General features: G+C 38.8%; 1 protein-coding gene across 1 annotated transcript; it reads left to right on the forward strand.

Moving 5' to 3' along the window:
- Positions 1-6873: 6873 nt before the first annotated feature.
- On the forward strand, positions 6874-101362 carry COL9A1 (collagen type IX alpha 1 chain). The gene is made up of 36 exons (XM_070932245.1): positions 6874-6970; positions 7309-7441; positions 16681-17077; positions 21759-21842; positions 22605-22625; positions 25325-25399; positions 26105-26140; positions 26239-26301; positions 37224-37277; positions 38318-38353; positions 42539-42562; positions 43479-43532; positions 44778-44831; positions 46532-46564; positions 46940-46996; positions 48110-48163; positions 48704-48757; positions 51085-51138; positions 55786-55839; positions 56908-56961; positions 57611-57664; positions 57912-57965; positions 61533-61586; positions 64603-64647; positions 69428-69481; positions 69603-69656; positions 81012-81065; positions 81822-81893; positions 85365-85400; positions 85511-85555; positions 86983-87015; positions 89675-89821; positions 91418-91472; positions 95009-95197; positions 99277-99354; positions 101178-101362. The coding sequence occupies exons 1-36, from the start codon at positions 6874-6876 to the stop codon at positions 101360-101362; spliced, it is 2697 nt and encodes an 898-aa protein (XP_070788346.1).
- The last annotated feature ends 2073 nt before the right edge of the window (positions 101363-103435 follow it).

Consider the following 103435-nt stretch of genomic DNA (forward strand, 5'->3'; position numbering starts at 1 on the left):
ATGAAGGGGAGGAGCCTCTTCTCAATGCACGGGCACACAGAGCTGCCAAAAGGCAGGAGTGGTTCCTCAAAAGGAGGTCTCCTCCAGAGTAAGGCTTGGGGCTAATTGGCCACGCCCTTAGCCTATTTAAGAAAGAACACAGCTTGTAACAAGCTGCAGGAAACAACTTTAGTTCGCTAATCATCACGTTGGGAATTCTCTGCAACCTTGCTTCTGGGCTTTCTGCCAACTCCAGTAAGACTCTGATTATCTTATCTGTGGAATTCTGGCAGGCTGTTAACGCTTATTAACAGTCGGCATTTGCTAAAACTGTGTTATTTGAGTAAACTAAGTTTTTTTCAGAGTTTGTGGGTGCTGTTCTTTGGGATCCGTAGCTGGGGCAGAACAATGGTCCTGGAGCAATATTAGAGAAAGAAATACATGTCAGACACAAACAATAAGGTCTACATGTAAAAAGTTTCAGTTTATTGTTTTATTGCTCAGGCTGATACACAGCTAAAACTAACTAAAACTAACAGTTTGCACTTGAATAAAACTAGATAAGGTTCAGTAGCATAGGGTGATGTGGTTGGACTTCAGCCTCTTGTGACTATGAAGAGACTCTCAACTAATTCCCCACTTGACTCCTCCTCCCTGGGCTCTGCCAGTCTCTCTCTGACAATAAAATGGGTTCGTTCTTAAAGTGATTTGATTGATTAGAAAGATCCCACTAGGTACTTCCTAATGAGTCTCAGTAATTTTATTTATTTCTCATGAAGTTGGGACTACCTGGTGTACATTTAGTAACACAATCTTGCACAGCTCTTATGGTATTAACTTTTCCCCATTTTTTTAAAAAAACAGATAAACTCCTTAACAGACTACAAGAATGTAATAAGTGTAATATATCTTGATTATAGTTGCACTTTGACACAATACTGATGAAATACTGGTCAGCAAGCTAAGTTAAGATTAGCAAACTGAGTGTCATGACAATCAAGTAGGTTGAATATCATAATCAATAATTCCTCTTCAGTATGGAAAGAGAATAGAATACAACATAGATCAGTCCTGGCACTTCTACTATTCAAAATTTATTAATATAAATACCATGTTTTCCCGAAAATAAGACCCTGTCTTATATTTTTTGAACCCTGAAATAAGTGCTTGGCCTTCTTTTCGGGAAGGTCTTATTATTTTGGGGCACGTGGAGCAAGACGGGGCTCCTTTTGCCGTCTTACCTGATTTCCAGCTCTGTGTGCCTAACCCTAACCAGAGGAAATGGCGGGGATCGGCTGCGCATGTGTTTAAATATTTTCGGGGAAGGCTTATTTTCGGGGAGGGCTTATTTTCAGGGGGCAGCTTATTTTAGCGCATGCGCTCAAAAGCATGATTGGGCTTTTTATCAGGTGATGTCTTATTTTCAGGGAAACAGGGTACTTATTCAAGTCATGTAGTATGGGGAAGTGAGGAGAATGTCTATAAATTTTTCAGATAACTCAGAATTAGGTAAAATAATTAATACTCCAGAAGATAATAATAAAATTCAATTTTTTTTTATATATTAGAGAAATGGATTTCCAAATGCAAAGGTTCCTCAAAAGTCATAAGCACCAGTACAGGATAGGGGATTCCTAGCTTGATCATAGTATTTGGGAAAACTTTTGTGGAAAGGTAATTGAATGAAACTAAATATAAGTCAGTGATGTGCCTGAACTACAAAAAGGTCAGAGCGGTTTTAATCTGCAGCTCCCATTGCCAAATCAGGGCAATTTGTTTGTTTGATTCTTCTTTAACCAATCCCCAACCTTCAATGTAACCAGATATGAATACCAAACTTCAAAGTAGGTTCAACAAAACTGGAAAGCTTCAAAGAAGGGTAGTGAAAATGATTATAGAGCTATGCAAGAGCTGTGATGGTGCAGTGGTTGGAATGCGGTATTGCAGGCTAATTCTGCCGACTGCCAGGAGTTCGATCCAGACTGGTTCAAGGTTGACTCAGCCTTCCATCCTTCTGAGGTGGGTAAAATGAGGACCCAGATTCTTGGGAGCAATATGCTGACTCTGTAAACCACTTAGAGAGGGCTGTAAAGCACCATGAAGCTGTATCTAAGTCTAACCTTATTTAATTATTTTAAACCTATTTTAACTTTTGTGTACAAATGTTTTATTTTGGCTGTTCACTGCCCTGAGTCCAAAAGGAGAAGGGCGGTATAGAAATTTGAATAAATGAATAAATAAATAAATAAATAGGTGCTATTGGGATTGCTATTGCTATGCAAAGAGGTTGAAGCAGCTAGGTATATATATTTAGCCTTGGGAAGGGGAGATCAGGGAAGCATAATATAGCACTCTTGAAATTACTAAAAGGATGCCCCGTGGAAGAAAGACAAGATGTGTTCCCATTGTTCTAGAGCACAGTAAACAGAATAATGGGCTTAAGGTAGAGTTGCCAACATAACGGTATAAAATATTTAAGAGTCATTCAGCAGTGGAACCCATTACTGAAAGAGGCGGTAGACTCCCATTTGCAGGCTGAGCTCAAGCAGAGACTAGCCAGCTATCTGTCAGAGGTGCTTTAATTTAGACTTCTACATGGACCAAAGGGTTGGACCTAAAGACCATGAGGTGCCTTCCAGGATACTGGAAGGATTCTTAGAAATCCATCTGTAAAAAGCCGATTGAGATCTCTTTGTTACTGTAGAGAAAGTACAGCCAAGAGTAATACTGTGGCTCAAGCCAAACCATTAAGATGGAAACTGGACTTTTCAAAACAGCAGCGTGTAATTCTAGCCTCTTCAGGAAACTCTAGTTTCTTTTTCTTAGGCACTCACATACCATTACTGAAGAAAAAGGAGACACAATGCCAGGTAAATTTATACTGCCTTTTCTCCAAAGATCCCTTTTCTAAATGTGATGCCCAATGTTTTATCTTTCTAGCAGAGCACAACAACCAGGGTATGATTGCTCCAATCACAAGTCTGCATTGGGGATAAATATTAACATAGGAATCTACCTCTTCATAGGCTTGCAAGGTGAGGCTTTCCACTGGTTTATAATAGCTTGATGCTTCTATTGAAAGTTTCGTGCTATATTTAAGAGCAATTTTTCAGCAAGACATGATTTTAGTTTTCACCTCTGCCTCCACTCTCCCACCCTTCTTGGGACTATCTCCAAAATATTGGGACATTCCTGAATCACTTCAAGAAACAGTGTTCTCCCTCACTTTTCCAAATGTGCACACCAGGGGTGAAATTCACTTACCTTCCCTACCAGTTTGTAAATGCGTGCGCGCCGTGCGCTCGCTTTGCTTGCACGTGCCATTGTCCGTGCATGCACAAAGCCTTCTGTGCATGCACAAAGCGTTCTGTGCACATGTGCAGAAGGCTTGCATGCGCAGAGGCTGAAAATCGTCGCAAAAAAGGGATGTCATGCCGTCCGTGTGGGTAGGCGGAGCTTCGTGCAGTCAGCCCTACCGGATCGCGCGATCTGGATAGAACCGGCTGAATTTCACCCCTAGTGCACACACCCCTTTTAAAATCTGAAACTGACAATCCAGTCATCACATCTCCTTTGGAATAAAAATACAGGGGTATAATCAATTAAATAACAACCTTTGTCACTTCGTGCTTTCATTTCAAGGCTGGCTCTAACCATAAATCCAGGGGAAAGGATTGCAGTGTTGTCGTCACAAAGACAATTATCTTAGGTACATCATGAAAAGATTTCAAAACGACTTTTGAGTCAAGCTAGACTCTTGATGACTTCATAGGCACACCCATGCAGCTAAGTCAGCCACAGGGTTGACATCTTCCTACTTCAGAAAAAAAAATTCAACGCTCAAGTCTAGCTTATAGACCTGGGAAACCCCTAGTGGAATCCCACCCAAGGTCTAAAGCAGGGTTCTTTAAAGTGGTTCACATTGACTCCCCCAGGGTCAATGGGACTGTCCAAAGGATCAATGTTGTTTGACAGCCCTGATATAGAGAATATTGTCCTAACTGCTTTTTAAAGATTATTTCTATCCACCCAAGCAGTATCTAATTCTCCCGGATCAAGAATTCTTGCTTTTTCCAGCTACAGAAAAATATCTGCAGGCACAATTACAGTATGTATATTTAAAATACAGCTAACCTGAAGAGGGGTAGCAGATTTATTAACCAGCCGCTACAGAAAACTGAACTAGGTTATCTGCATTATTATCTGGGGAGATTCAGACCTGAGCTATGAATCCTGCATAAATTGCCTGATTCTGTTCAGCAAAATTCCTGTACTGCAGGAGTGGCTGCCACATTTAAGTTTTTTTCCTCAAGGGTTTAAATTTACCCTGAAGAGTAGATGTGCCAAAATATACATAAACTTTATTGGGTCAGTTCCAGGCACCAGCCCTTCATGTTCTCCTTTTAGTTCCTTCCCTTTAGTTTTCTTCCACCACTTGCTAGGTAGTATGGCTAGCTTCTACTGAAATTTCTACTGAAATCCCCCACCCACCCCTGCCCCCACCCTTTCCTCCTTGTATGTCCCAACCAAAATCTTCTCACCCTCCCTTCTAGCCTAGGACACGTAAGCTTGCCTAGTGCCCACCTCCATCAGGATCATTAAAACTGTCTCTGAGGTGTGACATCCATTCCTCCACAGATGCCCTGCAGAGGAAAGAGAGACCCTGGGGCACATTGAACCTTTGTTTAATAGGGACAAAACCCAAAATAATTTTCTAGTCTTCTACCACTCAAGATAAGGTGGAAACATGAAGAACAGCTGGTAAGCAATTGAATCTATTTCTAAAAGAATCACTCTCTAAAAATGGAGAAACTTCAATGGACTGTATTTAAAATAATCTATGTGATCTGAACCTCTATATTATTGTTTTTATTTCCCTATGGCAATCATGTATATGTTAAGAAAGGATGTTTGAGAGAATGACTCCAACTCCAACCGTTTTGTTGAATGGAGAAATAAAATGTGGTAGACCTGAAACGTTTTAAGAAGAATTGCTTGCCTATTGTGTTAAGAAAGGTTTATGGAGATTGGTTGGGAGTGGGGCTGGAGGGGTTGGTTATTGCTTTTTTATTGTTTTTATATTAGGTTTTTATCTTTGTAAGGGTATCCAGGGTCACTGAGAGTGAGCTGGGCAGCAAATTAAATGTTCATAAATAAATAAATGTCATGGAATTATGTATTTAAGTTAGTAGAATATATCCATGACTCTGAAATGAAAATGTATGAAATTATTAGGCAGTCTACCTTTATGTTTCAGAGGTTTTTTTTTTTTTTTCCCTCCTTGCAGGCAGTATCAATTTCTCTTTTCTGTGAGTTGCTTTCTGGAGATTCTGACATCAGTTACTGTTCAAGGGCAAACAAGTGAGAAACGTCTTCATTACACTAACTAAATGTTTGGTAATCAAAAGCGTCTTATTGTGTTAAGGTATAGATAAGAGATACAGTAGATTGATTTGCTACAGGGCTAAGTTAGGCTTCTTGTACAATGAATGAGAAAAGAAACCAAAAGTAGAAATTGCATAACTTAGAATCTGATGGATGACTTTTCTGCCAATCTCTCCGTTGTGACACATTTTTCTGTTTTATTACTGCATTAAAAAAAGAACAGAAATATATGACATTTTTGAAACGAAAGATCTGGGAATAGACACGATTAAAGAGTATATTGGAACAATATGGAGAGGATATGAATGGAATGGAGTTAGGAACATTAATATACTGTCTAAAAATATGAACATCAATATTTTATAGAAGTTGTTATATATACACGCAGATGTGCACCCACCCACCCATACACATCTCCAAGCACTATCTAAACAAAAAGTGGTCAAATTTGCAAAGAATTGCAAAGAACTATCATTGCATTTCTAGGACAGCCTTCCTAAATTTATTACTGCCTGCCAGATGTGCGGGTACTACATTTGTCCAAATTTCCATCTAACTAATAATGCTGGCTGAGATACCGGGTGGTTGTATTGGAGGGCATTAAATCTGAGAAGGTCATCCTAGAAATATAATGTAATCAACCAACTGTAAGAAAATTTCTTGGAATAGTAGACAAAATGCTTTTTGCAGTCAGGAAAAAAAAAGTTCTCCGTTCAAACTGTAAGTCTTTCTTCCAGCCTCCAGAGGGATCTTCCAATTTGACTTGAAACAGTGCATAGGTTGAATTCTACAGCTAACTGGAACCAATGTTTAGTTTTCCTTTTCATTTTTTTTTAGGACGGGTGAGGTTGGTTGACTAAATAGACTGAGATTTTTTTCCCTCCCTTTCCACATACACACAGTGGTGCTTTAGAGAGAGTGAAATGGCTGTTTGTTCTTGCAAGGAACCTTCAGTTATGATTCCCACACTTGCCCTCATGTAACTGAGCATGTTGTATAATCAAACACGCGGAAAGAAAGAGTAAGGAGAAAATATCTGAAGTATGAAAGGAAAAGGGAAGAATGCCAAAACTTTGACAGGTTTTTCAAAAGCAGAGTTGGCGCTTGCTTATTTTGATTTTAGTGTAGGTATGAACTTCACTAACTATCTAGGTAGAAACTTTTTAAAGTTGTCCAAACCACAAACAACTCTGCACTATAGAACTATTTCTAGTACAAACCTACCTTAGGGAAGACAGAGGACCTTCAGAAATAGCAGGGAAAGAACTGAGATTCTCCATGGCTTTCCCCAATATATATTTATCTCACCTGTAGCATCACTTGACTTCATGAATGTAGCTTCTTTTGATTTTAGCTGTACAAAGTGTGAACTTGTTTGTACTTTAAGTTTTTATACATGATCCTAAATAAATAAATTGATTTGTTTTCTGCGAACTCCCTCTAAGGAGATTGTTCCAGGTCACATAGACCACTCAACAGTAAAGTGGACAGAGATACAGTAACTGCAGCATGTCTAATCTTGTTGCAGGGTTTCCAATAACATTCAATTCCAACATGAGGATGGACCTCTGCCCACGAACCAAGATTGGCCAGGATGATCTACCAGGCAAGTAAATGCAAGTTATTACACATATCTTCCTTCATATAAACTGACATGGAACATCTTTTTTAAGGGCCATTTATTTTTGTCCTGTGAAGTGAATGTGGCTTTATATATTATTTAATTATACCATCATTAATTATTTTCAAGGTGATACACCTTTATATTTCTAATGTGAACTATTAAGAAACTTAACTATCTTAAATTGAATTTTGAACAGCAGCAAAGTTGAATTAATCAGAAAATACATATCGAAAGAAAAAATAGCAGGGTAAAAAGATCTACTGTAACTACATCATTTTGTGGTTTATTTTTTTCTCAAATATTTGTGTTCCTTACTTTAGGTTATGACTTAATTTCGCAGTTCCAGCTTGATAAAGCTGCTTCCACAGGCCTTATCCAACGTGTGGTGGGCTCCACATCTTTACAAGTTGCTTACAAATTAGGTACCAAAGCAGACTTCAGGATTCCTACTAGGTAAAATTTTAAAAAATTTATTTTTCGTATTATTTCTATTAAGATTGTCTATTTATTTGACTGAGCAGCCATTTTGAAAAGAAAGACATTGTGCAATCTAGAAAGCCGGAGACCATGAGTTTTAGCCCCTCCTTAACTATGAAAGCCAGCTGGGTGACTTTGGATCAGTCACTCTGAGACCAACTCACCTCACAAGGTTGTTGCTGTGGAGAAAATAGGAGACAAAAGTGTGTTAGATATGTTTGCCACCTTGAGTTATTTGTAAAAATAATAAAGAAAATATAAATTAAAAAAATATAAATCAATTACCCTTCTCATGTTGAGGAATAATAGCTGTGTTTGATACCCTTTTGGACAATTATAGTGCTGGCAAATTTAGAGCTACTAATTGAGCGGGGAGCTTACGAGCACAAAAAAAATTTCCCAGTAGTTTTATATTCCTGATATATACTGATATATTATGAGAATGGTGAAAGTGTGAGAGCAGAGTTAATGTGATCATTTTTATACATCCTTCACATATTCACTAAATAGGGAGAAAATCACCAGGCAAACACTACCCTCAGGGACAGATTTCAAAACCCGTCGCTACCAGTTTGCTTGTGGGCGCTCGTGTGTGTGTGCAACGCTTCTGTGCATGCGCAGAAGCGTCTGTGCATGCGCAGAAGTGTCCGGGCAGGTGGGCTGAGCCTCCTGCCACTGCTACCGGTTTGCCCGATCTGGAGCGAACTGGTAGCAACCCACCATTCCGTGCAATAGAACCCTATAGTTCTAGCACCACTTTTTAAATGTATATATCAGTGATGGCTAACCTTTTTTTCCTTGGGTGCCAAAAGCGTGCACATGTGTGCGATAGCATGCGCACGCGTGCCCACACTGATAATACAATGCCCCCACGCACGCCCTGCCTCCTGCGCATGCATGCGCAATCCACCCCCTGTGCTGCCCCAGCCCCCTGCACATGTGCGTGTGACCCCCCACGCTCCTCCACCCCCTGCACATGGATGTGTGTCACCCCCACGCCCCGTTTTGGGCCTAGCAGGCCTCCCTGAAGCCTCCGGATGCTGGAAATGGCCCGTTTCCAGACTTCCAGTAGGCCCATTTTTCACCCTCCCAGAGCCTCCATGTAAGCCCTGTACTTACCTGGCATCCAAAACAGGCCACTTGGAAACACCTGGGTGGGGTGGAGCAGCATGGACATGCGTGTGTGTTTCCCGCATGCACGGCAGAGACCTGAAAATCAGCTGGCCATTGGGAGGTGCGCGCGCATGCGCGGTGGAGCTGATCTAGGATGACTGCTCGCGTGCCTGCAGAAATGGCTCTGCGTGCCATCTGTGATACGTGTACCATAGGTTCGCCATCATGGGTATATGTCATGGTTTTTATTTATTGATATTTATATTCAGATCTAAATATACATACATTGGTACTTCATATTTCAGTAACTTCTTTTCAAATATCTATTGGAAATATATAATGGGAATGAGATAACTTTCCTCAAATTTATAAGAGGCCCAATGCTATTTTCCTTGATGCCTGACTGCGTCAAACTTTCCATTGCCAAACTTTTAATTTATTTTGGAATTAAAAATGAAGAACATTAAGCAAGGATATTGGACAGCATTAAATGAGAAAGGCTATATTCTGATAAAACATGTTTCTGCTCTGCAGAGTAAACCATTTAAACCTTTAAAGTATTTACCCAGCAATCAGAAACCTGTGTTGGCTGTCAAGAGCTCATGAAATCTGGCTTAGTTGGGCATCAAGACTATCATTCTAAGAGTTAAATAAAAAGGGGGTGTTCAACCTATGAATGAATTGCAGAAGAGATCTCAAATAAGTTTAGAACGTATTTTGTTCAGATCACCTAACCTGAATGTGGGTAATACATTGGTCCCTAAATCCGGCTAATAAAGCTGTTATCCCTCACCACACTGCACTATCATTTATTTTTACATGAAGCATGTAATTATTTTTAATATTAGTCTGGGACACAACAGTGGCCAGCTATTATGTGGGGAATGTGTGGGCTTTTCTATAATTTGTCTGGATATGGTTGAAAGGCTCTGTTATTTTCTTGAAATTTAGGTCTTGGACCTACCGCCATCTAGCGGCTGTGGAAGCTTAGTGGTGCTGTTCACCAAAACTGGTGCTGAAAGATGCTCAATTATTGTATTGCTATAACAGGCTTCAGTAGATCGGCTTTTTTCTCTCATTGCATTTGTGTGATTTGTAACTGACTCGTTTTAGTGTTGTGGTGGTTGTATTCTTGTTGTTGGAATCCCTAGACAGAGATGATTATAATTTAGTACGAATGTTGCTGTTGTTTTAAAAATCCTGACAGATTTCTCCTCACTTGTCCTCAAGGAATTGCAAAAGTATTTGGAATTATGGGTTAATCCCTAAGATTAAAAAATGCTACTAACAAAAGTAGAAATGTAGCTAGCTTCTGTCAGATGCATCCAAATTTGAATCTAATCTCTTACAGGCTTTATTTCAGAATCTATTGTGGTTTTTCCCCAGTTTCCTATTTTTCCTCCTATGTTTCCAACAATAGGCTTTATTTTATTGTTTTTCATGTGTTTCTTTGCAGCATAATAATATAAGAATTGCACTGTGTTGAATTTTGCATTGTGAGAAAAATGTTAATGTAAAATTAATTTGGAGGTAGGCTTAGGGGAAAACTGTCATGTAGATAAGGGTAAATTCAATTATCGTATTTTGCCAAAATCCCTCATATCAGAATTTATCACCAGAAATTGAAGGGAAAAACAAGAATGCATCTTTATAGCTTCTTGCAGGCAACTTAATTCAGAAGGGGTTATTTACAGTTCAGCTTTATTAATTACTTGTAGAAACCTTTCTTTATATAATAGCATTTTTCAAGCAGCTTTGCACATTTATTCCATTCACAAACAATAATAGGTACAAATAACAGCTACATTTTCAAATCTGAGTAGCTATGTAGAGTCCCACAATTATTTCAAGGTTTACTTGTATTAAAACAGATTTAACAGAATAACAGATTTGGAAGGGACCTTGGAGGTCTTCTAGTCCAACCCTTGCTCAGGCAGGAGACATTATACCATTCCAGACAAGTGGCTGTCCAATCACTTCTTAAAAACCTTCAATGATTGGACAGTGGGGTAATATTCATTTTCATTTCATTTTCATTTTATTTGATTTATATACCGCCCTACTCCAGAAGGACTCAGGGCGGTGAACAAGCACAAGATAAAACACATAGAATACAAAAGTTTAAGAGCAGAAGTAAAATCGAATTAAATCAATTTAGCCCAAGACAAATTTAAAACCCCAGGTTAAGAACAAATTAAAATTTACATTAAAATTTACATTAAAAAGAGAATGGGAGAGGTTAGGCCAGTCCAGCCTGGTGAAATAAAAAGGTCTTGAGAGCGCGGCGGAGGGTGTGCAAATCTGGGATCCTCCATATCTCCGGGGGGAGCTCGTTCCAGATAGTAGGTGCCCCCACAGAGAAGGCTCTCCCCCTGAGGGCCGCCAGCTGACATTGTTTGGCCGACAGCACCCAGAGGAGTCCCTCTCTGTGAGAGCGTACTGGCCGGTGGGAGGCTGTTTGCGGCAGCAGGCGGTCCCATAAATAACCAGGCCCTAAGCCATGGAGTGCTCTAAAGGTGGTAACCAAAACCTTGACGCGCACCCGGAAGACCACCGGGAGCCAATGCAGCTCGCGCAGGAGAGGTGTTACATGGGAGCGCCACGTCGCTCCCATAACCACCCGCGCGGCCACACTCTGCGCCAGTTGGAGCCTCCGGGTGCTCCTCAAGGGGAGCCCCATGTATTCAAGGTATACTTTCCACCCACACCCAAACATACATTTTTAAAATGATTTCTTGAGTTTGAACAGACTGCAATCTTTAAGAGGAAAAAGACTGAGGATATATTCGTAAATTTGAATTGAAGCATATAAAGCATTTTTTCTTTATCGCATAAATTCTCTCATTTGTTTCCTCAGGTCTTTGTTATCAGTGGAATGCTTGCTTGGTCTTTTCATAATCGTTCTCATTAAAAGCTCAATTAGAAACACTGCATTCTATCAAAAGCTAAAAGATTAATAATGGAATTCTGCAGCAGTCTTGTAAGGTTGTAAAGCCCTTGAGTTAACATGAAAAATTGGAGTACACAAGTCATATATCAAACAGTAAACATTCTAATGGATTGTTTGCAATCTTCCAAAAAGAATGGGAATTTTTTTTGGGGGGTGGGGGAGCTTAGTTGAAAAGGTGTAGATGAATTCTATGTGTTGAAATTTATTTATTTAATTAATTAAATTTATGTGCCAGAAGAACAGTTCCGTATTCAGAGACTTGATGGTCAGTAGACTTTTCTGTAAGGTAGAATAGCAATGCTTAATGTTTTAAAATAAATCTCTTCTACTCATCAATGTTTTAAACGTGGTTGCAATGTTCTTCTCTTGTGACAATGTATAGGGCTGCAGCATTTCATATTTGAGTATGCCTCACTGATGCATTGGCAGCATTACTTGCAATCAGCAATTTATTTTTGCTCAAGGATTCATATAGTCTAGTGATGGAAAAGTGCTGAAGAATTATTGAGTCCAGTTTTTAAAATGGCATTAGCTAAAATATTAAAATATTTCTCTACTTCTGAATCAGAGGTGGGTTTCAGCAGGTTCTGACCAGTTCTGGAGAACCGTTAGCGGAACTTTTGAGTAGTTCGGAGAACTGGTAGTAAATATTCTGACTGGCCCTGCCCCCATCTATTCTCTCCCTCCCAAGTCCCAGCTGATCGGGAGGAAATGGGGATTTTTCAGTAACTTTCCCCTGGATTGGGGAGGGAATGGAGATTTTACAGTATCCTTACCCTGGAGTGGGGTGGGAATGGAGATTTTACAGTATCCTTCCCCTGCCATGCCCACCAAGCCACACCCACAGAACTGGTAGTAAAAATTTTTGAAACCCACCACTGTTCTGAATAGTTTGCTTTTCTCTTCTAAGTAACACCACTTATTATTTTTTTTTAATCATTGTTTCCTTTGCAATATTGCTAGACATAGTGAGCATATATAAAGATAATTTTAAGGAGTAACTAGGGAGAATTTAGAGGACACTAAAAATATCAGGATTAGAATGAGGGTGTTGTTTGTACTGTTTATTAAAATAGTCTATTCTGTCTTCGTGGAAGCTTGCAGTTAATTAATGTTACTTCATCTGTCTTAGCTTATTTGTTATGAAATATTCTAATAAATAAAATAAAATATGTTTACAAATGCTGCATCAAGAGTAGGCTAATAAATGCTAACATGTATATTCAGTATTTGTTGGCATTGGCAAGATTCATTTCAGAATAAATAATTTTTTGATTATTACTCACTGCTTCCAATTTGCATATCTCCAAGGAAACCTTGGAAACTAATAAAAAGCAGAAGTTTATCTGTTTTGTTTTATCAGTTTTTCTTTTCCCCCAATAAATAAATAAAGTGAACTTCCTATGGCTGGTATATTTTCCAGCAAGGACTGAGCATAATATAAATTCATATAGCCTGAATTTATAGCCTGAAAGAGGTGACATATAGTTTTCCAGTCAAACTAAGGGCATCTAAAGTCATTATTTCAGTATGTTAATCCAGTGTTTGGATTTCATCCATAATCCTTGAGGCAAAATGATTGAATGTTAATCTGGTATGCATGTGAGACACACTGCCAATGCATAAGAGAGAAAAAAAAATCCCACTATCAATCTGGCTGATTCAATTGTCCAAAATTTGAAATGCATATGATCATCTAGCACGATGCTATGCTGAGTCATATGAAGATATTCTTATTAACTGATGCATGGAGTTGGGATTACTTCTTTGTTTATTCAATTGATTTATTAATATATGAAAGTATAGAAAGAGAAAAGGAAGTAGGTATAGCATAGATGAGCAAGGATGTGTTTAGGTGTGTATAGATATGTGTAGTGAAAGAAAAGTAATCATAATGTATATTTGAGCGCATGTGTATGTATATATGTATATTTGTATAACAGATATAGTGTCAGGCCTGGAAGCCATCTTTTGTTGGGGGTGTTACTTGGAACTCTGACATATAGAAGAGAATATACAAACAGATACAGATATGGAGGCAATATCAAAGGAAGTAGTAGCATGCAGAACATTTAAAATTCCACTTGTTTTAAAGTGAAACACTCTGGTTTGAATTTGGATCCCTTGTTTCAAGTCCAAAACAGCCTGTGAAAGATTTTGAATTTTAAACATTTTGTATGTATATAGAAGAAAGCCTTTTTGCACTTTTGCATATAAGCTTATGTGCCTTTTGCAAATTGATCATCGTCAGCAATGAAATTAAAGGTTTTAAAGCTTGTTTGAAGTGTAATTTTATCTAGTGGTCCTGTTGATCTCTGTGCTTGGGATGAATAGATGATCCAGACATCGCTACAATTACCTCTAGCATTTTCAATCAAACTGTAATGCTGACTCAACTATTTTGTGTTCTGAAGAAGTGGAGTACCTAAACGCTTAGGTCAATGACCGGGGTTGGCTAATTTGAAACTCAGAGAAAACATAGTTAGAATCTGAAATATCTTTGTAATGATTACAGGAAAGAACTCTTATTACTTTGATTCTATAGCATGATATAATGATTAAGGTATTGTGTTATCTTTAAATCCACCAGAAAAGTGCAATTTATGATTTTGGACTCACCTTTTTCCAGCCCAATGTACTTCATAAGCTTGTTGTATCAAGGTGAAATGAAGTGAAGGGAGATCCCTGTGTAAGTCACTTGAGATCCTGAAACATAGGCCAAGTATAAACCTATCAAATTAATTAATTAAAAAACAACTAGCCAGCTATTCTGTTTATTTGCAAGGAGCCCACTGGGATTTGGGGACCAGAATGAAGAATTTATAGACTCTAGCTAGGACTGCTTTGTCCTGCATTTTGCAAATAAAATCAATTGGATCTGTGCTGGATAGACCATTTTAAATAATATTTTAAAACTATATACCTAAGATGTTTTACGTTTGTAGAAGCTGGGAACACAAACAGATTTTATTTGAGAACTAATGCCTATCTACCTATGTGTTAAATTCTTCCACATATTTTCTTACAAAAGTCTGCCAGAACAAGGTGGTGTGTCACAAATAAGAAATGCTGTTTTGGAAACAATAAATCTGATTTCTCAGTTTGTGATGACTTACATACTCATGTCTTACAGTATTCATGAAGACACCATAGGGAAAAAAAGTAACACGTACATCAGAACCAGAGGAGAAATGGATTAAGGTTTCTTTATAATAAAACGTGTGAATCATCACAGATTTTGTGCAAAACTACAAACCCAAGGAGAGAGATCAGAGGGGCAATATTGCATATAGGAATGGAGGATGAGATTTATTCATTGCTTTCAGCCCAATAAGCTATCACTGAAGCTAACCTCAACACTTTACAGCCATTCGAGATGAGTTAATCGTGTCTTCTTTTCTTAATTAATTAAAAATTTCTTGAGATGCTTTTTGAAGAAAGAACAAAGGCACCTAGGTACATAGAAGAATCCAATTCCCCAAGTGAGAAATTTAGCATAGCAAAGGCTACCAATGGAAAACAATCCATGGAGATTCTCAGTCATCCAGGTCATGGTTGTCCCAAAGATGCTTTTTCAGGAGGCAATTGAACTTTCTTGTTTTTTCTTTGAATACTTTTCACTTCACATCCAAGAAGCTTCTTCACCTCTGACTGGATGGTGGGGAATGGAAAGATTTATATTCCTTGCAGAACAGATGGTCATTTGCATCCTTTTAGAGAGTCATTGAGCCACTGGGAGGTTTATCTGTGTCCTCAGGGTCACCTGAGTAGTGCAAACAGGTGTGGAGCAGGGGTGGGTTCTAAATTTTTTTTACTACCGGTTCCGTGGGCGTGGCTTATTTTCTGGGCGTGGCTTGGTGGGGGGGCTAATGTGACTGGATGGGCGTGGCCAACTTTTTTTTTTAACTTTTAAAAGCATTTTTTCTACAACCTTAAGAGGTTGCAGAAAAAAAATGCTTTTAGAAGCCTCTGACGATCCCAGCTGAGCTGCGCAATTATCAGAGGCTTTTTTTTTTTGCTTTTAAAAGCATTTTTTTGGCTGAAGAGGTTGTAGAAAAAATGCTTTTAAAAGTAAAAAAAAAAGCCTCTGATGAGGTGGGTGGGGTAAGCGAGCGGTGACCGGGTCGGGGACCGGTTTGGAGGCGTGGCCAGCCAATGTTATTACCGGTTCTCCAAACTACTACAAATTTTTACTACCGGTTCTTGCGAACCGGTGCAAACTGGGAGCAACCCACCACTGGTGTGGAGCCTTCTTGGCTGCAGAATGTTTACTGCCCTGTGTCCCTTCCCTGTTGAAGACAGACGCAGGCTGTTGGAAATGAGTCTGTGTTGTCTGCATCTCAAACTGAAGCGCGAATGGTTCCTGTAGTCTGCAATTTTTCTGGAAATCCATTCATACATCTGCACCATTCAAAGGGTGTCCATTCCAAAGTGCAGAGCTATGGAGATTCTCAGTCATCCAGGTCACTAAAGGTGCTTTGTCAGGAGGCAACTGGACTTTCTTGTTTTTGCTTTGAAGATATTTTGCTTCTCATCCAAGAAGCTTCTTCAGCTCTGACTGGATGTTGGGGAGTCAGAGCTGAAGAAGTTTCTTAGATGAGAAGCGAAACGTCTTCAAAGAAAAACCAAGGAAGTCCAGTTGCCTCCTGAAAAAGCACCTTTGGGACAATGGAAAACAGGCAGGGCAGATATTCATGTAGTGAATACTATTGGAATGCAGACTTTGACTAAAGCAAATCTGAAGAATCTGGTACAGCCAGGGGGAAAAAAATAATCTGTTTTAATAGTATAATATTTAATCCAAACTACAACTTTAGAACGAAGAATGATGTAGAACATGGGATAGCTTGATTTCAGTAATCTGATTAGCACACTTACACAGTAGTTTTGGATTCATCCATAGCACTGTTTTGTTATTGGTAAAAGGTCATGAGCTTCTAGGCCTTGTCCGGATTTAATTCTTCCACAAAGTAAGCTAATATTACTGAATCTCTGTCTGACAGTAAAGTGGAATTATTGGTTCAGATTGGGATGGATCTGTTTGTTAATGTTGTCTTTAGATAGCAGCTTCTTGATCATTCTTTGAAATGATAATGTACCTCAATGTTAAGTCAACTTAGTAAGCAGCCTATTTTATTTGCATTTTTTATAGATCTTTGTATCCTCAAGGACTACCCGATCTATACTCCATTCTTACTACTTTTCGGATGACTGGGAATACAATTCGGAAAACCTGGAGCCTATGGCAAGTTTTAGATTCTTCTGGAAAGGAGCAAGTTGGACTGAAGCTTAACGGACAAGCCAAATGTCTTGAATTCTCATATAAAGCAACTGATGGAAGTCTCCAGACAGTATCATTTTTGGACTTACCTTATCTTTTTGATTCCCAGTGGCATAAAATTATGGTCGGTGTAGAAAAGAATTCTGTCACACTTTATATTGACTGTGCTACAATACAAACTTTAGCCATAAAACCAAGGGGGAAGATCAATATTGATGGCTTTACCACATTGGGAAAACTGAAAAATAATCCTCAAATTTCAGTTCCGGTAAGTTGTAGACATTTCCCTTTACAGCAAAAACCTTTTTCAATTTTTAAAGAAATTGTATATGGTAATAGAGGCTAAAATATGCTTCAAATGGAACAGTAAGAAATGGTTCAATAGTTTTGACATTGTAAGGAAAGAGTATCACTTAATAAGGTATGAAGACTGAAATTTCATTATAACTGAATATTTGGACATTTGTTTTAAGTGAACATTTCAAGAACTGCATAGCTACTAAGGGAAATAGGATGAAAACAGGAGATAATTAATAGACCAGACTAAAAAGGAAGCTGCATCCAATGAAAAGCTATGTTTTAACTCATTGCGAGGGTATGTAACTAAAACTGATTTTTTTTTTTTGCAAATTTAACCATCACTCTGAACTATATTATAGTTAAGCAGCTTATCAAATTTAATTATGCTGTCAGTTAAAAAAAATGTGTTGGCTTATGGGTATAGGATTTATTTCTGGTATAGAAGAATATCTGAAAAAGTCCGAATGGAAGCCACATCTTCCTGATATAGAAGATATTATCCTCTTCCTAGGAAGATCACAGTTCCAAAATCTAGACTACATATGCTTTTTTATGTAAGAGTAAAATGAAGCATTTTTAAAAATAAAACTAGTACTTTATTTTGGAACATATCTTGCATTTGGCAAGAGATTGAGAATCTCCAGACACTGACCAGATTGTAGCAATGGATTCAATTGCAAAAAGATGTTTGTTGGTGTGAACATTTATTCATTTTCATAGATAGAATTAAAGAATCAGTGAAGAACCTGCCACCTAGGGTAGCAGAAAAGAAGGCATGTAAGCCTTAGATATCTTTGAGCAAAAGCAACACTGCATTATTTCTAATAGCATAATAAAGCTTTATTCCAATGATATAAAATAAAGGCATTAACGAATATATGGACAACCAGTCTTGCAGGCTCTGTAAGGGCCTTTCCATTCATTACTCACTTTTATGTCTACCTCATGGTACTAAATTTACAATGCAATCAATCTGCATTAACTAAATTAGTCTTTAAAAAGGGAACACTCAAGTTTCAGACTGATTTACATTTTCATTTTCTGGAGAAAACATTCTTTCCTATCCTATTAAATTTAACCATCTCCTGATATCTTGAACTAGCACGATCATCTTCAGCATGATACCCACAGAGTTCTCTCTTAGCATTACCCACAGAGTTCTCTCTTAGCATCCAGCATTATGTGATTTTGTTTGTCTGATTATTTTGTAAGGAAAAAAGGGATGCTAGCACACTACAAGTCAAAGCATGAGACTTAAGTTTAATCTATGTTTCCAACAATGCCAATGGCCTCCTGTAATACTTAGAGGCAAACTCAGAAAAAGAAGTGGTAAATTCTAGAGCATGGTGTTTTATTTTGAAATGAACCATAAGATTCCCACAAGATTCCAGCCTGTCGATTCAACAAGCTGGGGATTCCTGGAACTTCTTACACTATTGATGGTGAATTCTGCAGGTTCATATGGGCCTAGATGGATTATGAATATGGCATATAATTTTGAAATACTTACTGATGAATGAAGTATTAAGACATGAATTCCAACTCACTGCTGACCATGTCTTACTATAAAGAATGAAATAAAATGGACTTAAATAGGTTTAAAATTTGAATATGATGGAGATACGATTGTATCCCAGTAAACAGTTGCCATAAATATGTCCATACATGTTTGTGTGGGGGCATATGTCTAACTTAGTGATTGGAGTAACTTATTTTATTTATGTTAAGCCATATACTGGATGGTATGCAGTGGTGGGATTCAGCCGGTTCACACCACTTCGGGAGAACCGGTTGTTAACTTTCTGATCAGTTTGGTGAACTGGTCGTTGGAAGAAATCATTAGGGCAGAGAACCGGTTGTTAAATTATTTGAATCCCACCACTGATGGTATGTATCAGGTTGTATTCATAATCCTACTACTAGTGTAGGGAATGCTATGCTGGCTGGAGAATTCTGGGAGTTGAAGTCCACAAGTCTTAAAGCTGCCAAGTTTGAAGACCTCTGGAATAGAATATCAAAAAAGGTAACATGAAAGTTATAACTTTAAATGGTTGTAAGTTGAAGACTACCTCTTTGTATTAATCAAGCTAAGAAGGCTGACTCTGCCTTGCAGTTTCCTGTCTTTTAGGTGTTACTATAAATACATTCAAAAAAACAGTCTGAAGAAGTGAGACTTGTCTCATATTGCATGAAGCTGTAAGAAGAGGGTACTAACTCATACTAAAGGGGTGTGGATTCCCCTCTTCATTCTTTTCCAATCATGCATTGACAGGAGGAGAAAGTGAAGAATAAATTAATTACAGTCTTCAAGACTAATCTGTGTAAAATTAGTTACACCCCATAATTGGAATCTTACAAATTAGGCATGGGGAGCAAAGACAGGTAATACGTGATTGCTTTTTTCTTCTTCTGAAGATACCTGAAAACAAGGAGATTATTCAAATATATTAAATGATATGGTCGAAAGTAACCCTCTGATTTTCAGTGTGCATCCATGAATAAAGTCCTTTTGACATCAGGAGCAGCTCCAAATGATTCAAAATCTAGTTATTTGCAGGCAATGAGAATGTATAAGGAGTGTAATAGAATATTCCCTGAGTATCTAAAAATTCCAGAATCTGAGGAAAAATGAAAGCAATATCACTGACAATTATTGTATGAAACATTAAAAAAAAACCAGAGAATGAAATTGTAAATGCTTCAGAGAAAAGCAACTTTCATATTACCTTTTTTGACATTCTATCCCCATCTCACCTCACCCCAATCCAGCCCAACCCAACTCATGACCTTACCTTACATGAGCTGAGTTTTCAGGATTCCAATTTGATAAGGCATTTAATTCTTCTAACCCAAATAAATGTTCATCTTTATTCGATATTCTGGAAGAAAACGAACCATATAATAACATATTTTCCTCTATCCATCAAATATAACTTGAATTTAACAAAGTCATTGACAGCATATTGATATAGCATTAGAATTCTAGTTCTCCAAAGGGGAACAATGGCATGAGTTTTTCTGGAAGAATCCATCTAGAAAGATATTACTTGTACACAGTAGAAATATACACAAGCCTAGCTTTTTTCAATCAATAGGACTAAATTAGTAAAAATTGCCATTTTATTTTTTTTATACATCAGTGTGCAAAAAGTGTGACTTTGCATGAAAGGGAGCTGCTCAGACTGAGTGAGTTAAGGGACACAAAGGGTGTTCTAATGTTCTAGATCACGGGTGTCAAACTCGCCATGTCACATTGCGTCACGTGATGTATCGTGACATTTCCCCCCTCTCCCACATACGTGGCCTGCATGTGATGCATCCGGCCCGTGGACTGCCAGTTTGACACCCCTGTTCTAGATGCTTAAGGTAACAGTGCAGTCTTTAACACTCTAATTCCAAAACTGGATCCTGTTCCTGTTAATTTGAGAATGGAGTTCTTGACATGGTGTTTAACATTTGAAGTGACCTTCAAGGTAACCAAAGTAAAATTGTCAATCAAAGATGATAAAAATAAAATGAAATAAGCTATGGATTTTATCTCTTGGAATTGATTAGGCAAGTACAATTTACAAGAGCAGATTTTTCTTGGAAGAAAATGCATCATAGAATTAGTTTTTTTTGTCCTTTGGTTAAATCATATATATTTCTGCAAATTAGTATATTTGGTAGGGTAGGAATGAGTATGGTAAATAATATTCTTGGAAATGGTCCTTAAAGGTGAATGTCTAAACAAAGACTTGGGTTGTTAGCATTTCCTAAGCTTCATGTAAGAATTAAGTACAGGTAATCCTCAAGTTATGACTATAATTGAGCCCCACAATTATGGTCGTAAGTTGCGACTCTTGTTAAAGTGGATCATTAAGTGACCAGACCCAATTTTACAATCTTTTTTGCAGCAATTGTTAAGGAAATGTGACTGTTGTTAAATGAACCCATTAGGGCAGGTCCCCCCCCCCCCCAAGAAACCAGAAGTAAAAGTTGGTTTCTGGCAAAAGCATCACAAATTGTGGTCATGTGACCATGGGGCATTGCAAATGGCTGTAAATGAGGCCTGGTTGCCAAGAGCCCAAAATGCAGTCACATGATCATTGGGGGGAAAATGGATGCCAAAATTTTGAAACTGGGTTGTGAGTTCCTTTTTCAGGGTCCATTGTAACTTCAAACAGTAGCTAAGCAACTGGTCATATGTTGAGAACTATCTGTATTTGGGGTGGTGGTGGTTTGGAAGTATTGTTTTCATGTGGCCAAGCTTGTATTGCTTACTTTTACTTCCGTTGTTATGATCTGTTCTAGCCATTGTGGTCCAGAGTTCATCCTCTAAGCGTGAATATCTTGTTTCAATTTTTAATTTATAATTACCAGAGAGTTGGAATTATCAGATAGGTTTTTGGGTCATCTCTGCCTCCCAGCCTCAAGTTCCTATTTGTGAATGATGTCAGTTATTAACTATATCACAAAACTGTGAGGATCGAAGTGAGAAAGTCTTGCAGTTCTCAATCCCCAGACTTAAGGAAAGGATACCACCAAAGCAATACCTTACCAGCCTTAGAGTGGTTCTATTGCTGAATGATGATGATGATCAATAAACAAGTATTGGTTTTATAAAATTTCTCTTTCTCTTACTGCCTCTCTTTTTGCTCTCTTCTCAGTTTGAGATCCAGTGGCTGATGATTCATTGTGACCCCCGGCGTCCTCAAAGGGAAACATGCAGTGAACTTACAATCAGGAGCTCGGTAATCTTAAGGGCAAAGCTTACTTTTCGATTTTGGAATACAGGTAGTCTCTTGACTTATGACCATAATTGAGCCCAAAACTTCTGTTATTAAAGGGGATCACAGGATCCTGGAAAAACAGCAAAGATCATAGATATGAACCAGCAGCCAAGCATCTGAATTTTGATCACATGAGCATGGGGATGCGGCAAAGGTTATAACTATGAAAAACGGCCGTAAGTCGCATTTTTCAGTGCCATTGTAATTTTGAACGGTTGCTAAACGAACTGTTGTAAGTCGAGGATTACCTGTATTCAAAAGGCCTAATATATTTCCCTTTGAAAGCAGAGCTTTAAAAAGTCATTCAGGATGGGCAGGTGCTCTCCTTGCCCGATTAAGCCCTTTTCAGCACAGATCAAGGCATAAGGCGTTGCCAGAAGTGCACGATGCTAAAAGCAGGCCAAAGGGTTAAAAAGCTGGAGTCATTCAATCCCTCCTTTCTAGACATCAGGTTTCCTTCAGTCTAGCTACCCTCCTCCAACACTCATCCGAGCAACAGCTGTGCTTTTTGTCGGTTGTGCTATTTGGGGGGGTTTGGAGGGATTCCTTTGGGTTCTGTTCTTCAGTAAATGTTAAAATCCATCTGTGGCAATTGAAGAAGCAACCATGGCTAGCTCAGGCTCCTGCACAAAGTTTCCCTGGTTCCTGTGGATTTTTCTGCAAGCCATTTGCCTTTGTCTAGCACAAGTGAGTTCTGCCTAACTTTCTTGTTATTCTTTTCAGATAAGCCAGACAATCATAAAGGTAAGTCTTAAAACTAGAAGGATTCTTATTCAATTGAAGCATGTGAAAGGTTCCTATAAACTACGGTACTTGCTGTTTGATTCTAGTTTGCGTTGTCAATCAATTAAAACAGTGTGTATGTTTCTAGTGATGTTGCTATATTGGAGAAGGCATGGGATCTGTTATGCCCAGCTGGAGAGCTTCCTAAAGGAAGCCAGAAGCCACCATAAAATATATTGCCTGAGATATCATAGTTTGAACCTGCATTGAGTTATTTTTCCTGGTTGGTGAGGCTTCACACACCATTCAGAGTAATCTAATTAAGATCAACAAGTATGATTAAGTTGGGATTCATTCTACCAATTTTGATGCTTCCCTCCCCCAGATATATTTAGTATCCTTCTGCTTTAAACCAGAATTTTTAGTCCAAGGAAGCTCATTTGTTTTAATTCAGTGCAACCCACAAAGGACACATCCTTTGGATTAAGTTAGGTGGGTTAATTATCACTTCGGTTCCCTAAGCAATCTTCTTATAATTACAAACAGGGTAATAAAAAGGGATCATTTCCTCCACATTTATGCGTAACGTGGGCTTCCAACTAATCTTAGTGATTATGAATGTAAAGCCAAAATTGATTTTTTTAAAAAATTAATCACCATATAGTGACATAGATAGGTACATGGTACCAAGATACATAAATGGAAGAAAGTTGAATGTGGAATAAGGCACTTTGCTGTGGGAAACACAGAATGGGAAAAATTTCTGTGAATTTCACTCTGCTCACTTATTTGAGGATTCTGAAAAGATGATATGTTTCCTAATAACAGTCATTCATTGTTTTGTGGAAGAATTCTCTAGTGACTGACACACTGTAAAGCAGAATCACATATATACATGCATTCTTTTATGAGCTTACATTAAAAATAGATGGAAAGCTCTCATTTTTAAAAATCAAATCTTCAAAGAATGACAGAAAATCAGCTGAGAGTTTACTTAAAACTATTAATGTGAAAATGCATTTCTCCAAAATGAAATGTTAATCTTTTGAAGCACAGTGAGCAAATCCAACAGATTTGTCATGACTTTTATTTGTACAGAGTCAAGCTAGCTTTGCTAGACACTAGAAAGAAAAAAAATTCTGCCTATGTTTTTACAAAAAAACCGAATGTGTACTATGCAGCCTTAAGGTTGATGGCGTCATGAAGCAGCAACAATAATGACTCTGGTCTGAATTAAAAATACCTTTTAAACTACTGGTTGTGAGAACTCTGTCTAAAGCTGAAAGTCTCACATTCTGAAATTAATAGGAAAACTGCTTTTCCTCTCAGCTGTTCACCATTTTCCGAAAAATGTGAAGGTACAAAAAAGGGCCTGTTAGAAAATCACAGAGCATCTACTGTGCAGTCAGAATTTCATCACCAAAAGAAAACAGTGTGTCTTATAGGCCTTGAATTCCTCCCCTAAATTATTTTTGAAAATGAATAGTTTTGAATTTTCCAAGCTCTTGGGACTTACAAAAATAGTTTGTAAGAAAGAAAGAAAGAAAGAAAGAAAGAAAGAAAGAAAGAAAGAAAGAAAGAAAGAGGAAGGAAGGAAGGAAGGAAGGAAGGAAAGTTATAGAGGACAAAGTTTTATTAAGGGCTATGGTATGTGTGCATAATTAATCTCTTGCTTATGTACACTTCTCCGAAGATAAGTCTGGATATTAGCTATACAGTTAAGGCAATTTCACTTAAACTCCTTTGTGTAGGTACCATTTTATTTTCTCTATCTCAAATTGATTTCCCAGTTTACAAGGGAGTGAAGGTAATGGGGCACAATTTTAATCCATAGGACATTATTTTATTCCATTTTATCACAGGGTCAGTCATTGTGAGAAGACGCCTTCTTTTCCTGTTTAGAATGAAATGAAAATATAAAGCATAATAATCCCTTCCTTTTCATTCCCCGTTATTGCCTTAAGGGGTGCTTTACATTAGGATTTACTGTAGATAGGTGGAGATTCTCAGTCATCCAGGTCATAATTGTCTCAAAAGTGCTTTTCCCACCTCTTCAATAGGCAACTAGTCAGGTTTTTTTTTTCCTTGAGGAAAAAGAAGAAAACGTTTTGCTTCTCATCCAAGAAACTTCAACAGTTTCAGAAGCTTCACCCCGCCCTCAGAACTGATGAAGCTTCTTAAATGAGAAGCAAAATGTTTCTTCTTCTTCTTCTTCTTCTTCTTCTTCTTCTTCTTCTTCTTCTTCTTCTTCTTCTTCTTCTTCTTCTTCTTCTTCTTCTTCTTCCTCTTCCTCTTCCTCTTCCTCTTCCTCTTCCTCTTCCTTTCCTCTTCCTTCTTCCTTCTTCCTCAAAGAAAAAACAGTCTAGCAGCCTTTTGAAGGAAAAAGCACTTTTGAGATTTACTGTAGGCATGAATTTACTGTAGGCATGAATTCTGTCTCTGCCCACCTCCACTAACAGAGATACATACATGCGTATGCCCATCTGTCCCCACACACCATGTGTCAATCTGTACATCTCAGATTGTAATTACTCACATTTGTCACGAATTACTATCAGGCAGATTAGAACAGGAACATATTACCCAATCAAGCAAACTGAATTTGATTAGGTTAGTCAGAATATCTTGTTTGTGGTTCTCAATTATTCCTTCCCCTGTTTATAGGCTGGTTTGAGTTGTTTCCTCTTCCTATTTAAACATTTCTTTTTACTCCTTGCCAGAGAGGCCCTCCAGGTCCACAAGGCCCCCCTGGCCCCCCTGGCTCTCCAGGTGTTCCTGGCATTGATGGCATTGATGTAAGTATAGCTTGTGCTGTGTGGTGACAGGGAGCATTCAAGACATTCCTCCTCCAGCATTATACAATGACACTGCTGTCTCTCTGAGTGTATTCAGCATGCAACATACTCAGGCACATCTCTGTCATGACTCGTTAATTGGCATTAGAAATGTTGTGCTGATTGGCTTGGAAACTTAGGAGGTGCACTGGTGGTGTGAACTAGAACAAATTATCTTCTGCAGTTGAATCAGGTCCATCATATAATCTGTAATTTGCATTAGGGATTCCACAAGATTAGTATTTATAATCTGCAAATTCCATGCTATTAGCTTCATAGCAATTCTGTCTACTAGCCATAAGGATTTCTCCATATAATGTGCACGTGGTGACGCAGTGATTAGAATGCAGTATTGCAGGTTAATTTACTGCTGACTGCCAGGAGTTCGATCCTGATTAGTTCAAGATTGACTCAGCCTGCCATCCTTCCGAGGTGGGTACAATGAAGAACCAGATTATTGGGGGACCAATAGGCTGACTCTGTAAAACCCTCTGTAAAAAGGGGCTGTAAAGCAATATGGAGTGATATATAAGTCTAAGTGCTAGTGCCATGTGTATTACAGGAACATTTATATCATCTATATAATACATATAAAATTTACAGATAAGTGCTACTATGTTAACATGAATTTCACTTGATTGTTACTTTCTTCTTCTATCCCATTAGGGAGACAGAGGCCCTAATGGCCTCCCAGGCCGTCCAGTAAGTAACTGAGAACAGGTAGCATTTTAAAAACATCTTTAAAAAAATCTGTTTTTATTTGCTAACTGACTTCATTAATATGAAATTCACTCCTTTAGGGTCCTGATGGTGATGCTGGGAAACCAGGTGTCCCTGGATTGCCAGGAGTACCAGGAGCTGATGTGAGTATAAATCTTTATGATATCATCCTAAGATGTTTTTGCTATGTGCTAAAAAGGTTCTTTTGATGTCGAACCTATACTGGGTGTGAAAATGACATGCTGCACTCCCTGAAACTGGGAGTTCTTTATTTCACAATTCCCTTAAATTTAGGCAGAATACTATAGAATCATAGGGTTGAAATAGATGCCGTGGTGTTTATCAAATCCAATCCTCTATAAAGTGCACTAATCTTTGTACTATTCTAGACAAATGGAAATCTTTTCTTGAAAGCCTTCAGTGATGGACCATCTATATTTCAAAAGGTAGTCTGTTCCACTGCTTAATAATCAGGGAATTAATCTTTTTTTTCCTTCCAAATTTGGATTTCTCACTATAGAGATTTTACCCACTGGTTCTTGACTCATCTTTGAGTATTCATTGGCCTATGTTTCTGTCGTTTCCAATCCAATAGAATGCTTGAAAAAAAATAACGTCTAGGAGGTCAGGACTTTGTTCATCAGCACAATCATCTTCTGAAAACTGAACTTAATGGGACAAAATTTGATATAGTGAGAGGAATTAGTAGTGTCTTGGGGAAAAATCCCCTCATAATATTTTCCCAATTGTCAACTGCTCCATTCCAAACTCCTCTCCTTCCTGGTCGCATCACTTAGAGCAGAACTCCAAAAATAAGAGACTGGAAAGAATTCTATGCTCTTCATGCATGTTTTCCTTAAGTTGTGCCCTCTAATATGCTGTTAGGGATTTAGAAAGAATCAGCACCTAAGAATGAGCCATTGTTATAGATATAGCTACATAATTCTAGTTCATCCTTCACTGTCCTGATGCTGTTTGCCTTTGCTGGGTGACAATTCTGAGAGCCTATGGAGTGTATCAGGTAGGAGAAATGTATTCTAGGCACTGAACTCAATGGTCTTATCAAAATCTTGTTTACTTACATACAATTTATACAGTGGTGACTTTTTCCTCCATAGATAAGCACACATGGTATCATTTGTACCTTTTCATGTTTGTTCAGAAACCTCCCAATCTATTTTTTGATAGATTTTATTGTGACTCCCAAAGACGTGGACAGGATACTGAGTAGACTGAATGCTGCCACATGTTTATTGGACCCATGTCCCTCCTGGTTGGTGCTGGCCTCTCGGGAGGTTACATGAGGCTGGCTCCAGGGGATTATAAATGCTTCTTTGAGTGAGGGTGTCTTTCCCGCCACCTTGAAAGAGGCGATGGTGAGACCTCTCCTCAAGAAGCCTTCCCTGGACCTGGCAGTATTGGCTAATTACCGTCCAGTCTCCAACCTTCTCTTTGTTGCGAAGGTTGTTGAGAGTGTGGTAGCATGACAGCTCCCTCAGTACCTGGATGAATCGGCTTATCAGGATCCATTCCAGTTGGGCTTCAGGCCTGGGTACAGCATGGAAACGGCATTGGTCGCATTGGTTGATGATCTCTGGAGGGCTCGGGACAGGGGTTGCTCCTCTGTCCTGGTCCTATTAGACCTCTCAGCGACTTTTGATACCATCGACCATGGTATCATGCTGCACCGGCTGGAAGAGTTAGGGGTGGGAGGCACCGTGCTGTGGTGGTTCTCCTCCTTCCTCTCTGACTGGTTGCAGTCAGTGTTGGCAGGGGAGCAGAGGTCAACCCCGAAGCCCTTTGTATGTCGGGGTCGGTCCTCTCGCCCCTTCTGTTCAACATTATGTGAAGCTGCTGGGTGAGATCATCCGTGGTTTCGGGGTGAAGTACCACCAGTACGCTGATGACACCCAGCTGTACATCTCCACTCCGGACCATCCCAATGATGCCCTTGAAGTGATGTCCCGGTGCCTGGAGGCTGTATGGATCTGGATGGGGAGGAACAGACTCAGGCACAACCCATCCAAGACCGAGTGGCTGTGGTTTCCGACATCCCGATATAGTCAGTTGGTGCCATCACTGACTATTGTGGGCGAGTCGTTGGCCCCCACGGAGAGGACTCGCAACTTGGGGGTCCTCCTGGACTCTCTGCTGTCTTTAGAAGAGCATTTGACGGCTATGGCCAGGAGGGCATTTTATCAGGTTCGCCTGATTCGCCAGTTGCGCGCCCTTTCTGGTTCAGGACTCGTTAAATACGGTCACTCATGCCCTCATCACTTCCCGCCTGGACTACTGCAATGCTTTCTACATGGGGCTCCCCTTGAGGACCACCCGGAGGCTCCAGCTGGTCCAGAATGCGGCCGCGCGGGTGGTTATGGGAGCGACATGGCGCTCCCATGTGACCACCCTCCTGCGTGAGCTGCACTGGCTCCCAAGGGTCTTCCGGGTGTGCTTCAAGGTTTTGGTTACTACCTTTAGAGTGCTCCATGGCTTAGGACCGGGGTATCTACGACCGCCTTCTGCCACCAGTAGCCTCTCACCGATCAATATGCTCCCATAGAGAGGGGCTCCTCAGGGTGCCGTGGCCAAACAGTGTTGACTGGTGGCCCCCAGGGGGAGAGCCTTCTCTGTGGGGGCACCCGCCATCTGGAACGAGCTCCCCCTGGAGATATGGAGGATCCCGGATCTGTGCGCTTTCCGCCGTGCCCTCAAAACATTTCTATTCCAGCAGGCCAGCCTGGCCTAACCTCTCTTTTAAATTGTTTTTAAAAATTTTAAAAAAAATTTAAATTTTAAATTTGTCTTATGAATTTGGGGTGTTTTAAATTTCATTTTCCGGGCCAATTATTTAATTGTATTTTAATGGTTTTTTAACATTTGTATTATATGTATTTTATTTGGCTGTTCACCGCCCTGAGTCCTTCGGGAGTAGGGCGGTATACAAATTTAATAAATAAATAAATAAATAAATAAATAAATAAATAAATAAATAAATAAATAAAATTGCAAAGCAAGTTTATAATTACTTGTTATAAATAGAACAGTTCAAAAACTTTGACCACATTGGTGAAAAGTCTTCCTCCTTGCCCCAATATCAAAAAAGACTAATTCAAATGTTAACACCCACACCAAAACTACATTGCTGCAAATTAATTTCTCTTTCCTATGTTCAAAAATGCTGCAGCCATTCCATATACTTGGAAAATCCACAAATTATATTTTGATACATACAAATAATAGGGATATAACAACAACCCATACAGATATATCTTCTAGAGACTGATCCAGAAAAACATTGACTGCCCTGTTGATGTCAGTTCAAATGCAAGAATTATAGGACCAAACCAAACCATCTCCAACAGGGTGCTTCAAACTGAAGCAGTTTTTGGTTGTTGTTTGGTCATAAAGTCATTTTATCTTCATGCAAAATTCATGTCAAATTGTTTTTAATACAATTCTCCACTGGCTTTCCAGTAGAGAATGTTCAAGTTCATTATTCCTATGATCATGTAAATGACTAATAGCAATTATATCATTTGTCATCATATCTCCCTAAAGGCAGATTAGAGAAACAGATAGTTTCTCTAAAACATCTAAACACTGTGGAAAAGGGCCGTAGATCCTTGTGGAGGATGGTGGTACAAATAAATAAATGAATGAACTTCAGAAGAAACAGATGAAGCTGGATCAAAGAAACCAAACATCAGATGCTTAAGCTGAAAGTACTTCCAGGAAGCACTTGGTAGTAAATCAAAGCTCATTTTTAAAAATTCTTTGCTTCCGGAGAATTGAGTTGATGTAAAGTAAAAGCATTATGACAGGCCCAGTTTATTCAGCTACACACAAATGCAGATGACATTTTAAAACTGGGATTATTTTATGGTGTAAACTTTTCATGGGTACATGGGTCAAAATTACATTTGTGATTCAATACTTCCCCAAGATGTGTTGCCACACTATTTCAGGGATGACATTTACCTTCCTGCAAACAGGAATTCCTGTACTTCAGTGAGGTCAAAGAATCATTTTGCAAAATTAAAGGAAGGGGGGAGGGGAGTTCTTGAAGTGACTAGTGCTACTATAATAGCCCAGTGAGAAACCTGAACATGTGAGAAATTAAATCCACTCTTTAAATGGGTAATTGTAATTTATACAAAGGAATATTTCACAGGATGTCCTTGCAAAGAAATGTATTCAGTATCATGTCCGCTTGTTAAAATAATGTGATGGAATAAATATAGGAAGGCTCCTGAAAAATTAAATCATCCTTGGAGTTACATTCATTTCAATCACATTTACATTAAGGGAATTCAATACCATCTTCCTAAATCTTCTTCCAACTACATCAAAACAGCAAATAAGTTCAAATTTACCAGCTGAAAAGAGCTCCTGAAAGTTTTTATGTGAGCAAAATAAAGTTTGTCGCTGTTGTTACAGATCTGATGCTGAGCCAACAGCATCAGATCTGATTTGCAGACTATTCAGACCAGTGATGCGTTGCCCCCGGTTTGTACCGGTTCTATAGAACCATTAGTAAAATCAGTGGGAGGCTCTGCCCACCGACCCCGATGTCACCAAAATGCTTCTGTGCATGTGCAGAAGAGTGTGTGCGCGCGCGAGCGAAGCGAGCACGCACATGTGGCCCCTTTGCGAACTGGTAGTAAAGGTAAGCAGAACCCACCCCTGATTCAGACAGACTATCAAATATCATCAGTATGTAATTTTTTATTTCATTTTCCAGTAGGAAAAAAGTAACTCTTTTTTCTTACTGGACTTCTAAGATATTTTCAGAATTTCTAGTTATGCATAAGACTTATATAACCAAATTAAAAGGAAAAGAACAAAGAGATATTCTTGGTGTGGTGCCTCAAAATGATTTGAATCAAGAAAAAACACCATTAATGATTACTAATAATTAAGTAAATCTAATCCTGTGGTAGAATTGGTAAAGCCAACTTTTATTAAACAAAGAATCTCATATTCTATTTATGAAGATTGTTGTTCTGTTTAGAATCACATTCAATAATTGTTGATAAATGAGTCTGGAATTTGTACAACATTCCCATTTATATCCTAAATACCATAGATAGTACAATATTACTTGATTAACTTGTTAGAAACCAGTAATTAAGAAAAAAAACCTCAGTGTATATTTTTCTCCCTTTTCCCAATTTCCTTGCTATTTTCTATGCAATGAAATTCTGTTTTAGAAGAATAAAGCGTTTAACTTTATATTTAATACAGCAAAAATCTATGTCAGACTAGCAATGAATGGAATGCATTAGTGATCATAATTCTTTGAAATTTTACTCTAGCAGTTGCTTGCTTCTTTTATATGAAATGTACATCAATTTCATATAAAAGAAGCTTTTATATAAGTATAAAACCCTTACTTAGCAGTTTATACAACCGCTGTTATATTTATATTATTTATATTAAATATAAACCCTTATATAATATATATAAATGTAAATATTTATATCAAATATAAATACTTATAAAATATATACTTAGCAGTTACCCAAAGATGCTAAAGACTATTTAAAGAATGTACAGTATGTAATTTTCATTCAAAATTTTCAAGAGTGTGATCTGAAATTGTAGTACAATCTACTGTATAGCTTGCTTTAACTTTAGTCATCAAGGAATGGGAAGTCATAAAATAATGTAATCAAAAGCATTTCTGTGTGCATAGATATCTATGGGATGGGACATAAATGACAAAATGTATATTGTAATTGTTACATAGTGGAATGCGATATTACAATAAAAGTAGGAGAGAATAGAGCTTGCATTATGCTATCACAATGCACAATTTGTCACTTTCGTGTCATAATGTAAGAAATGGACTCCCATGCTTATGTATAGAGAATATAAAAGCACGTTCTTTTTTTAAAGGTTTAATAGAATGTAAAAGATCAACTAAATTAAATTCAGGCAATCTAATCTAGATATGTATTAGAAAGTTGACAATATAATATTGGTGACAGAGTGTTATGATCCAACAAGGCCTCAAATTTAATTCAAATTACCTTCAACTAGTTTACGCTCCACTGACTTAATGTACATATGTTGAGAAAATTATGTACTTGTTTTGTATAGCCTGTGTTTGGAGTAATGTAAGAGTGATTAATGTGGATGACCCAGTCTGACAATGACTGTAATAAATGATATTCTCCATCTGATATTTCCTCTTCAGCAATCAATTTGGAAAGTCTGCTAAGGAAGAAAGCAGCATTCTAAATTTGTACCATTAGAGTTGCCACTAAGATAAACTTCTTCCACCCAAGCATTTTTGTAAGAGCTGCTTATTCTGAAGAAGAATATACAGTAGGTAGTCCTTGATTTACAATGGTTTGTTTAGTAACCGTTCGAAGTTACTACTCCAGTGAAAAAAATGACTTATGACAGTTTCTCACACTTACGACTGTTGTAGCATCCCCATGGTCATGTGATCAAAATTCAGACATTTGGCAATTGGCTCATGTTTATCACAGTTGCAGTGTCTTCTTGAGGTCATATGATCATCTTTCGTGACTTTCTGCACAAGCAGTCATTGGGCAAGGCAGATTTACTTAACAATCATGTTACTAGAATTAGAATCAGAATAGAGCTGGAAGGGACCTTGGAGGTCTTGTAGCCCAACCCCCTGCTCAAGTGGGAGACCCTATACCATTTCAGACAGGTGGCTGTCTAGTCTTTTCTTAATGATGAAGCACCTAGAACCTCTGGAGACAAGCTGTTCCACTGGTTAATTGTTCTCACTGTTAGGAAGTTTCTCCTTAATTCCAGGTTGCTTCTCTCCTTGATTAGTTTCCACCTATTGTTTTTTGTCTTGAGTTCTGGTGCTTTGGAAAATAAGTTGACCCCCTCTTCTTTGTGGCGGCCCCTCAAATATTGGAATCTTGCTATCATGTCACCCCTATTCCTTCTTTTATTTATTATTTATTATTTTCTCTAGTCACACCCAATTCCTACAACCGTTCTTCATATGTTTTTGTCTCTAGGCCTTTAATCATCTTAGTTGCTCTTCTTTGCACTTTTTCCAAGGTCTCAACATCTTTTTTGTAATGTGATGACCAAAACTGGATGCAGTATTCCAGGCTTGGTCTTACTAAGGTTTTATAAAGCGGTACTAATGCTTCATGTGATTTTAATTCTATGCCTCTGTTTATACAACCAAGGTTGGTATTAGCTTTTTTGACTGCTGCTGTACACTGCTGGCTCATATTTAAGGGATTGTCCACTAGGACGCCAAAGTCCCTCTCACAGTTATTATTTTTGAGTCAGGTTTTGCCTAATCTGTACTTGTACCTTTCATTCTTCCTGCCTAGGTGTAAAAGCTTGCTTTTCTCCACATTAAATGTCATGTTGCTGGATAGGGCCCATTGTTCAAGTCTTTCAAGATATTTTTGAATCCTGAGCTTGTCCTCTGGGGTGTTAGCTATTCCTGTCAGTTTACTGTCATCTGCAAAGTTGACGAGTTCCCCTTCTAATCCCTCATCTAAGTATTTATGAACAGTACTGGGCCTGAGATGGAACCTTGTGGTACCCCACTGCTTACTTTCCTCCATGTAGATGTAATACCATTAAGGACTACTTGTTGAGAGAGGAGGAGAAGGAGAAGGGAAGAGGAAGTAGAGAAGAGAAGAAGAAGGTGGGGAAAGAAAGTTGGAAGGAGAAGAGGGAGAGGCTAGGTTTGAGGAGAAAGATGGCTGTACAATAAAAAAAAAGATGAAAGGCAGCTCTGAACAAACAAATATAAATATATTAAGAAAAAGAATGAATTGTTTAAGAATAAAAGAGGACAAATATGTACAAATAGTAAAGTTAGAATTTAGGGATAAATGAAGAAGGTGTTTATGTATGCAAGTATAGAAATACTGAGGTATAGTCAAAAAAAAGGAAAGGGGGGAAAACGATATTGACAAAAATTGTAATTGAGTAAAATGTATTTGAATTTGACTAATTGTATAAGATAAGAAACGACCAACACTCTGTTCAAAAAAAAAAAAAAAGAAAAGAAAAATGTGGGTGAAGGTGGGAAAGGAGAAAAGAAAAAAACCAATAAAACTTGTTTAAAAAAAAACTTGTACTACTTGTTGAGTACAATTTATTGGCTAGGTACAAATCCATCTGGTGGTGATGCTGTCTATCCCACATTTTTCTAGTTTACCAAGAAGTAGGTTGTGATCTACTTTGTTGAATGCCTGGCTGAAGTAAGTATATTATGTCCACAACATTTTGTTGGTCTGCTAATTTAGCCACTTTGTCAAAGAATGAAATAAGATTGGTTTGGCATAATCTGTTTTTAATAAGCCCATTCTGGCTTCTAGTTATAACTTTATTTGTTTCTAGATGTTCTTTGATTATTTTTTTCCAGTATCTTCCCAGGTATTGATGTTAGGCTGATTGGTCTGTAGTTTTCTGGGTCTAAGTTTAACTTTACTAACTTAACAACTGTGAAGTAAAAGCAAGAAAGATCATAAAATGGGCAAAATTCACTTAACAAATGTCTCACTTAGCAACAGGAATGTTGGGCTAAATTGTGGTAAATTGAGGATTACTTGTATTGGTCTCTTGCAATAAATAAATATTTATTTATTATTTAACTTAGCAAAGACTTGTTTCTGTTTGACAAGAGAACTCCAATCCTTTAGCATGTAGTTCCATGCTACAAAATATGTTCCTGGTTTCATATAATCAATTTTAAAAAATAGCGGGCAGAGAACTATGCCTGAGTGGCGTAGGAGGCTAATGCCTCCTAAGGCAGCATTTAACATCCAGCTGCCTGCAATTACTGCGAGTTCAATTCTTACCAGGCTCAAGGTCGACTCAGCCTTCCATCCTTTCTAAGGTGGGTAAATTGAGGACCCAGTTTGTGGGGGCAATAAGCTGACTTTGTATAAATATACAAAAAAGTACGAAGGCTATTGCTTAACGCATTGTAAGCTGCCCTGAGTCTCTGGAGACGGGCGGCATATAAATCAAATTAAAAAAATAAATAAATTAAATAAATTTTAAAAAAAAGCCTGTATCCATCCATATCATTTCTCAATTGCATTCCAAACACAGACACAATTTAATAACCTTTCAGAGAACCCGGTTTTATATATATCCTCTGCATACAGCATGAAATAAATGAGTTCAAAGGAGCTTTCACGCCCTTCAACTTTCTCAAATCACCTGGGGATTTCACTTGATAATCCCAGGTGAACATCTGCCCTTCGGAAATGTTTATCCATGCACAGTAGGGGGATACGTGCTTGTCCTGGTAAGTATGAATGAAATGAATTTCATGCACTGCTGTATCTCTTTAACAAGCAGGCGGAGAGCTAAAGGCTTAAAGAGCAGGTTTCCAAAAGCTTCTTAAATTGACGCAATTTGCTTCTGAGTCAGGGGGCATTAACTTCTGAGTAAAAAGGATAAAAGTCAACAAGAAGAAAAACGACAACGGCCTATATTTCCTACCAGCTCTTTCTGTTGAACTCTAAAGGGCTGGATACTTTTTCCCATTTCAGGAGAAAAGTTAGGAGATTGGAATGAGCCACTTCTGGCACCAGCTCCCCTGCCCCCCCCCAACCAGCTGGTCCTTCTGAAGGGAAGCAGATCCATTGTTAATACACCTGCTGGCTGTCAACGCGGGTATCCTGCAGGGGTGGGTTCTACTTACCTTTACAACCAGTTCACAACGGGGCCGCGTGCGCACGTTTGCTTTGCTCGCACACGCGCGCACTCTTCTGCACATGCACAGAAGTGTTCTGATGATGTTGGGGTTGGTGGGTGGAGCCTCCCGCCAGTTTTACTACCGGTTCTATAGAACCGGTGAGAACTGGGGGCAACCCACCACAGGTGTCCTGTGATATGTCAGGATGACCAGTGCATTGACTGGGACTTGGATTTTTCTGTGTCTCTAAAACTCTCAGTCTGGCTGAGAGGACAGCAGGACTCCACATGTCACTCAAAACTTTGTTGGTGTGGGAAACAGAAAACCCTGGTGACTTGTTTGGAGTCCTTTTGCAAGCCATGGTCTGCTGTACTAAGATAAGCTAATAGTGCTACTGTTCAGTTTCTCCTATTCTCCTATATACCCTTTGGCAATTATGGAATTGCTAGCAAACATTTCCTAGTAGAAAATCAGGGCAAAACAACCTGCCTCTAACAAGTAGGAGTTCACCTCCTGGTGTTTTGTCTAAAAATTGATAACTGTACCAGTCACCTCTGAAGGAGAAAGGAAATATATTTCACTGACCTACGGTAACGCTTGCAGTATATATTCCAATTTATGCAAAGCATTAGATGAATGTCACAATGGATCCCAAAATATAACTAGCAAGTTGGTTTTGAGTTACAGCCTTTGACTTCGTAATTTTCTGGATTATTTGTGGCATTAAAGTGGTCAGCAACTCTCGTTATTGGTCATATCCGGTGATAATATCAGTGAACAGAAACTTCTTTCTTTCTTACTAAAAATAACTTCTTTATTTCTTATTCAAAAATGTATACAAAAAATACATTATACATTTACTTTCCAAAATATTTAGCTTTACAGTTGTACAAAGGCGTAGATCCTGTATGATAGAGTGGGGTTTGAAGCAGAAGGCTCCTGATTCATCTTTGCTTCACCGTAAGCCGAACGGGCAGATATAAAATGTACTGTCCTCAATTAAAACATCACTCTTACACCTTGGGTCATATTCAACTTCTTCTCATGCTTTCTGAGCCAAAAAGTAATACCAGGTCCAACTCAAAATTTTAGGCATTTCCTTACTGAGCTGAATGTGAGACTGGGAACAGATCTCTAGTTTCTGGATGAAATTTTTATAATTGGGGGCCTTTCACCCAGTCTCTTTAAATTGGATGTAGGGTGCTGTAACTGAATGCTGAAATCTGTCTGAAGAAACCTTTTATTGGAAGCTAAAAGAGCCTTGAATTCTACTCTTAATGTATGTGTGTGCCTGCGCATATATAAAGAAAAATTGCTTATCTAGCAGGTCATTAAGATTCTTTTTTTCAGTCGTTTTAGCCATTGACTGTGCTAAAAGTTAATATTTTATTTCAAAAGGGATTGACAGGACCTGATGGATCACCAGGTCCAGCTGGTTCAAAAGGACAAAAGGTGAGATTAAACTCTTTCATTAGATTTCCTTCCCATTTTTCAATTTCCAGACTCTTTTATTTAATTATAGGATTGGAGGTGCTTGCCAGTTGCTGAATAATAATAACAATAATAATAATAATAATAATAATAATAATAATAATAATAATAATAATCTATAATAATAATAATCTATAATAATAATAATAATAATAATAATAATAATAATAATAATAATAACGATACCTTAACAGTTCCTAGGTCCTTGGTTAGGACTCGAGCTGCTGAGCTATTAACCAGCCTCAAAGGCTGTGAATCTCACTAAAGATTAACCAATAAATAATAATCTCAATAGGTGGATAAAAATGCCAAATCCAGTCTAAATATCTGGCTGACTGTATGACGAACCATAATAACAACAACCCATCTTTTTATATATATTTCAAGGTGGAAAACATATCTAATTATCCTGTCTCCTATTTTCCCCACAACCACAACCCTGTGAGCAGTGGTGGAATCCAATTTTTTTTTTACTACTGGTTCTGTGTCTTGGTGGGTGTGGTGTGGCTTGGTGGGCATGGCTTGGTGGGTGTGGCAGGGGAAGGATACTGCAAAATCTCCATTCCCACTCCACTCCAGGGGGAGGATACTGCAAAATCTCCATTCCCATCACACTCCAGGGGAAGGATACTGCAAAATCCCCATTCCCACCCCTCTCTAGAGAGAAGGCTATTGCAAAATTTCCATTCCCACCCCACTCTGGGGCCAGCCAGAGGTGGTATTTGCCAATTCTTTGAACTACTCAAAATTTCCGCTACCGGTTCTCCAGAACCTGTCAGAACCTGCTGAATTTCACCCCTGCCTGTGAGGTAACCTGGGCTGAGAGTGATGACTGGCCCAAAATCACTCACCTGGGTTTTTATGCCTAAAGCAAGTCTAGAACTCATCATCTCCTTGATTCCTGTACTCTGCCTTGTCTCTAAACAAAAAGTAACACAAACAAATAAGAACTTGTATAAATGTTTTAAATATTTGAAATGTGTAACATTTATAATTTTTAGGGTGAAGTGGGCTTGCCTGGAGGCCGTGGACTTCCTGTAAGTCATTGATTTTTACACGGTATCTTTTTTTTAACAACTGAAATATATTTCCTTAACTGTTCTATAAAAATTAGATCAATTAAAAAACACATCTTTAAACCTGGAGGAAGTTTCTGGTCATTTATAGAAAAATTCAAAAAATACTCTCCTGTCTTGAAATTGATAGGGGATATTAGTCTTTGTGGCCTTCTTATTACTTAATACTGGAAAATAGCTTTGAGTTGATAATAGAATTTAAATTCCAGCAGGAAGCTGTTTTTATTTGTGAATAAGATTTGATCATAGTCTCCTCAGTTGAAAGTGCTGAAATTTGAAACAGGAATTTTGTAAAACCCTCCTCCCTCCCTTCTCAACCCAACAAAGGGATTTTACCATGTTTATAAAATCAGAGGAATTGTAAAGCAAGCACTAATTGGAAATGTATTTAAAATGCATTAAAAGAGTTCTAAAATAGGATTCTGGATTAAAAAGACACAGCTTAAATTGCCTCTGAAAGATACAGAAAGAAAGAAAGAAAGAAAGAAAGAAAGAAAGAAAGAAAGAGAGAAAGAGAGAAAGAGAGAAAGAAAGAAAGGACTGCTTCAGCTTCAACCACAACAATACACGAGCACACAATAGATACAAACTTAAAGTAAACCACTCCAAACTCAATTGCAGAAAATATGACTTCAGCAACAGAGTGGTCAATGCCTGGAATGTACTACCTGACTCTGTGGTTTCATCCCAAAACCCCCAAAATTTTAACCTTAGACTGGCTACTGTTGACCTCACCCCATTCCTAAGAGGTCTGTAAGGGACGTGCATAAGTGCACTAGCGTGCCTACCATCCCTGTCCTAATGTTCCCTTTAATTGTATTCATTTTATGTATTCAATCCATGCTTATATATACTGTATTATCTAATACGTACTCGACAAATAAATGAAAAAATATAAAATAAATAAAATATTGGAGAACTACAAAGGAAAAAGCTTAGTGAGAATGAGTGGGGTAGGGGTAGGGTTACTTCCAAATAAATTACTGTTCATGTGGGATTTTTGTTTAAATAATAACAAGTGCTTCTACCTGAAGGGGCATCCTGTGCCGTGTATGTGTGTTTTTGTGTCTGTGTGTCTGTGTGTGTGTGTGTGAGAGAGAGAGATCTCAAGATGGTGACTGCAATTATGCAATTGAATCCTTGTCTTTTAAATAGGCATGTGATGTGTGTAGAAAAAAGTCAGGCTTGATCATATGGATATTTGACATTTTACATCCCACCTGCAGACATACACCTACCTACCATACTTCTGATCCCACTCTAGCTTTCTCATGGCAATCATGTGCATTTAAGAATATAGTTATGTATTTATCATCTTTAATTTTCTTCTCAGATGACACAGCTAAGTCCACATTTCCTCATGTTCTGTGACCTATTTATTATCATAGCCATTTAAGTAACAAGTGCCAGTACAACGAAGCTGTAAAAATTAAACATTGCATGGAGATAAATGAAATATGGAAAGAGGGTAGAAAGACAGACACCACCTAATAAAAGGAATCTTAGTTTTGTTGGTCAAAGCTATTCTAGATGACATTGGAACATTCCTTATGGGCTTTTGTTTTCTTTCTTTTTTTAAAATTAAAGTTAATTAAATTAAATGGGTAATTTAAAAACCATAAGGTTGCTGTGAAATGGAGATAGGAATATCAGTAGAACAGCAGAATGTTATTATCTACAACAGAGTATAGTACAGTGTTATGTACAAGGCAAGTGAATTATAGTATGATAAAAGGCCTAAGAGGACTTATGAGAAAGTTCTCAAAGAGACTGGTTTCCCAATAGATTGTGTGGTAACAACTGCCCAGAATATTTGCAATATCTGCCAATTTAAGAAGGCTGAATTGAGTAAAGTCACCTTGAATTTTACAACTGTATTACATTGGAATCTCTGGAAAAAGAAAAAAATAATAAAACTGGTGGAGATTAAACTATACCCCACACCCACTATGAACTATTGTTCCAGTAATTCTGTTGAACAAAACCAAAGTCACTGTTTTTGAAGTTTTATATTATATAATATATATATATATTATATAATATAAAATATTATATATATATATATATATATATTATAAATATAAATATATTTATATTATTATATTATATTATTTTATATTATATTATAAATATATTTATATATATTTATGAGGAGCCTGGATAGCTCAGCAGACTAATGCATTGTAATTTAACTCCAGCTGTCTGCAATTAGTAAGTTCGAATCTTGCCAGGCTCAAGGTTGACTCAGCCTTCCATCCTTTCTAAGGTAGGTAAATTGAGGACCCAGTTTGTGGGGGCAATAAGCTGACTTTGTAAAAATATACAAAAGTATGAAGGCTATTGCTTAACGCATTGTAAGCCGCCCTGAGTCTCCGGAGAAGGGCGGCATATAAATCAAATAAAATATATATATATATATTGTCCTTTTCTACTGCATGGGCTTGGTAGGTAGCTCAACTCATCATAATTCATGATGAAATTACAAGTCACACCTTTCCATAATGATGAGAACATCGTGGCATTGTATAAATCAATTTATAAAGCACAATATGGGTGAAAAAAGGCATAGGTAAAATGAGAGTATGGTAGATTTTCCACATGACATACTGATGTTGGCTGGGTTATTATGTCATATTATCTGATACAAATGCAGCATTCTTGTATTTCTTTATTAATACAATATTTTGTAGACCACTTACTTCCCAAGGTTCAAAGTGGATTAGATTATGAATACGAAAAGCATAAAATATAAATAGCCTCCTCCACACATGAACTAGCTCAAAGCGACCCTATCACATTTGTCTCCAAATACCTAGTGGGAGAATGAGGTATAAATCCTTTTGAAAGGGTAGAAAGTTAGGAATGTTCTGTAGCTCTGGAAGGAAGGTGTTCTGATTAACAGGCCTTTGCGGCCATCCAAAGCTGTTCTGGGTCCCACGAGGCCTTTGTTTTGGAAGCAACTTTGGAAAATGCTCTTCCATGGCCTCTCTGCAGGCTCCCCAAAAGTGCAAGAAAGCACAGTTCTTCCATGATTTTTGGAGTCTCTGGAGGCCATGTAAAAGCTCCATTCTCCATAAAAGCTTCATTTAGGAGCCCTAAATTGCACAGAAACAGGGCTGTGCTTTTGAGAATACTGTCAGGAAATTACACCTTAGTTCTAGATTGGATCTCTCTTTAACAAACTTCCACCCATTGGTAATTGTCCTACCCTCAGATGCTTTAAAAAAAAAGTTAATCCCTTCTTCTCTGAATGCTGACATGTGAATGTTGGCATGTCACCTAAAACATTCTTGCATGCCATTTTTGACACATGTATCATAGGTTCACCATCACTGCTTCCAATCTCCACCTTCACAGATCGTTCAGAAGGGTATTATGGTCAATATTTATGAGAGGAGTACCATACCACAAAGACATGCAGTAGCAACAACAGCAACTACAGCAGACTGCAAATGAACTGATTGTTTGCATAGGATGCTGCTATGGACATGACAATGCTCATGGGGTTCAGACTGTAGAGCCATTAGGGCTGAAATGGAAAAGAATATATCCGTCAGTAGCTCCTTTTGTTGAAAGCTTCACTTCATAAAAAAAAAATGGAAGCATGGAAAATGTTCTCAATATTTCAAACAAAGAATTAGTGGAGATCTTTCAAATTGACTGTGAAATCATCATTGCTTTCTATCCATCCAACCATCATTGGGCCCATTCTGTCTTCTTGTAAGCTTTGGATAGTGGAGTTCTTGTCTAGCCTCTTTCCTTTGGGTAAAGAAAACAGATTTTTGTCTCTTGAAAATAAATGTTGAAACAATCCAGAATAAAGTACAAAAATGTACAGATAGGATCTGGACAGTGTGGCAATAACTGTGAATCTTGCATTTTAAAATGTGAAGTTGTACTTTTAAGCACAGATTAATCAAGCAAGAAAATTGCTTTGTCACATTCAACATCCGTCTCAAAGATAATTAAAACTGCTTGAAATTCTTTGCTAACTCATCCAAATGGAGAGATGAAAACAATATATTCTGTTCCCAGTTAAAAATGTTGATGTTTGTTTTTCCATTCTGAATATATCTACAGTTGGTTTGAGTTGAAAACTCAACATATAAAAATAATAATTAGAAAACTTTGTTTTTTCTATTTTAGGGAAAGGGAATTCGCGGACCTCCTGTGAGTAGGGGTTTTTGTTGTTGTTTTTTGTTTTGCACTTTGAAACAGTTTGCACATACCAGTGGTGGGATTCAAACAATTTAACAACCGGTTCTCTGCCCTAATGATTCTTCCAACAACCAGTTCACCAAATTGCTCAGAAAGTTAACAACCGGTTCTCCCGAAGTGGTGCGAACTGGCTGAATCCCACCACTGGCACATATCCAGTAAACATCTCAACAAGCCCCCACAGTTTTCTTGGCAACATTTTCAGAAGTGGTTTGCCATTGCTTCCTTTTTAGGGTTGAGAAAAAGTGACAGGATCAAGTCATCCAGTTGGCTTCATGCTTAAAGTAGGACTAAAATCATGGTCTTTCAGTTTCTAATCTGGTGCCTTTAACCACTCCTGCATACCCAAACCAAGTCTCAAACAGAACATAATCAACCATACACAATTAACTGCCTATTAAACTCTTCTGTTTAAGAAAAACCCATTCATTCCTTGGACTGGGCTAGCTTTCAAAGCAGGAGTCGTTAGCCCTTGGATACCTCCAGCACTGTTTTTATGGTCCAAGCTTTTTGCATGTTTGAGGAGGGTACTTTTAAAGAGATGATATAGGGCTTAACTGTTGCCAAAATTTAAGACACCGATTTCACACGTTAAAAATGCAATACTCCCAAATGTTGGATGGGATTTTATTTTCCTATTTTGGGCATTTGGAGTGCAAATCAGGAAGCTTGAACTAAGACATAAGTCAGATATTTTGTCTCTTTAAGACTCTTACTATGCACACCCTTCCAAGGTGATATCCTTTGCTGCTCTAGAGAGATTTAAAAAATAGTAACAATAATACCGCAGCACAGGCCCTGGTTACAAGAAAGTTACCAATCCCTGTTATGAGAAGTTTAATTGGTTTCTATCTTTTTTTCAATACAGGGACCTCCTGGTATAGGAGGACTTCCAGGAGAAGTGGGAAGAGTTGGGCCACCTGTGAGTATTTTGTTCCATATTCCATTAAATAATTGATTAATATTTGCCTGCTTGTTAAAGCTTGTACCATGCTTTTAGGAAAGATATCCCTCAGGAATGACTGACACATTGATTACACTTGAATACACTAAAATGAATCTACCCTTTAGGTCTATCTTTGAAGGATTGTTCCAATTGTAAATATATACCCGGTTTTCCCCCAAAATAAGCCTGGGTCTTATATATTAATTTTTGCTTTAAAAGACAAATTGGGCTTATTTTCCAATTGGGTCTTATTTTCAGGGGAACACACATCCATCTGGCTGTTGATCTTAACTGGGGCTTATTTTGGGGTAGGGCTTATATTATGAGCATCCTGAAAAATCATGCTAGGGCTTATTTTCCAGTTGGGTCTTATTTTTGGGGAAGCACAGTACTAGCCATTCCAAACTTAATAATTTTTAGATGTTTAGTTGTAGCCTGAATGTCCAACCAGCACAGAGGGCACAGATTGTGGAAATCTGTTATTGATATGGATCTCTGCAATAGAATGCCACCAATATTATTACTATGTCTAAAGGAAGATTCACACTTCATCTTTAGTCCATTGCCTGTTGCCCACTGTAGAATAAATAGACCTTTGTTTTAAGCCTACACAGCTCTTATTATGTTTGCTATATTCTACTTAATTACATAAAAAGCTCTTCTTAATTCCTATAAGTAGCATTTATTGGAACTCAGTTGAGCACAGATTAGATTACATTGGTTAACATTCTCTCATGTGGTGAAGTCTCATCTGGGAATATTACTTTACAATTACTGTACAAGTAGTCATTCCTACGACTGCTTATATGAATAATAAAGGTTTTACAGCTGATTCCAGCTGATGCAGATTAAACAGTGAATCCAATTAAGTTCAGCTTTTCCTCCCAAATAACTGCATGTGAAAATGATGTGTGATATTTATTTGTTGGGTATTGTAATAAATGAAGTCTTTCAAAACTCCATAAATTAATCTGCCCATTCTGAAACACCCATTTATTTGGAATTATTGATTCTTCTATCTTTATCTATGCACTCCCATAATTAAAGGTGTATATTTAAGAGGTTTCACATAGGAATCCATTTGTATGTAATCAGCTTCCTACATCAGTTGAGAGGTAAAAGTAATGAAAGGTATGACTGGTTTTAATTGGTTTTCATTATCCTTTCTTCTAAGAGACTTGGATATACAATTTATTTTTATGCTCTTGTGACACTGTTTAGGGTGATCCTGGAAGGAGAGGCCCCACAGGAGTGCCGGGACCTCCAGGGCCGAGGGTAAGTTTTCAGGATTAATACTGAAAATAAGAAGTGTTTCAAAAAAAGTCCTCCTTCTCCAATTCATTTACAGAACCTTTTTAAACAATTTGTATGATAGATAGATAGATAGATAGATAGATAGATAGATAGATAGATAGATAGATAGATAATTTTATTTCTATATCGCCCCTCTCCTGAAGGACTCGGGGTGGTGCACAGCCAAGTAAAAACACAATACAAATCCCAATTAATTTTAATAATTATTAGAATTATTACATTTACGGCCAAGATTCGTTAAAAACCCAAAAATTTAAAACTCCGAATTTAAGGTCGGAGGTCGGAGATCTTGCGTATTTCTGGGGGCAGTTCGTTCCAAAGGGCAGGAGCTCCCACAGAGAAGGCTTTTCCCCTGGGTGTCGCCAGCCGACATAGTTTGGCCAATGGCACCCTGAGGAGTCCCTCTCTGTGGGAGCAAACTGGTCGATGGGAGGCTATCAGTGGCAGAAGGCGATCTCGTAAATACCCAGGCCCTGAGCCTTGGAGCGCTTTAAAGGTGGTAACCAACACCTTGAATCGCACCCGGAAGATCACTGGGAGCCAGTGCAGCTTGCGCAGGAGAGGTGTTACATGAGCACAACGGGTTGCACCCATAATCATCCGCGCGGCTGCATTCTGGATGCAGAATAATATTGTATGAATGCAGTATGATATTGTAGGGAAAGGAGTAGCAGAACCTGGAGCCAGAGATAGGAGAGGCATGAGCCTAGAATTTCTATGTAGCCACAAGTGAACTAAGTCCAACCCTCTTTGACTTCTGTTACCCTTATCTAGCACCAAAATCTAGCACCAAAATTGTGTTACCCATTAGTTGAGGATATTCCTGTGCATAGGCATAAGCAGCCATAAATCATTTTAATTGCACCTTCATATGCGGAACTGATCTTTTGTACCTGACAGATATTCTCAAAGAGGAAATTTGAAATATTTTAGGCTGCAGAATCTCTTAGTTAAAAATACAATTCCAGGAACTCTTAAGAGACAAAGCATTGAGTTGTCATGACCACAAAGACACTTGGAAGGGGGGTGACTTCTGAATGGCAGTTAACAAGCCCCACTTTTTCTTCCGTTCTTTAATTGCTATAGTCACCCTGGCTATGCTATTTTCCCTCTCATGGAACGCCATTAAATTTTTGCAGAACTGCAGAGCCTGACAGCTGGAAAAATCCTACTCTAGTCAGCATGAGCGATGTACCAAGCTTTGCATAGCATGTCAAGTGGGCCCTTTGCACCCTATTTTAGATACATGTTGCTCTGGCTTATTTTCAAAGGGTGCCAGTTGATCCAATTCAATACTGAGTAAAAGGGCAAATGCATGAAGGCTGCCCATATTTATAGTTGATCCCATTTATTAAATGAAGACAAAAAGCCAGAAATTTTCAGAAACCCAGTATGAATGGAGAATGCAATCCTGAACTAAAAAGATTCCAAAGGCAAAGTTCGATTATATAGGGAAAGAGGTCCTATGTTTTCCAATATTGGTTCTATTTGTGAGTTTAAATAAGTTCTCTGTTGGTGGTGGAAGATAACCCTTGACCTTGTAAAAAGCTCCTTTACTGCATATGTGGATCTGTACCACCAGCCTTATTAATTCAAGTTCAGCTCGATGCTTGACAATATTCATGGCTATCCTAATTTTATACTTTGCTAATCTACTTCAGGGAACAGTTGGCCACCATGGTGGAGATCCACTGGTAAGATATTTATCTTCCTTTTTATGGATGAGGACACCTTCCTGGGCTTCCGGAAAGCCCTAAAGACCTGGCTGTATTTCCAGGTCTGGGGTTAATGTGATTGTAGATTGTAGTAGTTAGATTGTAGGTGGGACTGTCATATTTATTCTACTGTTTATGCCATAGGGCATTTAATTGTTTTATGCAGAAAGTATGTTTATGTGGGTCTTAATTGTTTTACTGGAGGTAGGGGAATTGTCTCTATGAGACTTTTGTAAATTGCCCAGGGTCTTCTAGAGTGGACAGTCATAATAATTAAATTATAGTAAATTAGTAAACAGATTTTCTCTAATCAAGATTTCTCTTTATTAACTTAATTCATTGTTTCATTTTTAGTGTCCACACGCCTGCACATCTGGCCATCCCGGATTTGCTGGAATGATGGGCATGAAGGTAGGAGAAGGGACAGGGGTGATACATTCTGGGTATGACTGGATATTGGTTGGATGTTGATAAATTTCAAAAAATGTTACAGCAGTACCATAACAATCTAGACCTAAGGTTAAATGTCACTGGAACATGAAACAAACATTTATTATATGAAAACCATTTAACAATTTAATAAGTGCTACTTACGGCAATAGTACTATGAATAAACTGCTGCAAGAAGATCGCGCAGACTGACTACAAACACAGCATGACAAAGTAGCAATCATGCTGCAATGGAGTATCTGCAAGAAATACTATTTGTCTGCAAGCCAGAACTGGTGGAATCATAAAATAGACAAACTCATAGAAAATGAAAAAGCTAAAATGCTTCAAACAAAATACCTACTACATAATATAGACTTAACAAATGTCAATAAGAAAGACAAAAAACCCCTGGATGTGGCAATACCTGGAGACAGCAAAATTGAAGAGAAAGAACTGGAGAAAAATCACAAAATACAAAGACCAGCAAATAGAAATAGAATGACTGTGGCAAAAGAAAGCAAGGATAGTACCAATAGTAATAGGGACCTTGGATACAACACCAAAACAACTGGAGCCCAGAACAACTTGAACACTATTGGCATTGACAAAATCACCATTGGTCAATTGCAACGGCAGCTTTTACTTGGAACAGCTTATATCCTGCAACAATACCTTTAACACCATCAAACAACATCTGCCTATCTACCTGCCAAGGACCCAATACGCAGATAAAAATGCCAAATCCAGTCTAAATATCTGGCTGACTGTGTGACCAACCATAATAAGAACAATGGATGATCCTATTAACTCTTGGGGATTCATACTGAACACTTTGGAGAATTCTGATTTAAATGTTTTAATTCCAACTTCTCCAACCTGATATTCTCCAGCTATATTAGGTCACACCACACATAATTACTAACTGATATGATCACGGCTTAACGGATTCTAAGAGTTGAGGTCCAAGACATCTGGAGGGCATCAGACTAGGAAAATAACTGGTTTCACATAGCTAAAATATCATTTTTTAATAGGCAATGTTTCCGGTGGCATATTTAGCATCAGTGAAAATATATTTGCTTTATATTTTAGGGTCACAAAGGAGCAAAAGGTGAGAGTGGGGAACCAGGAAAGCAAGGCTTTAAGGTAAGAGGAAGTAGTACGTGATTACATGCAAATCAGCTGGAATAATGATGCTTTATGGAGGAAGAATGTTTAACGTTGCTGTGTTTTTAAGAAAGGAATAACAACAATCTTCTTAGAATTAATCTTAGCATTTCTTCATTATTTTCCTAGCAGTTAGTTACAGCAGCTAATAATGGCCCTCTGAATCACTAAAAATAATGTGCTTTGTTTTGTTCTGCTTTTTATGACATGTGAACAAATCTTGTGATTTGTAAACTACAGTTTATGCTTTAGCATATAGTTTGTTCAATCAACCATGGCTGAAAGCAGTAATGATTCAGTGTGATATTGTGTACCATCAGCTTTTCATCCCCTTTATTGCCTGGTTGCATGCTTTCTCAAATAAGTCAGCCCTGTTTTAATGTGCACTGCCTCCACACGTACATATATGGGAAATACATAAATAATACAATAGATAATATTGAGGGAAACAGAATAAATTATGTATGCTAATTTTTATAATGCGTTATTAACTAACTTGTGCCTTGTATATATTTTTAGGGAGAAGAAGGCGAACAAGGACGAATTGGTGACATCGGAGATCAGGGCCCTCCGGTAAAGTATTTCCTTTTATTTAACTTTTTAGTTGCATTTCATCATATTGAGATGTAAGAAACTAAGAAAACCCAATAGCCATCTACCCCTTATCATTATAAATTCCTAATCTGACTATGTTGTTATCAGGGGTAGTATTCACTTACCTTCGCTCCCGTTTCGCAAATGTGAGTGTGCACACGCTTCGCTTGCATGTGCCACCTCCGCACATGCACAGGGCCTTCTGCACATCTACAGAGTGTCAAAAATGGGATGTGATGACATCCGGGTGGATAGGCGGAGCCTCCTGCAGCCGCCGCTACCGGTTTGCCTGAACGAGATAGAACCGGTTGAATACCACCACTGACCGTTCTCATGATCAAACTAATGGGAATCATTTTCCTCCTGGGTTTAGTATTAATTGAAACCAGAAGTACCTGGATTTTTCTTTAGCACATTTAGTGTTGAAGCCAATTGCTTAGTTTGTTACCTGTCTTGAACCAGACTGAAAGGATAACAATAAATAGGAATGCCATTCACAGTAGGAATAAGGAAACTAATAACTAGGTGATGTGAGAAGCAGGAATGCCTGAGCCCAGTGGTGAAATGTAAAATTTGTTACTACCGGTTCTGTGGGCGTGGCTTGGTGGTGGTGGGTAATATGACTGAGTGGGCGTGGCCAACTTTTTTTTTTTTTTTTACTTTTAAAAGCATTTTTTTTACAACCTCTTTGGCTGAAGAGGTTGTAAAAAAAATGCTTTTAAAGCCTCTGACAATCCCAGCTGACTTGCCTAATTGGCAGAGGCTTTTTTTCCTTTTAAAAACAATTTTTCTATAACCTCTTCAGCCAAATAGGTTGTAGAAAAAATGCTTTTAAAAGCCTCTGATGATGCCAGCTGAGCCGCGTGATCATCAGAGGCTTTTTTTTTTTTTACTTTTAAAAGCATTTATTCAGCCAAAGAGGTTGTAGAAAAAATGCTTTTAAAAATAAAAAAAAGCCTCTGATGATTGCGTGGCTCAGCTGGGCAATGAGGGGGGGGCAGGGATTTTTGCTACTGGTTCTCTGAACCACCCGCCTCCATCGCTACCGGATCGGGCGATCCGGTCCAAACCAGGAGCATTTCACCCATGCCTGAGCCCCAGTCTTCTTCCCATACAGGTAGTCCTCAATTTACAACCACAACTGAGCTCAAAATTTCCAATGCTAAGCAAGAGAGATATTAAGTGAGTTTTGTCCCGTCTTACAGTCTTTCTTGGCACATTTGTAAAGTGAATCACAGCGGTTGTTAAGTTAGCAACATAGTTTTTAAGGGAAGCTGGCTTCCTGATTGAATTTGCTTGTCAGAAGGTCACAAATGGGGATCACATGACCTCAGGACACTGCAACCGTCATAAATACATGCCAGTTGCCAAGCACCTGGATTTTGATCACGTGACCACGAGGATGTTGCAACGGTCATAAGTGTGAAAAACTGTCATAAGTCATTTTTTCCAGTGCTGTGAATGGTCACTAAATGGATGATTGAAGTGGAGGACTACTTGTAGTGCCAAAGTATGTGTGTCAATGGCTTTTTCTTTAGACTTAACAGCAAGCACTTTCACACCACACCAATCAAAAGCAAATCTAGGCAGTTCTCACAATTGATAAATAATAAATTCTACAGTGCATCTAATAATAATATTTGACGTGAAATTAGTTGCATCTCCATAGGATTCTAAGTATAACAAACATTTCATAATCTTCTGAATAGTAACAAAAAGGAAGGTGATTTTATTTCTGGGAGCTAATTTCACAAAAGATGACTCACAGTACATCATTTTGGAAGTTCTGAGTTCATACAGATGGAGACAGAAAAACATATGCAATGTTTAAGGCTTTGTTGTTTTTCTTTTGCTAAGTCATGTCTAATTCTTTATGGTCCCATGGACCATAGAACACCAGACTGCCCTGTCCACCACTGTCTCCTGAAGTTTGCCCAAATTCATGTTCATTGCATCGATGACACTATCTAGCCATCTCGTCCTCTGCTGTCCCCTTCTCCTTTTGCCTTCAATTTTTCCCAACACCAGGGTCTTTTTCAATAAGTCCTCTCTTCTCATTGGGTGACCAAAGAATTTGAACTTCAGCTTCAGTATCTGTCCTTCCAAAGAACAGGCAGGGTTAATTTCCTCAAGACTTTGGGATTTTTTTTAAAAAAAATGAATCAGTAGAAAAGCTTTAAAGTAAGACACAGGAATGAACATAGAAGAGGTTTAAAAACTGTTTTATCCAAGGAAAGTGAGCATATATTTGTATGTGATCAATCGTGTACATGGGCCTTATGTTTCATGAATCTTTTGCATTTCAGGGACCTCAAGGGTTAAGAGGTTTCATTGGCATTATGGGTCCTAAAGGAGATAAAGTAAGTAGCATCAATTCTACATTTGTGATTTCAAATCATTTGGTAAAGTTGATTAATTGAGCGGTTTCTTGGTTTACATAAGAATTGATATGTGAGGACATTCATAAGGACATGGTGGATATTACTTGAAATGTACATGGTGAATCTTGCATTTCTGCTTCTTCACCTTGCCTTGAATGGACATTAGGGAGTGCAAGCCTTGATCTGATCCTCAAAAGCATGGTCATTAGTTCCCAAAGGATGGTCTATCCAAGTGATAGCTAACTTTTTCCAGACCAAGTGCCCAAAGCATGTGCGTGTGAACCCCCAAAATGCAATGCACACACGGCCCTCCACATGCGCCCTGCCCCCGTGCATGCGCGCGTGGCCCCCCGCCTCTGCACATGTGCGGCAGAGACCCAAAGACCAGCTGGCCAGTGGGAGGCATGCACGCATGTGCAGCGGAGCTGAACTGGAGCAATAGCTTGCGTGCCATCAGAGAGGGTGCTGCGTGTTCACCATCACGGGCCTATCCTATTGTTTAGTATCTATGATCCTATTATATATGGATGCAACTAAAACAGTCACTGGAATATTTAGTTATTAAAAATGTGGTAAAAACATTTAACATAAATGTTAGAACTATTGCTTTTTTAAAACTTATGCGTGTTTTACTACTAGCGCATGTGTAGATACCCTTGTGTAATAATCTATAAATCTGAATATACATTCCCATTTATCTGAAAGATAAAGGTTCTTCAATTCTACGGTTTTATGGTTTGCAGTTTAAGAATGAAACTAAAACAGTCACTGGAATATTTACTTACTAAAAATGTAACAACTTTTAATATTAATATTAGAACTGGTTTTTTTTTTTTAAATCGTGCTTGTTTTCCCACTAGGGCAGGGGTGTCACACCAGGATGGCATGGGCCGGACTGAAGTGACATAGGCCAGAACCTTACAGTTTCTAGGATGGCCACATGGGCCGGATTCAGCCTTATCGCGGGCCGAATTCGGCCCTCAGGCCTTGAGTTTGACACCCCTGCACTAGGGCATATGTAGATAAACTTGTATAATAATCTATAAATCAGAATATATATTCCCATTTTTCTGAAAGATAAAGGTTCTCTAATTCTACATTTTTAGGGTTTGCGGTCTAGATATCCAACTGCTATAATCGTGCAGTGTTCTGAGCAACCTCCTTTTCGATCGGGGGTGTCCAACTTTGGCAACTTTACTTGTGGACTTCAAATCACAGAAATCCCCACCCAGAATGCCTGGCTGGGGAATTCTGGGAGTTGAAGTCCACAAGTCTTAAAGTTGCCAAGGTTGGATACCCTTGCTTGAGGTGATATGGGATTAAAATATACATCATGTGTATTTTGTTTTCTTAAACATTAAAATTATTCACATAATTCAGTGTTGTATTGGTTATCAATATTATCTCAATATTTCACCAAATAAGAATAACACATTATTGCTATAAGCAGCACATTCTCTATTCAACTTCTATTTGTGATTGGCCATACAGTCCTATTCGATTCAGTGTTTATAGGCTTTCTCTAAGATGGAGTTTATTGATTATGTTAGCTTTCTCTTTGCTTGTAATTAAAAATATTCTGAGGTAGTTCTACAATGAAGAGTATATTCTGATTCATCACATAGTTTAACACTTGTTTTATGGTTTCCAGAACAAACCCAGTTTGTACTGTCAAAATTTGGTGGTAAACCAGTGATATTTAACTATGCAATTTAATATCCCTTTCTGTTTAATATATGTGAACCAAATAAATTAACCCTATACAAATAAGAGCTCTCTCAGTTGTGAATGAGGTATGTTCTACCAGAAGGCGTAGATGCCCATTTTGGGTGTGTTTCTGGTTTAGTATCACTCTCTAGTTTGTCGGACTGAGGTAATAGCAAGGAACACCTTTTTGTCAACTTCAGCTAATGTACTAACTATGGCTTATCTCTTGACCCGATTACTGCAATGTGTTCTACATGCAGCTGCTTTTGTATCTAATTTGGAAATTACAGTACAGAGTTCATCAGCCAAGAATAGCCTTGAGAATGCCAAAAAAGATTTTAAAAAATCCAAAACCTAGATTACTTCTATGTAGAAAAACATCACATGGATTCCCAATATTAATCTTGATGATATACAGAAGTGTTAGTTATGATGTTTCAAATGTGACCGCATGTGACTGACTGATGTGAAAGCCAGAGTGAGGTTATTATTTAACTGAATCTCATCCAGGAAGGTTTACTTAAGAGACACTATTGGCTTCTCCGACAGCAATCTAGGTCTTCTCTATAATTGGATTGCATTCCCTGTTGAATTGAGAAAAAAGACATTCTCCTTATTATTTAGACATTTCCTCCCCCTAAATGGGCCTTTAATTGTTGGCTTGTATTTTTAAGAGTTTTCTTAATCATTTTAATACTTTACTTCAGAGGTCTTCAAACTTGGCAGCTTTAAGACTTGTGGACTTCAACTCCCAGAATTCTCCAGCCAGCATAGCATTGAAGACCTCTGCTTTACTTCATTCTAATTATACCTTTTTTATATGGAGACAACTCACCATGGTTTATTCCAGGTCGCACTGGCCATGTCTGAAATTCAAGAATCCCAGAATTATCCAGATTTTCATGGCTTTTTATAGATATGCAGTCCACCTTGGCGGAGCAGGACTGGTGATAGAATAATATCAAATTTATGAATCATGATAAGGATACCTTGTGATATTTCAGCATAGAACAAAATTGGGTAGTTTCATAGGGCTGGTCACATTGTAAATAATTGGTTTTCATTTTCATGCTTTCTTTTATGCCATTCATTCACAACAGCTGTAGGTAGGTTCCGTGTTTCCCCAGAAATAAGACCTGTCTTATATTTTTTTGAACCCTGAAATAAGCGCTTGGCCTTATTGCCATGCGCTCAAAAGCCCAATTGGGCTTATTATCAGGGGATGTCTTATTTTGGGGGAAACAGGGTTATAGCAGGGTGGATAAAAATCAATGATTTTTTTAAAAAAAATCAAAAAAATTGGATTTTTTTGATTTAAATCGGATTTTTTTATTTAAATCAGATTTTTTTGATTTTTATTGAATTTATTTTAATAAAAAACTTTTGGGGTAAAAATCTATCGTTTTCTATTTAAGATACATAAATAATTTAGTTTATTCAGCATGAAATGTAGCTTAGTTATGTAGCATGAGGCTGTATATTCTGCAACACTGGGACTATCGGTGAGTCAACAGCGGGTCAAAGGAGTAGCAGAGATGACAGTTGCTCTTTAAAAGTTATGATTTAAATCGAGTTGATTTAAATCAATCCTTTTTACTAGTGATTTAAATCATGATTTAAATCATGATTTAAATCGACTCGATTTAAATCAAATCCACCCTGGGTAATAGTGAACAATTTAAAAAAAAACCCAGAAATTAAATCCAAATGCAATCTCCTCCCACACACATTCATATACACATATGCCATGCCTGTCACAAATTCGACCTGCTTATTAACTATCCTCTACTACCAGTTGGAAGAGGAAGATTTTTACAAGTTTCCTGAAGCACCAGGGGAATGAAGCAGACCGAAATCCTGCTAGTAGGGAGCTTCAGGGCATGAGAATGATGAAAAAAGGCAACTTTTGAGGTCCTGAGGAATGGCAGCCTTGAAAGGATGAGGCCTGTAATAGCTGGTTGTATGAGGTATGGTTGGAGATATATATGAATGTCAGAAGAAATAGTCTCTTGGATACCCAGGCTTAGAACCATGTAAGGCCTCAAAGGTGATAGCTGGCACTTTGACTCATATCCAGAAGCTTAGTGGCAACCATTGGAGCAGCCAAGGCAGAAGATCACTTATTTTATTGGGGGAATACCCATCACTGCTTGGGCTGCTCCATTCTTTGCTAGTTGTAGCTTTTAGATTTTCTTCAAAGGCAGCTTCTTGTAGAACACAGAAATCCAACTAGGAAGTAATTAGGGCATCAGTGCAGAGGTGGTATTCAGCCTGTTCGTACCAGTTTGGGCAAATTGGTAGTGGGTAATATACCAAACACCATGCTGATGAATGACTTCCCCAAGAAGTTTCATGTAGATGTTGAAAAGATGTAAGGAAAAGTGAAATCCTTGAACGTATCACAATGTAGAGGTTTCTGGGCAGATCTCTTCTCTCTTACCACCATTCACTGGAAGTGTTCCTTCAAGAGGGAAGAGAATCTGTAAAAAAAACAATGCCCCCACTTCAAACACATATAGAATAGAATAGAATAGAATAGAATAGAATAGAATAGAATAGAATAGAATAGAATAGAATAGAATAGAGTTGGAAGGGACCTTGGAGGTCTTCTAGTCTAACCCCCTGCCCAGGCAGGAAACCCTACACCACTTCAGACAAATGGTTATCCAACATCTTCTTAAAAATTTCCAGTGTTGGAGCACTCACAACTTCTGCAGGCAAGTTGTTCCACTTATTAATTGTTCTAACTGTCAGGAATATATCATTGTGCTACTCACTTCAAAGGGAATGGAATGGGGTGTAGGAACCAAGTCTTGACAAATGTAAAACTGAGTTTGTCCTTATTGGAATTGCTAAGAAAGTGGAATATTTTGAGATCTTGAATCGTAATAATCGTTCTTCTTGGTCTTTATAATATAGGGCGTTCGTGGTTTTGATGGAGAGCCTGGTCCTCAAGGTCTTCCTGGGGCAACTGTGAGTTAATCTGCTTAATCCTAAAGTCTTTTAGCCTGCTGATGGCCTCAGGATAGAATTAAACTGACTGTCTTCACTCTCACATTAACAAAATCTCTTATCTCAATTTTCATTCAAAACAAACAATCAAGCGCTAATTTTCAAGACACCATGGTAAGTGCCTTAATACAGGGGTCCCCAACTCCTGGTCTGTGAACTGGTACTGGTCAGTGGCCCATTGGGGGAACTGGTTGAAACTGCAGTCAGTTTACTATATTGTGTGGGAAAGGTGGTACAAGTGGATGCATGATAAAATGAAAGAAAGACTTAAAGGTGTGTTAAATAATGGTTAAAAGTGATTTGAAATATCACCAAGTATTATTTATGTAAATAGTTAAAACACTGCACATCCGATATCAACTGAAAATGATATTACATTTATATTTTTTATGTTTTTGTTTGTATGTTTTTCTTTTTCTCTGTTTGTAAAAAATCTTAATAAAGTTTCTACAAAAAAAAAAAAAAAGAAACTGCATTTGCACAAGCGGCAGGTGTGCAAATGCAGAGCTGCTGCTCTGCAGAGCCAGAAAAGTTGGGGATCGCTGCCTTAACACTTCATGCAGCAACATACAGTATACTGTAAATTGGGGTGACTGTACTTTTGGGATTTGGAAGAGGACATGTCCTCAGAACTGGAACCCCGAAGATCTGCTTTTCCTTTGCTTCTCCCTCCTGGGTTCTTAAGAGAATGGGAAAGGTAACTTTTTGGTTTCAGAATAATTTAAAGAAGACTGACTGTTGGGCATGCCTTGTACTGAAGCGGAAAAATATCGCTTTTGATGCAAAACCAGGAAACATGGGTAGTGCTTATCTTTCTGGACAAACTGACTATGGTCCAAAGTCTGGAAAAATAATTAGAGGGGCATATTTGCTCCAGGGCAAGCTAGACACACAGAAGATTCCTAATATGAGAAGTACAATTGGAGTCAATGTGCATTTCCTGTAATTGGTAATCATTCTGATGAGTTGATTTGGTTGTTTCAAGGAATTGCTCAGAGATTGCTAATCACTATTTATATTCCTTTCCAGGGTGATCGGGGACCACGAGGTTCACTGGGAGAAACAGGCCCCGAAGGAGAGAGGGTAAGTTTTTAATAGCCTTGTAATAACTGAGAAAAATAAGAATATCTCCAGCTAAAACTAGGGACATTGGTTGGAATGCAAGTCAAAATATGACCCATGGAGTTTGTGCAGTTTATTTAATATAATGACCCAGATTCCACATATCTAAGTGTAAGTAAGTTTTATTGCCTTTAGCATGACTTACTCTGTGATGAAATTTTAGCTTAAACTGTCTACCGTGGACCTTTCTTGTTTCTTAAGAGGTCCCTAAGGGGGCGTGCATAAGTGCATCAGTGTGCCTTCTGTCCCTGTCCTACTGTCCCCATTTACATGTAATCATTCTATGTGTTTATGGCTATGTTTTGCCTATTTATATCCTTTTATTTGTGCCAAATTTTTTTTGTCATGTGCCCATGTCTATCTCTATACTGTTACTTGTTTCCTTATACTTGTTGACAAATAAATAAAATAAAATAATTAATTAAGCCAGTACATATTGAAAGCTACATGAAAAAGAACTTAGAAAGCAAAAATAGATAGGAGGTAATGCTGATACCCAATCTTAAGAATATCTGAAATTGTCATTTCCTTTGCTTTGTTCATATCTACTGACATGCGTGTCATACTTTCAACATGCTTTTGTTTTTTTAAAAATACTTCTTATTTTTAGGGTCCACAAGGCGTTAGAGGAATTACTGGATTTCCTGGGCCAAAAGGAGAAACAGTATGTATGCCATGATTCTTAGGTATAAATGGAATTTATTATTGATATTTCCAACAAGTTTATGTTGCCTTACAAGGCCAGGCAAAAGTGTGTGAGACTTAAGTATACTAGTGTGACTTAAGTCTCACACACTTTTGCCTGGCCTTGTAAGGCAACATAAACTTGTTGGAAATATCAACAAGTATACTAGTGTGACTTATACTGTATGATACCAGTATATAAATTATAGTGCTATTTCTTCTTCCAGGGCTTACCTGGAGTTGATGGACGTGAAGGTATACCTGCCATGCCAGGAGCAAAGGTACTTAAAGTGAAGTTAATATATCTGTTCTAATTTAATACAGCCAAGTGGGGACCAGGAAAATATTATGGAGAAGTAGATCAGCTAGATGAATAGGATTCTCAGCTGTTGTTAGTAAAATAGAACCACCAAACTGAAAGGCAGTAACAGTGTTTGGTATCTTCAGACAAGCAAAGTTGGTAGAGGAAGTCAGATTTGCTTAATGATTGCAAGACTCACTTAACAACTGTCTTGCTTAGGAACAGAAATTCTGGTTGCAATTGTTATCGTAAATCAAAGACTACTATAATAATATGCAGTAGGGAAAAACTCTGAAGTAGCATGGGTTAGCATATACACACACAAACACTGGATAATGAAAACAAACAACAGGTAGAAATGGTTGCTCTTGTGTAACAACCATTTAGCTGAAAACGGTCTTGATAGAATACTAAATAAGGTAAAGACAGAATGGAGAGGACTCTGGCTCATAAATTCCACAACAAGCAACCTCTTCTTCTAAATATGTGAGGAATTTTCTCAGACGGCATTTCTACTCCCCATGTTTACAGAGATGAAATAAGGAAGGGAATGCAACAATCTCTGATGGCAAATATGATTTCATCACATAATGCTTATTAAGCAGCAGAGCCTGCTTTCAGTTTTCATATTTAAACTTGCAATGTTTAAGCCAAGGTGGGTTGAATACTATGTGAAAAAAAAAGAAACGGAAATCAAAAGAAATTATTGAGGGTTTTTTGAATTTGGTAACTAGTTTTCACATTAGTTTTATTTATTTTTTTTAAAAAGTAATCTGTATTTGATTGATCTATCTTATTCTGTTATCTGTCTGCCTGTTGCTTGTCTGCCTATCATGTATTCTCAGGGGTGAAATGTAAAATTTGTTACTACTGGTTTTGTGGGCGTGGCTTGGTGGGGGGTAATGTGACTGGATGGGCATGGCCAACTTTTTTTTTTTAACTTTTCAAAGCATTTTTTCTAATGCTTTGAAAAGCCTCTGCCGATCAGGCAACTCAGCTGGGATCGTCAGAGAGGCTTTTTAAAAAATACCTCTCTGCCGATCAGGCAACTCAGGTGGGATCATCAGAGACTTTTCAAAGCATTTTTTTACCACCTCTTCAGCCAAGAGGTTGCAGAAAAAAAATGCTTTGAAAAGCCTCTGACGATCCCAGCTTAGCCGCGCGATCATGAGTCTTTTTTAAAAAAACTTTTAAAAGCATTTTTTCATTGTTGTAGAAAAAATGCTTTTAAAAGTAAGAAAAAAAAAGCCTCTGATGATCGTGCGGCTCAGCTGGGCATGGGGGATGGGCACAGGGATTTTTGCTACCGGTTCTCTGAACCACCCACCGCCATCGCTACTGGATCAGGCGATCCGGTCCGAACCGGGAGCATTTCACCCCTGTGTATACTGCTGAATTGCACAGTGGGCAAATAACGAAGCATAAACCAAAATGTTCATGGTAAACCAAAAATCAATTTATTTAACATTGAAATATCCCTAGTAAAAGTTATTAATTTCAGCAATTCATAAATTAATCAGGCCATCCTATCATAATCAAGTAGAATACATCATCCAATTAACTGCTGAAAGGTGTCCAGAAGAGCTCCATTTTCGGATTAGTCTCCTTGAACAGTCAAATGAGAAGATAGAATATAAATCAAATACACGCATAGCAGAATATGTGCTGATGGTAACAAATATAGATGGCTTTCAGAGAAGATTTGCCAATTCAAGGAAGATAGAACTACAGATGCCCACCAGCCCTTATGGCTAATTTGCTCTGTGCAGAAGTGGATATATTTCCAAATGAGAAATGATTCTGTGTACTAAATGCAAGGAAACCCTCTATCTGTACCTGACCCAGTTGCTCAAAGCCAGAACTAAGGGAAGACAAATATTGAAACGGATGTCACTTTGGTGTGACTAATGGGATCTTCATGTACACAACACAACAACTCAAAGAAGATCAGTATCACTGGAGTCTGACATATATAAATGGTGTTTCCAGCACAAGTTCACCTCCCTCCATTTATATCTTTGTAATTATTTCCCTGCAAACATTTACTGCCTGAGACAGGGAAATGCCTATTTCTCTGGCTTGGTCAGTCATGGTAGCTCTCCAGTGGTGGGTTTTAGCAGGTTCTGACCAGTTCTGAAGAACCGGTAGCGGAAATTTTGAGTAGTTTGGAGAACCGGTAAATACCTCTGACTGGCCCCACCCCCATCTAGTCTCTTCCTCCTGAGTTGCAGCTGATCGGGAGGAAATGGGGATTTTGCAGTAACCTTCCCCTGGAGTGGGGAGGGAATGGAGATTTTGCAGTAACCTTCCCCTGGAGTGGGGAGGGAATGGAGATTTTACAGTATCCTTCCCCTGCCATGCTCACCAAGCCACACCCACAGAACTGGTAGTAAAAAAATTTGAAACCCACCATTGTAGCTCTTCCTTTCTTAAGGTGGGTACAAAGGGCTTACTCCCAAAGAGTTAATGGAAGATCCACGCCAGAGAAAATCCTAGTGATTGTCACTCATGCAGTGTAAGATATGTGTCTAGCTACTTCTCCCCGCAGGATGATAAGCCTGGGGCAAGGCAAGATGTTTAGTGAATTACCCAGTGAACAAGTCTCTTCTGCTTGTCTTCCTATTTGTGACAAGTAGTATAGATACTTTCTATCTAGTCTAGATCGATGTTTCTTAACCTATGCTAGATGGAGAATTCTGGGAGCTTAAGTCCACACATCTTAAAATTGTCAAGGTTGAGGAATATTGGTCTAGATACAGGCATCTCTTAATTAATATTTAATATGCATATTACTTACATATTAAATGAATAATATCTGTGCATGCTTTTTTTTTACAATGTCTTTACTGCTTCCTTAAAACGATATCTTGATGGATAGAAGCACTGAATAAAGATCAAATTATCAGGTGTTAGTACCTACCATAGGAAGTCCATATGTCTTCAGTATGATCTTTCCAGAGGTAATTTCCTACCTGTTATGAAAATAGGAAGGTGAGCTAGATGGCCTATTCTATCAGGATAATGTCTACATACTATGTCTTTATTTCTTGGGCATATGTTGGCGATTTACTTTAACTGAATCATTTGCTTAATGCCACATTTAACATATGAGGTAGGGATGATGTTTGCCAAAGTGGGAAATGTATTCATCTTCTTGCTATATATAGGTTTGTATATTATGTAAGCAGATGGCTTGATTCAGAGGTGGGTTTCAGCAGGTTCTGACCAGTTCTGGAGAACCGGTAGTAGAAATTTTGAGTAGTTCGGAGAACTGGTAAATACCACCTCTGACTGGCCCTGCCCCCATCTATTCTCTGCCTCCCAGTCTCAGTTGATCGGGAGGAAATGGGGATTTTGCAGTAACTTTTCCCTGGAGTGGGGTGGGAATTGATATTTTACAGTATCTTTCCCCTGCCACGCCCACCAAGCCACACCCACCAAGCCATGCCCACAGAACCAGTAGTAAAAATTTTTGAATCCCACTACTTGCTTGATTCCCCTCAAAGATTTCTTCAGAGTCACCTGAAATACAGATTTTTTTTTTCAGGGTGAACCAGGAAAACCAGGACCTCCAGGTGACACAGGCATTCAGGGAATCCCTGTAAGTGTTTTCTATAGTTTTTCCATATTTAAAATATAATCAAAGTTACATTTCCAAGCTAACTGAAACCGAGTGTTTATTGAGTCAGGCTATATTTTCAGTAAGAGCAGCTTTGAACCAAAGAGTAAGATGATGGTGAAAAGCAGTAACTTTAAAATTTGGACAAAGTATATTGTAATGCTATTAGAAAGAAATCTTGTTGCTGACTTGGTTGTATTTTTTTTGGGGGGGGGGTGGCTTAACTGTAAAAATAAACAATCAAAATGGTGTAATTTTATCATGCTTTGGAGATTTTTAAAATTTTAATTTTAGGAACCAAATTATGTGCTTATAATACATGCATAGAGTGCAAAAGGGAAAGGCACTCGTTCTTAAAAAGTTAACCAGTCTTGCAAATTGCTTAATACAATTCAAATAATGAATAAATAGGAACATTTCTGGCTGATTACCTCCTTGAGTATAGCAAATTATACCCTAGGTACTACCCTGGAAAAGAGTTGACTGGTTGATAAGGGACAGAAGGCTTTAGAGAAGATCAATCAACCCTTGTAGAAAGATATATCCACTGTTCTTGGATATGTTTTACATTGCATTCATCCATTCATCAAGGCAGCTTTTAATTCAATCCCCAAAGACAGTCTGTGAGAGAAATTGGTGGCATCCTTCATCCATTACCAGTTTTTCTTGTTGAGCATGACAGTAATTTAGTACAAGTTCAAAATGACATTTTTTTCTTTTTTAAAAAAAGGAATGAAATAAGGTAGTATCTTGGCACTTTTTAATTTTTGTAGTAATTCTTTGATGCAAAACCAATAGATCAGTGTCACTCTTTTTTGCATGTTGACCATGCAATTCCTTTCTGTAAAATCATAAGAGGCTGAAGGCAAATATTCAAATTCAGGCCTGTTATTGTGGAAGGAAAAGACTGGCTATTACCGTGTTTCCCTGAAAATAAGCCCTCCCCAAAAATAAGCCCTCCCCCGAAAATAAGCCCTCCCCGAAAATATTTAAACACATGTGCAGCCGATCCCCGCCATTTCCTATGGTTAGGGAGACAGAGCTATAAATCAGGTAAGACGGCAAAAGGAGCCCCGTCTTGCCCCAAGCGCCCCAAAATAATAAGACCTCCCCAAAAATAAGGCCAAGCACTTATTTCAGGGTTCAAAAAAATATAAGATAGGGTCTTATTTTCAGGGAAACACGATAATTATAGTAATGAAAAGCTGTTTTCTCTGGAAACCTTGTCATCTGTTGCTACATTCAGAAAATCAACCGTTTGGTTATTGATCAAATTAAGCTATTCAAACAACTTGAGTGCATAATTATTCCCATTGTGTTTGCTAGTTTATGGATCCAGGCAATGCGCTTTGTTGCAGTGATGTAGGATATGAGGCAGATCCTGGGGATGGAGTCAAGCAAGTAATTAGTCTAGAGTCATTACATTCCCACTAGTGATTCAAGTTCAGCTCCCCCCCCCTTTAATTCCATTAACTCTTCTCTAACACCAAGTTAATGCCAAAAGTTAGTTGTAAAGGTAAAAGGCAAATAAATAATCTTAACTGGAACTTAATGTGTGGCCCTGATTCTTTACCCCTGACCTGTTCCCAGATTGATGAGGCTTGAAATCTGTGAGACTGTGATTACTAGTCCCATTTTAGACATAAAAGCTGGCTGGGTGATTTTGGACCAGTCCCTTTCTCTCAGCCCAATCCACCTCACAGGGTTGTTGTTGTGGGGAAAATAGGAGGAGAAAGGATTATTTGGTATATTCATCACCTTGAGCTACTTATAAAGTAATAAAGATGGGATAAATAAATAAATTAAAAAATAAATAGATCTATATTTTGCAAAACTGAGGACCTCCCCTCTTCCCAAAACTCATTAACAGCTTTTCTGTGTTCTTTGAAATATCTACCTATGTGTTGTGGCCCGCCAACAGCCTGCGCGGATTGTTGCTGATCCCGATGACGAGAGGCTGGTGTGGTGTCGCGCCAGCAGCCTGTGCAGTCGGCGCTCAAGTCAGACAGCGAGGAGGCTGAAGATGTGGTGCCAGAGGCAGGGAATCAGCCAGGGCCTTCAGAACCTCAAGAGCCTCCTTTAAGTGCAGAGGATGAAGTGGAGGAGCCTCTTCTCAATGCATGAGCACGCAGAGCTGCCAAAAGGCAGGAGTGGTTACTCAGGAGGAGGTCTCCTCGAGAGTAAGGCTTGGGGTTAATTGGCCACTCCCTTAGCCTATTTAAGTTTGCCCACAGCTTGTAAAAAACTGCAGGAAACAACATGCTTGTTCGCTGATCATTGAGTTTGGATTTTCTCTGCAAACCTGGTTTCTGGGCTTTCTACCAACTCTTGTAAGACTCTATCTTATCTGTGGAATTTCTGGCAGGTTGTTAAGAATGTTTTATTAACAGCCTGCATTTGCAAAAGACTGTGTTTTGAAGTAAACTGAGTTTTTTTCGGAGTTTGCTTGTGCTACATTCTTTGGGATCCGTAGCTAGGGTAGAACACTATGCTGGGTTACTTTGCATCAGGGCCGGATTTTCCTATAGGCTAACTAGGCTTCAGCCTAGGGCCTCAAGATCAAGAGGGGTCTACATTCAAATTGTTAGCAAAATTAAAATTACACTTTCACTATAGGTGAAAGGGCCTCATAAGTGGAATAGCCTAGGGCCTCTTTTCATCTAAATCCAGCCCTGCTTTGCATTGATGCATATCTGAATGGACACCTGTTTAATAAGTATATGTCATTAGGATTGGACATACCGTATGTAGGACAAATCCATCATTATAATAGAACACATCAATTTCCTTGTACCTGTTTATTCTGAGTTGAAGCATTCATTTTTCTTATGTTCCTTGGTGAATTTGAGGATGTAAAGCTTCATTAAATTATTTTTTCACAGCATTAATTTGCAGTGTTTCAAGAAAACTGGTTACAAAGTAAAGCAACCTTTTGACATTTCCATTAAGAAATTTCTCTACAACATTTCAAATATTTTCAATATCTGTTTATTTTTAGGGCTTATCTGGCTCTGCTGGAGCAAAAGGTGTTGCTGGACCAAAGGTAAAGTATCCTGGGAAATTTGGAAATAGTCCATCCTCTTTACAGATGGAACTGTTACTTATTCCTTGTTTTGGGAGCCTAAATGCGACAATCCCATTTATGGTGTCTTCTGTAGAGTGCTGAGCAGTAGTTGAAGGAGAGAAAGTTTATTTAGTCAGGAAGCTTCATGGCTGAGCAGAGATTTAGATCAAAGTTCCCACAGCCCAAATTCTAAACACCAGCTTCTTTTCAACCTTGATTTTATTAATGGGTCTACTGGGATTACCATTTTTACAAGTTACTAGTTTCAAAAAGCCTGAAACAGTTATTGACTCTGAATTTTTTTTTTTTTTTTGGTACCAGTGTTAGAGCAAGTCAAAACTGAAGTGAGATTTCTTTTTCTTTTGTGGGGGGTGGGGGGGGTGGTGGGGGTGTCCCTACAGCATGCTTAAAGCTGATTAATGAAAGAACCATTTACTTTGAATTTGTGTAAAAGGCTAAACTGCGGTATAAATCAGTTAAATAGGTTGGTTGTTATAACGTGCTAAGCCTTCCCATGAGAAACTGGGACTGTTGTGGAGGGCCAAACGAATGTAACCTCCTCAAACTCCCATCCCCTCAACTCTTCAGGCTGCTCCAGGTGAGGGTGAGCACTGTGCAGGTGCTTTTTGTCCTTGCCCTCCTACAGCCACCAGCCAACTGAAAGAGCCAACTTGGCTTCTTCTCCTGCCTCTTATGGTGCGTTTATTTACATTTGATTTCTAATTTCCAATTGACCTCACATGGACAGTGACAGCCAAAGGGCCAGATGTGGTCTGGGGGGCATAAAATGTGCTAAGCCATAAAAGAAAGTCTAACTAAACTGCACATTCCACAGCTGGGCTGCCGAAGAAGTCCCCCTCCCCCCCACCCCCGGTATTGGAGAACTTAAAATTTCACACAATGGGAACTGGATTGAGAAGCACTCAGGATTCACAGCAACCTAGGGCTTATCCCAGTAATCTCATGGTTAAACTCATTTTGACTTGGTAGCAGTTGCCTTGGGATCCGGCTCTGGAGAGAGTATCATCACCCTTTTGTCATGGTTGGATCATTTCTTAGTCTGGCTATAACTTATTGGCTGCCCATATATCAAAGATGGGCCCCCTTTGATGGGTCTGCTTCAAGCACCTTATGAATCCAGCTACTTTCTGGTGGGTGCATGGAGATGTTCCCGACAGTCTGTTGGGCAAAATCATTGAGTCCTTGGTTTGCTATTGGCAACAGATGACTTGGCCCTGATATCATTCCTTGGTGCCCTCTCTTGGTTGAGGAAGCACTATCCTTGAGGGGGCAGGTCTGGAACTTGGAGGTCCTCCTGAACCTGTAGCCCACACTTAAAGAGTAGGTGGAGGCTGTGGTCAGGAGAGCCTCAACTAGCTTTGGTTAGTCTACCTGGAGTGTGAGAAGTTGTTTCAGTAAATCATGCCTTTATGAATACTTGGTCAAACTACTGCAACATCCTGTACATGGGGCTGCCTTTAAAGACTGCTTCAAAATTTCAGTTGATTACGTTAATGCAGCAACCCTTATAGTAGCTTGTATTCCCTGGTCAGACAGCATTAATTTTGCTAATGTTCTGCATTCCTATAAGCTTCCAGGTGCTTATTTTTAAGATGTTGGTGTTGACCTATAAAGCTTTTACCAAGCTACTTTCGGGACTGTGTTTGCTTGCGTGAGTCAGCCTGACCTATTTATTCTTGTCATAAGGCCCAGCTGGTGGTTCTCCATTTGGAAGTGTTGCTTATCCAGTGCTTTGGAATCATCTCCCATTGGAAGTTAGACTTCATTTGCCATCTGGAAAGGGTGTAGGCAGAGCAAGTTCAGAAGGCATTTAGGACCCAACACTTCCTTTTTAGATTTTGCTCTCTGCACCGTATTTTGGATATTAGCTTTCTATAGGTTTATCTTTCTGGGTTTTATTGGATTCTGAATATTTTAATATGTGTCTTCTAGTGAAATTACAGAGACGCCTCAAGGGTGCAGTGGGGTACAAATGCAAGCAATAAATTCACCTGGGAAATTCCGGGTGACTAATTAATAATGTTTTAATTACATTTCAGATAGAATATTCATACAGGGTTAATAGCTACATATTGAGGCTTGGAATAAGCCATTTATTAAAAATTCCTTGTTTGGAAAGATTATTTTTGTACCAGGCAACCCATGACCTCTTGGGTCATTATTTCCGATATAAGTCCTTACCAGATTCCTCAAAGGCTACAACAGTGACAGAACTTTTAATATACTGCCTTCACTGGATAAATTAGGATACATTCATGTCACAGTCAAACATTGGTACAGGAAATGTTTTATGGCATTTTGTATTATATGGTAAACTTTTTTGACTATTGTTATGTCAGAGCATGGTGGCTTGCATAGTTTGGACACTGGGATGGAGGTTCAAGACCCGAGCGCCACCAGAGGTAGGTTGAGGTCCCATCCTTCACTCCAGCTCATGCTGGGGACATGAAAGGTGCCCCCCAACTGGGAATTCCCCAGGCAATGGTGATGTCACCGGCTAATCCTTTCAACCCAGAAGCGCCTCAGTGCTTTTGCCATGAACGCTGTGCTATTTTTATGTCATTAAATATTTTTTAAAATTTGCCAAATTTCAGTTCCATGGGAGCCACGGGTCCTGGGTTTTGGATGCATTCCTTAAATTACTTTTGTAACTTAAGGGTACTTTTGTTCAAAAATTATTGCCGTGTGATATACAGTTTTGCCCAGTTAAAGGTTACAGAAGGAGAGTTTTAGTAGTATATTTATATATCATTGATTGTATTTAACATTTGAAAAAGAATGGAAGGTAATTATATTCGGACTGTGTAGCCTTTTGGATTTGATATAAAAAAAGCATTTTGGAGCACCATTGTGCCTTTCTGAAGCCTTAAAGCAACTGGAACTTTTCCCAGGAATGAGTGGCTGTCTTCTGCAGTGAATAAAGCACCTGCTGGAGTTTGAATCCAGGGCCTGCACAGTCCTTACTTACAGTCCATTCAGAAAGTATTCAGACCTCCTTCACTTTTGCCAATTTTGTTGTGCTGCAGCCTGATTCTACAGTTGTTGAAATTCATTTTTTTCTCTCATTAATCTACACTCAGTATCCCATAATGACAAAGTGAAAATAGAAGTTTAGAAATATCTGTAAATTTATTAAAAAGAAAAAAAAACCTGAAATATCATATTGGCATAAGTATTCAGACCCTTAGCTGAGAACTTTGTTGAAGCATCTTTGGCAACAATTACAGCCTCGAGTCTTTTTGCATATGACACAACAAGCTTTGCACATTTGGATTGGGGGATTTCCTGCCATTCTTCCTTTCAAATTCCGTCAAGCTCAGTCAGGTTGGATGGTGACCATCAGTGGACAGCCATTTTCAGGTCCCCCCAGAGATGCTCAATAGGGTTCAGTGTGACCAGGCATCCAACTCTTGGAAAAGTCCTGGTTGTGCCAAACTTCTTCCATTTGAAAATTATGGAGGGCACTGTGCTCTTGGGAACCTTCAGTGCAGCAGAAATTTTATTGTAGTCTTCTCCATATCCATATCTTGCAAGAATCCTGTCTCTGAGCTCTGCAGGCAGTTCCTTTGATCTCGTGGCTTTTGCTCTCCTACAGTATGCATTGTCAGCTGTGAGGCCTTCTATAGAGAGGTGTCTGCCTTTCTAAATCATGCCCAATCAATTTAATTTACCACATCAAGGGGTGTCAGCAACGATCAAAAGAAATTGGGGGCACCTGAGCTAAATTTAAAGTTTTGTTGCAAAGGGTCTGAATATTTATGCCAATATCCAGCAACCTGGTCTCCTCAGGGTCCCGTCTGCTAAACAATGCCAGCTGCCCCAGTTCTCTGGAACCAGTTACCTCCTGAGGTCCAGACCATCCCCACCCTATTGGCCTTCCGAAAAGCGGTGAAGACCTGGCTCTTCCGGCAGGCCTGGGGCCGTTGATCTTGCTGCTGCGATTTGGCGAGATCCGGCCATGAATGGTGCGAATGGGTTTTAATTGTTTTTAATGGTTTAATTTTTAATGTTTTATATATGGTTTTTAAATGCATTGTAAGCCGCCTTGAGTCTTCAGAGAAAGGCGGCATACAAGTTGAACAAATAAATATAATATAATATAATATAATATAATATAATATAATATAATATAATATAATATAATATTTCAGTTTTTTTCTTGTTAATAAATTTACAAACATTTCTAGGCTTCTGTTTTCACTTTGTCATTATGGGGTATTGCGCGTAGATTAATGAGAAAAAAACAAATTTCAACAACTGCAGAATCAGGCTTCAGCATAACAAAATGGACAGAAGTGAAGGGGGTCTGAATACTTTCTGAATGCACTTGTATATAAAATAAAAGGAAGGCACACAATCTGTTCATTGAAAAGCAGAATGAATGCATTATTGAACTGGATTAAAAAGCAAGTTTACCCATTGTTAGTTACAAAAGAAGAATGACTATTCTGAAAAATGGAAGATGGCCCGTAAAAGCCAAATGGTCCAATTATAGAAAAATAAGTTGCTCAGTTTGCTCTCAATCTCATTGTAGATGAGGTGGGAATGGGACAGAAAATGATTCTGTTACCTGAACATATCTCATGGGGTCAGATAAGGAAAAAGAGGTGGAAAAATGAAGACTAGTGAAAAAGATTTTTAAATAAGGTTGTCTGGTTAAGTGTCTTATCCTGCCACTGAAATGGCCTGAAAATGGCTGCTATACTTTAAAGGTGCTAAAATCTTTTCTCTCCAACAGGGAGGTGTTGGTCCTCCTGGGAAACCTGGCTTGATGGGAAATTCGGGCAAACCTGTAAGATTCTTTCTTTCTCAACTTTTACCTTTTTTTTTTTTTTGAACCAGAGGATTTGCATTTTTTGAAGTATCGATCTTTAAATATATACAGTGTGTTGTTCTTGCAATCCCACCAACAGGGAGAACCAGGACTACAAGGAGAACCAGGATCACTGGGACCCAAAGGCCCATCAGTAAGTTTATTTGCTTGGTTTTTTGTTTAGATTGAGCCTCTGGATTTTCTGATCCAGATTGTTAAAAAAAAATCACTTTCTGATGAGAAGTAATTTATAAACTGGGAGCATTGTAGAAGTGGTGGATTTACATTCACTCTCTATTCTTAGGATAGTAGCTTTATTTTAATGTCCCTTTATTTTCTCTGTCTTTCTCTGTTTTTCTCATCCTCGCTCTTGTCAAAATGCAGTAAAACATATATTTATATTTAACAAACTGAAGTTCAGAATTTGACTCCCCCATTCTAGGACAGTTCCGAGAAGCTGTGAGTTCTCCAAAAGTTTTAAATTTAAGAAAAGGAGGGAATTATAAAATATATCTTTAGATAGTAACTGTATTAATTATGTTTAAATTTAATTAAATCCAAATGGAATCCAATCAATTATAGTTTTTATTCTGGCCCTGTTTTTTTTACTTTTTGGTGCATAGTTTCCAGTTTGCAGTTCAAAAGCTGAGCATGATCGTTTGACAGGAAATATTTACACACTACTGCATTAGGCATAGATAAATCTAATCCCTTTCGTTTATACTCGTAATATACACGAAAAGCCAGTGAAATTGCAAATAATCATTGTAGGAGGGCAGCCATGTTAGTTTATCGTAACCTCAAATCAAAATGACTTTGATAACCTTTTCAGATTAACATGTTACATTAAAAGGCATAAGCTTTTGTGAGCTACAGCTCATGTCATTGCTGGATCTAATGAAGTGACCATTGAAAGTTTACAGTATGCCTTTTAATAATATTTGATAGAAGGAAAGGGTGCTATCAGACTCTTTCTGATTTTTGCATAATAGTGGCTCTCCAAAAGAAGTTTGGAAAAGAATTCAAATGCTGTGATGTATATATATCCAACAAAGATCAGAATCATGCAAGCCATGGTATTATCTGGGATAATCCATGAAAGTGAAAGTTGGACTTGAAAGAAGCAGGATAGGAAGAGTATCTATGCCTTTGAACTTTGGTGTTGGAGAAGACTCCTGACAATAGTGTGGACAACCAAGAATATAGAGCAGAGCTGTCAAACTTGCGGCCTGCGGGCTGGATGTGTCACATGCTGGCCACGCCCATGCCCGATTTAACAAAGGGGGAAAAAGTCCCGCTATGTCATGTGACACCGCTGTGACGCCACAAGTTTGACATCCCTGATATAGAGCAATGTATCATTGAACAGATCAACCCAGAATTCTCCTTCGAAGCATAAATAACCAGGCTCAAATTATTTGACCATGGATACATTATGAAATCTAGCTCTCTGGAGAAGGCTCTAATACTGGGAAAGTGGAAGGAAAGAGAAGAAGAGGGTGACCAGCCACAAGATGGATGGACTCAGTTACCGACAATGAGTGTACCAGGGAACTATGATGGAAGACCTGAAGACCCAGGTTAGGGATAGATCTTCTTGGAGAAAGCCTACCTGTATTGTCACTTGGAGTGACAATACTTGGTTGACTTGGTTTTTCACATGAACAATCAACCAACCAATCAAAAGTAGCTACCTTGCAAAACATTTTCCTATATAGTGCATCATGACTCTTGCAGGGACAGATTCTCTGGGCCTCTACAAGAAACTGCCAAAACTGTAGGCAGTTATGGAATTTTATTTTATTTTTTTGCAAATGGCATTCCTCAAGCAGAGGATCATTTCAGACGTGATAGCAGAATCCTGCGCTACTTTCTCCAAATTGCATGCTTTTTCAGCAATTAGTCATGTACTACACTTTCAAGAGACCAGTATGACTTTATATATATATATATATATATATGTAGGTCTTTGGTTATTCGGGTCTTCTCCCACGTAAAATTGGAAGTGTCTTGGCGACGTTTCGACGAAGTCTCATTCGTCATCTTCAGGCTGGTGTTCTCGGCTTCGTGCTTCCAGGAGCAATCCTGGAAGCACGAAGCCGAGAACACCAGCCTGAAGATGACGAATGAGACTTCGTCGAAACGTCGCCAAGACACTTCCAATTTTACGTGGGAGAAGACCCGAATAACCAAAGACCTACATACAAACACCCGCGAAAACCTGAGAAAACATATATATATATATATATATATATATATATATATATATATATATATATATATATATATATATATATATATATATGCATATTCTTTCTAGCCAGGTTTTACCTATGTAAACTTAGTTGTTCTTCAGCCCTAGGTTCTGTGAAATCTCATTCACAAGTTCTTGGGCCCTTTTTCTGCTGCCAAACTGCAACTCTGTGTTGCTTCCTGGGAGACCCAGATAGCTATTTCTACCTCTTAAGGCGTCATCAGTGGGCCACACCCACTTCCCAATTATCCTCCCTGTAAAAGGCATAATGTATCTTTTTTCTTTTTTCATAGGCTTTTATGTGCATATTCTTTCTAGCCAGGTTTTACCTATGTAAACTTAGTTGTTCTTCAGCCCTAGGTTCTGTGAAATCTCATTCACAAGTTCTTGGGCCCTTTTTCTGCTGCCAAACTGCAACTCTGTGTTGCTTCCTGGGAGACCCAGATAGCTATTTCTACCTCTTAAGGCGTCATCAGTGGGCCACACCCACTTCCCAATTATCCTCCCTGTAAAAGGCATAATGTATCTTTTTTCTTTTTTCATAGGCTTTTATGTGCATATTCTTTCTAGCCAGGTTTTACCTATGTAAACTTAGTTGTTCTTCAGCCCTAGGTTCTGTGAAATCTCATTCACAAGTTCCTGGCTAGAAAGAATATGCGCATAAAAGCCTATGAAAAAAGAAAAAAGAAAAAAGAAAAAAGATACATTATGCCTTTTACAGGGAGGATAATTGGGAAGTGGGTGTGGCCCACTGATGACGCCTTAAGAGGTAGAAATAGCTATCTGGGTCTCCCAGGAAGCAACACAGAGTTGCAGTTTGGCAGCAGAAAAAGGGCCCAAGAACTTGTGAATGAGATTTCACAGAACCTAGGGCTGAAGAACAACTAAGTTTACATAGGTAAAACCTGGCTAGAAAGAATATGCACATAAAAGCCTATGAAAAAAGAAAAAAGATACATTATGCCTTTTACAGGGAGGATAATTGGGAAGTGGGTGTGGCCCACTGATGACGCCTTAAGAGGTAGAAATAGCTATCTGGGTCTCCCAGGAAGCAACACAGAGTTGCAGTTTGGCAGCAGAAAAAGGGCCCAAGAACTTGTGAATGAGATTTCACAGAACCTAGGGCTGAAGAACAACTAAGTTTACATAGGTAAAACCTGGCTAGAAAGAATATGCACATAAAAGCCTATGAAAAAAGAAAAAAGATACATTATGCCTTTTACAGGGAGGATAATTGGGAAGTGGGTGTGGCCCACTGATGACGCCTTAAGAGGTAGAAATAGCTATCTGGGTCTCCCAGGAAGCAACACAGAGTTGCAGTTTGGCAGCAGAAAAAGGGCCCAAGAACTTGTGAATGAGATTTCACAGAACCTAGGGCTGAAGAACAACTAAGTTTACATAGGTAAAACCTGGCTAGAAAGAATATGCACATAAAAGCCTATGAAAAAAGAAAAAAGATACATTATGCCTTTTACAGGGAGGATAATTGGGAAGTGGGTGTGGCCCACTGATGACGCCTTAAGAGGTAGAAATAGCTATCTGGGTCTCCCAGGAAGCAACACAGAGTTGCAGTTTGGCAGCAGAAAAAGGGCCCAAGAACTTGTGAATGAGATTTCACAGAACCTAGGGCTGAAGAACAACTAAGTTTACATAGGTAAAACCTGGCTAGAAAGAATATGCACATAAAAGCCTATGAAAAAAGAAAAAAGATACATTATGCCTTTTACAGGGAGGATAATTGGGAAGTGGGTGTGGCCCACTGATGACGCCTTAAGAGGTAGAAATAGCTATCTGGGTCTCCCAGGAAGCAACACAGAGTTGCAGTTTGGCAGCAGAAAAAGGGCCCAAGAACTTGTGAATGAGATTTCACAGAACCTAGGGCTGAAGAACAACTAAGTTTACATAGGTAAAACCTGGCTAGAAAGAATATGCACATAAAAGCCTATGAAAAAAGAAAAAAGATACATTATGCCTTTTACAGGGAGGATAATTGGGAAGTGGGTGTGGCCCACTGATGACGCCTTAAGAGGTAGAAATAGCTATCTGGGTCTCCCAGGAAGCAACACAGAGTTGCAGTTTGGCAGCAGAAAAAGGGCCCAAGAACTTGTGAATGAGATTTCACAGAACCTAGGGCTGAAGAACAACTAAGTTTACATAGGTAAAACCTGGCTAGAAAGAATATGCACATAAAAGCCTATGAAAAAAGAAAAAAGATACATTATGCCTTTTACAGGGAGGATAATTGGGAAGTGGGTGTGGCCCACTGATGACGCCTTAAGAGGTAGAAATAGCTATCTGGGTCTCCCAGGAAGCAACACAGAGTTGCAGTTTGGCAGCAGAAAAAGGGCCCAAGAACTTGTGAATGAGATTTCACAGAACCTAGGGCTGAAGAACAACTAAGTTTACATAGGTAAAACCTGGCTAGAAAGAATATGCACATAAAAGCCTATGAAAAAAGAAAAAAGATACATTATGCCTTTTACAGGGAGGATAATTGGGAAGTGGGTGTGGCCCACTGATGACGCCTTAAGAGGTAGAAATAGCTATCTGGGTCTCCCAGGAAGCAACACAGAGTTGCAGTTTGGCAGCAGAAAAAGGGCCCAAGAACTTGTGAATGAGATTTCACAGAACCTAGGGCTGAAGAACAACTAAGTTTACATAGGTAAAACCTGGCTAGAAAGAATATGCACATAAAAGCCTATGAAAAAAGAAAAAAGATACATTATGCCTTTTACAGGGAGGATAATTGGGAAGTGGGTGTGGCCCACTGATGACGCCTTAAGAGGTAGAAATAGCTATCTGGGTCTCCCAGGAAGCAACACAGAGTTGCAGTTTGGCAGCAGAAAAAGGGCCCAAGAACTTGTGAATGAGATTTCACAGAACCTAGGGCTGAAGAACAACTAAGTTTACATAGGTAAAACCTGGCTAGAAAGAATATGCACATAAAAGCCTATGAAAAAAGAAAAAAGATACATTATGCCTTTTACAGGGAGGATAATTGGGAAGTGGGTGTGGCCCACTGATGACGCCTTAAGAGGTAGAAATAGCTATCTGGGTCTCCCAGGAAGCAACACAGAGTTGCAGTTTGGCAGCAGAAAAAGGGCCCAAGAACTTGTGAATGAGATTTCACAGAACCTAGGGCTGAAGAACAACTAAGTTTACATAGGTAAAACCTGGCTAGAAAGAATATGCACATAAAAGCCTATGAAAAAAGAAAAAAGATACATTATGCCTTTTACAGGGAGGATAATTGGGAAGTGGGTGTGGCCCACTGATGACGCCTTAAGAGGTAGAAATAGCTATCTGGGTCTCCCAGGAAGCAACACAGAGTTGCAGTTTGGCAGCAGAAAAAGGGCCCAAGAACTTGTGAATGAGATTTCACAGAACCTAGGGCTGAAGAACAACTAAGTTTACATAGGTAAAACCTGGCTAGAAAGAATATGCACATAAAAGCCTATGAAAAAAGAAAAAAGATACATTATGCCTTTTACAGGGAGGATAATTGGGAAGTGGGTGTGGCCCACTGATGACGCCTTAAGAGGTAGAAATAGCTATCTGGGTCTCCCAGGAAGCAACACAGAGTTGCAGTTTGGCAGCAGAAAAAGGGCCCAAGAACTTGTGAATGAGATTTCACAGAACCTAGGGCTGAAGAACAACTAAGTTTACATAGGTAAAACCTGGCTAGAAAGAATATGCACATAAAAGCCTATGAAAAAAGAAAAAAGATACATTATGCCTTTTACAGGGAGGATAATTGGGAAGTGGGTGTGGCCCACTGATGACGCCTTAAGAGGTAGAAATAGCTATCTGGGTCTCCCAGGAAGCAACACAGAGTTGCAGTTTGGCAGCAGAAAAAGGGCCCAAGAACTTGTGAATGAGATTTCACAGAACCTAGGGCTGAAGAACAACTAAGTTTACATAGGTAAAACCTGGCTAGAAAGAATATGCACATAAAAGCCTATGAAAAAAGAAAAAAGATACATTATGCCTTTTACAGGGAGGATAATTGGGAAGTGGGTGTGGCCCACTGATGACGCCTTAAGAGGTAGAAATAGCTATCTGGGTCTCCCAGGAAGCAACACAGAGTTGCAGTTTGGCAGCAGAAAAAGGGCCCAAGAACTTGTGAATGAGATTTCACAGAACCTAGGGCTGAAGAACAACTAAGTTTACATAGGTAAAACCTGGCTAGAAAGAATATGCACATAAAAGCCTATGAAAAAAGAAAAAAGATACATTATGCCTTTTACAGGGAGGATAATTGGGAAGTGGGTGTGGCCCACTGATGACGCCTTAAGAGGTAGAAATAGCTATCTGGGTCTCCCAGGAAGCAACACAGAGTTGCAGTTTGGCAGCAGAAAAAGGGCCCAAGAACTTGTGAATGAGATTTCACAGAACCTAGGGCTGAAGAACAACTAAGTTTACATAGGTAAAACCTGGCTAGAAAGAATATGCACATAAAAGCCTATGAAAAAAGAAAAAAGATACATTATGCCTTTTACAGGGAGGATAATTGGGAAGTGGGTGTGGCCCACTGATGACGCCTTAAGAGGTAGAAATAGCTATCTGGGTCTCCCAGGAAGCAACACAGAGTTGCAGTTTGGCAGCAGAAAAAGGGCCCAAGAACTTGTGAATGAGATTTCACAGAACCTAGGGCTGAAGAACAACTAAGTTTACATAGGTAAAACCTGGCTAGAAAGAATATGCACATAAAAGCCTATGAAAAAAGAAAAAAGATACATTATGCCTTTTACAGGGAGGATAATTGGGAAGTGGGTGTGGCCCACTGATGACGCCTTAAGAGGTAGAAATAGCTATCTGGGTCTCCCAGGAAGCAACACAGAGTTGCAGTTTGGCAGCAGAAAAAGGGCCCAAGAACTTGTGAATGAGATTTCACAGAACCTAGGGCTGAAGAACAACTAAGTTTACATAGGTAAAACCTGGCTAGAAAGAATATGCACATAAAAGCCTATGAAAAAAGAAAAAAGATACATTATGCCTTTTACAGGGAGGATAATTGGGAAGTGGGTGTGGCCCACTGATGACGCCTTAAGAGGTAGAAATAGCTATCTGGGTCTCCCAGGAAGCAACACAGAGTTGCAGTTTGGCAGCAGAAAAAGGGCCCAAGAACTTGTGAATGAGATTTCACAGAACCTAGGGCTGAAGAACAACTAAGTTTACATAGGTAAAACCTGGCTAGAAAGAATATGCACATAAAAGCCTATGAAAAAAGAAAAAAGATACATTATGCCTTTTACAGGGAGGATAATTGGGAAGTGGGTGTGGCCCACTGATGACGCCTTAAGAGGTAGAAATAGCTATCTGGGTCTCCCAGGAAGCAACACAGAGTTGCAGTTTGGCAGCAGAAAAAGGGCCCAAGAACTTGTGAATGAGATTTCACAGAACCTAGGGCTGAAGAACAACTAAGTTTACATAGGTAAAACCTGGCTAGAAAGAATATGCACATAAAAGCCTATGAAAAAAGAAAAAAGATACATTATGCCTTTTACAGGGAGGATAATTGGGAAGTGGGTGTGGCCCACTGATGACGCCTTAAGAGGTAGAAATAGCTATCTGGGTCTCCCAGGAAGCAACACAGAGTTGCAGTTTGGCAGCAGAAAAAGGGCCCAAGAACTTGTGAATGAGATTTCACAGAACCTAGGGCTGAAGAACAACTAAGTTTACATAGGTAAAACCTGGCTAGAAAGAATATGCACATAAAAGCCTATGAAAAAAGAAAAAAGATACATTATGCCTTTTACAGGGAGGATAATTGGGAAGTGGGTGTGGCCCACTGATGACGCCTTAAGAGGTAGAAATAGCTATCTGGGTCTCCCAGGAAGCAACACAGAGTTGCAGTTTGGCAGCAGAAAAAGGGCCCAAGAACTTGTGAATGAGATTTCACAGAACCTAGGGCTGAAGAACAACTAAGTTTACATAGGTAAAACCTGGCTAGAAAGAATATGCACATAAAAGCCTATGAAAAAAGAAAAAAGATACATTATGCCTTTTACAGGGAGGATAATTGGGAAGTGGGTGTGGCCCACTGATGACGCCTTAAGAGGTAGAAATAGCTATCTGGGTCTCCCAGGAAGCAACACAGAGTTGCAGTTTGGCAGCAGAAAAAGGGCCCAAGAACTTGTGAATGAGATTTCACAGAACCTAGGGCTGAAGAACAACTAAGTTTACATAGGTAAAACCTGGCTAGAAAGAATATGCACATAAAAGCCTATGAAAAAAGAAAAAAGATACATTATGCCTTTTACAGGGAGGATAATTGGGAAGTGGGTGTGGCCCACTGATGACGCCTTAAGAGGTAGAAATAGCTATCTGGGTCTCCCAGGAAGCAACACAGAGTTGCAGTTTGGCAGCAGAAAAAGGGCCCAAGAACTTGTGAATGAGATTTCACAGAACCTAGGGCTGAAGAACAACTAAGTTTACATAGGTAAAACCTGGCTAGAAAGAATATGCACATAAAAGCCTATGAAAAAAGAAAAAAGATACATTATGCCTTTTACAGGGAGGATAATTGGGAAGTGGGTGTGGCCCACTGATGACGCCTTAAGAGGTAGAAATAGCTATCTGGGTCTCCCAGGAAGCAACACAGAGTTGCAGTTTGGCAGCAGAAAAAGGGCCCAAGAACTTGTGAATGAGATTTCACAGAACCTAGGGCTGAAGAACAACTAAGTTTACATAGGTAAAACCTGGCTAGAAAGAATATGCACATAAAAGCCTATGAAAAAAGAAAAAAGATACATTATGCCTTTTACAGGGAGGATAATTGGGAAGTGGGTGTGGCCCACTGATGACGCCTTAAGAGGTAGAAATAGCTATCTGGGTCTCCCAGGAAGCAACACAGAGTTGCAGTTTGGCAGCAGAAAAAGGGCCCAAGAACTTGTGAATGAGATTTCACAGAACCTAGGGCTGAAGAACAACTAAGTTTACATAGGTAAAACCTGGCTAGAAAGAATATGCACATAAAAGCCTATGAAAAAAGAAAAAAGATACATTATGCCTTTTACAGGGAGGATAATTGGGAAGTGGGTGTGGCCCACTGATGACGCCTTAAGAGGTAGAAATAGCTATCTGGGTCTCCCAGGAAGCAACACAGAGTTGCAGTTTGGCAGCAGAAAAAGGGCCCAAGAACTTGTGAATGAGATTTCACAGAACCTAGGGCTGAAGAACAACTAAGTTTACATAGGTAAAACCTGGCTAGAAAGAATATGCACATAAAAGCCTATGAAAAAAGAAAAAAGATACATTATGCCTTTTACAGGGAGGATAATTGGGAAGTGGGTGTGGCCCACTGATGACGCCTTAAGAGGTAGAAATAGCTATCTGGGTCTCCCAGGAAGCAACACAGAGTTGCAGTTTGGCAGCAGAAAAAGGGCCCAAGAACTTGTGAATGAGATTTCACAGAACCTAGGGCTGAAGAACAACTAAGTTTACATAGGTAAAACCTGGCTAGAAAGAATATGCACATAAAAGCCTATGAAAAAAGAAAAAAGATACATTATGCCTTTTACAGGGAGGATAATTGGGAAGTGGGTGTGGCCCACTGATGACGCCTTAAGAGGTAGAAATAGCTATCTGGGTCTCCCAGGAAGCAACACAGAGTTGCAGTTTGGCAGCAGAAAAAGGGCCCAAGAACTTGTGAATGAGATTTCACAGAACCTAGGGCTGAAGAACAACTAAGTTTACATAGGTAAAACCTGGCTAGAAAGAATATGCACATAAAAGCCTATGAAAAAAGAAAAAAGATACATTATGCCTTTTACAGGGAGGATAATTGGGAAGTGGGTGTGGCCCACTGATGACGCCTTAAGAGGTAGAAATAGCTATCTGGGTCTCCCAGGAAGCAACACAGAGTTGCAGTTTGGCAGCAGAAAAAGGGCCCAAGAACTTGTGAATGAGATTTCACAGAACCTAGGGCTGAAGAACAACTAAGTTTACATAGGTAAAACCTGGCTAGAAAGAATATGCACATAAAAGCCTATGAAAAAAGAAAAAAGATACATTATGCCTTTTACAGGGAGGATAATTGGGAAGTGGGTGTGGCCCACTGATGACGCCTTAAGAGGTAGAAATAGCTATCTGGGTCTCCCAGGAAGCAACACAGAGTTGCAGTTTGGCAGCAGAAAAAGGGCCCAAGAACTTGTGAATGAGATTTCACAGAACCTAGGGCTGAAGAACAACTAAGTTTACATAGGTAAAACCTGGCTAGAAAGAATATGCACATAAAAGCCTATGAAAAAAGAAAAAAGATACATTATGCCTTTTACAGGGAGGATAATTGGGAAGTGGGTGTGGCCCACTGATGACGCCTTAAGAGGTAGAAATAGCTATCTGGGTCTCCCAGGAAGCAACACAGAGTTGCAGTTTGGCAGCAGAAAAAGGGCCCAAGAACTTGTGAATGAGATTTCACAGAACCTAGGGCTGAAGAACAACTAAGTTTACATAGGTAAAACCTGGCTAGAAAGAATATGCACATAAAAGCCTATGAAAAAAGAAAAAAAAAGATATATATATATATATATATATATATATATATATATATATATATATATATATATATATATATATATATATGTTTTCTCAGGTTTTCGCGGGTGTTTGTATGTAGGTCTTTGGTTATTCGGGTCTTCTCCCACGTAAAATTGGAAGTGTCTTGGCGACGTTTCGACGAAGTCTCATTCGTCATCTTCAGGCTGGTGTTCTCGGCTTCGTGCTTCCAGGAGCAATTTGCTCCTGGAAGCACGAAGCCGAGAACACCAGCCTGAAGATGACGAATGAGACTTCGTCGAAACGTCGCCAAGACACTTCCAATTTTACGTGGGAGAAGACCCGAATAACCAAAGACCTATATATATATATATATATATATATATATATATATATATATATATATATATATTATATCCCTGTGCATTGCTATGAAATGATTTCTTGAAAAAGTTACCATATGAGTTTTTTTTTTAAAAAATCATGCATGCATTTATTAGCTATCTCTGTTATTTTATTGTCTTATTTTATTGGCTATCACTCTTATTTAACTATCTCTATTATTTTTATCTTACAATTCAATAGTAGGGTGTGTTTTTTTGCAATAACTTCCTTTTTTACTATTATGTTTCTGTGCTATTATTTGAATTGCTTGATTTTAGTAAAATATCACTATTAATCTTCAAAAGTGGGCAATTTCACATCAAGAAATGTAGCTGTTTCTACTTCAACAATATATTTTTTGTTTCCTAAAAGGGTAGCAGAGGTGAGCCAGGTCCTGTTGGTCCTCCAGGGTCCCCAGGTAAAACGGTAAGCGGGCAGTCTTGATTTCCATCACATTAGTTTGCTTGGTCAAGGGTTTGCGGTAATCAGGTCATTTATTCAGGAAACGAAAAAGATGAAATGTGAATAGGGACCATTGTCAGCTTCCTTCATTTTTCAGCTCGTGACTTAATTGCGTCATTATTTGAACTTCCTAAAAATCTACTTTTTTTTAACTAACATTTTTATGTGTTGGTATCGGAAGCTGCTTAATATTAAAATTCAATTTTAATATTCTTATACCTTTACAAGGAACAAAAATGCCGGAAGGCCACCCTCTTTTTTTTTTTTTTTTTTTGCTAGTAGTTATGAATACCTTCTTTGAAACTGTTCATATTTCATTTGTGCGGTTTCTGCTGGAAGGCCAGTTTCAATATTCAGGCTCTGAAAGAATTCTCTGTTAGAAGGGAATGCACCAGAGGCTCGGTGGGTTGCAGCGTTTCCCGCAACTCATAAAGCCCCCATTGTTTTAGCAGATTGATAAAATCAAGAAGGTGCTGCTGTTTCCCGAAACAGCAAATCATAACAAAGCAATTCATTCATTTATTTATAACATTTATATAGCTGCCCATCTTCTAACCAACTCTGGGTGGCTCCAGAGTTTAACATGCTCTCCTGTTTTGAATGAGATGCACAGCCAGCTGTGAGAAAGGTCTAACCCAGAGACTGGCCATCGATCCCAACTCTCCCTTTCTTCAGTGCAAAAGTGCTCTAAAGCCCTCCCATCTCTGATTGCTTTCACAGGGTGCAGAAGGAGACATTGGACTGCCAGGTTTACCTGGGCCCCCGGGACTGCCTGGTGCTAAAGGCAATAGGGTAAGCAGATGCAGGTCAGAAGATGCTGCTCACTTGACTTTGGTCAACCATTTGTTTTCACAAAACAGAAGCTTTTTGCCTTGTGCCAAATTTAAATCCACCGAAAGGAGAAATATGGAAGGTTATGAAATCAGCATGTCAAGTTTCCTTTCCAGTGTTCTTTGAGAGTTATCGTACTGTACAATTAAAAGATTTTTTCCCCTTTAATTTTTCCCCTCTGTTTCTCCTTTGCTAAATATTGACAGAACAATTCATCTTGCTGTTACAGCAAGAATCCTTAGTGTAATCCTTTCAATAAGAGAAATAAGCCAAAATATAGCATTTGTTTGTTCTCACTCTGTGTCCTTCATAAAGCACTGGCTGCCCGGTTTGGCACCTGAACCAAATTTTGTTGAAGTCCATCCCATCCTCTTCTGTAATAATTTCAAACCACTGTTAATCCTTTGCCCACCTTGCAATTCTTTGTTTCCTGTACTATGTATGACTAGAACCTCTATTGCTGCTAAAATTATTCAGATAATTTTTTGTGGAATTTATCTTCTTCCCCACCCCCATGTTTCTAGTGGTGAGCTTTCTGATTCTGAAGCCTCTTACCCAGTAGCATCTGCAGAGGGGGTGTGGGGGAGTCTAAGTAATGTTGCAGCACCATGGGGGATGCCCCACCCATTTTCTATATGTGCTGTGACATTACACAAATGTCCCCAAAGATGGTGCTGTTATACTGCAATGCTACTTCCACCATTCTGAGGAAAGCAGTGCCACTGATAGGTGCTGATATCAGAGCTTAGAACAGGGGTGTCAAACTCAAGGCATGCAGGCTGGATCCAGCCCATGGGGTATTTAGATCTGGCCTGTGGGGCCACTCAGGAAACAGTGAAGGACTGATCCGTGGAGCATCTGTAAGCAAAAATGGGCTCCCGAGCTCCGTTTTTGCTGGCAGAGGGTTACAGGAGGCCATCCCAGCTGAAAAGTGCTGGTAGAGCACTTGGGCTACCACAGGCACCCCCAACATGACTGATGTCAAGCTGGCCACGACCACACTGGCCATACCCACACTGGCCTCCTGAGATCAAACACAACCCTGATGCGGCCCTCAATGAAATCGAGTTTGACACCCCTGGCTTAGAAGAATAGAGTCATGTCCTTCGATTTGTAATCCAGCATAATTTCAGGTGAGAAGCTACCTATTTACTTTTGTCAGAAATACCTGTACATGTTCTCTAAAATATGCTATGAAACCAGGTTGAATGTATGGGAAATCAACTATTGGCTATGTCAGGTTCAAATCAATTGAGACTAACCAACAGTCAGTGGAAAGAGAAACATCCACAACAGATCCCTGTATAGGTCCCACAATCCAGTATCTCTAATGTTTTAGTTTAGTAGTGTCAGCATAATCTATACTGAGTGGTGGCGCAGTAGTTAGAGTGCAGTGGTGCAGACTACTTCTGCTGACTGCCATCTGCTTGCAATTTGGCAGATCGAATCTCACCAGGCTCAAAGTTGACTCAGCCTTCCTTCCGAGGTGGATAAAATGAGGACCCAGATTGTTGGGGGCAATATACTGACTCTGTAAACTGCTTAGAGGGCTGTAAAGCACTGTGAAGCGGTATATAAGTCTAAGTGCTATTGCTATTGCTATAATGTTTATACTCATTTTCTTGCAATGTGCTGGTTCTTTCAGCTTTAACAGTACATTATATAAAAACACTGCCACTATTGCTTTTTTCTTAAATAAACAGCAAAGTACACAATCTCTTGGAAACCTTAGCTAATAGTAAGCACTGAATATTTTTATTTTTGGTTGCTTTCCTTATTCATTAGTGCCTTTTATTTAGGCCTTACTGTTGCTCAGCAGGTATTGCTATCTATTAAAGTTAACAGAGAGAACAGGTATACATGAAAGCATTATTATACTTTCATATGCCTCTAATATAAAAGACTCCATATTAATTTGTCAAAACAAAGACTAATGGGGAGATGGCAAAAAGCAGAGCAAGAGCATCCATTCTTTCCATAAGTCTCTTCGCTTCAAAGCTAAGCAAATTTAAAAGAATAGTTTTAATCAAAATTCTACTTTAAATTTCATTTTGTTGTTTGGTTTAGTGTTAGGTTCTAAGTGTTATTAGTATGAAAGTTTCTTCCTTTCTTGTTTTTAACAAACAAAATAAAAAACAATCTTGGAAACTCTCCCATATCTGTTTTGTAGAACTAATTCTTCCACGGTTGCCAAGCTTGTCTAGGAAAAGGAAAACAAAATGTTCTCTTCAATATATTCTGCAAACTGATTTAGTAAAACTCTCTAGTAATTTAAGTAGGTGAGCCAGTCAACACAGTGAAGATCAATGGGATAGGCCTAGACACAAAGGAATGTAGGTTACAAGGTACCTAATAAAGATGGAGAAAAGATCAGTTTTGATACGGAATTAAAAGAGGGAATGATGTGTGAGAAGGGAACTGCTTAATTGAAAATATAGAGAAACATTTATACAGGATTATTTAAAAAAACCCTTTAAATGTGCCCTACATAGAAAACAAAAATTAACTGCAGCACAACTGATTACAGTGTTGCTATCATGATTATCACCCTAGAGTCTAGACCAGGTGTCTCCAACCTTGGCAACTTTAAGCCTGGAGGACTTCAACTCAGGGGTGAAATCCAGCAGGTTCTGGAGAACCGGTAGCGGAAATTTTGAGTAGTTCGGAGAACCGTCAAATACCATCTCTGGCTGGCCCCAGAGTGGGGTGGGAATGGAGATTTTGCAATATCCTTCCCACAGGAGTGGGGAGGGAATGGGGATTTTGCAGTATCCTTTCCCTGGAGTGGAGTGGCAATAGAGATTTTGCAGTATCATTCCCCTGCCACGCCCACCAAGCCACGCCTACCAAGCCACACCACGCCCACCAAGCCACACCCACAGAACTGGTAGTAAAAAAAATTGGATTTCACCACTGCTTCAACTCCCAGAATTCCCCAACCAGCTGGCTGAGGAATTCTAGGAGTTGAAGTCCTCCAGGCTTAAAGTTGTCAAGGTTGGAGATCCCTGCCCTAGACTATTGATTCTCTGCAAATGCAGTCATTTCAAACTGCCTGACATTCCTGGAGAGAATTTCCCCTCTACACCGGTTGAAGTGGGCAGTTCCAGATGCCCGAATGAACCCACCTTTGGAACTGCCTCAACCTTTGAACTGAATGGGGACCTTGCTTTCACAAGAGTTTTCATTCCAGTGGGCATGAGAGTGTAAACACGTGGATGTGGATCAAGATGATAAAATGCTAAGTATTCATAGAGCATGCTTTTATGTTTTAATGTTTAATTAATATTCCACTCATATTTTAAGATGTGGTAGCAGGGCACCCGAACAGTCAAATCATACATTTTCACTTTCTAAATACAGATCTGACTTGCTGTTTAATTATTAGGCCATATTTAAATGACTTTGTATTTTTCATTTTTCATTTGTATTTAGGGTTCAGTTGGTGGGCCAGGGCCAAAAGGAGAACAAGTGAGTATATAAACTTGAACAATCCATTTATTTTCAAACCTTGCCAAAAAATCTGGAAAGTGTATGGTGCCTATTTACAATCTAGGCTTGTCTGTCTTTTTATATCCCAGGGACCCGCTGGGGGAGAAGGAGAATCTGGACAAAGAGGCGACCTTGTAAGACTCAATGTTCACTCCTTTCAAAAGGAAATATTCAGATTTAAAATACAAAAAAACCAAAACAAAAAAAACAACCTATTGTGTCTTTTAGTGTGACTAAATAGTTCAAGGAAATTGTTCTTGCAGACACTGCAGATTTCATGAAGGAAGCCTTTAATAATGTGGCAAAATGTTAGGAAGGGATTTGCAATTCATAGAACACACTGGATGCAGTAGAGTCACAAAGCTGCCTGTTTCCACATTTATTATTTATTCAATTTATATGATTGTGTAATTGCAAACGACCAGATACAGCCTCCAAAAAGGATTGAAGACACGTCATGGTGATAAATAACGGACGCAAATGCCGTCTGACTAGATTATGGTAATCTTCCCCCCCAAAAAACAAGGCCAATAACCCTCTCCCAATCAAGAAACGTGAGCTGGGTTCTTGGTTGACAAGAACAAAGTCTTTGACAGTCTTTGCTGAACTTGATGACAGTCTGAAAACTGCCATCATTAACACATCTCTTCCAGGAGTGGGTTCTACTTACCTTTACTACCGGTTTGCATCGTGCCCGCGCGTGCATGCTTCGCTCGCCCACGCACGCTCTCTTCTGGGCATGTGCAGATTGCTTCTGATGACGCCCAGGTCAGTGGGCGGAGCCTTCTGCCGGTTTTACTACCGGTTCTATAGAAACGGTCTGAACCGGGGGCAACCCACCACTGATTTCTTCCCTACCCGGCAGTGCATGGCTGATTTAGTCCATAGACCAGCACCTCATTTACTTACATGAGTTGTTTAGCTGGAGCTTCTCCCCAAGTGGGAGCTTGAAAAGAAATTTCCCTCTTCATGTAAAAATAAATGCATGAATCAGGTTAGCAGCCCTCAAAGCCAAGGTAATCTTCATTGCTTTATTCTCAGGTGCTAGTTCCACATTATTTTTATAAGACCTGCCACTGAATATGATCATTCCTGAACTTTCACTCATCAATGGCTGTCCTGCTTGAGGATTCTGGGCCACAAAACCCATAGTCCTAGAAAGGGCTAAGATTGGGGAAGACATATACTAACTGCACTACGGTAGCTGTTTCTGATACAATAACTTATTAGGTTTCATATTTTTGATTGTTGCAAAGATAACCTCGAGGCCAAGAATGCTCCAAATAAAAATACCTTGAATTTGACATATAAACGTTTTTGTATAGGCGGAAACTCATTCAAGGCCCAACTCAACACTTCAACTTTAAAATGTGTATTCTGTTGCAGAATTTGTGGTTATTGCTTTTCATCCTTTTGAAGCATCCCTCTAAGAATCCTCCTTTCCTGAAATTATAGTAATACCTGTATATACTGTATATGTAGAAAGAATAATATGAAATTGATTATATGTAAAACTGCACATATCTATGCCAACCTGACATCATTCATCTTGCTTTGTTAGGGTGACGCAGGTTTGCCAGGCCCTAAAGGATCTGTAAGTATGATGAACTGCAGGGTTACTGAAAATCCAAAACATAATAAATCAGCAGAATGTGGCAAAAAAAAAAAAAAAAGAGGGTAGTTGTTTGCTTTCACAAATATGTTAAAATATTCAGTTCAAGGAAAGAAACTAAGATGGAATGATCCATCCGTTTTCTACCTTTTAAAACTCTAGAGACTTTTTTCAAAAGTGAGAAATGTAGCTTTTCCTAATCTGTAGAATGGAGGAGCATTCCTCCATGGGCGAGCATGTAAAAATGAGATTGGTAAACAATAAAAGTAAATAAAAATCCTGGGGAAGAAATGAAGGATTTAGAACTAAGTATTGGCAAAGCAGTACCTGTGAAGTCAATTTCTATATAGGGTGTATCCAGATCTACACACCTTCTAGAGCACAGAGCATCACTGCTATAAGGCTTAAACCCTTGGCATCCTTACCTGAGGTTCAGATTCTACCTAGCCATGTGTCCAATTGCATTGCAAATCAGGATGCAACATCTGATCTACTTTAAAAGTTATTTTAAAATTGTGGCTATTAGCACGCAAAAATAAGCAAAGGGAAATGTATTGCTTGGAACCTTGTATTTTTTTGAGATAGTGAGATATATATTTTTCTCAAGTTGGTTCCTGTTACTTACATTGCCTTCCACTTTTGCAAATTATCAGTTCATTTCAACCTGTGGAAGGTGCAAAATTAAACTCCCTCTTACCTTCATGGTAACATTCTGCTATAGAGCTTGTTATTTTGTATGTTGAATTAAACATGAAAAGATGCTGAAGGTCTTTTTGAGATAAACTCAAGGGGTTCCACAGTTCTCGTGATGTGTCTCAACATGTGTCAGTGGTGTCTGGAGTGGGAGCAGCATTTGTTGACTTGGTGGTGTTTGGACTGGAATATTATAGTTAACAATGTTTAAACAAACTGGAATATGAAAAGTTAGTTTAATCATCCACCTCCTCTGAATGCCATTAGACCTGGTTTCCTGATGAGGACTAATGGAGAAGTATTGTTACATATTATAAAGTGTTATGTGTTATTACTTACATGAAGGGAAGAAAATTAGTGAAAGCCACAAGAGAATGCCATTTGTTCATATATGATTAAGCAGATATGATGATCTGAATGGGGAAAACGTGCCCTGGATGGTTTAGAAAGGGAAAAGAGGCTTTGCAATTTATTTCTGCGAATGGCAGAGGACTACAGTAACCATTCAAGCTTAATAGAGTTTGAGTACCGGAGGACTATATTGAATTTCCGAAATACACAATGTAATATTTTAGTGGAATTGAGTTACATTTTGAAAAACAACATTCTCCTACCTGCTGCAATGACTGCTCTCACTGAATATTTGCATCGTATCAGTTCTCCATATAATCATTCCAAGGGGCTTTCTTTTCATTTGTGCATATGACTCAATGAGCCAATTCTTCTGTGTTGGTTGCAACCATTTATTACATCTTTCCTTTCCTTTCCTTTCCTTTCCTTTCCTTTCCTTTCCTTTCCTTTCCTTTCCTTTCCTTTCCTTTCCTTTCCTTTCCTTTCCTTTCCTTCCCTTCCCTTCCCTTCCCTTCCCTTCCCTTTCTTTTCCGTCCCGTCCTGTCCCGTCCCATCCCGTCCCATCCCATCCCATCCCATCCCATCCCATCCCATCCCATCCCATCCCATCCCATCCCATCCCATCCCATCCCATCCCATCCCATCCCTCCTGTCCTGTCCTGTCCTGTCCTATCCTATCCTATCCTATCCTATCCTATCCTATCCTATCCTATCCTATCCTATCCTATCCTATCCTATCCTATCCTATCCTATCCTATCCTATCCTATCCTATCCTTCCATCCTTCCTCTGCACCTTGCAACAATACCATCCTAATTTTCTGTTTCCCCAAGAAGAGAAATAGCTCACCACCATCCCAAATGCTTGTACGACCAAATTCTAATATTTCTTTCCTCGACAGTGATATTTATAGGACACAAAAGTGACGGGCTTAAATGCCCTTGTAGTTTATAGCCTTCTGGTGGTTAAGCTGTTTTTAAATATTTAATATATTCATAGGATTTGTGCAAAGACAGGAGTTTGAAATTACTTCGGGGATTCATATTGCTTAAATAATGTTTTGCTGTACAGGTGCCTGTGGGGACAAGGGAAATCAAATGCTACTTGCTATGCAGAAGCTTCTTTTCTGGTTTAAGAGAAGAACCAGGCCTCTATCAAAATAATATTAATTTTAAAAAATGCCACTGAAACGTAAAGTGCCATATCAGATTTCCACGTTATTTCTCCCTCCTAGGACTTCTTTCTAGAATTTCAGATCAAAAGTAATGTGAAATGTTATGGTGTCATAATAGCATCTTAGAAAAGGGTACATAATCACTGATAGTGGAAATCCACATGTCTGGGAATTAAACCTATGGATTCACTGGAACTTATTGTGCCTTGGAGGAGATAAAAGAAGACAGCATTTGTTGTCTGTTTATTGAACAACCTTCTCATTTAGCAAGCTCACATTATCATTTAACAAGGTGTCAAGAAAGTTAACATAAATGCCATGAAGAAGGAACCAGGGTTCTGGTGTGATAAACTTTTAATTACGTAGAAAGTTGTTTCCACAAAAAATGAGTCTGCCGTTTACTTCTTGCCCCCTTCTTTGTTAGGTTGGGAATCTTGGTGAACCAGGTTCACGTGGGCCAGAGGGAAACCGTGGCATGCCTGGCATAGAAGGATTTCGTGGGCCTCCTGGCCCTCGTGGTTTGCAAGGGGAACAAGGGTCTCAGGGGCTGCCTGGCAGTCAGGGACCAGCGGTGAGTAACAATTTCTTTTTATAATATGAGTGTTGGCCTGGCAAGTGCAATTCTAGTCTTAGAAGAATAGATGCGGGAAGAAGAATGTATTTCGTACTGCTTGGCTTGCTAGCATGGCTATCCGGCTATGAATTCAGATGATCTTTTCTGTCACGACACTTGATTGGCTTTGCGTGGAGTGGTTTGAGTGGAACACTAGTGCTGTCCTAGCTGAAGCACCACATTACAAAATGCAAGAGGGACGAAGACCTCCTTTTTTTGCCCAAAACCTTAACAGAGCATAGAGATTATTACTTCCAGAGGCCTTCTGCATTCTGGGCAAGGGGTTCTGACAGGCCCTTACACTGCCGATACATTTCAAAACTTTGAAGAAAAAGTCTGAAAGGGAAGCAATTGTCTGGGTCTATAAGAGTCTCCAGATCAGTGGTGGGTTGCTACTGGTTCACCCCGGTTTGGGTGAACCGGTAGCGGCGGCAGCGGGAGGCTCCGCCCACCTGCCCAGATGTCATCAAAAACATTCTGCGCATGCACAGAACCTTCTGCACATGCACAGAAGTGCCGCACGCAAAGCACACATGCGCTCCTGCGCACTCCCGGTAGCGAACCCGTAGCACCGGGAATTGAAACCCACTACTGCTCCAGATGGATCTCAAGGCTCATAAATGATTTGTGTTTTCCACCGATCTTGAAGGTGACTCTCCCCACCTCTCCAGGGAAACTTGACCTGCCCCAGTTGCAGTCCCAATCGAGGGCCTATATTTCTAATAGGTTCATTGTGAATCTTTAGGGTTCTGGATCCTCTACAATTGAAAGTATCTAAGATGCCAGCCTTAATACTATTCTTTCAGCTGAGTTTGCACAAGGAAGCATAGGGTTTTGGAAAACAATTGGAACTCCTAATGAAATACATATTCAATAACTTTGTGTAGGCAGCAGCAAAGAGCAGGTAGAACTAAACCATACAGTGAACAGGGCAGGCAATTCCACCTTTGAGAATTAATCCTAGGCTATGAGTAATACAATTCCTATTGAAAAGGGTCCTACTTCACAGTCTAAGAAGTGCAGAGTCATTGCACTTATTTTCATTGGAAAAAATAACCGTTCTTCAACCCCTATGCGCTTCAGTTTTCTAATTGTCCCTTGCTGATATTTATCCTTGAAGGTGCTTTTTTGGTAAACTGGTAAACTGCACTTGGATTTGTGTGATAATGAACTTGAGCCTGCAACTCTAAGGCAAGAGGCTGAGAAGCAGAGTTTTCTATTCAGGTGATGTGTCAGGGTCTATGGGTTATTCCTTCTTGCCTCTCATGCTCCACATGCTCAGTTTCCAACTTCTTCTGATTGTCTCATTTTTGAAGTAAGGTGCCAGGAAGCAGCATAAAGGACTCACCAGTCTCCTATAGTTGAGACCTTAATGCATGTTGTGGCCTATATTCCTATTCTTGGATTTCTGCTCCTTATATTATTGGAATTACTTCAATCTGCAGGCTTGAAAATATGCTTGCAGCTGCAGAATTGTTCTCTTTACTGCTCATATTCCCATCTACTCCATTCTCACACAATCACCATGTTATTTTAATGTTGTATTTCTTTCAGGGCAGAGAGCCAACTGATTTGCATATTAAACAGGTTTGCATGAGAGTAATACAAGGTAAATAAAAACACTCTACTTACCTTATATTCTTAAGGTTTGCTCATGAGTATATTATTTTCCTAGTTAACTCTACAATATCATGTGCGTATGTTTTGTTTTGTCAGCTCTTGCATTCATTTCACCCAGCATTGTCTTGTGCTAGTTTTTGAAATCCAATGGGAGTTACTAACTATAACAGCTGAAGTGCAGATCTGGGTTTGCAAACTCAGATTCAAGGTCTTTCCTCTATCATGATTCAAGTCCAATCAACTCTCACACAACCCAAAATATTTCACAGGGCTATTGTGTAGATAAAACAGCAAGGTATGTTTTACCCCACCAGGTACTATACAGATCTCAAGAATAAGGCAGGAAATAAATATCGTAATAAATGGAATTAATTCCAAACGCAACTAATCTACAGAGGAAGGCACTGATTTATTAGGCATTTTGACATTTTGTAATAACCGCGAACTTTTTATTTTTCCAGAATGCCTTTTTAGGTATGTTCTTCCATGCTCATGGAAAATCAGGACTAAGGGAAAGGACTATTTTTTTTAAAAAAATAAGTGTGACTGATTTATAACAATGCCAATGCAAAGTTTCAATTTTAGATGGAGCTTTTTGGATGTCATGAGGTCTAGTACATGCTACCAGCACATACAGCATATGCTTTTCTAAATTTGCTGGGAAGATTAAAAAAATGAGAATCTCTTTAAAAAGATAGCCCTAAATGCAGCCTTATCTATGTACATCTCTTGTAACACACTGAACCTTACTTGGTGAGGGAGCAGAAAGAAAGTGATCAAGGCACTAAACTATTTACACTATTGAACACAATTTTGGCATCAGAATTTGGATTTTTGGAGAGATGTAGTTTTAAAAAAGGAGTCAATCATAGCAATTCATTTCTTAAGAGAAAATTAAACTCTTCTTCAAGAAACTCATATCTAAACTTCTAGATCTCTCTCTCTCTCTCTCTCTCTCTCTCTCTCTCACACACACACACACACACACACACACACACACACATACACACACACACACACACACCCACACCCACACCCACACCCACACACACACTCCCACACATAGATATTCTCCATGGAAATTTTCTTCATGGAAAATAGGTTTTGTAATTGGTTTTTTTTTTAACTAATAGGATTATATTTTGAACTGCTAAATAATCATTCGTTCTTTCTTGCCACGGTGGGTGTCAGATCACTGAAAAAAGGACATAACATATACATTGCATCCAAATATTTGCAAATCCAACCCCAAAATCTCTAGGGAGGCTAAGAAAAACTCTAATCTGAAACTAGCAGTCAAACCTAGATAGATTAGTGACCTGTTTCTCAGGATGTTTTCTGGGTTTGCAAGAGAAATTGATCGGTTCAACCTTAGGACCTTAGCATAGGGTATACAGTAAGGTTATTCCAGTAAACAGGAATATGAGTTAAATAAAAGATCTTCTTTTTTTCAGTTCTACTGATACTACTCATCTACACGCATTAATCATAAATAATGTTAGCTCATTGCTTTTACCTAGTGCTGCATTTTATGGAGTTCCTTTTGCAAAAACATAGGTAAAGATTTCAAATGTTTGTGTCAAGTACAACAGTTCATAAAAATTGGAGGTCCAGAACAAGCAATTTTTCTCTGATTGTATATATAATGAGCAGATAATAAGAACTCTGCTCCTTCAGTTATTAATATACATAAACATGTTACCAGCATCGATTTGATTCTTGCTTTGTGCGTTATTATACTTGTGGTTTGGGATTTATTATTGTGGAAAAATAGCTTGCCAGGGGCTGCTACTGAGATCTGCTGGGATGTTACAATGTTGTATTTCTGAAGTTTAAGAGGCTTTATTGCTCTTTGTGATTTAATTTGAAGCCTTCTCAGTGCAACTATTTTTTAAATTGCCCAACAGAGGACCACATTCATTTCCTGTTTCAATATGCCTTTGCTACCAAGATAAATGTTTCCTTCTCCCTTGTCAGTATCAATTATTCTAAAATGTAAAGGCTGCAGCTTGGGGCCAGAGCACCTATTTCCATGCAGAAGATCCTGGATTTTCAATCTCTGCCATTGCCAAATAGCAATGCCAGAATGCTTCCTCTCTTGCAGATGGAAGCATTATCTCTCTCTCATTCTCCCACTCTCTCAGAGTAGTGAAGTAAGTTTTATTATTATGACTGAAAGGAGATCTATTTACCAGAAATAGATCGTAGGGATAGCAAAGCCTAGCACCTAGCAAGCTATGTCTTACCAGGAGGTGCTCCATGCCTGGGAAGAAAGGCCAAAGGAAGTGACCTCAGATTAGCAATCAGTCAATCAGAATGACAGACAAAAAAGGAATACAGAGCAAATATTTACTTACTGCCTAGTGCTCCCTTGTGGTCAGAAAGTCCTGAGATCATGTAGGGTCAGTGTCACAGGATTGACCTCACAACAGTCTCAGAACTGGAAGGCAAAAATCTACTAGATGGAACTTGATTTTTCATGGGGAAGGGGCACATCAATTGCTAGATGGGAGACTTGCCTTAATAGTTACCTTACCTCTTCCTACTTTACCTCTACTTTACCAGACTGACCTCTTCCCTCCCTGCTGAGGGAGAAGGGACCATGAAGCTTTGCCCTTCTAGGATCCCAGATTCTGAAGTGGGGATTCAGCTGTTTTAAATAAGGCCCTCTCTGAAGGGAAGCCTTAATTTCACTCTCACAGCAAATCTCTTCAAACTTGACTTCTTGTTACATGAACAACCAGCAATAATTTGTATACCATCAACCAGTTTATAACAATAGCAAATTTCATAGTAATAGATTATCATGAATTTAGGAAACTTATATACCAATGGTTTCCACCATTTTGAAATCAGATGTCGAGTTTTGCAATTCCAAAAATGCCAGGAACCATGATGGTGTAATGATCAGAATGCAGAATTGCAAGCTAACTCTGCCCATAGTCAGGAGTTTGATCCTGACTGGCTCAAGATTGATTTAGCCTTCCAGCCTTCCAGTGGTTGGTAAAATCAGGACCTAAATTGTTGGGGGCAATATGCTGACATTGTAAACAGCTCAGAGAGTGCTGGTATATAAGTCTAAAGTGTTACTGCTATTGCTATTAGAAAACTGAGCTAATTTATCTCTAGTTCAGCTTTCTGCTGTAACATCCATATTTTCTTTTGCAGAGAAACTGTCCATGTAGCTCTTCTCACCCCTCAGCTTAAGAGGACTGACACGGATATCCCCTTTCCCCCCTTTTTAAGCAGGAGAGGAGCCTTATGCCAAATACTAGTCTATTTGGTTTTCTTCATTTCTTTTTCCTCTCTTTTTGTGAGGAGAGGGAGGACTTTAGTTTTTATTTTGCCATAACACTTGCAGCGATTCACATTAAATGAATGATATAGTTTGCTTCATGAATCACAAAATGAAGATAAGTTTGTAGCTTGTTTGCAAACTGCTTAAGAGAGAAGGCAGAGGGGAGAAGGTAATGGCGTGGAAGTGGTCTGCATGAACATCAACAGTTCATTCTTTTCATTGAGCAGAACAATTGGTGCAGATGGCTGCTAGTCTTCGGAGGCCTGAATTTGGGGCTCCTGGCATCCCAGGCCCACCTGGCCCACCTGGCTCCCCTGGACTTCCAGGAGACAGTGGCTTCCCAGGACAGGCTGGATCCCGTGGATTGCCTGGTCTTAAAGGCCCTCCTGGTGACATTGGGCCGAAAGGTCCCAAAGGTGAGAAATTCAGAATATTGCTTTGTGCATCAGATATATTGTTGTTGTTGTTGTTGTTGTTGTTGTTACTTGTTTATTATATTTTATGGAATCCAGTTATTTGATTCTCCATTAAATGCACGGACCTAGATTCAACTTTATTCATTTTTCTGGGTTTAAGCTGCAGGGAAGAGGTTGAAGAAGGCATCATGGTAAGCATTGTGTTGTGCTGCAAACTCCTTTTGTATGGACATGCAATCCTAATGCATTTCCAAAGGGCAAAGTTTGCATCATAATGCAGTTTCTGCCATCTTGGTTGTTTTCACACCCTCCTCCCTCCAAATGTATGCTACTACTGGGATTGCATGAAGTATGAAAAATATTTCTTTTTACATTTGACTCGAGGAAGGAATATGAGGTAATTTTAAAAAGCTATATTTACTTCAGTATCAATAGTTCTCGACTCATGACTGTTCCAATAAAAAAGAATATTTGTTCCAATAAAAAAGGGCTCAGGTTTGAAATGAGAGGTCCTTGGTGCACTTTGAGCTTGGTGGTTTTCTTGCAGATGTTTCATTGCCTAAATTAGGTAACATCATCAGTGCTAGTCTTCAGTGCTAATATTATCTAGTTTGGGTAACAAAATGTCTGCAAGAAAACAACCAACTTCAGAGTGCACCAAGGACTCTTTACGACTGTGTGTTGAACGATGATGATTGAAAGTTATGATGGCTTTGGAGAAAGTGCTTTACAATCTGTATTCACCAGTGGTGGGTTCCTCCCGGTTCCGCCCAATTCCGCCGAGTTGGTAGTGGTTGGATGTCACCAAACCGGTTCTGCCCCCCTGCCCCCACACACCCCACCCCCGTGTTATTCTTACCTTTTATTTGGCCCCACCCCCAATCTATTGCTGCCTCCTGAGTCCCAGCTGATGGCTAGAGGGTAAAAAACTGTTTAAACTCTTGCTGCAGGGCTTCAAAGGGCCGTCCTACAGCTGATCAGTGCTAAAAGAAAACAAATGAGTAGACCAGTGCCTGCAAAAATACATGAGTAGATCAGTGCCTGCAAAAATAAATGGGTAGATCAGTACAGCTCTGCAAGCAGTTAAAAGCCTGGTAGACCAGTATCTCTGCTAAATCCTAAATAATTGTCACATGACCATCAAGCCACGTCCACAAAATAAGCCACGCCCACAGGTAGTAAAAAAATTTAGAACCCACCCCTGGTATTCACACGTATGACTGTCGCACTACCCCCGTGGTCACATGATTGCAATTTAAGCACTTGGCAACTGGATTGGATTTATAATCATTTGCTGTATCCTGCAATCATGATTTGTGATCTTTTTTGTCACTATCCAACAGAAAACAGGAAAAACTATCCATTGTGGATGCTAGGTTTGGTTCACGGCTATGGTAAAAATAGTTGTGAAATCAGGTCTGGTCACATGATGACTCATTTTAACAGAATAACAGAGTTGGAAGGGACTTTGGAGATCTTCTAGTCAAACCCCCTGCTCAGGCAGGAAACCCTTTTACAACTGCCTCAACAGTTGGTCCCCAACTATGGTTGTAAATTCAGGACTATCTGCACTCCAGTTCATTCAGAGTTCTTTAAACGATTTGCGTTTCTAAAGTGCCCCTGAGGTGGATTTCTTTCATCAAGTAAAACCTGTGCTAACCTTACGACTTCCATTCTTTTTCATTAGCCTGTCTGTTCTAGAACAAACAAAAATTCCGCAGCTTTACAAATATGAAGCATCAGTCATTGGAATAGGCAGAAGAGGTCTAATCCAGATCATTGCAGATGGGGCATCTTGATAATATTTTTAGCTCTAATCAGAACAATGGGAAAGGAAAGATTTGGGCAAGATAGGTTATTTTTGATCCTGAGCAAATTGGGATTTGGGGGAGTGGGTGGGAGTGTAATTTGCTTTACCCTGCATTTCAATATGTGTTATTTTCCAAAATCCGAGGTGAGTGTTCTGATCCTTATTCAGCTGTTGAGTGAGCTCATCTGGCAGATAAAGAGCAATGTCATTATTATGCATATAATATTCTATTTCCCTAATGTAATCTGAAGGATGTTTGGCTGCAAGGGTACAAAACTGATGCCTGCAATGGATGCAATTAATTCCTGATGATCTACTCAGGGTAGATGTTCATCAGGTCTGGTGATTCTCAACCAGGTTTGCATATACTGTAGCTTAGGGTGCAAGTTCGTATTTTATCCACTCAGTAAAATTTGTCATGCTGCTATAAACATTTCCGAAGGCACCATGCAGTGGCATGACAAATAGCATATGGTTTTCGAGTAAACCACAGTCCAGGTTTAATATGAACATATGTCTGCTGGAGAAAACTAATTCTGTGAAATAGTTTTCTTGCTCAAAGATCAGAGGTGGCTAAAAAGGAGAGAGAGGAAGTGAAAATTAGCAAAGCTTTAGACCAAAATAGCTTGCTGTCTGACAACCCTACAAGATAATTACACTGGCACACAGTAATCAGCACCTAAAAAGCATGTTATACCTAAAAGAAGAAGAATGGGAATGAATGTGCAAAATAAAGCATGATAACAGCAGCTAATTAACCTGCACAAAGGAAGAATGCAAAGTCTGCATTTTATATCTCACAGTTAACAAAAAAAAAAAAAAACAAACAAACAGGAATAGGTGAGAAATGTAAAGCTTCTGGGAGAATGTGGCCTGCCAAGAGTGGTACATAGATTATATAATAAAATCTATAATGTTTTAGCAGCATTCCTCCTAATGACAGTTCAGTCTGTATCTAGGCAATTCTCCAATGCAAGCCAGGAGGAAGGAAATTCTAAATCAGGCAAAGTCACAGCCTCAGGAAGGATGCCGAGATCCCATCAGGACAGCCTCTATGCTGAATACTAGAAAAAGAAAGGGAAAAAAACCGTGCTTCTCTGTAATGTCTCCCACAGCTAAACAAAACTATTCTGATTTAATGAACCAAATGGCCTTTTTTGGTTGTCAGCATTGCAGGGAACTGAAGATCTGCAGGATCAGCTGTTTCAAAGTGAACTTACATTCCTCTGGTATTGCTTAACTATTCCAGATAAAAATCAAAGCATCTTTTACGCTTAATAGGATGTAAGGCATAGAAACCCCACATTTACTAATTGCAATGGAACGTAGGCACTCTTAGAAATCATGAGATAGAAAAAAGGGGCTTGGTTTAATGGAAAGTAAAACTGACTGGAAAAAAAAATCAAAGTCTTGGAATTAGAAAATAGGTCTATTTCAGTTTGCAGTATTCTTAAAACTCTCTGGTATTATTAACATGACTAGAGGCCTGCATTTGACCATATAGATTAGCCAGTTTATTCACTTCTAAGCTAAATTCAAGGTACTAGGACTTATTTTTAAATAATTTAAATAAATATTTTTAAAGCTGTAAATACAGTAGCTAGAAGTGGATATATCTGAAAGTGAACCAAGCTTTAAGGTCTCAGTGCCTTCCGCCGTGCCCTTAAAACCCACTTTTTCCAGCAAGTCGGGCTGGTTTAAGAAGAAATTTTTAAAAGTTTTAAATTGGTTTGTGATTTTTAATTTTTGGGCCAAATTTATATATATATTAATTGTTTTTTAATATTTGTATTTCATGTTCTTAATTCTGGCTGTACACCGCCCTGAGTCCTCAGGGAGAAGGGTGGTATATAAATTGGAAATAAAAAAAAAAAGGTCTGTTCTCAAGGCCTTTTCCTTGATAAAAGCATCCATCGTAAACATTTCAAAGCATCGACAGAACCCCACATTTCTTTGGACGTAGGTGCCTTAATCTCTGGCCCAGTTACCTCCTTAATCAAAGCCATACCAGAACAGAGGAGTCTTTATCAACAATGACACTTTCTCCACAGGTATTTTCTAGCCAAGCAAATCTGTTTAATTTGTTCTTAATAGTTTTAAGGATGTGCTACAATTGATTGTACCCCCAACTGGAAATTTTAAACAAGATGGCAGGTAGCATGAAAAATGTTTTAAAGAAGCAAGGGGGTAGTAAATATATATGAAATATATATAAAATAAAATAAAATAAAATAAAATAAAATGTGGTTTTTAAAATTTTTTATTTTAGGTGACACAGGTGAGAAGGGGGAGAGAGGATTCCCAGGTCAAGGGCCCAAAGGCTTGCCAGGAACAACAGGACTCCCTGGTAAGTATCGAAAATGGTATCTGGGTCATCCAAGAAATGAGCAAACTATTTCACATTAGAAACCCCATTTACCCCACATTAGAAACCTCTGTTGTAAAAGGTGACTTGATTGATATGTAATATCAAGTCACATTGGGGTTGTTTTGGATTAGCACGAGTTAACCGACACATTATGATTTAGGAATCAGTGCTAGGTTGGCCATAATTTTTTAACAAACCTTGTGTCCGCCTTGGAGGCCATCTGTTTCTTTGGATCTTCAGGGCTGCCACACCTGACACCTTGGTTAAAACACCTTGGCTTAAATATTATGTGTCAACTCTGCCAATGTGTACCTCTTTTAAAATAGCCAGTTAGAGCTAGGTTATGGTTCCTGCAACATAACTGTTATCATTTTTCTCATGCTGCTTTTTACACCTTTATCATAGTGGGCTAAAACTGGGGATTTACAGTACAATAAAAAATCAGCTTGAAAACCAGGAAGCCATAGAAGAAAAGTATTAAAATCAATTTCAGTTGTGTCATAACTGCACAGTATGCAAAATTGCATGAGACAAGGACCAAGCACGTATTGAAGAAATTAAAAATACAACATAAGTTTCCACTTAAAATGAATTGTGTGAGGATTTGCAAATCCTTTAAATTGATTTTGGTGGCGCAGCATTTTGAAGTTCAGCTTTTGAATACTGCATTGGGGATATAGTGAGAATGAGGGGGGAGGCAAAAGTCTTCATTGGTCATAACTGAAGCAAAAGTGCCCTCTAGCGGCCAGTAGAATACAAATAAATACAAATAATTTGGCATAATAAAAATAACTTTATGGTAACTTTTAAAATACTGGATCACAAATAATTCTGTAAATACTATAACCCCTTTATGTTTCTCTGCATCAAAAGTAACATGTGTTCTATTGCTTTAATTTCCTAGCAGACATTCTTCCTCTTCTTTTCCCAGGTTACAGCATATTTTCTATGTCACTTTTCAACTTCTTGTCTGCCTTTGTCAGACAGATCAATTATGAAAAGCCATTTATGGTGTCTTTGTGTGCCTTCATGGAAAGAAGGATCTGAATGTTATATTTACATATTGGGATGAACTATTATTTGCTGTTTTTGACTGAATAAACTACAGTTGGCTCTGTTCACTGAGCATACTAAGCCATAGATCATGGCTTACAAATTAGGATGATTGGGTGTGCATTTTATCTAGTGCAATAAATCCAGATAGTGAAAGTGTTTTCTCATTGAAGAAACCTATTGCCTATTGGCTTAGCAAAGAAGGGAAATTAGAACCCAACCCTCCCTTTTTATACAGAAGATGACTGTCTATAGCAAATTTGAAAATTTTGAGATGCACAGATTTCAATTCCCAGAATTTCCTAACTAGCATGTTAGCTGAAGAATTCTTGAAGTTGAAGCCCACACGCCTTAAAGTTGCCAAGTTTGAAAAACATTGGTCTATAGCAGGGGTATCAAACTCGCAGTGTCACGGCGGCATCACGTAACATATTGGGACTTTTTTCCTCTTCGCTAAACCAGGCGTGGGTATGACCAGTGTGTGACGCATCCGGCCTGTGGGCCGTGAGTTTGACAACCCTGGTCTATAGCAACAAGTATCCTGTGTTAAGATTTTGGAGATTCAGTTTTCCAGAAGACCCAGTTGTGTAGAAAGCCTCCGCTAATATTTTGGATCTTCTACATGGGGTTAGATTAACAGGAGAGACCGAGGCTGATGCAACCATCCATGCAAATAAGACTTTCAAAACTACAACAAAATGATATTAGATGCTTTTTCTAAACTTATGGCCTGGTTTTTGTCTTTGCAGGAGAACCCGGCAAGCCCAGTTATGGCACTGATGGGCGAGATGGTGAGAGAGGCCCACCTGGAACCGCTGGTTCCCCTGGTGTTCCTGGTCCTCCTGGCCCTCCAGGTCCTCCTGGTTATTGTGAACAGTCAGCCTGTACCATGGAAGCTGGATTACAAGGAGGGCAGAATGTTAAAGGCCCATGAAAAATGTAGCATTGAACAAAATGACATGAAGCCAACTTTGATTTGCAGATATCAACCGACCGCCAAGAGAAACAGTCTAGAAAAATCAGACTGTAAAAAATACAGCAAATCTTATCAAGGCCTTGATAGAGCTAAATGTTCTGATTGTTCCCTCCATCTGTTTCCTAAAACAGTACAAGACAGTTAAACGTTTCAAAATGGTGCTTTACAAAGTGATGCCAAGTGGCTTTTCTTTTCTTTCTTGAATTATGATGAAAGGCAGTAGATGTTTTTTCAACTGTTAGTTCTTTGAAGTTCCTAAAGTGCTTACTTCTAGAGTACATAACAACCATCTCTTGTACAGTCTAATGCATTGGAATAGTAAGTTATCCCAATTTCTTTCCTTTCTCCCTAGGGCCCATTTTAGTGATATAAGTAGCCTGAGATCTAGATGTAGTCACACTGTTTTTAAAAGTGCTAATTTCTGAGGAGTTTATATATATTTATAGTGTTTCAGTGCCAGGTTTACCAGGAATATATCAGGTGAAATAAACTTAGTTTTCTGCTCTGTTTGAAACATCTAAAAGTTAAACCACTGCGAAAGGATTTTTAATCTTTTGAGAACAGTTAAAATTTATAGCTGAGTTTATTTATTTATAAATATCTTATCTCTGATTGTATACAAATGAAATAAATAACCTTACTTAATCCTTTGCATTTTTATAGAAGGTAAATGAAAATAAAACAAACAGCATTTTTTATTTCCCTTTTGGAAAAAAATTGGAAGTAGTAAAAAACAAAACAAGTATATAACATTCTCCAAAAATTGTAATGCATTTTGAGCATAGCTTTATTTTTTCATTAAACAGACATCCCTTATAATTATCCCTATTTTATGAAACACATGCTGTCATTTGCAATTCAAAAATAAAAGTACTCTTTTAAAATAATAAACACCACTTTTCCTGTTTCTTTTTGTCTAGTTTCTGCGTGTTGAGAATGAATTATGTGGTTATTTTCACCTGTGCCTTCTTGATAATTTATTCCAATGAATCCCTCAAGTTCATATTGTCCAGGTTGTTCAAGCTAATTTATTTGCTAAACTACTGCAAATTGCTTTTTTTTTAACAAGTAGCATACAAAATACACCAATGATCAAAATGCAGTCATAGTAATTGGGCTATTTCTTATAAATTCAGAAAGGTCTGTACAAATATTTGTTTGTGGTGAGTGCCAGCTACTGTGCTTGATGACAGATAGAAAAATAACCGAAACCCAACGTAGAAGAAGGCTTTGGCAGATTTTGCTTGGCGGATATGGGGAAAACATTATGGATATATATACATACGTATATGTAGTTTCCACACCAATTTTCATGTGCTGGAAAACCAAAGTCAGGTGAAAGTGGGCTGGCTAATACCTACTTATAACATAGAACTCACTCAGCTTAGATGAGCTCTTACGTTCCTCAATTATTTTTCCTTCCACTTTGTTGGTAGTCATCCTATGAAAATTATGCTTCCAGAATAAATGAATTTTATTTGTTTGTTTGTTTATTTAAATTCATTGACTGGCCAATTCTACTGGAATCTAGTGGCTTAGAAAAGTAGGAAAACATAGAAATAGCTAAAAACATTGACTCACGTAGGCAGCCCAGCCTAAAATAATCTAATAGATGGCAAAATAGCGGTCATTGAAAAAATAGTAAATATCAGTCCCAGGTCTGGGACCAAAGCCAGGTTTCCAAAGATTTCTGGAATCCTAGGCGGGAGGCGGCTTTTCTTTTCTCTGGGGAAATGCTATTCCTGAGGCTGGGGACAACACTAGAGAAAGCATGCTTCCAATGTCCTACACGAGGGCAGTGTTTAATGGAGGGGACCTTGAGTACCTCCACCAATGTGATAACCAGCGCGGGCAGCCGCATTGCGAACCGGTAGTAAAGGTAAGTAGAACCACCCCTGGTGTACATGTTTACATGAGTCTATATGTATATATAATGCCTTTGTCCTCCAGCATCAAAATACCTTAGACCTGCCAACAGTCTGTAGAGAAAATGGTCTCTTGAAAACTACTTCTGTCCTTCTTTACCATTTT

This window comes from Pituophis catenifer, unplaced genomic scaffold (assembly GCF_029215685.1).
Source record: "Pituophis catenifer annectens isolate HBS135680 unplaced genomic scaffold, rPitCat1.0.hap2 SCAF_1, whole genome shotgun sequence".
NCBI classification, from domain to species: Eukaryota; Metazoa; Chordata; class Lepidosauria; order Squamata; family Colubridae; genus Pituophis; species Pituophis catenifer.

Coding starts and splice junctions, on each gene's coding strand:
- COL9A1 (XM_070932245.1), top strand. CDS start 6,874: ATGTCTAATCTTGTTGCAGGGTTTCCAATAACATTCAATTCCAACATG. Junction 46,997..48,109: donor CTGGAATGATGGGCATGAAG/GTAGGAGAAGGG, acceptor TTTATATTTTAG/GGTCACAAAGGAGCAAAAGG. Junction 81,894..85,364: donor CTGGTGCTAAAGGCAATAGG/GTAAGCAGATGC, acceptor ATTTGTATTTAG/GGTTCAGTTGGTGGGCCAGG.